Here is a 130165-nt window from a genome sequence, read left to right as displayed (position 1 = left end):
TTCACTGGCGGAAAACTGGTATTGGGTCCACAGATGTAATTTATGTGTATCGACGGCGGTACTGCATACGGTCCTTCGTCTCTAACTGTTGCTGTCGTGGTTTCCAGCTTGCTACCTGCGAGGGAAGTTTGCCGAAAACGGGGAATTTAGGCTCCGTCAACTTCCAGACTTTGCAGTTTCTTGTGCAGCTCTATGGCTTCTCCGAATAACGGGGGTGGCAGTTTCTTCGCCGCAGCGAGCTCGTGTGCGCCGCAGAATTTCAGTGTTTGATCGGAGTCACTTTGTGCCCGTTCAGTGGCGGCCGATTTCCACAGCAGCCACACTCGTTTCTGTTCGTCCCAATGTACGCTTGATACTACGAGAATGCTCCGTACTCCTCCAGTCAATATCGAGCATTTGCTCACTTTTTCCTCTGTTTGTACATCGTCTTTTACTGTTGGTAATCCTGTAAAATATGGCAGAAAAGAACGACCTCCATGTTCGCTGTTGTCGCGTACTATTTATTCGCAACTGTTCAGCTGCGTGAGTCACTACTTCCTTTCCTATATTGCGAGGTGCCGGGGCTAGCAGTGTATTTAACATCAAATTCTTCTAGAATCTTCATATGGAAATGATGCTCTAAGCCCCCCCTTTTGTAACTCCGACTTTTGCTGTTGCACATGGATTAAGAAGAAACGCGAACTGACTCTAATCGACCCTGCAAGTGGAGTAGAAAAGAGTTTGGCACCTGTAATAATTTAGTTTGATAAATAAGTTTCATTAACGTGGTGGGAAAGGGTTGCTCTGCCGATCTACAGAATGAAAGTTCTGTCCAAAATAACAATTTGATTGACTATGACTAAACTCAAAATAATAAACACAACACACGAAACATTTACAATACGTCAAACTGGATACTCAAATAAATGCTGTGAAGTTGAAGTTGTCCGTAAAGTAGCTTGTGACGTTTATGATTAAGTGGTATGTGGAGCCAATTCCTTGCAACTCAAATCTTAAGGGAAACACCCAGCCAACCCAACATTAATTGCTGCTACAGTAGTGAGAACTCAGACAGTAAATATCCAAGACAGAACCACGTAAGAAAAGACGGGAGCAGGCGCGCTCTGCTGTGCTCTGATTATCACAGAGCAAAATTCCCTAATCTGCCGGTGCTGCGGACATACATTACCAAGGTGTCTTCTGTACTGCAAGGACACGATCTGGCGTACCGGAAGCGATGGCTGGTTGCTTCGACGTCCAGTCGTGGTGATTATAATGTCACGAGTATAGCCCGAAACAAATTGTCCTGGTCTGGTTGTTCCAGACCAAAGACTTCTTATCAATACAAATGCGCCTCTGAGGGAGACGAAGAAGGCTCGCCACACAATCACTGACAGTACAGTGATTGATTTTAACACGCAAAGTCACACAGTAACTCCGGTACAGTCAACTTTAGCCAAAACTGCTCAAGACGGACAACATAGACCGCTTGTACGCAGAACGCTCAATTTCCAACTGCACTCGGAAAGTTACGTTGAAGTCGAAGTCAGCAACTTCGTCAAACAGTTACAATTAAATGAAAGTATATTAGACAGCCAACGGAAGGCACGCTGTCCAGAGCAGCGAGAGCTCAGTCTTGAAACCTACCCCGACTGAAAGGCGAGAGCACCTGTACAAGCCGAACACCGAACATTCCCGCACCCACGATAGTGGTCGTGGTTAAACGTTCCAATCAGCAACTCGAAAACCGGCGGAGAATTCCACTCTATTGCCGACGCACTACTATTCGACCAATGGAGATACTTGGCGCCAATTTCTGCGCCGATTTTGCTACGTCACGGAGCTATCCCCTGAGCAAGCCAATCACAGTTATGATTTTGCAGAAAACGCGGGAATTTGCCCGCTTAGACTGCCTGGGAACACAAGTCATTCCCACGCTTCGCTGGTAGCCCGCCAGAAAGTGTTTTCGCCAAGTTTCTGCGAAGTAACGGAATCTCTAGCCCAGCCGCTCCGTCAGGCCCCTGTGGGCGTGTCGCCCGCGCTCTTATGACAATGTCGGCGTCTGGAAAGCATCCACTCGACTCCCTCACACCTGTCGGCTTAACCCTTCCAAAATCAACAGAACCCGCCTGTCACCGGACCAACCGGGTGACGAGAGACGCTGCGTGGGAAGTCCGCGTTTGAAGGAATAGCAACTTTTTACCGCATGCAATTAGAGAGGAAAATTGAATTACTCAGAGTGAGATAGAAATATGAGAGGGGGCTCATGCCACCTCTCAATATTTTATGCGAGTTCTGAGTACTCGACTGATTCCAGTCTCCAACCCCATTCTCTCTTTGTCAGTGATCGAACTTTTTGGTGCGAGAGAAAGGCAGTTAAAAACCACATCGGACACTCAGACTTACGGTTTCTGTGATTTCCCTAAATCGTTTGAGTCGAATGCTGAGATGATTCCCTTGACAGGACACGGTCTATCCCTGTCCCCAGTCTGTGCCTGTGTTCCGTTTAATGACATCGTCATTAATGGAATGTCGAAGTCCGATCTCTCTTTCTTTGTTGGCAGTGTGAACGGTCAGTAATTGCTATGTGTGCAACACCTTTGTGTGACTGCTGTTAACAGTGAGAAGATATGACGATACATCTGTAATTGTCACACCAGCAAGAATAGCATAATAATCACAACACGTTCAAATTTTAAGCGAATCGTTCTTTGTTATGTAGGTTTGACGTACCATCAAGTGGAGAAACCCGTGAGAAGCAGAGGCGGTATATCCCTACAGCACACGCAGCATACGCTACTCTGCTCAGTGTTTAGGGGGGAAATAGTCAGCAGATTTTAATTTCTTCTTCTTCTTTCTGCCAATTTTCTACACCATGCGGAGTTTCTCCCATCCAAGTTTTCATCTCCTTCTATTCCGCCAGTCCTCTTCTGCCAAGGCCCTGTCCTGCATCGCACTCCTCCACTGCATCGTTCCAGTGTAGCCTTGATCTTCTTCTCTTTCTGCATCGTTGTTGTCTCCATTGCGATATTTTATAGGACCATCTTTACTGAGACCTTCTTCTAAGCTGTCCACATCATGTTTGTTTCCATTATTTCTACAACATCTTTCGAAACTCTCATTTCTTATTTTGTCTCTTCCTGTTGCTTCACGACTTCGTCTCTAAAACTCCATTTCTATTGCCTTTAATTTAACCCTGAAGACTTCCGACACTTCAGCTCCATACAGAGTAACGCTTCCTACTATAGATTCATATTCCTCCTTTTCAAATTTTTTGACGGATTTTTATTCCAAATAATAGAGTGTAATTTGCATGGTTGCCCTTTTCCCCTTTTCTACTCTGTGCTTTATTTCCTCATTGTTCCCACTCTTATCCGAAACGATTGCCCCTAAATATTTATATGATCGGCTACGCTTTACTAAAAACACGTCATCCATAGCAAGATCTTCTCCTATATTCCGACAACCAAGTATTCAGTGTTTGTAAAGTTAATTGTCATGTCCTACTGCTCATATTCTTCTTTAAACTTTCTTAATAAATAAGATACATTTTCTTGTTCGTTGGTGAAGATGACCACGTGCACATGATTGTGCACTACAGCGCAATCACTTGAAATAATACATCATCGACATAAAATTGTGTGTATTTTTAATGTTTGAAGAAGACTTTCGTCATAATTCTACTACATTAAATCACATATTACGTATTACGAACTGTCGTAAGTTTTTTTGTATATTTACACGATATCTTCCACTCTGGTCTGCTGCACATGATTATGAACTGAATTACAATTTATGGACAGAAGCTGTTAGCTTAGCAAAGCTTGCCTAAAAACAATTTTTGGCAATACTCTCTCCAAACCACGGGGGCTGCCAATTGAAACAGTTGGTCAATCAGCTCCTCCCCAAAGTCACACAGTTGTTTGCTTGAGTTAAGGTTAGTGACAGTCTCACTCACTCAGTGCTAGCAGTACGAGTCAGTTTTAAGCTCTGCTCATTAATATCAAGGTCAGCCACATCGTGGTTCAACAATATGTTTGTCTACCACGTTTCAACGAATTGTGTAAAATTTTCTTGCATGCTTCAATGTTTAACCCAGTTAGTGTGCTCATCTGTGCCACTGTGTTGCGTTTCCGGCTGCCACCTCTAAGCAGAGTGTAGGTCGGATTTCCGAATCGGAGTGGCGCGACACTTTACAGTATGTGTGGAATGGTCCTGACGCTGAAATCTAGCTCCGTATCGGTATTTTGATATGTTTTCTCGTTTTTTTTGCTTATGTAATATGTAACTGAGACGGGAAACACTTTTCACAGCCCACCCGAACATAGATGAGAGCAAAAACCATGATGACGTTGGCCTGCAAAATCTACACAGAACGACCTGGGGTCGACCTGAAAAGCACTGACAATCTCCTATTATTTGGAAGGTACAGAAAAACACATGATGACCTGTAACTGTTTACATGATGATTTCTTAGTTTCTCTGTACTGAGTGTTGCTTATTACACCCACGGACTCTTTCCTTAAAGTGATTATAGAAATTCCTCCCTATCTCATCTACGTAGAATTTACAGTGTTCTGCGCATTTTAATTCATACAGAAATAAATTTTTGTGGTGGCGTCGTCGATTTAACGTTGTAGTCACATTTGTACAGGTACTTCTTTACTCTGCAACCCAGCTTGTGGTGTGTGCCGAAAAATACTTCTGGTTCTACTCATTTCTTCACGTTCCTCTTCCACTCACGGTTGGTGCGTGGAACGAATGAATGTCGGTAAGAGTCCGTGTGAGCTCGAGTTCATCGTATTTTACCGTCATGGTTTATTAAGAAATATACCCAGGAGAAAGTAGTGTATCTACTCGTGTTGGAGCGTGCGCACCCAGCATTATGCTGGAGTTCGTTGAGGAGCGCCGTGAAGCTCTCGTTCTTACTGCATGCGGTAAGGTGGTACAATTGCGATCATTTCGGACAAATGTTATTGTAACTGGAAATATATTGAGAAAAGAAATAATTTTAACTATGGCACTCGTTCTAAATGAATATGTAACACAAATATTACACAATTACAAATGTTTTATAAACACAAAAAAAGGTTACAGAATTGAGAAAAATCGATCGAAAATGTACCACACTAGGTACAATTGTGATCACTTCCTGGTACAAATTTGATCACTGGCATCTTCCACATAAAAAGCACTTTTTCCCTCGGGTATCAACGCATACTTCGTAGTACCAAACATTGCATTTTTGGCAGCGAATCCAGTCACCTTTAGCTATTGATTTTGCACTATAATAATTCAATAAGCAAAATCCACATTTATTGTCATTGTTTGCTGGCGATTTGAAGCTTGGTACAATTCTTTCATCATTACTCACAGACGTACATTTCTCTTTGTTGTTATTGTTGCATTTGTTCATTGCTTTCCTTGTACCCTGTTGAAAAAGTTTTCTCTTGCTCACCTGAAGTGAGTCTAGCTGATGTCTGTGTTTTCCTCTTCCGAGACGATAATTTTTTCTCTGGACTTGGCAAAATGTCCTTAACAGCGTCGTGCTGAGAAATGGTACTGGACCCCGGCGTTACGGATTTTCCGTGTTCTTCAGTTACATCTTTTGAAGATAAGGGTTCTTCTCCCATAATTCTGTTAGTAGCTTGACTGGTGGAGATTGAAGGAGCAGGGGCTTCGAATAACGTTGAAGGTGCAAATATCTCCTCGGGAACAATGCCTTTGCAAAACGGTATTATTCGTGTACATTGGAACCCTTTGACTGTGCACCCAAGGGACGCAGTTTTGCTCCAGGCATCACAGAAAATAGTACAGAATCGTTGTTTTGCAATGCTTGCATTGGGATTGCGATGAATTCACTCAGTTTCATTTCTGTGATACTGAGCCTTTAGGCACTTGGGGAAAGTTCTATCTAATGGTTGCAGTACATGTGTACTGTGCAGAGGCAATGCCAAAAGTTCTGTCTCATTTTCCCGACAATATTCTACAGCATCTAAGCTGGTATGGCTGCCATGGTTCTCACTAATAAGAAGTGTAATAGGGCTACCCATTGTTTTCTATTTCTTGAAGTGTCGAAGCCAGACCATGAACAATTCTTCATTAATGTATCCCGATTCACTCATATCCATAATGGAACCTGGAGGTAAGCCATCTTGAAATTCATGGCGTTTCCTCACTCCTTTAAAAATTACCATTGGTGGTAAATACGTGCCACTTGCATTCATGCATGCAGCAACAGTCATATTTTGTCCTCTTTCCACGTTTGTTAGTGAAACAACTTCTCGCTTTCCTTTACGACTTACTATTTTTGTAGGTCTGTTGTTAAGAGGAAAGCCGGATTCATCCATATTATAATACACTCCGGTTTATCAAACAAATCATATTCATTTAAGATTTCTTCTAAATTCTGAAAATGTTTACTTACTTCTGCTTTATTTAAGCCTTGAGCTATGGCTCGCGAAAGACCCTCGGGTTTTCTCAGGCTAAGGTGAGTGTATCTCTTAATAAATGCGCTAAACCAATCGATTCCAGGAACCTTGCTTTCTTTCCATGGGTGTTTCAAATTATTTATCTCAGCTAACCGAAACGCAGCTTTTCTTAACTGGAGTGACGACAGACCCAATCATCGCTGTTCTAGAAATAAAGCTCTCTGGACCAAAGCATCTTCCATTTCAGAGCTGAGTACCATTGGATGACTAATTCTGTTTTCTATAGGACTAGGTGGAGTTAATCCAGTTTGCATTTCTATTTTAATTTGCACTTTACCATGTAAAGTGCTGAAAGGAATGTCATATAATTCTGAAGCAGCTCGAACGCTCAAATGTCCACTCATTACACTCTTTATTGCCTCATCTAATCATTTCCATTTATTGTAGATTTTCTTTTCTGTTCGTTTTTGTGGCATCTAGAAAATAAGAAGTGGCTTTAAAAAATCGCGTAGGAAAAGGTTTAAATACACAGAATTTATTTGCAATAATTGTGTATAATCATGACGGACTAAACTAAAAAACTGCATTGATCGAAATTGTACTAGGGTATCGAAATTGTACCATTTTTCTAATCGAAAATGTACTATTGGTGTGAGTGAAATCACGAGTAAATAGCAGTGAATTGTGCCAAGAGATGGCAGCACATGTCACAGAGGCTTTTCCCTGTAGCTGCCTCGGAACACGCCCGAACGGAAAACAAGTTTCTAGCCTCACTAATATAGAATTTGCAAGTGCATGGAAACTAGAAAATTTGTAAGACCGCGTCAGACTAAGTAGCTTCACTTACCTCTTAATAGGAAAAAATTTATATCTCCGTAACACAAAGTGGCGTATTCTTGGAAAAGACAGGAGGAGCTGTAGAAACCTGCTACACTACAACGCCACCCAAAGGCAAGAGCTGCCAACACTACGAGACTGACAAATGGCGCGAAACCTTATGTTGATCGGAACTGTGCCTATATCGAAATTGTACCACCTTGTTCTATACAACTACGAAACAATGCAGCGCCCTTCTGTGTATCTCGTTTATGTCTTGTACCTGCTAAGATTTCCAGACTTACAAGTAATTACTCATGAATCGATCGAACTAGTGGATTGAAAGATACTGCTTTCGAGAACGAATTAAGTTTTGTTATACTCTTCTAACGAAACTCAAGCGTGACATCTGCTTTTACCCCAACCAGTTTTATGTTTCATTTAACATTTAATTCACGAAGCGTTGTCTTTCAGGCCGAGATAAATTCTCTACCCCCCCCCCCCCCCCATAGCTTTCTTGAACCGCTAGCCCTACAACGTTTTACTGTCGCTTGCATTATCGCCTCTTCTGTTGTTGATACGTGTTGATGACGCGCACTAGAGACCGAACTCCGTGGAGTATGTATCTGTTTTCTTCAATATAGTGCAATATATGCTAGCAGAAGTGTGTCAACTTCAACCATCCTAGGTTTGCTGAAATTCGCAGTTGGTGGATGGAGGAAGATGTCAGTGCTATAGATCAAGAAATAGACGAAAAAGACTACTATTTTACAATAGCCAGTAATCACAATTTCGACAGTGAACGAGGTAATTAATCAAAGTAAAAAATTCAGGACTATGGTGTTTGGCACTTACCTTTTTCTCCAATTAAATACTTACTATTAGTTAAAAATCAAATGTGTTCTGAGTAGCGGAAAAGGGAAATGTCAATTCCAGCACTGAATGTCAGTTTTCGCGGACTCCATTTTTGTATCTATCGATTGCAATTTTTATGTGCAAGTTTAAACCTGGGAATTTAGTTTTGTGTGAAAATTCATTTGCAACAGAGATAATATAATTTTTCGGAATATAAAGTTTGGGTCCTTGATAATTCGTTTATTTGTACTATTTAAATAACTACACAAAAGTATGTGATTTTGTGAGATAAAAAGTAAAATACTGCAGGCTTTATTTAGCCTTTATCAACAAGGAGTGCTTCAACAACACTTATTGTAAAAATAAATGTTATACAACTTATAATTTTCAAATGCTTTACACGTTCAATCTCAGTTTAAGCATAAGGGTACCAGACACCTCACATCGTAGCACACGTTACAGAAAATCGGTTTTTGAGTTAAGGGTTAATCGAATACTTTAGGAGAGCATTTTATTTTTACTTAACAATAGGGGGGGGGGTAACCATTCTCGTTTGATATGTCCCTTTAAAGGGTGCTACCAGTTGCGCGGATCCATTTGTGGTGTTCACAGGACGTAGGCTGTCAACAACAGCCGTAATGAAACTAGTTCGTCCGAAGTTGGCAGGCGTCGCCGCTTCTGGTGCGTGTCCCACCGGGACACTTTTTCGCCGCCTTTCAGCTCGACTGGCCGCGTTTCCGTGTCGCAGAGGATACTTCCCGTCTTTTGATGCCGGTTTTATAGCTTTATTGCCAGCCAGCGCGTAGCGGAGCGGACTCGCTTTGCGCCGGGTTTTGCAGCTGGGCCGGCTGTGGCCGCGTGTTGCAAGAAAGAGAGAGAGAGAGAGAGAGAGAGAGAGAGAGCGGGCTATTAGCGCGGCATCTGGCCGCAGCGGCCGGCTCCACAATTACCGGCGGCGCCTTTGATCAGTGGAGCGCGCGCTAAGCGATCAGACACGCCGCCAGCGCCGCGCCGCGGCCGGCCCGAATAATAATCAGCGCCGCTGCCGCCGCCGCCGCCGCCGCCGCCGCCTGACTCACGCGCCACGTCCCCCGGCCTGCGCTCGCCGCCCACCTGCCCAGCGCCGGCCACAAAGTAGCCGCCGACCAGCTCCCGGTGCCTGCCTTCTGCTCCTCACTGCCCCCAGCTGCAGGAAACGTCACACGAAAAGCCTCCCGAGTTGTTCCATCCAGTCCCACAGCTGCTACTACCAGACTATATCCTGCAATCTTAAGCGTAGTGAGGACACCCTGTGCACCCCATCCCAATCACCATCCAAGAATTATCCAAGACTACTCCCTAAAGAAGGGAAGCAAAAGGTGGAAGGAGTATATGAAGGGTCTATACAAGGGTGATGTACTTGACAATATTATGGAAATCGAAGAGGATGTAGATCAAGATGAAATGGGAGATACGATACTGCGTGAAGAGTTTGACAGAGCACTGAAAGACCTGAGTCAAAACAAGGCCCCGGGAGTAGACAACATTCCATTAGAACAACTGACGGCCTTGGGAGAGTCAGTCCTGACAAAACTCTACCATCTGTATGAAACTGGCGAAATACCCTCAGACTTCAAGAAGAATATAATAATTCCAATCCCAAAGAAAGCAGGTGTTGACAGATGTGAAAATTACCGAATATCACTTTAATAAGTCACAGCTGCAAAATACTAACGCGAATTCCTTATAGACGAATGGAAAAACTGGTAGAAGTCGACCTCGGGGAAGATCAGTTTGGATTCCGTAGAAATATTGGAACACGTGAGGCAATACTGACCTTACGACTTATCTTAGAAGAAAGATTAAGGAAAGGCAAACCTACGTTTCTAGCATCTGTAGACTTCGAGAAAGCTTTTGACAATGTTGACTGGAATACTCTCTTTCAAATTCCAGGGTAAAATACAGGGAGCGAAAGGCTATTTACAGTTTTTACAGAAACCAGATGGCAGTTATAACAGTCGAGGGGTATCAAAGGGAAGCAGTGGTTGAAGGGAGTGAGACAGGGTTGGAGCCTATCCCCGATGCTATTCAATCTGTATATTGAGCAAGCAGTAAAGGAAACAAAGGAAAAATTCGGAGTAGGCATTAAAGTACATGGAGAAGAAATAAAAACGTTGAGGTTCGCCGATGACAATGTAATTCTGTCAGAGACAGCAAAGGACTTGGAAGAGCAGTTGAACGGAATGGACAGTGTCTTGAAAGGAGGATATAAGATGAACATCAACAAAAGCAAAACGAGGATCATGGAATGTAGTCGAATTAAGTCGGGTGATGCTGAGGAAATTAGATTAGGAAGTGAGACACTTAAAGTAGTAAAGGAGTTTTACTATTTGGGGAGCAAAATAACTGATGATGGCCGAAGTAGAGAGGATATAAAATGTAGACTGGCAATGGCAAGGAACGCGTTTCTGAAGAAGAGGAATTTGTTAACATCGAGTATAGATTTAAGTGTCAAGAAGTCGTTTCTGAAAGTATTTGTATGGAGTGTAGCCATGTATGGAAGTGAAACATGGACGATAAATAATTTGGACAGGAAGAGAATAGAAGCTTTCGAAATGTGGTGCTACAGAAGAATGCTGAAGATTAGATGGGTAGATAACGTAACTACTGAGGAGGTATTGAATAGAATAGGAAACAAGAGGAGTTTGTGGCACAACTTGACAAGAAGAAGGGACCGGTTGGTAGGGCATGTTCTGAGGCATCAAGGGATCACAAATTTAGCATTGGAGGGCAGCGTGGAGGGTAAAAATCATATAGGGAGACTAAGAGATGAATACACTAAGCAGATTCAGAAGGATGTAGGTTGCAGTAAGTACTCGGAGATGAAGGAGCTTGCACAGGTTAGAGTAGCATGAAGAGCTGCATCAAACCAGTCTCTGGACTGAAGATCACAACAACAACAACAACAACAACAACTCCCTTACCAACTGAAATGCCTACTGAAACTCCGTAGAAACCCAGACTGGCAGCCACCCTCCGACCTTCCAACAATCTGACAATATCCCTTACGCCGTATGCTACCCGCAGTAGATCTTGTCAGATGCTATATACATTCACATTCCTACCAAGACATTCCTACTAAGACTCACTGTCTCACCCTCCCCCAAAAAGCCTCACTCCTTCGAGAATTGCGTCACATGTACCAATACTTCCTGCAAACTCGTCACTGGGATACACTCACACGCCACTAGTAAGTGCAGAGACACATCTGAAATTTATTACACTAGTGGCCATTAAAATTGCTACATCACGAAGATGACGTGCTACAGACGCGAAATTAAACCGACAGGAAGAAGATGCTGTGATATGCAAATGATTAGCTTTCCAGAGAATTCGCACAAGGATGGCGCCGGTGGCGACACCTACAACGTGCTGAAATGAAGAAAGATTCCAACCGATTTCTCATACACAAACAGCAGTTGACCGGCGTTGCCTGGTGAAACGTTGTTGTGATGCCTCGTGTAAGGAGGAGAAATGCGTACCATCACGTTTCCGCTTTGATAAAGGTCGGATTGTAGCCTATCGGGATTGCGGTTTATCGTATCGCGACGTTGCTGCTCGCGTTGGTCGAGATCCAATGACTATTAGCAGAATATGGAACCGGTGGGTTCACGAGGGTAATACGGAACGCCGTGCTGGCTCCCAACGGCCTCGTAGCAGTCGAGATGACAGGCATCTTATCCGCATGGCTGTAACGGATCGTGCAGCCACGTCTCGATCCCTGAGTCAACAGATGGGGACGTTTGCAAGACAACAATCATCTGCAGGAACAGTTCGACGACGTTTGCAGCAACGTGGACTATCAGCTCGGAGACCGTGGCTGCGGTTACCCTTGACGCTGCATCACAGACAGGAGCGCCTGCGATGGTGTACTCGACGACGAACCTGGGCGCACGAATGGCAAAACGTCATTTTTTCGGATGAATCCAGGTTCTATTTATAGCATCATGATGGTCGCATCCGTGTTTGGCGACATCGCGGTGAACACACAATGGAAGCGTGTATTCGTCATCGCCATACTGGCCTATCACCTGGCGTGATGATATGGGGTGCCATTGGTTACACGTCTCGGTCACCTCTTGTTCGAATTGACGGCACTTTGAGCAGTGAACGTTACATTTCAGATGTGTCAGGACCCGTTCTTCTACCCTTCATTCGATCCCTGTGAAACCCTGCATTTCAGCAGGATAATGCACGACTGCATGTTGCAGGTCCTGTACGGGTCTTTCTGGATACAGAAAATGTTCGACTGCTGCCCTGGCCAGAACATTCTCCAGATCTCTCACCAATTGAAAACGTCTGGTCAATGGTGACTGAGCAACTGGTTCGTCACAATACGCCAGTCACTACTCTTGATGAAGTGTGGTATCGTGTTGAAGCTGCATGGGCAGCTGTACCTGTACACGCCATCCAAGCTCTGTTTGACTCAATGTCTAGGCGTATCAAGGTCGTTATTACGGCCAGAGGTGGTTGTTCTGGGTACTGATTTGTCAGGATCTATGCACCCAAATTGCGTGAAAATGTAATCACATGTCAGTTCTAGTATAATATATTTGTGCAATGAATACCCGTTTATCATCTGCATTTCTTCTTGGTGAAGCAATTTTAATGGCCACTAGTGTAAATGCAAAAACGCTGGAACTGCCGCCACTCATAAGCTTTTGAAGTGCTGCAAAGCATTCCATCGACTCAGAGGCAATGACTACATACTTCACTAACAACTCTTCCATAACATCCATTCCTTACCTGATAACCTGAACAGAGCTGACTACTTTGCATCGTATCTCTCTGACATCTTCTCCATCTGTGATGACCTTCATTTTGATTACTCACTGTTTCCTACCATCCATGAACGTACTAACACTATTGTCCTGCCCCTGGCTCCCAGCTTTCAATACTTGTGCAACGTCCCACATAAAACACGTACTTCACAGAAAAAATAACCCATCTCCTGGTTACAACCGCATCAGCTGTCAACACCTTAAAGAATGTCCCCTCTCCTTTCTTGTCACCCTTGCGACCCTATGCACCACTATCCTGTCCACAGGTTACTATTCTGAGTTCTGACAAACCTTCAAAACCCGGCATTGCCTTAAACTCAACAAACACCTTACTTATGCCTCCTTCTGTTGTCCCATCTGCCTTACTTCAGTGTTCAGCTAGGTCTTCGAATCCATCCTCTCCCATCACATCCGTCAACACCTGAACCAACACCACCTTCTTCCAGTTACCCAGTGTGGCTTCCATCCCAATTCCTCCTCTAATGACGTGCTCCTGCATCTCACCCTCCTCCTATCCCACCAACTCAACTCCCATAAATCTGCTGTTTTTGTCTCTCTCAACTTAGAGAAAGTCGACGACTGTTTATGGCATTCTGGTCTCCTTTTGAAACTCCATACATACACACCTCCAATTTACTATGTCTACCTTATTGTATCCTTTCTATCTTATCACCCCTCCTTTGTTATAATTAACAATACCAATTCCCATATCTTCTATCCCACTGCAGGACTGCCCAAAGGCTCAGTCCTCTCCCCTCTACTTTATCTCTACACTGCTGATATTCCCCCTCCTTCATTAGGATGATGACGCCGCTTTCCTCGCCCTCTACCCTCCACTATAAAAATCCTAACGATTCCTCCAAATCCATCTCACTCAGTTTACCTCCTGGTGTAACCGATGGCTCCTCAAGATAAACCCCTCCAAAACCCAGCTGATAATTGTAGGACAAAACACACACACATTACACCTCTATCGCTTCTGCATTATCATTTATGATCATCCTATCCAGTTAACTGAACACTTCGTACTAACCCTCGACTGGCAGCTAATGCGGAAACCTCACCTACTAACCATACAACAGAAAACCTCTAAACTAAAACTATTAATAGCCTGAGCTTGGAGATTACACTCCTCCTCTCTCCACACCTACAAAACCCTGATCTGACCCATCCTCTGCTATGCAAATGTTTTGTGCATATCCACACCACCGAAGTTCTGTAAGTTCCTCCAAATCCTCAAATTCCAGGCATTCTGTCTCGATTTCTGCATCTGTCTACCTCTCCTCACACCGATCCTCTACCATCTCATCAAATTCCAAATGTTCCTCACTCACATAGATCACCTCCACGTATACTATACTATCTCCAAATTATATTCCAATAACCCCCTGTCTCCCCTCTGATCACGAACCCTGGTATGTTGCTGTACCTACACACTCATATCCCTCCATCACCACATGTACGCCGGCCGGAGTGGCCGAGCGGTTCTAGGCGCTACAGTGTGGAACCGCGCGCCCGCTACGGTCGCAGGTTCGAATCCTGCCTCGGGCATGGATGTGTGTGATGTCCTTAGGTTAGTTAGGTTTAAATAGTTCTAAATTCCAGGGGACAGATGACCTCAGAGGTTAAGTCCCATAGTGCTCAGAGCCATTGGAACCATTTCTACACGTACACACTCTCCATATCCTATCTCATCGCAACTTCAGCCAACTCCCCCTCCCAGACAAAAGGTTTTGCCCTGATAGCTATCACTTCTACCAACTTTAACTCTTCCCCACCTATCCTACTCCAAATATCAGGACTCCTCTCTCTCTGTCTCCCTCTCTCCACCTAACCCCATCCATTCCGTCTTGTTACCACTACCCTAACCACGCACCAAAACCCTCCCACCCTCTATCTTTCCCAGTTTCTATCTTCCGACTATCGGCTTCAACACCTACCCTCATCTCTAGAGTTTTCCCTACCTCTCTACCCTGTAGGATATATTCTATCCTCCTGAAATACTTTTTTCTCAATGAAGGTCCTTCAGATTTTAAGTGAAAGTGCAGAGCTTCAGTGTTTTTTTTCTAGAATAATTTCACCATACTGTGATCTGTTTCTAAAATGTATATATTGACATTTTCTAGATGTCTGTCTTTGATTTTTAATTTAAATTAATAAATCAGTCCCCATGTTCTTTATATCATCTGTTATATTTTTTTAAAAAAATATTCTTGGCTGAAGAGTGGAATACTGTGCTGCTGACAGTCCACCCTAACCATATGGAGCAAAGAGGATGAAGGTAACAGTAAATGAAAAAAAGTGGTAAGGACTATCGTGGCATCCCACAAGGCCCTGCTTATTATTTAATATCTTGTGGTTAGAGGCCTGTGCAGATGCGAATTTCCGCCGTTGTAATTCGTGTTGTCTTAATATATTAGACTACAGTTATTTTATTCATATAGTCCGTTTTTCAATGGTATGTTAATCCAGTGATCAGTCCCTTCCTGTCGAATGGTTTAAAGCAAAAATATTCTGTTACCTTATAGTCTGAAAGGGTACAGTACCGCCCGACATTGAAAATAGGTACAACATACTTCATTATTTTTGTCAGAACAACACATTTTTTTCTAATAACTCAATTTCAATTAATACAGCAAAGCCGGATACCAGTGTGGGAAAGAATGACAATTTATTTATTTAATTGATCACATGTGCACTCCCACAAAATAAATCCCTACATCCAGTTTGGTGAGATGTGTGAAATGAATGAATGTATGGTCGTCTGCTAACCGCAGATAGTGAATGTAAATATATGATCATCTTTGAGACGATCCTTTGGTGGGACCAAAGAGATGAAACTTACCTGAGCTTTGAGCGCCTGAAATGTGGCTGACCAATACGGTAGCAAGGTGCTCCCTCACTTCAGCAGAGGTGCGAGAGGACCTCGAGAACGGCCATGTTTCAGCACTCTGCCGCTGGATCTTGTGCTGTTATGACATGTTTTAGTTGTGCTCCGTAATGACGAAAGAATGGAGACATGGTATGCATGTGGAATATTTAAGAGTAGTTTGAAATAATAATTTCTCTATTTCGGGGACTTTTGTGGGGAGAATTAAATGTCAGGCAGGTAATATTAATGGGATTGTAGTAATCTTCACAAGTGACCAACGGTCACAATGAAACCACGTGTAGCAATAAGTTGAAATACTTCCGTGTGCTTAAGTTAAGCTGAATTACTAGCGTGTGTACAATAAGTTGAAATATTTAAGAAATAGCGTGTGTACCATAAGTTGAAATATTTAAGAAATGGCGTGTGCAGGACTTGAAATTAGAGACGAGTACTTCCACGTGGTGAGTACTGTGTGAGTCTCAATCTGTGTATGAGACAAAAGATAAAGAGAAGTACTCGTCCATGGTATCAGTTGAGGACTCGCTTGTGTGATGAATACGTTCTTAATATTACTTTGCGTGATATGATTCCGTGTGACGCTAGATTCAAACTCTGGGAGAGAAGCAAGGTGAGTCGGCCGTCTATCCAGCAACGCCACTTGGCTTGCATTGCACAGGAAGACGTGCATATGTCTCCAGAGTTCATAGTAGGAAAGTAGAATTACGAAGTGGGGCAGTGTCGTGTGAAACTGGGATAAATATTAATTGAAGTGGGAAAGCTGAAAGTGATAATGTTGTGACTATTACCTGTGTAGTATTTCATATTGTAGTGTGGTGTATGTCATGTAATTCGGGTATGTGTGGTTTGCATGGGAGAGTAGCGAGGAGTTTCAAAAGATTAGTGGGTTATGCTTGTTCCTTCTGTACGGCTCGGTCTGGAAGAAAGTTTCGTGATGATGATTGTCAGAGTCGAAGTGTGAAAAATAATAAAAGATCCACCATCCTATCCAGAAAGTGCACTGTAGCGTTAAATAATTACGAGACCATAATATAGAGATTCACCAATGTAAAGCCATGCCCACTGGGCGGAATTTCTCATGTGTTATTGTTGTAGGTTATAGAATTTGTGTGTTTAGGTTATAGAATTTATCGGAATAAAAAGATTGGTGGACTTTTCCTTCGAATTGTATGTTGTCATGATGTCCCGAATTTATAATGTGTGCGCCACTCATATTCAGTGTGGTGGCCACGTGTTGATAAAAGCCGTTAAATAAAAGACATAAAGGAAATGTGGTATTGCCAGTGCGTAGTGAACAGTCTGAGTTCTGTAAATCACTGATAGTCAGATGTGCGTTTCCGTTCCGTATTATTCATACAGGAGGATAATTTGTAACTTAATTGTGAGTACGAGAATTCATGTTACTCGATAAATAAGAATGAATCCACTCGCTTGGCAGACCACTCATCTTGCAGGCCTGACTGCTTGATGCCACAGTATGAGCAAGGCATGTGGGTGCCTCTCAAGTCTATGGATGATTTATTTTTCCTAGTGAAAAATAATGGCTGCCTGAGCTTTACCTCAGTGCTAAGACATTAGCAGGATCACCTACAGGGGTTGGACAAAAGTATGGAACCACCGCAAGGAATGGATGCTTGAACATAAATGGAGATGCTAGCCAAGCCTGCAGAATGCACTATTGTACTGGACCAAGTACTGCAGCTGTGGAGTGCGCTCAATACGCTGCAAGTGTCAGCGCTGGCGAGAACAGTGTTCTGTGTAGTTGTGGGTCCATTATGTCGGAGCTCAGTGAATTCGAACGAATGAAAACTGGTTGTGCTCTTAGGGTGTGTACTACCGTAACCAACTTAGCTGAAATGTTTGCTCTTTCAAGAGGTACCGCAACGAAGATTTATGCTGCATACAGAGAAAGCGGGAAAACATCACCAGCCATGACACAAAACGGACAGGAGTGTGTGTTGAGTGATCGTGATGGACGGTTATTGAAGAGGATTGTGGCGAAAAATAAGAGAACGTCAGCTGCAAAAGTCACTGCAGAACTGAGTGTCGCACCTGCGAACCCTGTCAGTACCAAAGCAGCAGGGAGTTAGCTCCACAAGAGGAGAACTGCATAGGGAGTTTGAGTTCCAGAACCGTAACAGGAAATCGTGGTGCCGAAGCCATAAAACCTAGGCTACTCAGCAATGGAAGGAAGCCGTTTGGTCATAGGATTCTTGTTTCACACTGTTCCGAACTTATGGCACTGATTACTCACCAAAAGCGAAAAATGGCGGGGGTTCGATGATGATTTGGGCAGTCATATCATGGAATTCCGTGTACTTAATTGTTCCTCTGCCAGGTTGCGTTACTACCAAGAATTATGTGACCATTTCAGGTCCGCGCGCCGAGTGGCCGCGCGGCTAGAGGCGCCATGTCACTGACTGTGCGGCCCCTCCCGCCGGAGACTCGAGTCCTCCCAAGGGCATGGGTGTGTGTGTATGTGTGTGTGTGTGTGTGTGTGTGTGTGTGTGTGTGTGTGTGTGTGTGTGTGTGTTTTGTTCTTAGCATACGTTAGTTTAAGTAGTGTGTAAATCTCCGGACCGATGAACTCTGCAGTTTGGTCCCGTAAGAACTCAAACACACACATTTCAGGTCCATATCATGGCACAATATTTGTTTCCCAATGGTGATGCAGTGTTCCAAGACGCCCTGGCGCCTGACATCCCCTGGGACTGGTTTTTTCAGCACAAGAATGTGCTGTCGCATGTCCTCCGGCAGCCACAGGCACCAAGTGGCCCTGCGCACTATGGGACTTAACATCTATGGTCATCAGTCCCCTAGAACTTAGAACTACTTAAACCTAACTAACCTAAGGACATCACACAACACCCAGTCATCACCAGGGAGAGAAAATCTCTGACTCCGCCGGGAATCGAACCCGGGAACCCGGGCGTGGGACGTGAGAACGCTACCGCACGACCACGAGCAGGCACCAAATCTCAATATCATTGAGCCTTTGTGGTATACTTGGGATAGAGGGGCGCCGTGAGCGCTATCAACGTTCATAACCATTACATGAACTTGCAACTATCTAGCGGGAAGAATGATATAAGATTCCTTTGAAAATCATACAGAAGCAGTGTTTATCCATTCTGAGACGACTGGAAGCTGTTTTGAATGCGAACGGATTTCCTACGCTATATTAGGCATGGTAAGTTGTGTTTTTGGTGTTTCCATATTTTTGCCCGATCCATGTACCTATATTCTACTTTAAATGTTATTATAAAATCAATATTCTTGATGTACGATTATTTTACTTTAATGTGTAGTACAGTCGAACATTATACCATTGTCGTTCGCTTTTTCATACATGGGAATGAAGTCCCATGCCTCTTGACAGAGCGTAGGGGAACGATACGGGAAACCCGCACCGCCATACTAGGCAAGGTCCTAATGGAGGTGGTTTGCCGTTGCCTTCCTCCGAAAGTAATGGGGATGAATGATGATGACGAAGACGATGCAACAACACCCAGTCATCTCGGGGCAAGTGAAAATCGCTGACCCCCAACGGGGAATCGAACCCGGGACCCGTGATCGGGAAGCGAGAGCGCTACCGCGAGACCGCGAGCTGCGGACTTTTCATACATGATCTATAAAATATTCTACGAAGAACCAATAGAACAGTCAACTAATGGAATGTATTTCTGGTGCAGTCCAGCCAGTTCTCACTGGTCACTGACGTAACATTGCTAACATGCCATGCTAATAGGGATCAGTAATTGATGCAGTGATTATTCCATGTGAGAAGCAATTTTACATGTTCCACAAGTGTTGTGGCTAATCGTTGTAGTCACTGAAATGGGTGCGACCATCACTGAGATTTTCGGAAAATGTCCCTAAGTAGGGGAGTTTTGATATGCTCCTTTGTACTCATAGTTACTACGAGAGGGATATGCGGATGTGCCCGACAAGTACAGTGCGACATCCGTGAATGCTTTCATTGCAGGAGGTAGGTGTAGATGTGGACGCATCTTCTTCCTCTGTCTACTTTTGCTAAAGAAACATTTCTGTCAAAAACACAGGGTGTTTCAAAAAGAATAACCTGATTTTAAAACTCCATATTTATTGATAAAAACATAGCACAAAACTTGGATGAAATGCAAAAAAGGTTTAGCTATGCTCTTACAAATGCTCTGTGTGTCCACACAAACACACACACACACGCACGCACACACACACACACACACACATACACACACACACACACACACACACACACACACACACACATACAGAGCTGCCTATTTATCTTCAGAGTCTAATTGCTACCGCACATATTCTTGTCAGCATTTATGATGTTTGATACAGAGTCAAATGTGTCTTAATTAACCTCAGCAATCAGCATATCATTTTTGAGGCTGTAGGAACACTTGTTCTTAGCAGCACATGACAGATTTTGATTTTAAATGGGGCGGTAAGTTTACATTTATTTGAGTCTGATCCAGAGATGAAACTAGCTTGGTGTCTGAGGCTGCACTAAGGCAATGGACTCACAATTGGCAGGACAATGGTTCAAATACCCTCCAGCCAACGAGATGGAAATATCCCGTGGTTTTCATAAATCGTTGTAGGCAACTGCCGGGATGTTTCCTTTGAAATGGGTCGGCCGACTGCCTCTCACATCCTTCCCTAATTCGAACTTCTGTGACATCTCTAATAATCTCACTGACGATGGGAAGTTAAATTCTAATATTCTTTACTTTCACGCCCTACAGAATGCCAATCCTGCTAAACTTTATTTTGCCATGTTCTGCATCAGATTTCTTGAATTCTCGGGCACAGAACAACCTCTGAAGGATGTCTCTCACTTAGCCCTTAAAACCATCAGCCCTGTGTTTGTAGAGTGATGGACTTTTCCCTCAGAAACGTGGATTCGCATTGGCATTATATTCTAAAAAAATGGCTCTGAGCATTATGGGACTTTACTTCTCAGGTCATCAGTCTCCTAGAACTTAGAACTAATTAAACCTAACTAACCTAAGGACATCACATACATCCATGCCCGAGGCGGGATTCGAACCTGCGACCGTAGCGGTCACGCGATTCCAGACAGAAGCGCCTAGAACCGCTCGGCCACACTGGCCGGCTGTTTATTACACTTCTCTACTACATCCTGATGGGACCCCTTGTCATTATTATTTATGTCACAAAATTCAGAAAAGTGACCATTGACCTAATGGGGAATCTTTCGGCGAACTCCAGTATTTATACTTTTCTTGGATCACTTCTAGATTTCTAACTACTCTTAGCAGTGTGAAAAGCAGACCTCGATGAAATGGTGGCCACGTCCCCACATGTGAGTTAACTGGACTCATCTTACCCATAGTGTATTTGTATTGTGTATTGAACCAGGGACCTAGAAACGACTGAGAGGCTTCGTCCCGCCGTAGCCCTTAGTGGTTCACAACCCCACAACAGGCCACAGCAGTCTACTCACCCCACCATCGCCCCACACCGAACCCAGGGTTATTGTGCGGTTCGGCCCCAGTGGACACCCCCTTGGGAACGTCTCATGCCAGAGAAGTGTACCCCAAACGTTTGCGTGGTAGAGTAATTATGGTGTACGCGTACGCAGCAATCGCCGGCATAGTGTAACTGAGGCGGAATAAGGGGAACCGGCCCTCATTCGCCGAGGTAGATGGAAAACCGCCTAAAAAAACATCCACAGTCTAGCCGGCACACCGGACCTCGACACTGATCCGCCCGGCGGATTCGTGCCGGGGATTAGCACGCCTTCCTGCTCGGGAAGCAGTGGGTTAGACTGCGCGACTACCCGGTCGAGCTTCGTCTTACCCGTACTGGACACTGGATGGCTACCACGGCTTCAGGTATAGGAAATTATGCCCATGGTACATCCGACAGTCGAAGGAGTAACATTTACTGGATGAAAGTCATTCTCTGATTTTAAAATCTGGATAGCGTAATTCTTTAGGTCAAGATTCTGCCAATTCATACCTTTAAACTTTGGCAAACAATGCATTAAGAAAACAGTTAACACAGAATACACTGTTGGACTTAAGTGGCGAGAAAGCAGACTAGAGTATGTTAGCCAGTCATTTACTATAGCCAGCTGGCCAGTAACTGGTCAAAATATTTGTCAACTCTACTGTTCGGAAAGGGAGACCGCCAGACTGCGCTCACTACTGTGGCTTTCATCGGGTACACAGTCATGGTGGCTCCAGCATAGAGCCGACACTGCGGATGTAGCTATGAGCCGCAGTGTCATGGTACAACAAACTCCTTTATGGGAGAGGGTTTGGTTTGACTCACTGGACCTGACTGATGGACTGATAACATGTCCTTTGACGAAATTAAAGCATACTGGCACTTGCTTCCGTGCTCCCAGTATACCATCTGTTTGTTTAGTAAGGCAGTTAGGCCACAGCTCTCAGCAGAGCAGTAAGTTAAGTGTTTATCTTTTTCTGTGTTTTCCTCGTAGTATATCTGTTAAATTTTGTGTGTGTTCTTCTGTTGAAGTGGTTCAATCTCGCGTTTTTGTAAGGGTGTATTCATTCAGTCTTTAGCGCAACGGTTGCTACATAGTTTATTAATGAATCTGCGTCCATTGGTGACACATCAGGAAGCTACCAAGTTGCATATCAAGGATTCTGTCTGCTTTTATAGTGTACTTCTTCAGTTAGTCTTGCTAGGATGGTTAGGATGTGTGCATGCTGTGTGCAGACGCAGAAGGAGCTGGCCACAGTTCGCAAACAGCTGAATGCCCTTTTGGCTACGGTCAATTACCTTGCTGCCTCGGGCTGTAGCGGAGGCAGAGAATCTGGCGCATCGCTTGGCACAGGTGTCGCTTGGCTCGCCCACTGGCTCTGCATCTGAGGCCCTCCTGTTTTACCTGATGTGGTGGATCCGTCCACACAGCAGGGTGAGTGGCAGATAGTAACGCATTCACGTCGCTTGAGGTAGAGGGCCAATGTGAACCCCGGCTGCCTCGCCTCGCCCGCTCATCCTGTGAGTGGAGAGGCGGCCGCTCCTTGAGCAGGGTCCGAACATGCATTCGGGAGCTCCAGCGTTAGGAATATTATGGAGCCCAGTAGGCAAATAGTGTTCAAGGCTGGAAAGAAAGCCAATGTGCACTCGGTGTGTCTACCAGGGGCCTCATCCGAGATGTGGAGCCGGCCTTGCCTGCAACTGTCGAATGTGCAGGGTGCAGTCTTCTCAAGGTTCAGCTCACGTCGGCACCATCGACGCCTGTCTCATGGGTTCTGAGGCTATCCTCAGTTCATACACTGGTCTGGAGCCGAATGGAGGGTCTCAGCCAAAGGCTTCGTCGACTCCGTGATGGTCTCCGCTGCAGATTTTTAGACCTGCGTTATCGTGTGGGGTTTTGTAGGACTCCCATTGATAGGTGATGGGTGCATTACACAAAGGAAGCAGCTACACGAGTTGCACAGTTCTTGTGGAGTGCACATGAGGTTTTTTTTTTGTTTTTTTTTTAGACCGTATTTTGAGGTGCTCTGATAGGCCAGTCAATACGTACCAAGGGTGTTCAGAGTAAAGGCACTTAGACTGTCAAAAATTTATCTGTAAACTGCCGAAATCTTTGTAATGAAGTTCCCGAATTTACTGCCCTCCAGCAAATTTTTCACTCTCAAATTATTGCTGGCACTGAGAGCTGGCCGAAACCTGAAGTGGAAAGCTCTGAGATATTTAGCGAGTCGTGGAGTGTATATCGGGAAGACAGATTAGAGCCCATTCGAGGGGGAGCGTTCACTGCAAATGACAAAAATATTGTCTCTATTAAGGTCTATGTTGAGTGTGACAGTTAAGTTATTGGGTCGCATATAATAGGTGTAGGTGTAGTAAATTGTTGGATGTTTTTACTGACCAGGCTATTCCGCTGTGGCAGCTCTAGAGTCATTCAAAGAAACTCTACGCTCAGTAGCGCTTAAATACCCAGATCATGCGATACCAGTTGGACGCGACTGTAATCTATCGAGTATAGCCCGGGATGTCTATGATTTCATTCCGGGGGGTACAGACAGACAGTACCACGATATACTTTTGAATGCGTTTTCTGAATTCTGTCTTGAGTAGCTAGCTCGGCAGCCCACACGCAATGGAAATATGTTAGACCTTGTAGCTACAAAAAGGCTGGATGTTATCGACAATGTCATTACAGAAATGGGGATTAGCGATCATGATGTCATTATAGCAACTATGGTTACGAAAGTTAATAAATCAGTGAAGAAGTCTAGGAGAGCGTTTCTGACAGACAGAGCAGATAAGCAGTTGTTAGCGTCTCACTTAGAGAGTGGATGGACATCACTTAGTGCCACTAAGATGGACGCAGAGGAAGTATGGGCAAAGTTTAAGGAGACTGTAAATCGTGGTCTGGAGAGTTATGTGTCTAGTAAGTGGATAAAGGATGGAAAAGACCCTCCATAGTTTAATGACGAAATTCGGAAGATGCTGAGGAAGCAAAGGCTGTTGCACCCTCGGTTCAAGAAAGAACGCCCAAATGACGATAAGCGAAGGTTATCAGACAAAGATTTATGCGCGAAGCGTGTAACAACTCCCATCGTCACACCATAGCAAAAGATCTGGCAGGGAACCCGAGAAAATTCTGGTCTTATTTAAAATCGCTAAGCGGGTCTAAGGCTTCCGTTCAGTCCCTTCTTCACCAGTCTGGTGCGGCAGTTGAAGACAGAAAGAGGAAAGCCGAAGTTTTAAATTTCACCTTCAAGAAATCGTTCACACAGAAGAATCGCACAAATATAGCGTCATTTGACCATCGGACAGACTCCCGTATGGACGAAATAGTAATAAGCGTAGAGAAACAGCTGAAAGATGTGAAAGCAAATAAATCACCAGTTCCAGATGCAATCATAATTAGGTTTTACAAAAATGATTCAAAAGGCTCTGAGCACTATGGGACTTAACTTCTGAGGTCATCAGTCCCCTAGAACTTAGAACTACTTAAACCTAACTAACCCAAGGACATCACATACATCCATGCCCGAGGCAGGATTCGAACCTGCGACAGTAGCGGCCGCACGGTTCCAGACTGATGCGCCTAGAACCGCTCGGCCACTCCGCCCGGCTAGGTTTTACAAATGAGTACGCTACGGCCCCTTACCTGGCTTGCGTTTATCGTGAATCTCTAGCGCAGCACGAAGTCCCAAGTGTTAAGTGAATCTTCCGTCGGTTCTTGGTAGAACAACATTATAATAAATGAAAAGCACTACTTTGCTTTTGTTCTACAGTATTACTTTTAATGTAATAATGAAAAAGGAATACTGTAGAACAAAAGTCCCAAGTGACCAGAAAAAGTCCAGGTGACTCTGGTATGTAAGAAGGGTAAAAGAACGGACCAGCAAAATTACAGACCAATATCCCTAACTTAATTTTGCTGCAGAATACTTGAATATACAGGGTTATTACAAATGATTGAAGCGATTTCACAGCTCTACAGTAACTTTATTATTTGAGATATTTTCACAATGCTTTGCACACACATACAAAAACTCAAAAAGTTTTTTTAGGCATTCACAAATGTTCGATATGTGCCCCTTTAGTGATTCGGCAGACATCAAGCCGATAATCAAGTTCCTCCCACACTCGGCGGAGCATGTCCCCATCAATGAGTTCGAAAGCATCGTTGATGCGAGCTCGCAGTTCTGGCACGTTTTTTGGTAGAGGAGGTTTAAACACTGAAACTTTCACATAAGCCCACAGAAAGAAATCGCATGTGGTTAAGTCGGGAGAGCGTGGAGGCCATGACATGAATTGCTGATCATGATCTCCACCACTACCGATCCACCGGTTTTCCAATCTCCTGTTTAAGAAATGCCGAACATCATGATGGAAGTGCGGTGGAGCACCATCCTGTTGAAAGATGAAGTCGGCGCTGTCGGTCTCCAGTTGTGGCATGAGCCAATTTTTCAGTATGTCCAGATACACGTGTCCTGTAACGTTTTTTTCGCAGAAGAAAAAGGGGCCGTAAACTTTAAACCGTGAGATTGCACAAAACACGTTAACTTTTGGTGAATTGCGAATTTGCTGCACGAATGCGTGAGGATTCTCTACCGCCCAGATTCGCACATTGTGTCTGTTCACTTCACCATTAAGAAAAAATGTTGCTTCATCACTGAAAACAAGTTTCGCACCGAACGCATCCTCTTCCATGAGCTGTTGCAAGCGCGCCGAAAATTCAAAGCGTTTGACTTTGTCATGGGGTGTCAGGGCTTGTAGCAAAACGGTAAGGCTTCTGCTTTAGCCTTTTCCGTAAGATTTTCCAAACCGTCGGCTGTGGTACGTTTAGCTCCCTGCTTGCTTTATTCGTCGACTTCCGCGGCCTACGCTTGAAACTTGCCCGCACGCGTTCAACCGTTTCTTCGCTCACTGCAGGCCGACCCGTTGATTTCCCCTTACAGAGGCATCCAGAAGCTTCAAACTGCGCATACCATCGCCGAATGGAGTTAGCAGTTGGTGGATCTTTGTTGAACTTCGTCCTGTTAAGTGTCGTCGCACTGTTATGACTGACTGATGCGAGTGCATTTCAAGCACGACATTCGCTTTCTCGGCTCCTGTCGCCATTTTCTCTGACTGCGCTCTCGAGCGCTCTGGCGGCAGGAACCTGAAGTGCGGCTTCAGCCGAACAAAACTTTATGAGTTTTTCTACGTATCTGTAGTGTGTCGTGACCATATGTCAATGAATGGAGCTACAGTGAATTTATGAAATCGCTTCAATCATTTGTAATTGCCCTGTATTCTCAGTTCGAATATATTAAACTTTCTTGACACTGATGTCCACAAATGAGTATGGTTTTACAAAGCATCGCTCGTGCGGAACTCAGGATGCCATTTTCTCACATGATATGGTGCGAACTATGGATGAAGTGCAACTGGCAGATTACATATTTGTAGATTTCCGGAAAGCATTTGACACGGTGTCCCATTGCTAGCTGTTAACGAAGGTAGGAGTGTATGGAGTAAATTCACAGATATGTGAGCGGCTCCAAGACTCCTTGACGGCTAGTGTTCATCAGAGACGAGGGTATGATCAGAAGTGCCCCAGGGAAGTGTTATAGGATCACTCTTGTTCTCTGTGTACATAAATGATATGGCGGGCAGGGTGGGCAACAATCTACGGTTGGTCCCTGATGATGCTGTAGTGTACAGCGAATTGTCGAAGCTGAGTCACTGTAGGAGGACACAAGATGACTTACAGAAAATTTCTAGTTAGTGTGATGAATGGTAGCTAGCTCTAAATGTGGAAAAATGCAACTTAATGCGGATGAGTAGGAAGAACAAACCGGTGATCTTCTGATACGGTACTAGTAGTGCCCTGCTTGACATAGTCAACTCGTTTAAATATCTGGGCGTAACGTTCCAGAGCGATGTGAAGTGGAATGAACGTGTGAAAACTGTGGCAGGGAAGGCGAATGGTCGGCTTCGGTTTATTGGGAGAATTTTAGGAAAGCGTGGTTTCACTGTAAAGGAGACCACATATGGGACGCTGTAGCGACCTATTCTTGAGTACTGCTCGAGTGTTTGGCATTCGTACCAGGGCTGATTGAAGGAAGATAATGAAGCAATTCAGAGGCGGGCCCTGGAGGGATGGCGACGTTCTTTTCGAGAAACACTACCGAGAAAATTGAGAGAACTGGCATTTGAAGCTGACTGCCGAGCGATTCTACTGCCGCCAACATACATTGCGTGTAAGGACCACGAAGACAAGATACGAGAAACCAGGGCTCATACAAAAGCATATAGATCGTCGTTTTCCCCTTGTTCTATTTGCGAGTGGAATAGGAAAGGAAATGACTGGTAGTGGTAGAGGATACCCTCTGCCACGCTCCGTGCGATGGCTTGCGGAGTATCTACAGGGTGCTACAAAAAGGTACGGCCAAGCTTTCAGGAAACATTCTTCACACACAAATAAAGAAAAGATGTTATGTGGACATGTGTCCGGAAACGCTTAATTTCCATGTTAGAGCTCATTTTAGTTTGTTCTTCCACCTACGCTCAATGGAGCACGTTATCATGATTCCATACGGGATACTCTACCTGTGCTGCTAGAACATGTGCCTTTACAAGTACGACACAAAATGTGGTTCATGCACGATGGAGCTCCTGCACATTTCAGTCGAAGTGTTCGTACGCTTCTCAACAACAGATTCGGTGACCGATGGATTGGTAGAGGCGGACCAATTCCATGGCCTCCGCGCTCTTCTGACCTCAACCCTCTTGACTTTCATTTATGGAGGCATTTGAAAGCTCTTGTCTACGCAATCCCGGTACCAAATGTAGAGACTCTTCGTGCTCGTATTGTGGACGGCTGTGATACAATACGCCATTCTCCAGGGCTCCATCAGCGCATCAGGGATTCCATGCAACGGAGGGTGGATGCATGTATCCTCGCTAACGGAGGACATTTTGAACATTTCCTGTAACAAAGTGTTTGAAGTCACGCTGGTACGTTCTGTTGCTGTGTGTTTCCATTGAAGAGAAGTAATAAAATGAGCTCTAACATGGAAAGTAAGCGTTTGCGGACACATGTCCACATAACATATTTTCTTTCTTTGTGTGTGAGGAATGTTTCCTGAAAGTTTGGCCGTACCTTTTTGTAACACCCTGTATGTAGATGGACATGTAGGTGTCTGGGAGCTGACAGCTTGGCATCTCTCTGCCCTTTCTGGTTACTGACGGAGAGGTTCGGCCTACGTATACGTCACGTATCTGCAGCATCAGTTATTTATTAGTGGTATACTGATCTACACAATCAAATATGAATTCATTCAGGCCATTCTTGCTAGCTGTTTCATTTACCAGATCGTTAGAGCGTTAACAATACTGCCGTCTGGTGCTGATTGTGAGTTAGTGATTCGTGTAGTGTCTAGAGGACGAAATGACTGTCTCGTGGGCTGACAGTGACCGCCATCTTATCTTTTACATTGCCCCCTCCCTGCCACACACACACACACACACACACACACACACACACACACACACATTTGCCAGCTGCTGACACTGCATAAGACACCGCGGTCCGCCAGCAGAGTGCCGCAGCAGCAGCGGCGGCGGCGGCAACCGCAGCTCGCTCGGACAAGAGCAGCGGCAGGCGGCGACTTCAAAAGGTTGCCGCGTGAGACGCGATTTACCGCTCCGAGTGAAGGGGGCTGCCAACCAGGCCGTGAAGTTGCCGTCTTGTTCGCGAGGGGGAGGGGAGCGCGGGGAGAGAATAAAGAAGACGACGGGCGCCGGACCTGCTGGCTCTCGGGAACTTTCCATTCAAACAGCCAGTAACGGCTCGAGACATGTCGCCTACCACAAGGGGAAAACGGACCAGCGTCCCGTCTCGTACCTAACGGAAGACCTCATCCACCTTAACAACTCAATGTTTCCTTTTGGCACTGGAGAAAGTACGTTTGATTTAGACATAAGTGGAAAATTAAGACTGATGACGAGACGTAAAGATTCACTTCGTTAGTCATTAAAATTGCAACCCCAGGAAGGACAACAAACAAAATAATTTAGTTATTGCGCTTGCACAGCACGCTAGGAATACTACATGATTAAATTTGTATTTCCAGAATGAGATTTTCACTCTGCAGCGGAGTGTGCACTGATATGAAACTCCCAGGCAGATTAAAACTGTGCCGGCCTGTGTGGCCGAGCGCTTCTAGGCGCTTCAGTCTGGAATCCTGCCTCGGGCATGGATGTCAGTGATGTCCTTAGGCTTAGGCTTAAGTAGTTCTAAGTCTAGGGGACTGATGACAGCTGTTAAGTCCGATAGTGCTCAGAGCCATTTGAGCCCATTAAAACTGTGTGCCGGACCGAGACTCGAACTCGGGACCTTTGCCTTTCGCGGGCAAGTGCTCTACCATCACCATCTGAGCTACCCGTCCTCAACAGCTTCAATTCTGCCAGTACTTCGTCTCATACATTTCAAACTTCACAGAAGCTCTTCTACGAACTTTGCAGAACTAGCACTCTTGGAAGAAAGGATATTGCAGAGACATGGGTTAGCCACAGCCCGTGGGATGTTTCCAGAATGAGATTTTCACTCTGCAGCGGAGTGTGCGCTCATATGAAACTTCAGATTTGTAGTTGATTTGGCAGTATACGGCGTGTGGAACTTAGTACATAGAGCTACAACTACGTCTCTAACCCGATTTGGCATCGATTCGAACTGAGATTTCATACTGCTTCAATCTGTGACAAACTTCGTCAATCGTTGTGGCTGGCGAATGGTGGTGTGCGCCCCAAATTTCAACAGGTGAAAGAGCTAACGAACGTGCTGGCCACGGCAATGGCCGAAAACCCTAGGTATCGAGGTAGGTGATGACAGCACTTGTTGGAACATGACGTCGAGGAGACTTCGAAGGTATGGTAGTGCCACAGACGTAACACCTACTGTCCAAAATACCGGCTACGCAAACCGCAGGTGATCGTGTTGTATACCCAGTCGCATACCACATCATCACGTAAGATGCTGGGCCCTGGTGACAATGACGAATGAATTCTAGCAACGTTCGTTCTCCTCAGAGCCTGCACATTTATTGGATATGTCCACAGTGAGCTGTACACAGGACTGTGGTTCAAGAGTCGACGCGGTGCCACACCTATGTCCAGTGTTGTCCTTGGCGCGCCTCTCTCTGCTTGCACTTTAACGCCTCATATTGGCAGTTTTCACTATGAGATACGACTGCTATCGTCTCTCATCGTCGAACCACATTGGAAACTACATGCCTAACATGTGTATTCGTTTATTTCACTACAACATCAGGCATACTACACTGACGGAAAGGAAACCTCGCAACACCAGAAAGTAATTACAGTAGAGTAATGAAATTTTGGTAATCATTTGTCTAGGTTACATACTTCAGTGATTAACATTGCAAGATCACATGTTAATGTAAGCGCGAGATAACCCATTGTAAAAGCAAAATGGTGGCGCATGAATAATCCATTTAACCGCCATAAGGTCGAACCCAAGCAAGCAAATGTGCAAGCATTGTGTTGTACACTTGCCGGATGTCAATTTTTGTGGTACAGTTCCATGCCTGTTGCACCTGGTAGGTCAGTACAAGGACGGTTAATGCTGATTGTGGAAGACGCTGAAGTTGTCGTCCGATGATGTTTCATATGCGCTCGATTGAAGGTCAGTCTGGTGATCGAACAGGCCAAGGCAATATGTGGACACTCTAGAGTTTGTTGGGTTACAACAGCGGTATATGGGCGAATATGTAAGTAGGCTGTTTATGTTTTCTTATTGGCAACGTTACGTAGCGCTCTGTATGAAAATCACTGGCTGTGCTGTGTGCAGTCTGTGGCTAGTTTGCATTGTTGTCTGCCATTGTAGTGTTGGGCAGCTGGATGTGAACAGCGCGTAGCGTTGCGCAGTTGGAGGTGAGCCGCCAGCAGTGGTGGATGTGGGGAGAGAGATGGCGGAGTTTTGAAATTTGCAATACTGGATATCATGAACTGCTGTATATATTATGATTTTTGATGACTATAAAGGTAAATACATTGTTCTGTATTAAAATCTTTCATTTGCTAACTATGCCCACTAGTAGTTAGTGCCTTCCGTAGTTTGAATCTTTTATTTAGCTGGCAGTAGTGGCGCTCGCTGTATTGCAGTAGTTCGAGTAATGAAGATTTTTGTGAGGTAAGTGATTTGTGAAAGGTATAGGTTAATGTTAGTCAGGGCCATTCTTTTGTAGGAATTTTTGGTAGTCGGGATTACATTGCGCTAAAAATATTGTGTGTCAGTTTAAGCACAGTCATGTATAAATTTTTCTAAGGGGACGTTTCAAATATTATCCTGTTGGCAAACGCCCGCTGGAATGCTGTCCATGATTCGCAACACACCAGATTGAGGTACAAATTTACGGTCAGGGTGCATGGGATAACCACGAGAGTGCTTCTGCTGTCAGACGAAATCACACCCCAGACCGTAACTCCAGGTGCAGGTCCAGTGTGTCCAGCCTGCAGACAGGTGGGTTATACGTCCTCAACAGGCCTCCTCCTAAACAGCACACTGCAATCCACGGCGCCGACACAGAAGCAGCTTTCATCAGAAAACACAACAGACCTCCATTCTGCCCTCCGATGAGCTCTCGCTTGACATCACTGAAGTCAGTGGAATGCGCGCTACAGGGCATCTGGCTCGGAGATATTTTTGAAGTAACCAATTTGTAACAGTTCGTTGTGTCATGTGATGCCAAGTGCTACTCTAATTTCTGCTGAAGATGCACTAAGTCGCGCCGGAGCCATACCCGAACGCAAAGATCTTCCCTCTCGGTAGTGTCACTTGGCTGTCCAGAGCCCGATCTTCTTGCGATCGTACATTCCCGTGACCATCGCTTACAGCAACGACAGACAGTGGCTACAATGCTACCAAGCCTTTCTGCAGTATCGCAAAAGGAACATCCATCTTCTAGTAGCCCTACTACACGACCTCGTTCAAACTCAGTCATTCTTGATTAACATCAACTCACCACGTCCACTTTCAAACGTGACTAATGCTCACGAATTTTGCGACGTGTATTTAAAGCAACCTAATTTGCATCCCCCCCCGCCCCCATGAACCATGTACCTTGCCGCTGGTGGGGAGGCTTGCGTGCCTCAGCGATACAGATGGCCGCAACGTAGGTGCAACCACAACGGAGGGGTATCTGTTGAGAGGCCAGACAAACGTGTAGTTCCGGAAGAGGGGCAACAGCCTTTTCAGTACCTGCAGGGGCAACAGTCTGGATGATTGACTGATCTGGCCTTCTAACACTAACCAAAACGGCCTTGCTGTGCTGGTACTGTGAACGGCTGAAAGCAAGGGGAAACTACAACCGTAACTTTTCCCGAGGGCATGCAACATTACTGTATGATTAAATGATGATGGTGTCCTCTTGGGTAAAATATTCCGGAGGTAAAATGGTCCCCCATTCGGATCTCCGGGCGGGGACTACTCAAGAGGACGTTGTTATCAGGAGAAACAAAACTGGCGTTCTACGGATCGGAGCGTGGAATGTCAGATCACTTAATCGGGCAGGTAGGTTAGAAAATTTAAAAAGGGAGATGGATAGATTAAAGTTAGATATAGTGGGAATTAGTGAAGTTCGGTGGCAGGAGAAACAAGACTTTTGGTCAGGTGATTACAGGGTTATAAATACAAAATCAAATAGGGGTAATGCAGGAGTACGTTTAATAATGAATAAAAAAATAGGAGTGCGGGTAAGCTACTACAAACAGCATAGTGAACCCATTATTGTGGCCAAGATAGACACGAAGCCCGCACCTACTACAGTAGTACAAGTTTATATGCAAACTAGCTCTGCAGATGATGAAGAAAATGATGAAATGTATGACGAGATAAAAGAAATTATTCCGGTAGTGAAGGGACACGAAAATTTAATAGTCATGGGTGACTGGAATTCGAGAGTAGGAAAAGGGAGAGAAGGAAACATAGTGGATGAATATGGATTGGGGGTAAGAAATGAAAGAGGAAGCCGACTGGTAGAATTTTGCACAGAGCATAAATTAATCATAGCTAACACTTGGTTTAAGAATCATGAAAGAAGGTTGTATACATGGAAGAACCCTGGAGATACTAAAAGGTATCAGATAGATTATATAATGGTAAGACAGAGATTTAGGAACCAGATTTTAAATTGTAAGACATTTCCAGGGGCAGATGTGGACTCTGACCACAATCTATTGGTTATGAACTGTAGATTAAAACTGAAGAAACTGCAAAAAGATGAAGTAGTGAAGGCAGCAGAGGATCAAGTAGGTAAAAAGCCGAGGGCTAGTAGAGAATCCTTGGGTAACAGAAGAGATACTGAATTTAATTGATGAAAGGAGAAAATATAAAAATGCAGTAAATGAAGCAGGCAAAAAGGAATACAAACGTCTCAAAAATGATATCGACAGGAAGTGCAGAATGGCTAAGCAGGGATGGCTAAAGGACAAATGTAAGGATGTAGAGGCTTATTTCACTAGGGGTAAGATAGATACAGCCTACAGGAAAATTAAAGAGACCTTTGGAGAAAAGAGAGCCACTTCTATGAATATCAAGAGCTCAGATGGAAACCCAGTTCCAAGCAAAGAAGGAAAAGCAGAAAGGTGTAAGTAGTATATAGAGGGTCTATACAAAGGCGATGTACTTGAGGACAATATTATGGAAATGGAAGAGGATGTAGACGAAGATGAAATGGGAGATACGATACTGCGTGAAGAGTTTGACAGAGCACTGAAAGACCTGAGTCGAAACAAGGCCCCGGGAGTAGACAACATTCCATTAGAACTACTGACGGCCTTGGGAGAGCCAGTCCTGACAAAACTCTACCATCTGGTGAGCAAGATGTATGAAACAGGCGAAATACCCTCAGACTTCAAGAAGAATATAATAAATCCAATCTCAAAGAAAGCAGGTGTTGACAGATGTAAAAATTACCGAACTATCAGTTTAATAAGTCACAGCTGCAAAATACTAACGCGAATTCTTTACAGACGAATGGAAAAACTGGTTGAAGTCAACCTCGGGGAAGATTAGTTTGGATTCCGTAGAAATGTTGGAACACGTGAGGCAATACTGACATTACGCCTTGGAAGAAAGATCAAGGAAAGGCGAGCCTACGTTTCTAGCATTTGTACTTTTAGAGAAATTACAATGTTGACTGGAATACGCCCTTTCAAATTCTAAAGATTGCAGGGGTAAAATACAGGGAGCGAAAGGCTATTTACAATTTGTACAGAGACCAGATGGCAGTTATAAGGGTGGAGGGACATGAAAGGGAAGCAGTGGTTTGGAAGGGAGTGAGACAGGGTTGTAGCTTCTCCCCGATGCTATTCAATCTGTATATTGAGCAAGCAGTAAAGGAAACAAAGGAAAAATTCGGAGTACGTATTAAAATCCATGGAGAAGAGATAAAAACTTTGAGGTTCGGCGATGACATTGTAATTCTGTCAGAGATAGCAAAGGACTTGGAAGAGCAGTTGAATGGAATGGACAGTGTCTTGAAAGGAGGATATAAGATGAACATCAACAAAAGCAAAACGAGGATAATGGAATGTGGTCGAATTAAGTCGGGTGATGCTGAAGGAATTAGATTAGGAAATGAGACATTTAAAGTAATAAAGGAGTTTTGCTATTTGGGGAGCAAAATAACTGATGATGGTCGAAGTAGAGAGGATGTAAGATGTAGATTGGGAATTGCAAGGAAAGCGTTTCTGAAGAAGAGAAATTCGTTAACATCGAGTATAGATTTAAGTGTCAGGAAGTCGTTTCTGAAAGTATTTGTATGGAGTGTAGCCATGTATGGAAGTGAAACATGGACGATAAATAGTTTGGACATGAAGAGAATAGAAGCTTTCGAAATGTGGTGCTACAGAAAAATGCTGAAGATTAGATGGGTAGATCACGTAACTAATGAGGAGGTATTGAATAGAATAGGGTAGAAGAGGAGTTTGTGGCACAACTTGACAAGAAGAAGGGACCGGTTGGTAGGGCATGTTCTGAGGCATCAAGGGATCATAAATTTAGCTTTGGAGGGCAGCGTGGAGGTTAAAAATCGTAGAGGGAGAGCAAGAGATGAATAGACTAAGCAGATTCAGAAGAATGTAGGTTGCAGTAAGTACTGGGAGATGAAGCTTGCAGAGGATAGAGTAGCATGGAGAGCTGCATCAAACCTGTCTCAGGACTGAAGACCACAACAACAGTTTGCATCTTCATAGTGTCGCTACTGGAGCCACTCTTTTGCGACTGGCGCGAAATTTGGATAGACATGATGTTTCAGATGTAGAAACACGGCTACCAACCTCCTTTTATGACGCACAATTCTTTCTTGGTGTTGCATTTTTTTTCGTCAGTGTATATGTTCTTTCAGAAGCGCAATACACCATCGCTGCCGAAATTTGTCAGAATGTCCCGTAGAAGACTATGCGGAAATTGTGGCCTTTCTGTGAATCGCGCGGTCTTCTGAACTCACTTGTGCAGGGTAATTATCACAAATTTTTCTTCTAAGAATAGTAGAAGCAAGATTAATCCTGTTGCTAGGTAAAATGTTAATAATACATATACCAAATTTTTATATAATTAAACACTGTTTAAATAAAGGAGGTGGAAGATGCTTTTGAAATCCAATGTTTCTGAAACCAGATCCAGTTACTGAAATTCTCCATCTACACGTATGGAAAAACTATGTCACTCCAGGTATGTTTGTCAAGTTTTATCTCTCTACATACGTTATTCCGTGAAATAGTGCATTTTCAATTAAGTTAACGGACTTCTGGTTCGCCCTGTGTACCAGCTGCCACCACATGCTTTGATACTGAGTTAGAAGTAAGTAAAGCATTTTCGTATGTGAATCACTTACACACAGATGTTGGGGAGGCAGCGTCTAAATGACGATCTCAGTTCGAAGTTGTACTTTGAAACAATTTGTTTGGTTTTTGCTTTAAACATTACCTAATATTATTTTTTATTTACAATACTGCTGTAAATGTATTGGGGTGGGGGGCGGGCGATGAGAAACAATGTCCGCGTAGTCTTTCAGATACAATTGTCACCATACAAGGGATGTAATACGTATGATGCTCACCAAAGTCAGACCGGCCGCAGTGGCCGAGCGGTTCTAGGCGCTACAGTCTGAAACCGAGCGACCGCTACGGTCGCAGATTCGAATCCTGCCTCGGGCATGGATGTGTGTGATGTCCTTAGGTTAGTTAGGTTTAAGTAGTCCTAAGTTCTAGGGGCCTGATGACCTTAGAAGTTAAGTCCCATAGTGCTCGGAGCCATTTGAACCACCAAAGTCAGAATGTTAGGAGCTATGTTTTCATAGAGGGGCAGTTTCTGGTTTCTAAACCAGGAAAATACACAAACTTTTAAAATGTCATGATTGCATTTTCCATGTATTAAACGTGGCCGCAATATCCTGCATTGCGCGTAATGATGTCTATCCATTGCTAGAACATAGGGCGTATTTTTGGATTGTGAAATACAAAGAGTGGAAATTGGTACTGCGAAACAACGATCAGTTTAAAGCAACCAAACATTTCGCGGAAACGTCCGAAGGGCAAATCTTGTACCAGCGATTTATATGTGAGGCGGTGAGTGATCAAAGAGGATGGAACAGGAGGCACAATTAATCAGGTAGTCGCTTGCGCGAAACTTCAAAGGGAAGATTAACGACACGCTCTGAACGCTGAACTGGTTTCACAAGAAATAAATCGGCGACAGACGGCGCAGAGGAAGCCGAGAAACGGCGAGCGTGCAAATGGATTGTCAAGCTAATTAAACACACAAGGGGAGTGTATGAAGACGAGCCAGCAGGCACGAAAGAACTGTGGGGCTTATGCTCTGATTTCAGACTTCTGCATGTTTCAGACCCTGTAGATACAGAACAGAATGGGAATTACCGGTAAGAGCTTGGTGAGAAATTTTGAAGATGTCAGTTGCCTCTTTTCTCTCTAAAGAGACAATTTAAAGGAGCCTATTAGAGTAGCGAAGATAAAAGTAAGCTATTAATAATGGGGCAGAAAACCTCTTGCGCCATCTTGGCATCTTGAAAACCACAACAGTCGAAGGTGTTACTTCCAACCGACAAGGCACGTTACAGTCTGTGGCAAAGCGTACGCAGGGGAACACCATCGGTTCCACCTTTACTGTTCATTCACGATTGCTGCGTTGGAGAAACGGCCTACTGCAAAATTTCATATGAACTCTGATTTATCTTAAGATTTCCATCATTGTCATTTCGTGAGACGTGAGAGGGCGTAATGTGTGGCCGTACTTTCGCGCCATTTTTTACAGTAGATCTCTCTGCGGTGCACAACGCCTCTCGAACATCTCTGTAACGCTGTAGCGCCGACTAAACGATTCCGTGACGAAACGGTCGGCTCTTCGTTGGATCTAGTCTCTGAAACTGCCGATATACTGTTCTGTAACTTACTTCTTTCATGCATGAATTACATTTGCGTAGTCATCATAAAATGTTGTTGTTGTTGTGGTCTTCAGTCCTGAGACTGGTTTGATGGAGCTCTCCATGCTACTCTATCTTGTGCAAGCTTCTTCATCTCCCAGTATCTACTGCAACCTACATCCTTCTGAATCTGCTTAGTGTATTCATCTCTTGCTCTCCCTCTGAGGTTTTTACCCTCCATGCTGCCCTCTAATACTAAATTGGTGATCCCTTGATGCCTCAGAACATGTCCTACCAACCGATCCCTTCTTCTAGTCAAGTTGGGCCACAAACTTCTCCCCAATCCTGTTCAATACCGCCTCATTAGTTATATGATCTACCCATCTAATCTTCAGCATTCTTCTGTAGCACCACATTTCGAAAGCTTCTATTCTCTTCATGTCCAAACTATTTATCGTCCATGTTTCACTTCCATACATGGCTACACTCCATACAAATACTTTCAGAAACGACTTCCTGACACTTAAATCTATACTCGATGTTAATAAATTTCTCTTCTTCAGAAACGCTTTCCTTGCCATTGCCAGTCTACATTTTATATCCTCTCTACTTCAACCATCATCAGTTATTTTGCTCCCCAAATAGCAAAACTCCTTTACTACTTTAAGTGTCTCATTTCCTAATCTAATTCCCTCAGCATCACCCGACTTAATTCGACTACATTCCATTATCCTCGTTTTGCTTTTGTTGACGGTCGTCTTATATCCTCCTTTCAAGACACTATACATTCCGTTCAACTGCTCTTCCAAGTCCTTTGCTGTCGCTGACAGAATTACAATGTCATCGGCGAACCTCAAAGTTTTTATTTCTTCTCCATGGATTTTAATACCTACTCCGAATTTTTCTTTTGTTTCCTTCACTGCTTGCTCAATACTACTTATTATGTATCGACTAGCATAGCGCCCGCTGCTTCGCTCGCGTAGACTGTGTGGTCTGCAGAGATTTTTTGTTTTTATTTTTATTTAATAGAATTTTTATGTCGTGCACCAACTGCAACACGGTATAAGCTTCTCAGGCTTATTAAGGTTGTATAAGCATAGTCTTTTCCGAAGCCACTTCTGACCAGAAAGCGATTCTGGTAACCGGAGTCCAAAGTTTTTGTTAATCATGCCTTTTGCGTTCTTCTGGAGATATTTCCATAACATCTTTCTTACACTAACAAATATTTCTTTATATCGAAACAAGAAGGGAAATTGAAACCTGGTTGTCAATAAGGCAAGGCAGGATTCGGTTACGATTGTGGACGTGGCTATAATCACTTACTATTGGTTGCCTTTTACGGTGACACACATTCATTGTTAAAACAGTGGATGCGTGTGGAGATGTGTATTCTTTCTTGATAGATTTACAAAGGTTCAGATGGTTCAAATGGCTCTGAGCACTATGGGACTTAACATCTGTGGTCATCAGTCCCCTAGAACTTAGAACTACTTAAACGTAACTAACCTAAGGACATCACACACATCCATGCCCGAGGCAGGATTCGAACCTGCGACCGTAGCAGTATTTACAAAGGCTTTTGAAATTGTGCTACATGGTCGTCTAGTAACCAAAATAAGCGCAATGGATAAAATGTTTTCTAAATGGTGCACTATGGTTACACGCTTATAGTGGGAAGTTATAATTAAAGAGAAGATCCAATGTGGGCTGTAATTATCGTATAACAGCGAAACTTGGTAGATATTCTAATGCGTAAATGCAGAACCGATTTACGCTGAAAAAAAATTAGTTCCAATTTTGACTAGCCGGTGTAGTTCTGGCGCTGTGAATGCGAGAAAGACGTGTAGAAATGTTTCCATCCGTAATGGATTAGGAACGGGATGTAAGCATAAATGGTCACACAAGTGAGAAAGGCACGATGATGATTTTGTTATTAAGCGCCACTCACACAATTTGTTCAGTAGGAGAACCGGAGATGTCAACGAGATGCTGTATAGCGCCATATTTGCACCTTGTGGCCAAAATCGGAACAAATTTCATTCCAACGTAAATCTGTTCCACATTAACGTATTAGCGTATCTACCAAGTTTCGCTGCCATTCAGTAATTGCAGCTTACGCTGGACCTCTGTAAGTAGCTACACTTTAATTGTAGCCACCGGGTACTTGCTAGTGGTATGTTGCGTCACAGATAGTCTAGAAAAACAGTGCGTCAAGTCCAATAACTCCCCTGCATTTTAACAATGAATGACTAGCGATAGTTTGGACTATAATTCAAGTATGTCCATTTGAGCAGTTATATCATACACAGCCGGAATTGTGCACTAGTAAGGATACAATCACGGGGATATTTTAATATAAGTTACGACAGCTTTTATTTATTTATTTATTTATTTTTTGCTGTGGAGGCATAAACGTGCCTCGTCAGGTCAAATTACACGCTAGTAGATGTAGCAAGCTCATTTCCAACCCAAATGGTGCTTTAAAATACCCAATCTCACCAGAGAGTCTCTAGCACTTAAGAAAGCTTAGTGTGCTCTGACCACAGTATTCAGCATGTTTATAGGTGCGCAGGGACATGATTTGGTTGGCTAGGAAGCGGGCATCTGAAGGGATTTATAAATGAATAAAAAAATCGTTACGAACTAACACACAAAGTATGTTCAATGTACGGAATTTCCATGGCTCTTAATATATGATGTGAGCAATAAAAAATTACATTTAAAACAAAGTCCAAATTCTGACTGGTTCAAGAGCCGACCGTGGTTTCATACCACATAAAAACGCCGTTACATCGGAGGGAGAGAGACTAGAGTTAAACCTTTTATAATAATGATAACGTTGTCATTATTAAAAACTCCTCTCTCTCAACTTCATTAAAAACGCGACACCAGATTTTTCTTTTGGATTAACTGGCGTGGTTAAAGGGCTTCTACGACCGCGAAATTTAAAATTATACGTGTGCCAGTTTCAGTTCGCTTGTGTACATCGGACTTCATAAAACAAAAATTTGTAGGTTATATGTGACAAATGTAACTAGTTATTATCTCAAAGAGATGACTGCAATGGCAGCCGAACAAAAGCGACCAAGCCGCTTAATTCTGGTTACAAAAACTCACAGCTTCTTCCATCAGGTGAGCTGTTAAAATGAAATATTGCGATTAAAATGAATAAAACCGCAGTACAAAGGCTCTTTTTGATTTTAAGTTATTACTCAACCAATAATACATGTACGTGGACTACATATGTCCTTACAGACACAGTCACGACCTGACAACAACTGATGAGTGAAAAGAACAAGGCAAAGGAAACCACGAAAAAGTAACAGATATATTCTCTTATTTATGTTAACAAAAGTTACTGATCAGCCGTATTATAAGTCCAAATGTTATACGAGTCCTTTTCTTGTAATAACAGCATTATAATTGTCCTTTCAAATTAAGCTCTGCATACTGATAAGGAAAAGAAAAATAGCATTGAGTCTTCACAGGTAGAGACGAACGCGACCGGGTAGGTCTGCGAAGCCGCTAATCACTGTCGGCAGGGCATAAGATGAAGTTCATTTAGCATCATAACAAAGTCCGAAAAAAGGCATTTGAAACGAATCATGTCATTGGTAGCTGGAAGCCTGCGCCATACAGGGAGCTTGTGGTAGCTTCCTACTGGCTGCCGACAACAGAAGTTTTGTGGGCGGGCTGTCAGCAGGTCACATTCAACAGGAAGAAACAACCTCTGCTTAAGCAGCGATCCTACTTGGCTCGTAGACTACGGTGGCCTATACTTGAACATTACAAAATAACGTTAAAATGAAAAATTAGAAATAGATGTCAGATTGGCTAGGTGACCTGCACAACGTGTCGCGTATCTCCGCTGCAGTACAATTTACGCGTATTGTGGCAAACCGCTCCATGCATTCCAGGCTGGTACACGAAGACAAACATGCAGCCCGCGGGGGTGGCGGAAATGCCGGCTGACGCCAGACAGCTCTTGTGTTGCTATACTGCGTTCATCATAAGAATAAACCTGATGTAAAGAAATAAAAACGCGATGATTGGTCAGAAGTCACAGCACACATACACTGGTGTTGTTACGCTCTTGGAAGTAGGTCCTACTTACGTATTAGATATATTATTGCTAAGTCACGTTAAATGAAATTTTAAGATATTCAACGTTTTTCTTAATCACGCTTTAGCTACGAACTTTTTATTTCAAAAATCGTGTACAGTCACAGCCTCTGATTGTCGGGCTGTTAATGCGCAGTATGCAAATGGCTGAGGCTGCTGTCTCTTCCGTAGTGAAACAGGCGCGTGGAACACGGTTAAAAAGTGCCGAGATGTAGTTTGTTCTGAATGTTTTTCATAAATTTACATAAGTAGTCCGCAATCAGTTTAATAAGCCACAGCTGCAAATACTAACACAAATTCTTTACAGACGAATGGAAAAACTAGTAGAAGCCGACCTCGGGGAAGATCAGTTTGGATTCCGTAGAAATACTGGAGCACGTGAGGCAATACTGACCTTAGGACTTATCTTAGAAGAAAGATTAAGGAAAGGCAAACCTACGTTTCTAGCATTTGTAGACTTAGAGAAAGCTTTTGACAATGTTGACTAGAATACTCTCTTTCAAATTCTAAAGATGGCAGGGGTAAAATACAGGGAGCGAAAGGCTATTTACAATTTGTACAGAAACCAGATGGCAGTTATAAGAGTCGAGGGACATGAAAGGGAAGCAGTGGTTGGGAAGGGAGTAAGACAGGGTTGTAGCCTCTCCCCAATGTTATTCAATCTGTATATTCAGCAAGCAGTAAAGGAAAGAAAAGAAAAATTTGGAGTAGGTATTAAAATCCATGGAGAAGAAATAAAAACTTTGAGGTTCGCTGATGACATTGTAATTCTTTCAGAGACAGCAAAGGACTTGGAAGAGCAGTTGAACGGAATGGATGGTGTCTTGAAGGGAGGATCAACAAAAGCAAAACGAGGACATGGAATGTAGTCGAATTAAGTCGGGTGATGTTGAGGGTATTAGATTAGGAAATGAGACACTTAAAGTAGTAAAGGAGTTTTGCTATTTGGGGAGCAAAATAACTGATGATGGTCGAAGTAGAGAGGATATAAAATGTAGACTGGCAATGGCAAGGAAAGCGTTTCTGAAGAAGAGAAATTTGTTAACGTCGAGTATAGATTTAAGTGTCAGGAAGTCATTTCTGAAAGTATTTGTATGGAGTGTAGCCATGTATGGAAGTGAAACATGGACGGTAAATAGTTTGGACAAGAAGAGAATCGCTTCCCACGCCCGGGTTCCCGGGTTCGATTCCCGGCGGGGTCAGGGATTTTCTCTGCCTCGTGATGGCTGGGTGTTGTGTGCTGTTCTTAGGTTAGTTAGGTTTAAGTAGTTCTAAGTTCTAGGGGACTGATGACCATGGATGTTAAGTCCCATAGTGCTCAGAGCCATTTTGAGCCAAGAAGAGAACAGAAGCTTTCGAAATGTGGTGCTACAGAAGAATGCTGAAGATTAGATGGGTAGATCACATAACTAATGAGGAAGTATTGAATAGGATTGGGGAGAAGAGAAGTTTGTGGCACAACTTGACCAGAAGAAGGGATCGGTTGGTAGGACATGTTCTGAGGCATCAAGGGATCACCAATTTAGTATTGGAGGGCAGCGTGGAGGGTAAAAATCATAGGGGGAGACCAAGAGATAAATACACTAAGCAGATTCAGAAGGATGTAGGTTGCAGTAGGTACTGGGAGATGAAGAAGTTTGCACAGGATAGAGTAGCATGGAGAGCTGCATCAAACCAGTCTCGGGACTGAAGACCACAACAACAACAACAATCCGCTTTGAAGTTTTCTGAGGGAATGTATTAGATATCGCTGAGATATAAACACACATTGGTTGAATAGCGGAATCGGTAGCGTAGCAGATTAATAACATAAATGCAGTTCAGCGTTCGCTGGTACAAGCTTCTCCTCAGTCATTTTCTTCTCGTTCACTTTGAAATATCTGCATCTCGTAATTGTAATATTCATCATCATTTATTATGAATAATGCACATTTTCTTGTTTCTAATTACATATTGCACACGAAATTCCTGTTTTCATTTCAAATATAAATTCCCAACTATCGATAATTTACGAAAGACTTTTAATAAAGGTTGCTTAAATTAAGAAAACATAATAATTTAATTTTTTGAAGCAAAAATGAAAAACGAAATACTCTTCGTTTGGACTGTGTGTATTGTTCTATACCACACATGTAGATAAGTTGCGTAGAAACTTCAAAAAGAATCATTTTCACAGGATCGAGCACACCATACAAATACTGCATTTTTACATTTACCGCTGTACCATTACAATATGGAACCAACATAACTGATCCGGAGCCAAGTTGAGGGATTCGGACCGAGAAATAACGAGACTGTTAAGCTGCCACAGTGGAACTAACGCACGCAGCTTTTTCTCATGTCACTGCCGAACGCTGGCGGGATATAGAACGACACGACGTAGAAGGAGAAAATACGGTGCCTGGGTAGATTCGTGGATTCTGTTGTTGATAGACTCGTTATCAACATAGCAGATGACCGTTTCAGAACTGAAATGTATTTCTCGGATTCGGATAAGGAAGGAGGTAAGAGATTACCTGACGACTGACTGTAATTAATACCTTCAGTGGCTTGAGTATTCGACAGTACGGTCAAATCACTGCCGTATGCTTTTGCATCACACATAGCTTGCTCAGAATAATTACCCTGTGTTTAAGTTCGGAATTTTCATCGCTCTTGTTTGTAATTAGAACACTACGTCACGTGAAAACGAGAGCATTCAATGCTTCTCGTCTGGTCCCCTAAGAAGCGCGCGGTACTCACCTAAGAAGCACGCGATAATTTCGTTCCGTTTAAAAATTAATTACATTCGAAGCTATTTTGTTTCTTTGCTCGTCCCTTTTTTACGTCTGAACTACAACTGCTCACATCATTGCAGGTAAATTGTACCGCTGGCCGGCCAGTGCTGTCCAAGTTTAATGCGTCGGTAAACCTGTTGACCCGCATTATCGCTCCAAGTGCGTGTAACAAAGCATAAAACGTATCCTTACGGTCGTACTTGACTGTACTGGCCACAGCTTGGCCTCCGCTCCACATTGAACGAAATCCAATGAGATTCAAGGAAGCGCGGAAGAATACAAGACGTAATGTGTACATTAGGTTTATTCTGACGATGAACAGAGTATAGCAGGCTACACTACGTTCCCATAGCACGACAGTCTGTCGAGTCGTACTCAGCAGGAAATAAAATCGTCGGCCCCATTAAAATCTCGTCTGATAAATATTTCTCCGGAGGCCTATCTCAACAGACGCGGAAACGTTGTGTACATACATCCTCAGGTGATGAACGAAGAAAATTGGAGGACAGACAACGCTGGTTGTGCAGCGGTTCTGTCACCTCCTCGACGCAACCGCACAGTTCTTTCGCGCTATTCCACTCCAGCTACATCTGTATCTGCAGCCATAATCTGCAAGCTACCTTACGGTGTGTGGCCTAATACGCCATTGGAAATACTGGCCCAGGAGGTGAACCGAATACGTGCTAGCACGCTCTTCTACCCGGAACAGGATATCTGACAAACTGTGTGACGGAAAACTCGCGCCATTTTCGCGCAGCCTTTTTTCGAGTGTTTCTGCGGCCTTTTATTATCCGCGGCAGCGGCTGCACAAAACGAGGACCGCAGAAGTTCTGGCGCCGCGCTGAAAGACGCGCGAGAGGTCCTCCTACACGGCGAAAACTGCTGAAAGGGCTGTATGAAAGGACACGGTTTAACCGCTCTTCTGCCTCTGTTTTTATTTTCCCTTTAGGGCTGTAAAAGGCCGGCGGAATGCGCTGAAACGTTCGCTGGAGGACGTCGCTTTGCCATCTCGCTGTCTGAAGCCACTACGCAGCATCAGAGGTTTATAATGGCGAGTGAGCTGTGTCTATAGGGTAGATGGGGGCGGGATACCGCTACATACAGAACCAGGGCGACACTCGGCGGCCACATCAAAAAGAAAGCGGCGTCCTTTGTTTGCCTGCTCAAACGGACTGCAGCTCTATTACCGGACACAACAGCGAACACTTGTTTCAATACCCAGAGTACACAGTGAGGTACACCTCATATTTTCTCGTCTCAAGCGCCACTATGTTAATAACTGAGACGCGCTACAAACTTTTGACGCCACAGCGTTCTGCTCCTGTCTGTGCAAAGAATACACATGAGGATTTTTTATTCTTTCTTCCACGCGGTTGTCGGATGTAAAACTACAGCTGTTGGTAATGGCTAAAAATAATAATTTCTTTATTCGACGGAATTCATTGAGGCACATAACGAGTTTTTATATAAAAAAATATAGCTGAAGGAAATTTATTATTTTTACCTACTGATGAAGAATGAAGGTTCTCAAGGCGCATCAAATTTTATAGTTTATTTGTTTCATACAAACAAACCTAACGCTGAGTATTGAAGCACATTTTGTAGACGCTTGCTTCGAACCGGATTTTAGAGGGCGTGTTGAGGACCGAATTTCTAAGTTTCATTGGCCTACAGTTATCAGCATCACACGTTTTCCACTAGCGAGACATTAGTTTTGTGTGTAATGCGAATGTCCAAGATGTACAGGGTGTCCCAAAAAGAATGACCCGATTTTAAATAGAATTACTTATTAGGGAAAAGGGCTTAACACCAACAAATTGCATACTCAGATAAGACAGAAGTTTATAAAAATCCATCATAAATGTTCAATATGTCCTCCATTGGCTGCACGGACGACATCTAGCCGATAGCCGAATTCATCCCAAACTGAGCTGAAGCTACACTGAAGCTACAGCAGCTGACATTCTTGTTTTAAGTTCATCAGTGTCACAGGGGAAAGGGACGAACGTAAACACATAATTTAACATATCCCCACAGGAAGAAATCATATGGTGTTAAGTCAGGGGACTAGGAGGCGAAGAGTGTGTAGAGCCTGGTCTCGCAGTCCTGTACGTCCTAGCTGGCCGGGGTGGCCGAGCGGTTCTAGGCGCTACAGTCTGGAACCGCGCGACCGCTACGGTCGCAGGTTCGAATCCTGCCTCGCGCATGGATGTGTGTGATGTTCTTAGGTTAGTTAGGTTTAAGTAGTTCTAAGTTCTAGGGGACTGATGACCTCAGAAGTTAAGTCCCATACTGCTCAGAGCCATTTGAACCATATGTACGTCCTATCCAACGTTGAGGCACGTTGGCATTGAGGAAACTGCGCACGTTGTTGTGCCAATGCGGTGGTGCTGCATCTTGCTGATAGATGAAATGATAACCAGTTCCGTAGCTTTGCAAGAAATGATTGTCCTGTTACGGTTTCTTCCTCAAAAAAGTAGGGTCCATAAGGCTTGCTTTGCAAAACAGCATAAAAAACATTCGCTTTTGGTGAATCACGTTCGTGTTCAATTCTTTCATGAGGATTTTCGAGCCCCCATATACGTACATTATGACGGCGAACCTTACCGCTAATATGAAAAGTTCAATGATGGCTCATTGCTAAAGTCCACTCGCTTCACTTTGTCAGCATCTCGAAGGGCTTGTACCAGTTGTAATCGGTATGCTTTGAGGGCTAAACGACGCCATAACACACGCCACATGGCCATGCGCTGTAACGCAAGTTCTCGGCTAGCACGACGCGTAGACTTGAGGGGACTCCGCTCAAATGCTCGTCGGATTTGTCCCACTGTTTGTTCAGGAACGCGTGGCCGGCCAGGACTTTTGTCTTTACAGAGACACTCTGTTTCTTCAAACTGTTTATACCACCATCGAATATTCTTTAGTGATGGTGGTTTAACAAGAAATCGAATATGAAACGCCCGCTGAACTGCGATCACTGATTGAGTGCGACTAAATTCAATAACACAATATGCCTTCTGCTGCGACGTCAGCGCTCGTAGCGACATCTAGTGGATTTTTTCTGGAACTCTAGACAATGCCGATTACATCTAGCACTGTTTCAGTTACCTAGTGACATTTGTCTCAATATTACTACAAGTTAAAATCGGGTCATTCTTTTTGGGACACCCTGTACGTCTACATTAATGTGTGTCGTTTATCATTATAACAGCATGAGCTACAGCAGAACGTTGTTAACTATATAGCAAATGGTAAGACAGAACACTTTGCAAAATAATTTCATGATAAAAACTGTCTGCCTAGCAGACGTGGACCTGTGCCTTTCGCAGGCTGCGATCTTAACCACGTGAGCTATCCAGACACAGGTCACGATTGGCTCTCCCAGTTTCAGGTGTGGAAGCATCTCTCTCCTACTCCCCAAACATCTCAGGAGCTCATCTTCGGAGCACAAGCACAGTGCTAGCTAGTCCATTAGAGTGTGGAGAAGAGCATCTGTCGTGTTTGCGAAGTCTATCCAGTGGTATCACATATTGATACACCTTCAGTGGTGTTCTACAGTTGGTAACGGGATTGGAAGTGTCGGTTAAATGCCGACAGCGGTCACACAGGGCCTGGTGGACCAAATGCTGCGTGCCCACTCAGTCACCCTCCTCTCTAGAGGTTCTGGACTACAAGAGCGCCCTGCCGCCACGATATAGGACATCCAGAGGCAGACACACGCCTACTTGCAATTGGAACCTCAGAGCTATGGCATCGTCGTTCGTGCGTAATACACTGAGCTTCATCCTAGTTGCTGTTGTATGAGCTGGACTCTAATTCTTGCTGCATTATTTGTGATGAGTCTTTACATGTTCGGAGAAATACAAGTGAAGTAAATTTTCTGTGTGTTGTGTTAATTTGTTCGCTAATCATTTCTGCTCCTATCCAGCTTTCCTACAAAGACAGCCGCAGCATCTCTCCTTACCATTTGTAGTGCCACAACGAAGCATAGCCAAGTAATGTTATGGTATGTCCATTTGTAAATAGAGAACTTGGCATAGTGTAAAGTAATGTTTAAATGTGAGGGAATTCCCCGAGAACGTGGACAATGCAGGTTGGCGCGAGAATTTGGCAGTAGAGAGAGATGTGTTCTGGAACTGTTCAGATGCAGAACAGAGATTACGCCGCGCGAAAGTGACCGTTTTAGTACGGTACGGTAACGTTGCTTATAGACAGTTAAAAGTGAGCTTAAAACAAACACGAACTGGATTTATGGTGTGTCAGGGAGTCAAATGGACAATAAGGCTTGCAGGATGCAACATTTCGACGGGGACGGCTTGTGAGCGATATAGTTGCTGTTCCCGCTCAAAAAGCACATGGCACGCCTTGTGGAAGTCGGCGTAATTTACGACGGACTGCAGCGACCAGCAGCAAGGTAAGAAGTGACCAGTGTCTGCAGCTAATGTTGCAAAGTGATCTTACTACCATATGAGATCCATTGATGAGCTCACGCCAGCACAAGCAACGAACTAGTAGTTATCGTACGACAGTGTTTTTATGAACAGTGCATTTTATACCGCTGCCATAAGAAGTACATTTATCCGTAGCGAACCAGTTATTTATTTATCAAGTCAAGTTCTCTACAGTGTAATGTCTGAGTGAAATAATAAGTTTGTGATTCAAAGTGCATTCCACGAGTGTCATCCATTATTTACAGAAAATAGTTCATTATTATCCCAAATCCATCACTGTGTGTGCAGCAATACCAGTAAAAGGGCTATATTACGTGAGTATCGGCGTATTAATGCAACAAGAGGATATAATCGGAGTTAACGCCGAAAATTTCCAACAAACGCCGGATTATACAACTGACAAAAGACACCAGGTACTGTGCCACATTAATTACAGTTGAACTCGATGTGGTGGCTTTTCAGTACATTATCAACGTAAAAACTCATTCAGTTTCATTAGAACAAAATGATTCTAAAGTAATGTTTTTAACATCTCTAGTAACCATCAGATCTATAGTGTGTAAGAGGTCCGAGCAGATGTAATTTCGATGTATTGCTCATGCGCTGCCTGCGATATGCAAGGTCTCTGACCAGAGAGCAGTGTTGACTACAGTAGGAACTGTGGAGCTGTAGCAGTAAGTTGTTGCTAGTCTGGAGTCTGCTCTGGTCTGGTCGCGGTGCAGCGATGCCGGAGCCTGAGTATTATTGTATAAAGTAAAAAGCAGCCTCGCGCATATGTAGTAATGTTATCTCAAGTCGCATGTAAATGTTTTAAAACTCTCGTAATAATAATCTTCCTCATAAAAAGTAACTTTTAACAACCATTCATTTCAATTTGAAAGAATTTACTAATTTCTCCCATCCATGATCATCCCGATTATTGCAATGGAAAAATCAGTTGCTTCCTTTCATAAATGACAGATAGGTCGGCCAGCATTGCACAGAGCTGGAATTGCTGCACACACAGTGATGGATTTGGGATAATAATGAACTATTTTCTGTAAAAAATGTAGTCCATCAACAAAGGAGGTGGCTTACAAAACACTCGTTCGACCTATACTTGAGTATTGCTCATCAGTGTGGGATCCGTACCAGATCGGGTTGACGGAGGAGATAGAGAAGATCCAAAGAAGAGCGGCGCGTTTCGTCACAGGGTTATTTGGTAACCGTGATAGCGTTACGGAGATGTTTAACAAACTCAAGTGGCAGACTCTGCAAGAGAGGCGCTCTGCATCGCGGTGTAGCTTGCTCGCCAGGTTTCGAGAGGGTGCGTTTCTGGAAGAGGTATCGAATATATTGCTTCCCCCTACTTATACCTCCCGAGGAGATCACGAATGTAAAATTAGAGAGATTAGAGCGCGCACAGAGGCTTTCAGACAATCGTTCTTCCCGCGAACCATACGCGACTGGAACAGGAAAGGGAGGTAATGACAGTGGCACGTAAAGTGCCCTCCGCCACACACCGTTGGGTGGCTTGCGGAGTATAAATGTAGATGTAGATGTAGCTGTGCCGGAAAAATTTATTGTAAGAGCAGATATATCCGGCGACTTCATTGAGGTAAGAATTTTTCCTTTTTATTCAGAATGATCTTTCAGGACCATGACGCAGCACTGCTGTCGTCCAAAATTTACCAGGTTAAATTCACAGTGAATTATTGAAAAGTCATAAATGAGCGACAATTTAATTGAGAGGTTAGTTACATTGTTTTATTACCAGGTCACTGAATTTATTTTTTTATTGGGAGGTTACACTGTGAAAGAATTTTGTTTTGAGGTTACACTAAATCAGAATCATTATCCATAATATTTACTTTAATTTTGTGGGGAGGTTACAAGTGTTCACTCATTATTCAATTAAAGAATTTATTGCCACCACAGTACTCATTGTACCTTCAGTACAATCCAAATTCAGTGACATTAAAATCATTACTGACAGTTGGTATAGATCAACCTAACTTATAGCAAGTTCAAGTGTTTATCATATGTGTGTGTATATTGTGTTACGTAAATGTTGTTCGCCTGCTAGGCGTGATTAACGTACACCAGTTAGTGCATTCTATTCAGTCACTTTAAAGAGGTTATTTTTATTAATGAAAATCAGAATTCATTTAACATTCGATTTCTTGTACGCCATCGCCAATATTTATTCAGTAATTCCGTGTAGTAGTCTGAACTACATAGCAAAGCTATTCAGGCTTATTACACGCGGTAGCCGCTTTCCAGACGTCCGGTGCCGCATGGTCTAAAAATATTACAGTACATTCGGATAGTGGCATCGCACATTGTGTACGAAGTCGCACACAACGTGTCCTGGACAGAAATTTTTTTTTTGCAGTCTTCTGGTACACCTAGTGCATGAGGGCAGGGTTACACTGCTGTTATTACTCTACAGTAATTTTGACTATTTAAGTAGCTTAACTCTTAATTAACAGTATTTCTTGACGTATAAGAATGATTTAGTAAGGCGCTGTGGAGGCGAAACCGAGTTTCTGGTTGACGACAGCTTTATTTTACTGTAGACTGACTTCCAAATCCCCTTACACGTCGTTGCTAAACAAACTGATAGTTATTTACTAAATATATAAATGATTAACCCACCGTTTATAAAATATAGCTATTAAATCCTTTGTCAGCTCAGTGCTAGAACAAGATTTTTATTTTGTTAGCAAGAGAAGACTGACTAAGCAGCGTATTTTTGCATAGTTACATATTGTTACAGTCTTCAGTCCGCAGACTAGATTGATGAACTCATTACGTTAGCTTATCCTATGCACTCCTCTGCATAATTACTGCAACCTGCATAAATTTGGATCTGCTACTGCCTTGATCTCCCCCCCCCCCCCGCCAAGTCTCAAAGTTCCCCCCCCCCCCCAACGCCCCCCACCACGCTCCGCCTCCTGCCGCAGTCGCACTCGCATTTGCCTCCATACTAAAGTAATTATTCTTTGATATACCAACCTATCCATTATTTAGTCAAGTTGTACCATAGAAGCATTTATCTCCGATTCGTTACTTGTCTGCTCTACTCTTCAGCATTCTTTTATCGTAAGTAGCTTCGTTCCTTAATCCACCTCCATACCGGTATATAGATTTCTTGTGGAGTTTTAAAGTTTTTCCTTTATAACAAATGCAACAGAATAAATGTTTATAGTTTAGAAATGTGGAGTAGTTTGATCGAATAATTCGCCATTTCGGATAAAATATCACCATTCAGTAGAGAGGAAGTATAATACCAACGCCTGCAGTCACAGATATTCATGTTTTATCGTATTGGACGATGTATTTGAATGCCTGTACTTCTGTTCAGTTCTCTTGTTATTGAGTGTGGTAAAGTGGTGGAAATGAGCGTTGCTCTTAGTAGAGGGTAATTGTTAAGTTTTGAAAATCACGAATCGAAATAAGCGAAAGTATAACCGAGACTAGAATGAAAAAAAAAGAAAAAAACTGAGAAACTTTTCACAGAATCTGGGAGGAACATTCCTTGACGTTATACTGGTGTTTAATGCACTTTCCAAAATTGCAGCTTCTTTTACGTTTTGCTGTTGATATAAAGCTTAATATATTGCTAAGCGATCTTAAAAATGAAAGAATTCTTATCACAGCTGTCAACAGTTTCCTTTGTTGGTAAAATTCCCACCGCTCAACTTTCTGTTGTTATTAAGCTGCTTTGAAAATATTGCAGTGCTTTTATATATAAAACAAAATTCAAAGCAGCTACTCTCATTCAAAGTTTAACAAAAGTTTTTGTTCGTTTTCTAAACTCTTGCTCCTCAAGAAGCGGTTAACAGTCCACTGGCACATTTAGTAAAACTGATTTTACAAAAAATTGTAGTCAGAAATATTCCATGCAAGGAATGAAACACTACATATCCATAGGAACATCCAGGTTTGAACTGAGTAGAAATTTGTCACCTAGGCAGCCTAAACTGTTTTTTAACTGAAGAAAGTAAAGGCAATATGACAAAGGTAAAGCGGCACAACGCAGGTTGTCAGCCATAATGCGTTTCAACTGCTCGCCGATGTAATGTCGAAGTATCTTCCTCCCACCTCTGGTTAAGTATTCGTTTTATAAATTGAAACGCCTTTTCTTGTAGCAGTTTATACCAATTGTGTTTCAATGAGGACAAAGGCCACACAGACGAATCTATCTTTGGTAAGTGTCTCGTGCTTTCTCATGTCGAATAAAAAACCGATGAGGCTGTCGTAAAATCCTTTACTACAGGCACGATCAACTTCTCATTTTTAAAATACATCATCGGGTGCAAGTGTCCTGCATGTCGTGCCAAGGTTATTTCGAAACGTCGATTGTGTCGCCAGGTGTAATTCATTCACGTGGCGCTCTGCAGACATGGCGTTTTAATTTATTACTTCTTTACTACCGACCCTATTCGTAACACGTTTTGAAGACAGTATACACATGAATCACTGTATGTACTTGCAAAATTATTTCATTGTACGACACATAGTTTAGGAGATATGACGTGGCCGGCCAGTGTTGCCGTGCGGTTCTAGGCGCTTCAGTCTGCAACCGCGTGACCGCTACGGTCGCGGGTTCGAATCCTGCCTTGGATATGGATGTGTGTGATGTCCTTAGGTTAGTTAGGTTTAAGTAGTTCTAAGTTCTAGGGGACTGATGACCACAGATGTTAAGTCCCATAGTGCTCAGAGCCATTTGAACCATTTTTTAGATATGGTGTCATAAGCATTGAGATGCTTGAAAAACTTGCTTTTGCTAGAAATGGAGCGCAGATTGCCCAGCCATTCATATAGTCATCCAGTGTTTTGATAATGTGAGCACGTATCGATTTCCAGCAAACTTAAATAATAATTTCAATCGTTTTCTAAACTTTTTCTCGCTTATACACTTAACGCAAAATATTTAACACATTAACTCATCTGTAACGAAACAAGAAGTTTGAAGCTGTTTTATACATGCGAATTCGATTGGTTAAAGAATAGGGGGGTTATTGGTAGCCACTGAAACAAGCAATCAGACGCGGTCCGGATCCTCTTCTGCGCGTTTCGTTACGGATTCGTTCAGTAAGAACGAAGATGCTCGTCCAACTGCAGCGGTAGACGCCGAAAGAGAGGCGTTCTGCATCGCGTTGTGTTTTGTTGTTAAAATTCTGAGAGAATATATTCGCAGTAGCGTCAATCAACATATTGCTTCCTCCTATATACCCCACAAAAGGAGGACGAAGGCAAAATTGGAGAGCTTCTAGCTGACAAATGCCGGGGCTTACCAGCAATCGTTCATCCGAGCACCATTCTCGACTGGAATACGGGGTCTGTAGGTGGGGAGGGAGGGGGGGGGGTAATGACAGGGGTACACACACCATAAGGTGGCCTACGGGTATACACCGTCCGTCCAACAGGTTTCGGGACTGAAGCGTATAAGCGAGGCAGCTACAACTGACTACTGTAAACCTGTAAACAACAGATGCGTGTTGCTACGGACTCGGTTTCGGATAGCGCCATTTAGCTATGCACGGTGTACTTCAAACTCGGCGGAACGCGCACAGTTTACAAACTTAGGCGTTTCGGAAATGGTTGGAAATAGTTCCACCCTTGGCCCGAAGCCATAGATCATGCCCTTTTGGACGTCAGATAAATCGCTCTGTTTTTGCATTACGAGAACGACTGTACCGTTTTCCGCGTCCTCCCGACATGCTTTGTAACCCTCCACTGCTAGTGCTGCCACCTGCCCTCTATGGGTGGTTGTCGCACGTTGACGACGAACATAGACTGCGATGACAGTAATGTGACTGGACCGTGTAAAACACTAACATACACTGGTGTCCAAAATTAAAGCAACATTCCGCTATTTCTCTGTCCTGTGACTAATTCACGATATAATTATACAAACTATCAACAGATGTCCGTACGACGGTATTCTGCACGGACGATGGTATTCCGGTCAATGGACAACCACACCGACGGGGTACTGTTTGCCGGGTAGTCCCACATCCACAATCGCTGTGTACACATTCGCAGATGTTGCAGTACGGCACAGAGAAGACGCCTGGCAGACTCTGCGGTGGAGGACTGTAGGAAGAATGGAAGGAGGACAGTCGCAAACTGATGTGGCACGATGGTTTTACGTGAATCGCTCTGTTATTTCTCGGATGTAGCGATTGTTTATAGAGAACGAAAGTGACCAGGGCAGGGCCGACCTCGTGTGACATCAGAAAGAGATGGTACCTCGTTAGTGCTGCACGGCAAGTCGTATCTGACATCGCAGCATCCATTGGATGGATTGTTTCGAAGCAAAAGGTATAGTGATGGCTTGAGCAGAGTAGTCTTTATTGTCGGATGCCTAGTGTTTGTGTATCTGCCGCGTCTTCACAGAAGGGAATGCCTAGAGTGGAGTCGTCAACGTGCCACCTGGACGGTCGAACAGTGGGCCAATTTTCTTCTCACAGATGAGTCGCGATTTGGTCTCGAGAGTGATTCTCAACGGATTCACACCCGGAGGGAATGTGGAACACGAGTCCGGGACCCAAACATTTTGGAATGGATCCCTAATAGTGTGGGCAGAGATTATGTTGACCACTCTAAAACCTCTTCACGAAATTGTGCGGGTGAATCGGCAAGGGTTAAATGCTGTCAAGTATCGTGACGAGATCTAGAGAACTCGTGCGGTTGTTGTGAGGTGCTTGGGGGCCCAGACTTCGTATTGATGGACTGTAATGCTCGACCTCATAGAGCACGGATGGTTTCTGTTTTCTTGGAAACGGAAGATAGTGCACGCATGGCGTAGCCTGATCGCTCTGCCAATTTGAGTCCCATGGAGCATGTCTCGAATGCCAAGGGAGACGTGTCGCATCACGTCACCATCCGCCAGCTGCTCTCCAGGACTTGCGGGCAGCACTGCAGGTTAGAGTGGGCGCTATTGTCTCAACATCAGATTGATGACATCATTCACAGCATATCCCGTCGTTGTCAGGTCTGTATAGCTGCCAGAGGTAGTTCACCCCACAGTGAGTACACTATCTTGTTGTCGGAATGTGTGTGCAAATCCGTTACTACTGGCCATTAAAACTGCTGCAACAAGAAGAAATGCAGATGATAAACGGGTATTCGTTGGACAAATATATTATACTAGAACTGACATGTGATTACATTTCCACGCAATTTGGGCGCATAGATCCTGAGAAATCAGTACCCAGAACAACCACCTCTGGCCGTAATAACGGCCTTGATACGCCTGGGCACTGAGTCAAACAGAGCTTGGATTTCGTGCACAGGTACAGCTGCCCATGCAGCTTCAACACGATACCACAGTTCATCAAGAGTAATGACTGGCGTATTGTGAGGAGCCAGTTGCTCGGCCACCATTGACCAGACGTTTTCAATTGCTGAGAGATCTGGAGAATGTGCTGACGAGGGCAGCAGTCGAACATTTTCTGTTTCCAGAAAGACCCGTACAGGACCTGCAACATGCGGTCGTGCATTATCCTGCTGAAATGTAGGGATTCGCAGGGATCGAATGAAGGGTAGAGCCACGGGTCGTAACACATCTGAAATGTAACGTCCACAGTTCAAAGTGTTGTCAATGCGAACAAGAAGTGACCGAGACGTGTAACCGATGCCACCCCATACCATCACGCCGGGTGATACGCCAGTATGGCGATGCCGGATACCCGCTTCCAATGTGCGTTCACCGCGATGTCACGAAACACGGATGCGACCATCATGATGCTATAAACAGAACCTGGATTCATCCGAAAAAATGACGTTTTGCCATTCGTGCACCCAGGTTCGTCGTTGACTACACCATCGCAGGCGCTCCTGTGTGTGATGCAGCGTCAAGGGTAACCGCAGCCATGGTCTGCGAGCTGATAGTACATGCTGCTGCAAACGTCGTCGAACTGTTCGTGCAGACGGTTGTTGTCTTGCAAACGTCCCCATCTGTTGACTCGGGGATCGAGACGTGGCTGCACGATCCGTTACAGCCATGCGGATAAGATGATTGTCATCTCAACTGCTAGTGATAGGAGGCCGTTCGCCGTTGGGACCCAGCACGGCGTTCCGTATTACCCTCCTGAACCCACCGATATTCTGCTAACAGTCACTGGATCTCGACCAACGCGAGCAGCAATGTCGCGATACGATAAACCGCAATCGCGATAGGCTACAATCCGACCTTTATCAAAGTCGGAAACGTGATGGTACGCATTTCTCCTCCTTCCCGGAGACATCACAACAACGTTTCACCAGGCAACGCCGGTCAATTGCTGTTTGTGTATGAGAAATCGGTTGGAAACTTTCCTCATGCCAGCACGTTGTAGGTGTTGCCACCGGCGCCAACCTTGTGTGAATGCTCTGAAAAGCTAATCATTTGCATATCACAGCATCTTCTTCCTGTCGGTTAACTTTCGCGTCTGTAGCACGTCGTCTTCGTGGTGTAGGAATTTTAATGGCTAGTAGTGTATTTGTCTACCGTTATGCATGTTGCAGTTATTTATGTTCTGTATTCTTTACGTTGATTCTACTTTACTGTCGCCTGTTTATATTCTTTTTGTAAAATAAGGCAGCCTTGCAAAATTTCCATTTGTTGCTTTAATCTTGGACATCAGTGTATGTGACTAAACGTGTTGTTTGCTTTACTTTTCGGATTTTCATTGACGCTCCGTAACGCATAGGGACAAGCACTGCCGAGCTTCGAACACTGAGGCGGAGCGTGCGGTAGCTGACGAGGTCATCCGAGAAGGAGTCTCTAGCTCAGGCTGGAGAGATGAGTCAGAAAATGGACCGTGTCGTTTTCGAGGCTCAATAGCCGCCTTGCCTTAATCGATTTAGGGGACCACGGGAAACGGCCTCGGCTTTTTTCGGAACAAGTAGACGCACGGTGAGTACGTGGTTGCGGCTGCCAGTTGGCGGATGTGGGACAGACGGACACGGGCGCCAGGGAAGCGTCGCGTCGGAAACGTGCTGGGCCTCCGCCGTTCGCAGCGCCTTTCCGTTATCGCCGACAAAGAGGCCCGCGCCGCAATCTGGTTTGCTCAGCCGTATCTTAAAAGCTGGGCGGGTCCGGCCCTGCAGTAGGGTAGCACAAGGGCGCGAGCGTCGGCTCGCCTGTGGTGCGGACGCCCCACTGCGGGAATCTGCCGCTGCCACACGCCTTTATCAGAATGCGAATATTTTAGGTCAGGACTGACTGTTACTATCACGGAGGTAGGTTGAAATACGCTGGTATACGAAACCAGACAGGAAACAGGCAATCTGTAATAAACTCCTCGCCTATCAGCCAGCTCTTTGTAATGTTCCACATCGTCCCTAAAATCACTGAAACGTTCATCCGCTTTCTTCCTCCGTGCCATGGACTCCGAATGGCGTCCGCGGCTGGAATCCACAACCTCTCACAAATGTACTGCGAGCGGCGTTTTGTGCGACGCAATGCATCGCTGATGAACAAGGAAACGTTTATCGGCGAGCCCTTGCGGGCTTTCAAAATAACTACGCACCCTCCGACTCAGCGTTGCAATATTAAAAGTTTTTGCTGGTTTCGTTGTCTAGGGGCTGGGATACGTAGCTGCCGCATTACAGGCCACATACAGCTGAGTCTACAGTATACAATATGAATATATACATGAATCGAATTGTCGAAGGTTCCTATCACTCGACAATTGTGAATTTTGAACGTAATATAGACATTTATAAATGAAAAATTGCAATGAAATAAAATCTGCAGGTTCTATCTTAACGACTTCAAATGATGAGTACAATAGTAGAAGTACTTTTCAGAATGCGGTATATTTCTGCAAAACACTTATTGGGTCGATGGTCCAGCAATTAAATAAAATATAAGTTGAATAACAGGGAAACAATAGATTCCTACAGCACATAATTAGTTGCGAACAACAACACAGCTCGAGAGAGATTCACTTCTAAAAGCACACTACGTCTTCACTGTAGAAACCTCGCAAGTGTGCACTCCGAAGTATTTCTATCCCTCGCGACCACGTGCAAACCTCTCCACACTCTTCTAAGTCTCTCCCGCGACCGTCCGTCGCGCCTTCACATCCAGCACTTCCCGTGTCCCGTCCCGTACTCTCCAGAACTGCCGCACTCCCTCCATTCATTTCGGTAGTCGCCTCCCTTAGTAACGAGCGCTGTGATTCGCTAGATCGCTCCCTCCAAGCACATGTACACTCACAAACGTATTGAAACACATTCTAAATACTGGATTTACATTTAAATAACTTGAAATTAAATAAATATTTCTACGGCTGGACCATAAACACACTCCAACACACGTTATTAAATACATAAACAATTACATAAACACATATCAAAAGAAAAGAAGCAAAAGGTAGGCCAAGAGCCTAATGTCTCTGTGCTTTCTAACACACAGTAAATATTTAACCAATTTCTTCATATATATCGGATATAAACAAAGACAGAGGAATAAATATATTTATAAACATGCTCCTACCGGTTTTTCGTGTAACTGTGGAATACTTATGGCCTGACGCGATCGATAGTAATTGACCACTTTGACCTCCAATAACTCATGTACTATGCAAGTTACATTCCTGTAATTCATACCAATTTAGGTTTACACTAATAGCTTTCTAAAGACACGTGGATCTACGAAATCGGATGAAGCGCTTGGATTTTGGAAATTCGTTGCTGGGTGTTACTTGTACAATTTACCGTCAAATACTAAACTTTGAACTAATAAAGATGGTAAAAGTCTAATTACACCATCAGAACCGTCGTGCAAATAATGGTAATGTACAGGTTTCTTTTTGAGGTATCATGACTCATCTGGATACTATTAATTCCTATACGAACTGTGAAATGTCTGCCATTAAGGTCCGTCATCTTTGACACTCCCGGCATAGACATCTCCTTCATTGACACAAAGCACCGTCCTCGTCACAGCGGAATTCCCAGCCACGCTGGACCACGCGCTGGGGCTACCCCTCTCGTCCGGCTAACGTTCGGCACCACGTGGTCCAGCTATTGTGGGGCACCAAGCGGTCGCTAACCAGCCGCGGCTTTGACGAGCGTCCTGTGCGGCCACCCCAACTCCGAACGTAGAATATTTCCAGGGTGCCACAGCTCGCCCGTTACCTCACCCCCTGATCTGTTAACTCCACTGCAACCCTTACGAAGCGGGGCCTACAGCCTCGTTTAGACCCATGAAACAGGGTTAAAGTTGCTGCCATTCAGCATCAATGCACCAATGATCTATGTCGGCGATTGATGCGCAAACACTGCCTCCACCGTAATTACTCTACCACGCAAACACTTAGGGACACACTCGTCTGGTATGAGACGTTCTAGGGAGGGAGGGGGGGGGGCGGTCCATTGGGTGTCGAACCGCACAAGAACCCTGGGTTCCGTGTGGGGCGGCGGTGAGTTGGATGGAGTGCTGTGGCCTGTTGTGGGGTTGTGAACCACTGAGGGCTACGGCGGGACGAAGCCTCTCCGTCGATTCTATGTCCCCGGTTAAATACACAATACACAACACCAATGATTAATGCCCTGGAGCAATCTTACTTCTTCAGATTCCAGGGTCCGACCATTGGACTGGAAAACGTACGTTGCTAATAACCAATATACAGTTTGAACCAGTTTCTTGCAACTTAACGCAAATAATTTCCACAAATACAAAACAGAGTAACAGTTCAAAAATTACGTGTCAAAAGCCACACAAAAATACAATACTTCACTTTTGTTTGTTAGCTTTAGTTGATCCCCGCTCAATACATTATTTCCATCAAACACTAGCTCCAGCGAGGTATTTAGCTCCAGCGCCTGATACAAAAACTGTTCCGACTAATAGCTCCAGCGCCTGATACAAAAACTGTTCCGACTAATTACCAGCAGTTGGTCTAAGTCGCAACACTTGCTCATAAAATCGAAAATCAGCAACCAGAATCCCACTCCACGCACCGAAAGGCAGTTGCGAATTTAAAATCTTGAATAATTGCTGCCCCATAGCTTGTAAATATTTGTTAAAAGTCATCTTCTAAGCACAATGAGGTGCACCTTAAACGTTTTTTACCCAAACTGATATTAGGCTGTAAAGGCAATGTCAGTGGCATCTGATACAGAAAACAGCAAACAGTTGTATGTACATCGATATCTAAAGCATGACAATTACATACATAATAGCAGAAACATAAGTCCACTTGCATTATGTATCTCTACACCAGTGACACTTGTAAGTTCTTTCTGACGTTCAACTTGAAGTCCATCTGGAAAGCAGACAGCCAAGTGGATACCTAGAATCAAATTACGACGACATCTACGTTACTATATTAGGATATGAAATCCGTCCTATCTCACAGTACACAGTTTGTCGCGTGTGTTATTTCTGTTAATTCTTAGTCAGCAACATTTCTTGGTCACATTTGACGCAACCATTATGTAAAGCAAATATGGAACTGATAGATAGACCGAAGAATAGGTATTACGTGTCTTTTGTTATTTCCGAGATCACATTTGTAAGCATCTCTTACATTACTTTATAAATGCAAAGTATTAAATTTGGACAGTCTGTATGTAAATGTAGAGTATTAAAAGAAGTATAATATTGTAAAATTATAAGCAAAATAGAAAAAAAAGCTGATGTTAATTTTCACGAACTACACAACGAGCAAGTTGGCCTTAATGGAAAATCTGTGTCGATCGTATAACGAGGTTGTCAGTTCGAATTTGAATGCAAGGGCACTCCAGCGTTTCACGTCAAATTAGACAATTTTTCGTATATGAGATCGAGAATCCCCAAATCTAATTTAACCGATTGAAACACAGTTAAAGTTTTGTATATATATCTTATTTCGTAACGCTGTTGGTACATTAAGTATGTTGTCAGGCTGTTTCTTCATGCGAGTGTACATCTCCGTTTCCTCAGTTTCTTCGAGAATGTTGACCAATCTACCTTGCCCTGCTTATGGAGATCAATGAGTGCGGCTAACTCCTACTTGAACTATGGAACACTTTCAAAAATCGACACCTAACAGGGCTCACAACTTGCCTCCTACATGCAGAAGGCGATCAGCTTCGTGATCACACAGCTGGCATTTTCAAGCGGCTGTCATCACAAATGGTTTTTGTAAATTGCTTGCGTGCATATGTTTCAAGTGCATTTCAAACCAAGTGTTGATTTGTACTGGGTCAGTGGGTGTGCTCTGAGATAGAGGCGCTCTTAACAGCGCGATTTAGGGAGAGCCATAATGTTCCGCGAACAAGAATGTCCATTTGTAAGTAGTCTCATAAGGCAGGCAGGTCTGCAGTTTAGTTTCCGCTCAGATGCGCCCCGTACCCGCATGCGAACGAATTAAATGCTTTGCATCTCTCTGGAATTATATTTGATGGCGAATCTGCGAAAAATCCTATGTCAAATTTTAAGTCTTCGAGGGAGCGATCCATTGCTAAAAGTTTGAGTAGCTGTAAGACACCTCTCTGCAAATATGTTCTTATTCGTCACTGCGTCCTTCCGTTTGGCTTTATCTTTAATCAAATGTTTTAATTGTTTGGGTAATTGTGTCACAGCTCATTAATCAAAGGAATATGATTTTGACCGTACATGTACTTGTTGTAAGTAGCCTGTTTATATGCTGACAGCGCTATAGATTGTGATAATCTCGACAAGAGTCTCTGGTTAGACGGACTAACTGTTAGCGAGAGGATAGGGAAGTGTGTGGACATGATATTCTTAGTGGAGACTGTGTTGGTAGAACATGCATTGTAAGTGAGATGAAATGAAGTGTTTATAAGAAAATACAGAAGGAAATGTATGATGATGGATGTTTGATTGATAATGTTTGGGCAGTGGAATTATTGACATTTTTGGAACTGGATGTCACATGAATAAGGTCTAAATACACTGTTTACTCTTCAGCAAAATCTTTCTTTCGCTAACCATGTGCCTCCTAGTAGTTAGTCTATAGTAGTTAGAATCTTTTTATTTAGCTGGCTGTAGTTGCTACTTGCTGTAATTGCTGTGGTTCGTGTTATGAAGATTTTCTGTGAGGTAAGTGACTTATGTAAAAGAATGGGTTTTGCACTGTTGGGATTCGTGACTGAAATGAGTTTAGCCAATTAACAGAGTTGGAGGTAGTTTCATATTTCTTTAATTTCATATTTTTTAGATTTGTATTATTGTTAGGATTTCTTGCAATTGAGGGCCATTCTTTGTGTTAATTACTGGAAGTCATGTTGTCAATGTACAGCAGTCAGATTGCGTTGGGCTTGTATATTGTGGGTTACAAATGAATAGGTAAAGTTTGAGTTGTCTTTGTCAGGGGAAATTCTGTAGGTAAGTGGTTAATAAATATAACTGAAGAGGTAGTTTCATTAGTAATCCAAGCACCACGTTTTTAGGGTTCCGTACCTCAATCTGTGTACCAAAGTCTGCGTGAGATCGGGTCATTTAGCAGATTACCTGGACAGGGACGCCGTCGCACGGTAAGAACGCTGCAATTTGAGGAAGCTGTCTTGCAGCATGTGGAGCAGGATCCTTCAATCAGCACTCGTGCATTTGCACTTAACATGGGGACGAATCAGTCGAATGTAAGAATAGTCCTTCGAGAGCAGTTGTTACGTCCATTTCATTTACAGCATGTCCACAACATGGAACCAATTGATTATCCACCCAGAGCACAGTTTTCGCAGTGGCACCTGGAACAGTGTGAAATGCATCCTACGTTTCCATCCTCTGTGTTGTTTACCGATGAAGCAACGTTCGGGGGTGATGGAGTCTTCAACATGCGCAATTCTCATGTTTGGAGTGAGGATGACCCACATGCGACAGTTACTAGCTCTGATCAAGTGCGGTTCTTCGTTAATGTGTGGGTCGGTGTTGTTGGGGATTGTTTAATTGGGCCGTATCTGCTACCTAGGCCATTAAATGACAGGCACTATTACAATTTTCTCGCCAGAACATTGCCAGAATTGCTGGAAAACGTCCTGCTCCCTACAAGACAACGCATGTGGTTTCAATATGACGGGACGCCGGCACATTTCAGTCGTCGTGTGCGTCGATTCCTCGACCGACGGTTCCCAGAAACGTGGATTGGCAGAGGTGGTCCTGTACCATGGCCTGCTCGATCCCCAGATATGTCCCCTCTGGACTTTTTTGTGTGGTGAGAGATGCGCAACCTTGTTTACGCAACCCCTGTTGCATCAGAAGAGGATCTGGTTGCCCGGATAGTAGCAGCAGCTGGAACAATTCAGGATAGACAGAACATGATCCGAAGGTGTAACCTTTGTTTAAGTGTCAATGGAGGCATTTTTGAAAATCTACTGTAATTGAAATTGGGTTGTGTCTCTTGTTCATAAAAAAATGGAAAACTGTTTGTTGGTTTAATTAATTTGCCGCCAGAGAAATCTTCCTCTACGGTTTTAAATATTCCTCATAGGAAAAAATGACATTAGGGAAAAATATTTGTTTTGATGTCCCCTAAAACCTCCCAGAGATTGTCGGTTTAAATTCTTTTCACCCCGTATAAAATAATACGAAACTCGCAAACTTACACATTGAAACCAATAGGATATTTCCCTTTGACGTAGAACCATACAATTTGACAAGAAGAAACGTTTCACAATTCAACTGAAGGAAAAAGTTAGAGAATTGGTAATTTGGAATTATATCGCACGAAAAATATTTCTTTTGTCACTTGTTATCCGACATCTGACTCCGGATTTGAAATTAAAGCACTATCGAAAGGCTTGGAATCCCTGGGATCGATATCTTGCCAGTATCAGTGACGATGACAGGCAAAACTCGTCGATATTCTCGCATTCTGGAACGGATGAACCATGTGTATACACAATAAAGTTTGTACGGCACCCTCAGTTAGCGAATCCTACTCGCACCTGGCCAGTTTTTCTTTATTTAGTTGCAATACCTGCTGAAGTAGTAGCGGTAATTACATGTGTCCGATTAGTTTTCACACGGAGCAAGGCTGCGGCTAATACTCTGAAGCGTCAAAGAAACAGTATGCGTGTTCAAATGCAGAGATTTGAAAAAAGGCAGAATACGGCGCTGCGGTCGGCAACGCCTATATAAGACAACAAGTGTCTAGCACAGTTGTTAGATCGGTTACTGCTGCTATAATGGCAGGTTATCTAGATTTAAGTGAGTTTAAACATGGTGTTATAGTCGGCGCACGAGGGATAGGGCACATCATCTGCGAGGTAGCGATAAAGTGGGAATTTTCCCGTACGACCATTTCACGAGTGTACCGTGAATATCAGGTATCCGGTAAAACATCAAATCTCCGACTCGCTGAGGCCGGTAAAAGATCGTGCAAGAACGGGACCAACGACGGCTGAAGAGAATCGTTCAGCGTGACAGAAGTGCAACCCTTCCGCAAATTGCAGCAGATTACATTGCTGGGCCATCAACAAGTCTCAGCGTGCGTGCAGACCATTCAACGAAACGTCATCGATATTGGCTTTCGGAGCCGAAGGCCCACTCGTGCACCCTTGATGACTGCACGACCCAAAGCCTTACGCATGGGCCCGTCAACACCGACACTGGACTGTTGATATTGTAAGTAGGCTGTTTATGTTTTCTTTATGTAAGAAGGCTGTTTATATTTTCTTATTGGCAACGTTACGTAGCGCTCTGTATGAAAATCACTGGCTGTGCTGTGTGCAGCCTGTGGCTAGTTTTCATTGTTGTCTGCCATTGTAGTGTTGGGCAGCGGCAGCTGGATGTGAACAGCGCGTAGCGTTGCGCAGTTGGAGGTGAGCCGCCAGCAGTGGTGGATGTGGGGAGAGAGATGGCGGAGTTTTGTAATTTGTCATGAACTGCTATATATATTATGACTATTAAGGTAAATACATTGTTTGTTCTCTATTAATATCTTTCATTTGCTAACTATCCCTATCAGTAGTTAGTGCCTTCTGTAGTTTGAATCTTTTATTTAGCTGGCAATAGTGGCGCTCGCTGTATTGCAGTAGTTCGAGTAATGAAGATTTTTGTGAGGTAAGTGATTTGTGAAAGGTATAGGTTAATGTTAGTCAGGGCCATTCTTTTGTAGGGATTTTTGAAAGTCAGATTGCTTTGCGCTAAATAATATTGTGTGTCAGGTTAAGCACAGTCGTGTATAAATTGTTCTAAGGGGACGTTTCAATATATGTTGGAAATATGTTGCCTGGTCGAACGAGTCTCGTTTCAAATTGTATCGAGTGGATGGACGAGTACGGGTATGGAGACAATGTCATGAATCTATCCACCTTGCATGTCAGCAGGGGACTGTTCAAGCTGATGGAGTCACTGTAAAGGTGTGGGACGTGTACAGTTACGTCTGATACGACTCTTACAGGTGACACGTACTTAAGCATCCTGTCTGATCACCCACATTCATTGACGTCCATTGTGCATTCCGACGGACTTGGGCAATTCCAACAGGACAATCAGATACCCCACACGTCCTGATTTGATAGAGGCTGGCTCCAGGAACATTCTTCTGACTTTAAACAGTTCCGCTGGCCACCAAACTCCACACACATGAACATTATTGAGCATATCTGGGATGTATTGCAACGTGCTGCTCAGAAGGGATCCCCACCCTCTCGTACTCTTACGGATTTATGGACAGCCCTGCAGCATTCATGGTGTCAGTTCCCTACAGCACTACTTCAGACATTTGTCTAGTCCATGCCACGTCGTGTTGCGGCACTTCTGCGTACTCGTGGAGCCGCTACACGGTATTAGAAGGTGTACCAGTTCCTTTGGCTCATCGGTGTATGTTCGTAGCGCACATTCCACGTGGGGCTTCACAGCTGAGGAAATGCCAAACAGTCGGGCGCACTTGTGCTCGGGTTTCACCGTTTACAAGTAGACTGTTGCGTGGAGCACTACTGAACGACGAGTATCGCGCGGATATGGAACTTCTCTCAATGTATCTGAGCGGCACGGTTGTGGTCGCGTTCAGGAACTCAGCCTCGCGATTAAAACCGTGCATGTGGAGGGCCGCTACAGGTCAAGCGAAGCTTGTCGAGAGATCCTGTACCTTTGCACCTAGAGATATGGTAGTATTCATATTATTATACTTACGAATGCAGCACGCATTCATATAACTGATTCTCTTGGATGAGCAATTAATCCACAGCCTTCAGTGCAGATGCGCATTTACGTTCGACCTCCAGCGGGAATCTAAAATCAGTGAGCACGGAGTACACGGACTGGGACTGCAAATAGGTGGCGTTGGGTGGCAGTGTAGGTGACCTGGGCAGCGTACCGAGGTAGTCTGCCCATCTGCGATAAACACCGATTGTGGGAGGTGCAGTGGTTAACGTAACTGCCTTAATAAGCAGGAGATCGCGGGCTAGAGTCCCGGCACACATTTTCATTCGTCGCTGCTGCTTCCGCATAAAGTCCCGATGCAGGTGATACGATTAGTTGCTTTCCTGTCCTTTCTCCCCCCTCCACCTTCAATTACGTAAGATTGTAATATTTGTTACCAGTCGTGTTGTTTACCGATATTGTACGAGTCGTATTTTTTAAGTAAGTACCGTTTCGAAATTAAAAAAAGACGTGCTAAGATATCTCAATAATTTTATTTTTACATGTAAGCCTGTATCTTAATCTACGCACTGACGCCATTACAGCCTGATTCTTCCTTGTTTACGTTGTGTACTGAGTGTTTGAGATGCCTCCGATAATCGTGAGTCCCGCCAAGTACGGGTTGTTATAAGATTTCTTAGTGCTAAAGGCCTAAAAGCGATCGATATTCATCGTGAGATCTGTGCAGTTTGCGGAGAAAACATTATTAGTGATGGAATGGTAAGAAAGTGGGTGAGAGAATTTAAAGATAGCCGCACAAATGAGCATGATGAACTACGGAGTGGGGGGTCCTTCGGTCGTTAATGAAAGTTTGGTGCCGGAAGCGGACAATAAGGTGAGAGGAAAGAGATGCTTTACGATTTCCTCCTTGCAAGATGACTTTCCTAATGTTTCTCGTAGTGTTTTCTATGGCATTGTGACCGAGCACTTGAATTACCGAAAATTGTGCGCAAGTTGGGTACCGAAAATGTTGACGGATGTGCACAAAACCAAACGTTTAGACAGTGCATTCACTTTCCTTGAGCGGTACCACAACGACGGTGATGATTTCTTAAGCCAAATTGTTACGGGCGATGAAACATGGGTGGCCTACGTCACAGCAGAATCAAAGATACAGTCCATGGAAGTTGAGCAAGGGCATCGTTTTGCTGCAAGACAATACCCGTCCGCATGTGGTGAATCAGATTAAAGATCTCATCACATCTTTTCGATGGGAAACTCTAGATCATCCTCCGTACAGCCCCGATCTTGCGCCCAGTGACTACCATATGTTCCCGCACTTGAAGAACTACCTGGGAGGTCAGCGTCTTCAAGACGATGACGAAGTCAAAACAGTGGTGATGCAGTGATTAACAGGTCAGGCGGCAGACTTCTATGTGGAGGGTATTCAAAACCTGGTACAATGTTATGACAAGTGCCTCAATATTGACGGAAATTATGTGGAAAAGTAGATTAAGGTACAGGCTTTCATATAAAAATAAAATTATTGAGGTATCTTAGCATGTCTTTTTCTAATTTCAAATCGGTACTTACTTAAAAAACACGCCTCGTATTATAAGAAAGTCACATCCAAAGTTGTGTACAAGAATGTATACACTCACAGTTCGCAACTTTTAACGGCAAAGCGACCTGATACGGCACTTTTCAGTAAGCTGAGTTTCAGTATGGCGTGTACTGGATTCATCCTCTGATGTTGCAAACGGCCTTGCATCGTAGTAAGCCACTTTTCGTAGCGTCTTGCTGAAATCTGACAGGACGTACTTTTTTGCTGACTAGTGTGAATGCTTCGTAACGCGAAATTCCACGTTATAACAGCGCAAAACTCGTCCCTTCGCACGTCCGCTTTTGTGTTTCCCTTCCAGTGTAAGGTTGCGCAATGGATTTACGCCAAGCCAAACGCGCAAACCGCAGCAGTAACTCTGCCAAAGTGATTAACGTGCCGTATAGGAACGTCTTAAACGAATGAGCTCAGAAGTTCTCGTATTCGCGGCGGAAGTCGCGAGGACAACGCGGCGGTACAAACTAGTTGGCTAGATCTGTAGTGAGCTGATGGAGGGGCGGGCAAGTTCGGGGAAACGAAAGCGCCAAGGAAGCGGTTTGCCGTCTTGATGAAACGGCGCCTGCAATCATCGGTGAAACAGCCGGGCAGCGCACTAGTCGGTCGGTAATCCCATCCGAGAGCACCGGCGACTGGCAACGTCAATCAAGCTCCACGCCGACCGGCCCCGGCGCCATTAGCAAATCGCCTTACAATAAAAACGACACAGCCCCAGCCGGCACTCGCTGGCGGCGGAGGGGTCAATGTCAATTTACGTGCTGCCACTCGTTACCGCCGAACGGGACAAGCGGCGTCGAGTTTTGAAACGGCAGGGCCCTAATCCGCGACGCAGTAATGAACAACGCCCCCGCTTTTGTTTAGCGAGCACTGGAGGCGCCGGGCAGACGCTTTTACGGTCGTAAACACGAGGCGCGTCGCTCCGCCGCCAATCCACGTCTCGCAGCCGCCCCGCGCTCGGAATTAAGAATCAGGCGCGCAACGGACTTTCCGAAACTTTACTACCGGTGCTCTGAGTGTGGGACGGGGTGGGAGGGAGGGAGGGAGGGGGGGTTGTGGAGGAGGAGGAGGTGGAGGAGGAGGAGGAGGAGGAGAGTCAAAGCAAAGCCGAGCGTGCTGCATTGTCTGTCCGCCTCGCTCTCTTTACCTAATTGGATAGTAGTGCCTGACTATCTCTAGGTTACGCAAATTAAGTGCTTTGCACTATTCCTGCACTTCCTAATGTGTATTTTAGGTCGTCCTATTGTTTGTGTTGGTCCCATTGTGTGTTGAGCCTTTTATGATGGTTAGTATACATCACTGTGGCAGTTTTTCACTGCCTTAGCAGGTCGGGCCGTCTCGTTGTGCCCCTCCTGTGTGGTTTGTTCCCGAGATTCGAGACAAGCCTATTTTCGGACTGCTGTGACTTTTCGTAGAAAAGTCGAGCCGTCTGTCTAATTCTATCCTTAATTGTCTGTACTTCTGTGATATTATGTGGCTCCCTAGTTGGGAAACCACGCGGGAGTTTCATGATTATCCTAAGGATTCTACCCTGGATGCCCTGCAATCTCCAGATGTGGCAGTCTGCCGCAGTGCCCCACACGACTGCCGCATACTCCATTACCGGCCCTATAAGGGCGAGACACAGCGCAATACCGCAGGGAGTGGGTAGGGTTGTCTTCGGGTTCAAGATAGGGTAAAGTGTTGTCAATCTTCCGTAGCCTTTAACCCTAATATCCTTTATGTGTGGCGCCCACGTGAGGCGTCTGTCGAGGGTCACCTGTACGCCAGCCTCGCAAATGCTTAAAAAAAAAAAAATGGTTCAAATGGCTCTGAGCACTATGGGACTCAACATCTTAGGTCATAAGTCCCCTAGAACGTAGAACTACTTAAACCTAACTAACCTAAGGACATCACACACACCCATGCCCGAGGCAGGATTCGAACCTGCGACCGTAGCAGTCCCGCGGTTCCGGACTGCAGCGCCAGAACCGCACGGCCACCGCGGCCGGCTAAATGCTTAAACAAACAAAAATTTGTCATTCTCAACACACTACCATTACTGGAAATGGCTTACGTCTCCTTTTGTAATATACGAGGGTTTGAACTTAAGCAGTGGCAACTATTTATTCACAACCGATACAAAAGAGTTACTGTCCTTCAAAGTAATCATCAGAGTTGTATAGAACCCGTTGCCAGCGACGTGTAAGGCGTAGTATACCGTTAGCAGAGCCTGTTCTGTTGATGGTGCGAATGGAGCGGTCTACTACCTGTCGAATCTCTGGAACAGTTCTGTAGCGAGTGCCACGAAGTGGTTCCTTCATCTTCGGAATCAAATCAAAGTCACAAGGACTTACGTCCGGGGAGTGTGATGTTTGGTACAGTTCTTCCCAGTCCCATCGACCGAACAGAGCAGCCACAGCTCGCGCTGTATGTGCCCGCGCAAGGTCGTGCAAGATGGTGGGTGGGTTGCGCAGAAAGTGTCGCCGCTTCTTTCGCAAAGCTGGTCGCAGGTGATGCTCCAAAAACGAACAGTACTACTATGCATTGACGGTCTGTCGTGGAGGAACGTAATGCGTTAGGATAACACCAGCACAATCGTATACAAGAATCACTATAACTTTCACCATGCTAGGGCTCTGACGCGCTTTCGACTTTCGCGGCGACCCATGATGACGCCATTCGTTCGATTGGTGTTTCAGTTTTGGCTCGTATGATGTGGCCCATGTCTCATCCAGTGTTACGATACGGCGCAAGAAAGTCTCTCCTTCGCGCTCATAGCACTCCAAGTGCGTCTGAGCAGCGTCGTAACGCATCCATTTCTGCATTTCCGTCAAGTCATGCGGAACCCATCGTGATGAGCTTTTTCACATGCCCAGGCGTTCATCCGGACCCATAGCACAGTCGTATGCGCTAATCCGGTTTCGTGGGCGAGCTCACGAATCGTATGGCGTCGATCACTGTCCACTGTGCACTTCTTCTTCAGAGACGCTAGGACGACCTACCCGATGCACGTCTGCCACATTTTGCCGACCTTCGTTGAAGGCTTTTACCCAACGTACCACTATTCTGTACGGCAATGCCGATTCCCCGAACGCCTCTTGCAAACCCTGATGACACTGTGGTGCTGTACGACCTCTGGCACATTCAATCTTGATCATACTCCGTTCTTCCTGTTTAGAAAACAGTGATACCGTTACGCTAGACCGCTCGCTCACAAGTGACTGTGTTTCCCTCGATTGGGCGCACGCCGGTGACGTGGGACGGATGACTCCATTCGCTCGGAGGTAAGGTAGGCATGAACCACGGACCTTGCCGTTGTAGGGGAGGCATGCGTGCCTCGGCGATACAGATAGCCGTACCGTAGGTGCAACCACAACGGAGGGGTATCTGTTGAGATGCCAGACAAACGTGTGGTTCCTGAAGAGGGGCAGCAGCCTTTTCAGTAGTTGCAGGGGCAACAGTCTGGATGATTGACTGATCTGGCCTTGTAACACTAACCAAAATGACCTTGCTGTGCGGATACTGCGAACGGCTGCAAGCAAGGGGAAACGACAGCCGTAATTTTTCCCGAGGGCATGCAGTTTTACTGTATGGTTAAATGATGATGGCGTCCTCTTGGGTAAAATATTCCGGAGGTAAAATAGTCCCCCATTCGGATCTCCGGGCGAGGACTACTCAAGAGGATGTCGTTATCAGGAGAAAGAAAACTGGCGTTCTACGAATGGGAGCGTGGAATGTCAGATCCCCTAATCGGGCAGGCAGGTTAGAAAATTTAAAAAGGGAAATAGATAGGTTAAAGTTAGATATAGTGGGAATTAGTGAAATTCGGTGGCAGGAGGAACAAGAGTTTTGGTCAGATGAATACAGGGTTATATATACAAAATCAAATAGGGGTAATGCAGGAGTAGGTTTAATAATGAATAAAAAAAAAGGAGTGCGGGTAAGCTACTACAAACAACATAGTGAATGCATTATTGTGGCCAAGATAGACACGAAGCCCACACCTACCACATTAGTACAAGTTTATATGCTAACTAGCTCCGCAGATGACGAAGAGATTGATGAAATGTATGATGAGATAAAAGAAATTATTCAGATTGTGAGGGGAGACGAAAATTTAATAGTTATGAGTGACTGGAATTCGATAGTAGGAAAAGAAAGAGAAGGAAACGTAGCAGGTGAAATGAAAGAGGAAGCCGTCTGGTAGAATTTTGCACAGAGCATAACTTAATCATAGCTAACACTTGATTCAAGAATCATAAGAGAAGGTTGTACACATGGAAGAATCCTGGAGATACTGCAAGGTATCAGATAGATTATATAATGGTAAGACAGAGATTTAGAAACCAGGTTTTAAAGTGTCAGACATTTCCAGGGGCAGATGTGGACTCTGACCACAATCTATTGGTTATGACCTGTAGATTAAAACTGAAGAAACTGCAAAAAGGTGGGAATTTAAGGAGATGGGACCTGGATAAACTGAAAGAACCAGAGGTTGTACAGAGTTTCAGGGAGAGCATAAGGGAACAATTGACAGGAATGGGGGAAAGAAATACGGTAGAAGAAAAATGTGTAGCTCTGAGGGATGAAGTATTGAAGGCAGCAGTGGATCAAGTAGGTAAAAAGACGAGGGCTAATAGAAACCCTTGGGTAACAGAAGAGGTATTGAATTTAATTGATAAAAGGGAAAATATAAAAATGCAGTAAATGGAGCAGGCAAAAAGGAATATAAACGGCTAAGCAGGGATGGCTAGAGGACAAATTTAAGGATCTATAGGCTTATCTCACTAGGGGTAAGATACATACTGCCTACAGGAAAATTAAAGAGACCTTTGGAGAAAAGAGAACCACTTGTATGAATATCAAGAGCTCAGATGGCAACCCAGTTCTAAGCAAAGAAGGGAACGCAGAAAGGTGGAAGAAGTATATAGAGGGTCTATACAAGGGCGATGTACTTGAGGACATTATTATGGAAATGGAAGAGAATGTAGATGAAAATGTAGTGGGAGATATGATACTGCGTGAAGAGTTTGACAGAGCACCGAAACACCTAAGTCGATACAAAGCCCGGGGAGTAAACAACATCCATTAGAACTACTGACAGCCTTGGCAGAGCCAGTCCTGACAAAACTCTACCATCTGGTGAGCAAGATGGCGAAATTCCCTCAGACTTCAAGAAGAATATAATAATTCCAATCCCAAAGAAAGCAGGCGTTGACAGATGTGAAAATTACCGAACTATCAGTTTAATAAGTCACAGCTGCAAAATACTAACGCGAATTCTTTACAGACGAATGGAAAAAATGATAGAAGCCGAGCTCGTGGAAGATCAGTTTGTATTCCGTAGAAATGTTGGAACACGTGAGGCAATACTGACCCTACGGCTTAACTTAGAAGAAAGATTAAGGAAAGGCAAACCTACGTTTCTAGCATATGTAGACTTAGAGAAAACTTTTGACAATGTTGACTAGAATACTCTCTTTCAAATTCTGAAGGTGGCAGGGGTAAAATACAGGGAGCGAAAGGCTATTTACAATTTGTACAGAAACCAGACGGCAGTTATAAGAGTGGAGAGGCATGACGGGGAAGCAGCGGTTGGGAAGGGAGTAAGACAGGGTTGTAGCCTCTCCCCGATGTTATTCAATCTGTATATTGAGCAAGCAGTAAAGGAAACAAAAGAAAAGTACGGAGTAGGTATTAAAATTGATGGAGAAGAAATAAAAACTTTGAGGTCCGCCGATGACATTGTAATTCTGTCAGAGACAGCAAAGGACTTGGAAGAGCAGTTGAACGGAATGGACAGTGTCTTGAAAGGAGGATATAAGATGAACATCAACAAAAGCAAAACGAGGATAATGGAATGTAGTCGAATTAAGCCGGGTGATGCTGAGGGAATTAGATTAGGAAATGAGACACTGAAAGTAGTAAAGGAGTTTTGCTATTTGGGGAGCAAAATAACTGATGATGGTCGAAGTAGAGAGGATATCAAATGTAGACTGGCAATGGCAAGGAAAGCGTTTCTGAAGAAAAGAAATTTGCTAACATCGAGCATAGATTTAAGTGTCAGGAAGTCGTTTCTGAAAGTATTTGTATGGAGTGTAGCCATGTATGGAAGTGAAACATGGACAATAAATAGTTTGGACAAGAAGAGAATAGAAGCTTTCGAAATGTGGTGCTACAGAATAATGCTGAAGATCAGATGGGTAGATCACATAACTAATGAGGAGGTATTGAATAGAATTGGGGAGAAGAGGAGTTTGTGGCACAACTTAACTAGAAGAAGGGATCGGTTGGTAGGAGATGTTCTGAGGCATCAAGGGATCACCAATTTAGTACTGGAGGGCAGCATGGAGGGTAAAAATCGTAGAAGGAGACCAAGAGATGAATAAACTAAGCAGATTCAGAAGGATGTAGGTTGCAGTATGTACTGGGAGACGAAGAACCTTGCACAGTATAGAGTAGCATGAAGATCTGCATCAATCCAGTCTCTTGACTGAAGACCACAACAACAGGCATTAGGAGAGATTGAAAATGGAATGACCATATAAAATTAATCGTCGCTAAAGCAGATGCCAGACTGAGTTTCATTGGAAGAAGCCTAAGGAAATGCAGTCCAAAAACAAAGGAAGTAGGTTACAGTACTCTTGTTCGCCCACTGCTTGAATACTGCTCACCAGTGTGGGATCCTTACAAGATATGCTTGACAGAAGAGATAGAGAAGATCCAACGGAGGGCAGCGCGCTTCGTTACAGAGTCATTTAGTAAGCACGAAAGCGTTACGGAGATGATAGATAGACTCCAGTGGAAGACTCTGCAGGAGAGACGCTCAGTAGCTCGGTAAGGGCTTTTGTTGAAGTTTCGAGAACATACCTTCACCGAGGAGTCATGCAATATATTGATCCCTCCTACGTATATCTCGCAAAGAGACCATGAGGATAAAATCAGAGAGATTAGAGCCCACACAGAGGCATACCGACAATCTTTCTTTCCACGAACAATACGTGACTGGAATAGAAGGGAGAACCGATAGAGGTAGTCAAAGGTACCCTCCGCCACATACCGTCAGGTGGCTTGCGGATTATGGATGTAGATGTAGAAAACTAAACAGCGTATTTACCTGCAGTTCGAATTAAAGTATCTCTCAATAGCGTGCTATCATACCATTATTTCACAAGTATTAATAACCAGCAGAACAATAAACAACTGCTATATGAAAAGTACTTCGGTGATCTTCGGATCGCACCTAACTTGGATGGCAGGCGAAGTTGTTCGACTGTAAGATGAGAGTTGTTTCGGCAGTGTCGGAGGACAGACTTCTTGTATGCCGCGGTCGGTGTCAGTTAAGACTTTATTAACAATTTCTGGTTATTTGGACATGTAGTTGAGAACACTGTGATAGTAATTACGGAAATACGCCGCGGTCGGTGTCAGTTAAGACTTTATTAACAATTTCTGGTTATTTGGACATGTAGTTGAGAACACTGTGATAGTAATTACGGAAATACGCAGATGATTATTTTGTTCTAGAATGGAAATTATTTGTGACTCTAAAGTAGAATGTAATTGTGCAGTTTTCGTGCTCTTCTAATAAAAAAAAAAAAGGTTCAAATGGCTGTAAGCACTATGGGACTTAACATCTGAGGTCATCAGTCCTCTAGACGTAGAACTACTTACACGTAACTAACCTAAGAACATCACACACATCCATGCCCGAGGCAGGATTCGAACCTGCGACCGTAGCAAAAGCGCGGTTCCGGACCGAAGCGCCTAGAACCGTTCGGTCACAGCGGCCGGCTGCTAATAAAAAGCGAGTGGCATCCCATACGAAGAAACTAATTGGAAATTTAATTATTTATAAATAACCATTTCCTCGCTATGACTTTATTACAGCCTCAAGATAACGGATTCACGACCGGTCTGCTGTTTTCTGCACAGTGGACAACAACTGTTGGAGACTGCAGGTTGATGAACATTAATTAGAACTTACGCATTCCATTCAGGGCGGTGGAAAGAAATAGGCAGCTCGCGTGTACTGCAGTCTTAGTACAAATGAGATTAGTGACACGTCTTCTTTTCGAGGGAAAGGAGTTCGTCACACATGCGTATACATTACCCCCCCCCCCCCTCACTCTCTCTCTCTCCTCTCCAACTCTATCTAGCACAGACCTTCAGACACTAAAGCATAAACGCGGTGGTGGTTCAAGCAGTTTGTGTCCGATATGAATATTTAGAAAAATGGTTCTGAAAGACCACTACGTCGTAAAAAGACATTTCTGTCGTTGCACACGTAAATGTGTATCACTGAGCACTTCAGCTTACTCACAGAACAGACTTCTAACTTGCACGTCATGTTTTGATAGATACATAGTGTTTACAAACATATGAGTGTCAAAGATGCTTGATATATCGTAGTATTAGAAATGTGGTGAAAATGCATTTAGTGACAAATATGAAGCGCTCAATTATGCAAGTTTATGTGTGCAATGATGTGAATGCGGCGAAAACTACAAACATCGTCTGCTGGACGAAAACTACGAAAACAAGTACTCCAAACCGACATTTCACGTGAGTCACATCCGAGTGCCAGTCTGTAACTCAACCATCTTTGTGAAGTGCTTATAATTATGTATTATTTATATTTTAGGATAACTAAGCACTAAAAAACGCAGCACATGTTGTAATGAAAGCTTGAAAGGCGTCTGACGATGAATCGTAATGATTCGAAACCGGTAACGGTACCTTTTGAATAAAGGAACTTAAAATAAATTTGTGGCTGGTTGCTGTCTCAACACCATCAACATTATTATGTTTTTCCAGGACTGTACCTTGATGTGTGGCTTGTATTAATATTTATGGAATGCTCTTACTTCCAGGGGACTGATGACCTGAGATATTAAGTTCCATAGTGCTCAGAGCTATTTGATGATTTTTTGCGGAACTGTATTCACGTAGCATGTAATTTGGAAAAGTTCACTTCTGTTTCTTTGAGCAGATTCATTCTCTGGCCTCTTTCTTTATTTTTTTCCCCATGCGCAGTATTTATAAGAGGGCTGTCACATGATGTACATGAAAGGCAAAGGGGGACTGAAATAGCAATAGGTCGCACGAAGCTGACGTTTTGCCACAAGCGCTCACATAGGACGGTCGGCTCATGTACCACATACACTCCGTTATCTTGATCTGTGATGCTTGTATATTGTTTTTACGTAGGAAAGGTACGGCTGAGTGAGACATAGCACATAGACCTGTATCACACAAAAAGATCTTTTCACAGAGCTTTTATAAATGACATTTCACAAAAATTTTAGGGGTGTACTGGGGTGCTCTTATGGTATCTTTATAAACGTTGGAAGGTGGCCCCAGTGCTTATGAAAAATGTGCCAGAGATGTACGGGAATGCAAAACTGGCCCGAGACGGAGGCGGCGGCGACTGTCGGCGTCGGTGACAAACGGCTGCGCGGCGTGCGCTGTTTGTGCGCCTAACGCCGGCCGCCGCAGTAATGCCTGGAAGTGCTGTCAGCTGTCCCCTCACCTCCCGGCCGCTGGCGCCAGCCCCCGCCGCCGCTGTCTTTGCGAGCCGCCCGAGTGGTTTTACGGCTGTCGGCACCGGCTCGCCACAATCAATAGCTGGCGCCAGCACCACCCGCACTGGCACCAGCGCTGGCCGGGCGCCGCCTGGGCTGTCGCCAGTCGCCCGCCACCCACTCCACGCCATTCCGCTCCACGTGCGCCGCCGCTGCGGCCTCAGCCACCCACACCGGTCCACTGGCCGCTCGCACGTCGAGCCGTTATGGAGTGCCGCGCCGTTATTATTAGCAACATGGACCATTTACGACAGCTCTATCCTCGGTATTAAACTTAATTTTTTTGTGTTCAGAGAGTAACATCTTTTTCGCAAGCACCGATCTTTGAAACAGACGTTGATTTGAAACTTGCTGGCAGATTAAAACTGTGTGCCGGTCCGAGACTCGAACTCGGGACATTTGCCTTTCGCGGGCAAGTGCTCTATCAACTGAGCTACCCAAGCACGACTCACGCCCCATCCTCACAGCTTTATTTCTTCCAGTGCCTCGTCTCCTACATTCCAAACTTTACAGAAGCTCTCCTGCGAACTTTGCAGAACTAGCACTCCGGCAAGAAAGGATATTGCGGAGACATGGCTTAGCCACAGCCTAGGGGGTGTTTCCAGAATGAGATTTTCACTCTGCAGCGGAGTGTGCGCTGATACGAAACTTCCTGGCAGATTAAAACTGTGTGCCGGACCGAGACTCGAACTCGGGACCTTTGCCTTTCGCGGGCAAATGCTCTAGCAACTGAGCTACACAAGCACGACTCACGACCCGTCCTCACAGCTTTACTTCTTCCAGTGCCTCGTCTCCTACATTCCAAACTTTACAGAAGCTCTCCTGCGAACTTTGCAGAACTAGCACTCCTGCAAGAAAGGATATTGCGGAGACATGGCTTAGCCACAGCCTAGGGGGTGTTTCCAGAATGAGATTTTCACTCTGCAGCGGAGTGTGCGCTGATACGAAACTTTCTGGCAGATTAAAACTGTGTGCCGGACCGAGACTCGAACTCGGGACCTTTGCCTTTCGCAGGCAAGTGCTCTAGCAACTGAGCTACCGAAGCACGACTCACGACCCATCTTACAGCTTTACTTCTGCCAGTACCTCGTCTCCTCCATTGCAACATTGCACACAGTTTTAATCTGACAGGAAGTTTCATATCAGCGCACACTCCGCTGCAGAGTGAAAATCTCATTCTGGAAACATCTCCTAGGCTGTGGCTAAGCCATGTCTCCGCAATATCCTTTCTTTCAGGAGTGCTAGTTCTGCAAGGTTCGCAGGAGAGCTTCTGTTGAAACGTCCCCTTTGAACATTTATACACGACTGTGCTTAAACTGACACACAATATTTTTAGCGCAACGCAATCTGACTTTCAGAAATCCCTACAAAAGAATGGCCCTGACTAACATTAACCTATGCGTTTCACAAATCGCTTACCTCACAAAAATCTTGGTTACTCGAACTACTGCAATACAGCGAGCGCCACTACTGCCAGCTAAATAAAAGATTCAAACTACGGAAGGCACTAACTACTAGTAGGCATAGTTAGCAAATGAAAGATTTTGATAGAGAACAAACAATGTATTTACCTTAATATTGTTGAAAAATCATAATATACATAGCAGTTCATAATATCCAGTATTACAAATTTCAAAACTCCGCCATCTCTCTCCCCACATCCACCACTGCTGGCGGCTCACCTCCAACTGCGCAACGCTACGCGCTGTTCACATCCAGCTGCCGCTGCCCAACACTACAATGGCAGACAACAATGCTAACTAGCCACAGACTGCACACAGCACAGCCAGTGATTTTCATACAGAGCGCTATGTAACGTTGCCAATAAGAAAACATAAACAGCCTACTTACACTGTAAAGTTTGGAATGTAGGAGACGAGGTACTGGCAGAAGTAAAGCTGTGAGGACGGGGCGTGAGTGGTGCTTGGGTAGCTCAGTTGGTAGAGCACTTGCCCGCGAAAGGCAAAGGCCCGAGTTCGAGTCTCGGTTCGTCACATAGTTTTAATCTGCCAGGAAGTTTCATGTCAGCGCACACTCCGCTGCAGAGTGAAAATCTCATTCCACGTTAAGCTGTTCATTCACTAGATAAAGTGATTGGTAGCTAGTTGTTAACAAATGAGCAATGTCCACGACAACTTTAGAACTCGCGCGGTGGCTGTCGGCAACGGGAGGAGGTGGTCATTTCCCCTGCATTAAGACCGGCCGACGGGAGATGTGCGGTTGGGGGAAGACAGCGCCAGCTGCTCGTCGCAGTCCTGGCACCGTTACACTCTAACAAAAATGGCTCTGAGCACTGTGGGACTTAACATCTGAGGTCATCAGTCCCCAAGAACTTAGAACTACTTAAACCTAACTAACCTAAGGACATCACACACATCCATGCCCGAGGCAGGATTCGAACCTGCGACCGTAACGTTCGCGTGGTTCCAGACTGTAACGCCTAGAACTGCTCGGCCGCAGCGGCCGGCTACACTGTAACACCTGCCGTCTAGGGGCAGCTTTGTTCGCTGCGCTGGTAGACGCCAGGAGGTGTTTTGTTACGGCACAGAGTAATCCGCGTTCCAAGTTACAAAATTTTTAACAGAGTTCAACCACCTCGACGTAAGATAGGCTGGTTACGCCACGATTAGCGGCGGACCAAGAAGCACGGTGATGCCAGCCAGCCAGCCAGCCAGGCAGCACAGTCTGCAACTCTGCGGGAGCTGAGCGAGAGAGAACACACGCGCAGCGGGAAAACAAGAGGACAGCGACTAAGCAAAATAACACGCAGGCTCGTTCGCGCTGCGGAAGGCCGCAAGAAGCAATAGACACGGCAATAGAGCAATTTAACTAGCTGCTAAGAGAGAGTTAAAGCAAGAGTAGCAGAATAACGAGGCCACATCCAGTCATCGCTACATCACAGAACTACGGAGAGCTCTTTAAATACCGGAGCCCCAGCTCCAAGTAGGAGAGAACGGTTCACGTCAATAGGAACGATGGAATCTGTGTCGATGTTCAAGATGCTACTTCTGTCGAGTGTAAAATGAATGTGCGCAACGGAGAATAATAAACGCTAAAATGAAGATTTGGCGGTGACTGACTACCCTCTGAAGCAGATCTTAGGATCTTTTAATTCTATAAATTACAATCTAAACGTAAATGAATGATGAAGGCAACTAATCGTACTAAATGATAAACGTTGTTCCTGCTCATATATATATATTGAAGATTTAAAAAAAAGTTTATAGGTCTATTACAAAGTTTAGATTTCCTAAGTAAAATTACTAATCAATTGCCCAGCTGTGCTCCTTATTATGACTGCGCGGTCTAATATCAAAAAGCGAAATGACTGACATCATCTACGTACCAAACACTAGGAGACACTACTTTCAAAGATGATCTGCGGTGGTGTGGAACCTCAGTGGAAATAAACTAACGTGATCACAGCTGTTCAGCTTTTATAGCACTAATAAGCCGAAGCAATTTGCGATATCACCGTATGTACTGCGTCCGGTGCGTCGAAGTGACGATGGAAGAACTGCAGCCACAAATAAACTCTTTCAAACACTAGGACGGCAGAAGGCATTCCTCTGACTAATATACTTTAAAAATGTCTTCTCATCTCTGTGTTCTACAGACGAGAAACGCTAACTCCCAGCAACAAGGACGGAGTTAAGATAATGTCTCAACGTAAGTATAGGGAGAGGAAGTGCTCTCAATTACTTACCGCTGCGTACTCAACGACGACTTCCAACCCAGAGGTGAAGTCCAGAATCGTATAGGTACGCAACAGTACAGTGCTTAACTGTTCTTAGTATAAACTCTCCTGATAGCAAAGACAGCAAGTCAGTCTGTACCAACAAAGCTGATACTGCGCGACAATAACGCACGGGCTCTCACAACGGAAGACCACGTCTCTCCACTCTGTCTTCCCGGCAAGGCTTGGCTTCCCACCATCGTAATTGCGAAGACGAATCATATTCCCCAAACCACGGAATATTCTCCATCTCTACAGATCCTTCCGAGCGCCGACCAACCATATTTTAGTCTTTTGTCGTCCAGTGCGGAAAGTTAGCGAGGAAAAACCTCGTACGATGGTAAGCTTCTCAGTAAAAGTCCTTGGAAATAACCCAGCTTGCGTGGTTTCTGAGGTGCCGCTTCTTCGTTTCTCTCTCCTGCGTCCAACATTTTCAGCGTTCGGAAGTATTATCCAGTTATCCTTCCGGCCCCTACTACAATAGTGACCGGCCGTCACCCTATTGTGCTCCATAGCTCAGGTGTCACGATATCCGTCTAGTTGCTTCCTGTGTTTAAGCAGGACCAACACCTGTGCGGGCCTTCCACCCAGAGCTTGAGTTTTGCCTGCACATTTCATCTCCACTGGCGTTCCAACCTCTACTAGTGTAAGCAATCATTCATTACGCCGTTTTTATAATAAAGACACTCCGTCACCTTTCGTGCAATAAGCGTTAACAGTTACGTACGTGACAATGTCAGTCTCCTTTAAACATTCATAGATACGTTGTAGTATCTATCAAATAATACTTAATGTGGCTGTAGATCATCACAAAATACGTGGATGAATGCTTGTAGGGTGCGAAATTATAGCCATCTTACAGACGACTTTCCGTCATGACCATGTTGTTTTAGTAAGTCTTGCCACAGCTCAACCAGTGCAGTGCCAGCCAGACGTGGACTGCCGTAGAGCTGAACTCCACTGCTGTGTCGCGCCAACCATATTGATGGGAGAGTTGATGAACTACCAGCAGCAGAGCAGTACCAGGTGCTGTACTCTCTCAGTGCGGGTGGAAGACGACGACCAGGGTTCCTGGCGGACCACCGCCCGGTACTACCAAGCGCCTCCGGGTGCGGGGCCTACCAAGCCGGCAGTCCCGGGTTCAGCGCCTGCCGCCTACACGACACCGCGGAGGAGGTGGTTCAGGAAAGAAGAGGCAAGGATTGGGATCGAGTACACTTCCTCACCTGGTAGCAGCTATCCATGCTGTATCAGGCTGTGCTAAGCATCCGTATCGACGGAAGAGGAACGACGTCTCGCTAGGATGCAGGCGCAAGCACTGACCAAGGAAGGAGGCAACTACGGCCAGCAGTGCACCACCCTTTGTAGAGTTGTCAGAATAAATGATTCACTGAAAAATCATGGTTTCTGAGCGCCACGAGCGCTGCCAGACGATTCCTGTCATCGTGCAGAGGTTTCAAAATGGTTCAAATGGCTCTGAGCACTATGGGGCTTAACATCTGAGGTCATCAGTGCTACCTACACTTATAACTACTTAAACCTAACTAACCTAAGGACATCACACACATCCATGCCCGAGGCAGCATTCGAATCTGCGACCGTAGCAGCAACGTGGTTCCGGACTGAAGCGCCTACAATCGCTCGGTCACAGCGGCCTGCAAAGTGTTGCATTACTTGTTCAGCGCAGCTCCTCAGTGAATATCTGTCAACCGGAGCCTATATTCTGGCAGTACAAGCAAATAAATTCGTCGAGTTATCGTGGACAAACCATACCATAGCAGCAACCAACCAACCAGAAAACGTGGTAGGTCGAGGCTTTCGTTTTGTTCGTCATTGTCACATCACTCTGGACGACAATTACGGCCGTTAACGTAACTGTTGCGAGTCGTTTTCGCTGTGTACTTTGTTTCTTTGTGCTAATTTTTTATTTGTAAGCAATGTCTGCAGCTAATAGTGAAAGCGAGCAGGAAAGTCCTCAGACTGTCAAGTACTGCGGGTTGGCGAGAAACGTTCGAAGACAATCAGTACAGAACTGCTCGGCTGTGTCTGACGCCCATACAGGGCAGGAGGGTTCGGTGAACTGACGACGCCACCCCTTTCTGTATCTGTCAGTCACTTTCTTATTCTGATCCCGGTGGAGAAGGCTGTAAATGGTGGAGCTCAAGTTGATACAATAAAACATATACGACACAAATAAATAATCTGGCGGATACAGTTTGTAGTCCAGTAAGGTTGTCCGCAGTGTATGCACAGTGAGGTGAGGTTTAAAGTAGCCTGTTTAGGTTTTTATATTGGTAACGCCACGTAGCGCTCTGTATGGAAATCACTGACTGTGCTGTGTGCAGTCTGTGGCTGGTATTGTTGGAATAGTCGCCATTGTAGCGTTGGGCAGTTGGCTGTTAACAGCGCGTAGCGTTGCGCAGTTGGAGGTGAGCCGCCAGCAGTGGTGGATGTGGGGAGAGAGATGGCGGAGTTTTGATAGCGGATGATCTTGACGTGTGTCAATCAGAGAGAGTAAATTTATAAGACTGGATGTCATGAACTGCTATATACACTCCTGGAAATCGAAAAAAGAACACATTGACACTGGTGTGTCAGACCCACTATACTTGCTCCGGACACTGCGAGAGGGCTGTACAAGCAATGATCACACGCACGGCACAGCGGACACACCAGGAACCGCGGTGTTGGCCGTCGAATGGCGCTAGCTGCGCAGCATTTGTGCACCGCCGCCGTCAGTGTCAGCCAGTTTGCCGTGGCATACGGAGCTCCATCGCAGTCTTTAACACTGGTAGCATGCCGCGACAGCGTGGACGTGAACCGTATGTGCAGTTGACGGACTTTGAGCGAGGGCGTATAGTGGGCATGCGGGAGGCCGGGTGGACGTACCGCCGAATTGCTCAACACGTGGGGCGTGAGGTCTCCACAGTACATCGATGTTGTCGCCAGTAGTCGGCGGAAGGTGCACGTGCCCGTCGACCTGGGACCGGACCGCAGCGACGCACAGATGCACGCCAAGACCGTAGGATCCTACGCAGTGCCGTAGGGGACCGCACCGCCACTTCCCAGCAAATTAGGGACACTGTTGCTCCTGGGGTATCGGCGAGGACCATTCGCAACCGTCTCCATGAAGCTGGGCTACGGTCCCGCACACCGTTAGACCGTCTTCCGCTCACGCCCCAACATCGTGCATCCCGCCTCTAGTGGTGTCGCGACAGGCGTGAATGGAGGGACGAATGGAGACGTGTCGTCTTCAGCGATGAGAGTCGCTTCTGCCTTGGTGCCAATGATGGTCGTATGCGTGTTTGGCGCCGTGCAGGTGAGCGCCACAATCAGGACTGCATACGACCGAGGCACACAGGGCCAACACCCGGCATCATGGTGTGGGGAGCGATCTCCTACACTGGCCGTACACCACTGGTGATCGTCGAGGGGACACTGAATAGTGCACGGTACATCCAAACCGTCATCGAACCCATCGTTCTACCATTCCTAGACCGGCAAGGGAACTTGCTGTTCCAACAGGACAATGCACGTCCGCATGTATCCCGTGCCACCCAACGTGCTCTAGAAGGTGTAAGTCAACTACCCTGGCCAGCAAGATCTCCGGATCTGTCCCCCATTGAGCATGTTTGGGACTGGATGAAGCGTCGTCTCACGCGGTCTGCACGTTCAGCACGAACGCTGGTCCAACTGAGGCGCCAGGTGGAAATGGCATGGCAAGCCGTTCCACAGGACTACATCCAGCATCTCTACGATCGTCTCCATGGGAGAATAGCAGCCTGCATTGCTGCGAAAGGTGGATATACACTGTACTAGTGCCGACATTGTGCATGCTCTGTTGCCTGTGTCTATGTGCCTGTGGTTCTGTCAGTGGGATCATGTGATGTATCTGACCCCAGGAATGTGTCAATAAAGTTTCCCCTTCCTGGGACAATGAATTCATGGTGTTCTTATTTCAATTTCCAGGAGTGTATATATATATAATGACTTTTGAACATCTACATCTACATCTACATCTATACTCCGCGAGCCACCTTACGGTGTGTGGCGGAGGTTACTTATTGTACCACTATCTGATCCCCCCTTCCCTGTTCCATTCACGAATTGTGCGTGGGAAGAACGACTGCTTGTAAGTCTCCGTATTTGCTCTAATTTCTCGGATCTTTTCGTTGTGATCATTACGCGAGATATATGTGGGCGGTAGTAATATGTTGCCCATCTCTTCCCGGAATGTGCTCTCTCGTAATTTCGATAATAAACCTCTCCGTATTGCGTAACGCCTTTCTTGAAGTGTCCGCCACTGGAGCTTGTTCAGCATCTCCGTAACGCTCTCGCGCTGACTAAATGTCCCCATGACGAATCGCGCTGCTTTTCGCTGGATCATGTCTATCTCTTCTATTAATCCAACCTGGTAAGGGTCCCATACTGATGAGCAATACTCAAGAATCGGACGAACAAGCGTTTTGTAAGCTACTTCTTTCGTCGATGAGTCACATTTTCTTAGAATTCTTCCTATGAATCTCAACCTGGCGCCTGCTTTTCCCACTATTTGTTTTATGTGATCATTCCACTTCAGATCGCTCCGGATAGTAACTCCTAAGTATTTTACGGTCGTTACCGCTTCCAATGATTTACCACCTATGGCATAATCGTACTGGAATGGATTTCTGCCCCTATGTATGCGCATTATATTACATTTATCTACGTTTAGGGAAAGCTGCCAGCTGTCGCACCATGCATTAATCCTCTGCAGGTCTTCCTGGAGTACGTACGAGTCTTCTGATGTTGCTACTTTCTTGTAGACAACCGTGTCATCTGCAAATAGCCTCACGGAGCTACCGATGTTGTCAACTAAGTCATTTATGTATATTGTAAACAATAAAGGTCCTATCACGCTTCCTTGCGGTACTCCCGAAATTACCTCTACATTATTAAGGTAAATACATTGTTTGTTCTCTACCAAAATCTTTCGTTTGCTAACTATGCCTATCAGTAGTTAGTGCCTTCCGTAGTTAGAATCTTTTATTTTGCTGGCAGTATTGGAGCTCGGTGTATTGCAGTAGTTCGAGTAACGAAAATTTTTGTGACGTAAGTGATTCATGAAAGGTATAGGTTATTGTTAGTCAGGGCCATTCTTTTGTAGGGGTTATTGAAAGTCAGATTGCGTTGCGCTAAAAATATTGTGTGTCAGTTTAGTGTTGATCAGAATAAGTAAAGAGAGAAATGTCTGAGCACGTTCAGTTTTGCTCAGCTGTTTGAAAATCAAAAAAATGGTTCAAATGGCTCTGAACACTATGGGACTTAACTTCTGAGGTCATCACTCCCCTAGAACTTAGAACTACTTACACCTGACTAACCTAAGAACATCACACACATCCATGCCCGAGGCAGGTTTCGAACCTGCGACCGTAGCGGTCGCGCGGTTCCAGACTAGCGACTAGCGCCTAGAACCGCTCGGCCACCCCGGCCGGCTTTTAAAATCAAATAACGTAAGAGGTTCACCAGCACTGTCATTGATAAATTTTCCAAAGGGGACGTTTCACTATTAATGGTTTTTATTGCTCTTCTGTAGAGGAAAATAAATGAGGGACACATTTCAGTGCAAAAATTACACGGATTCTAATTTCTAAAATAGCATACATACTGATGCAGATTATTATTATCATTATTTTAACAAGGAAGACATAGGTGGCTTATATATTACGAAGGATTATGGTGAGACGAGTCTTTTGGTAAGTTTCCATAGACTGTTTCGAGGATCGAAGTTAACAAGAAATTTTTTCTATAAGTCAAGTATTAACCCAGGCCTTTGGAACTTTTAGAACATGTATTACTTGTTGAATAATAGATTACTGTGAACATCTTGAACCAATTTAGGAGGTTCCACAAAAACTGAAATTATCGGACTCAGTCCACAGTTCCAAGCTCACTCTGTAAAAAGGACTTCCGCGTTTCAACAACTGCTGCGCATCGCTCAGTAACAACATAATTGAGTTGGTACAGGTTGACCGAACAATTTTTCTAGTGTCCATGAGCTCGAATATCCGCGAAGAGCAATCGTGCTGTTTTTTTTAGAACGGTTGCGCTCTCTGATCGGAAGAAACGATCAGAGAAACAAACGTCGAACTGATGACGCAGGTTGAAAATTGCGGACGCCTCGAGACTGGTACACAGCGTCTCATTAGCAGTGACTAGAGGACGTTGCGAGTACTCTGCTGGGCTGTTGACGGCTGTCATTAGGGGAGGATTGCCACCCGCTTTGAGAAAACTCGATTATTTGTCCACAACTCGGCGACTAATAGCTTAACAAAGCGCTTGATTGTTTACGCCGTTACAGACGGAATAAACACGATGATAACTCTGATTTCGTTCTCGCTGCTGCAAACGTTCGATTCGCGACGCGCCACTTGCTTTGAGGTTCAGTACAAAGGGCGAAGGCTCGAGCAATAGTGGTTATCTTTCTCCATCATAATCCATCGCAGCATTAGTTTTCTAAACATCGGCTAAATGTGATGCCTCAGCCGGCTGCACTGCAGTGGGAAAGTTGACATATGAAATAGCGACAAATTTCCTGTGACGCGTTTTGTGGACTGTTAGAATAATTTTATTTTTTTTACTTTTCAAAAACAGACAGTGCAGTGTTACTCGTTGCCACTCTAACTGATACGAATCAGAGTTTCGCATTGTCTTCCACTAGTAACGACTTTTGTTTCTGTGTCTTAAATTAATTAATTCTATGTGTGTGTGTGTGTGTGTGTGTGTGTGTGTGTGTGTGTGTGTGTGTGTGCGTGTGTGTGTCTGTTTATATAATGTTTCAGTTACATTTTCTTATCCTCATCTTACATTATATAAATACACACAGACAGAATTAATTAATTTAAGACACAGAAATAACAATTTTCAAATCGCAATTTTGGTTTAAACAATTTATCTACTTTAAGGTGTAAGTGATTGCAGATGACAAACTGTGGAACAAAACAATCACTGTACAAACACAACACATCAGAAAAACGACACCATGCGGTAAACAGGTATGAATTCATAATTTGTGTGTTTTTCAAATATCTGTAATTACAATTTAAGAACTAATAGTTACATGTGTACAAACAGTAAAGACCATCCTTTATCTTTAACAGATGAAAAATAAAAGCCCACTGAAGATGCTGCAACTGCAGTGAAACATGTTTCGGTTAAAAAACAAAATAGTGTTTTGGTAAAGGCGGACCCTATTCAAAAAACATACGTATTGTTGAAGCAAACACGGAAATTAGAAAAGAGCTTCAACCCCAAGACGATTTACGACGTAGGTTGCTGGTCTGAAATGTAGCTAACGTATCGAAATTGTTTTTAATGTGGAAATTGGACCATGTTTGTTCCCATTCTCGAGAAAATATGTGCGATATACTGGAGGTTCTCCGAGACGAGGTTGGCAGCTACGCGCCACACACGCGGCTTCAGACGCCAACTATGGCCAGCTGTGCGAAGTGCGAAGCTGCCTTGTGTTCCTCTTCTTCGTATGCTGCCGATACAAACCGAAACTGCAACTGAAAAAAAAGCTTAATGTCATGAAAAGACACTGGGAGTTACCAGTTCATGACGCTGACGGTATGTTTTTTAAGTCTAGTCTGCCTGGTTTGGGGAAACAATGTTAATTATCAGATTACCTTCCATTCAGAAGACTGTTGCACGCAGCGACTTCATCCACAGTTCATTGAATACTAGTGAATACTAATGAACTGTGGATGAAGACCGACCAACAGGCATTACATGCATTGATCAGAAATGATAGTGCATTGAGAATGGCTTGTTTCTAGCTGAAATCTAGATCTGGCAATAAAATTTAGAAAGGACGACTGATAGCTGAAATCTGTTATTTACAAGTCAATGTTAACTATATTACTGAATATACTGGCTCATTCGTTCACTTTACAATTTGCCGTTTTAGCTGAATGGTCCGAGAACTGTTGACATGTTCTGCTATTGGTTATTTCGAATGACGCACAAGCGATATAACTGCGCTCGGTCAAAATGTTAACACAGTTCCTTTCCTGCTCTTTGTAGGAGACAACGGTACTTTCGGTTTTAATATATGCTAGAAGAAACTGTAGGAAATGGAAAAAAAGTAAAATGTAACTTGTGTTACTGTCTAATAACTGAAGCGAACGTGTAATACAATAGTAAAGCACTCTTCCACAGAGAAGTGTCTAAAATTAAGATGAAACTGTTGTTTCTTTGCACCTTTCTCGTTTTCTGTCATTGTTCTAAAAATAAAAAAAAGAAAGGTTCAAATGGCTCTAAGCACTATGGGACTTAACATCTGAAGTCATCAGTCCCCTAGACTTAGAACTATTTAAACCTAACTAACCTAAGGACGTCACACACAGTCATGCCCGAGGTAGGATTCGAATCTGTGATAACAGCAGCAGCGCGGTTCCGCACTGAAGCGCCTAGAACCGCTCGGCCACAGCGGCTGGCGTTCCAAGAAAGTGCGCACGACATGCTACGATATCCTCCTTTTCAACCAGTGATATCCTGTTTTTACATTTTGTTAAAATGAATCAAACCTTTCCGTTTTTCTTCTGGGCAGAATTGAACTACGTTACTTTCAACAGTTTTGCATATGACCATACCGCGGGATAATGAACAGTATATTTGCGCGATGACTATTTCAGCAGACGCTAAGAATACGCAGAAGTAGTAGCGCCCGGCGACTATAACGTGACTGTACAACGACGATACACATGTGTCAGTAGTTTACTGTCGAGTATTGTCGGACGCCTTTGGTCCCGCCAGTACGTAAACAAAGCCTTAGTTCCGCGTTCTGCCGTTGTCAATAAGTTGCAAACTAACAAACCTAAAGCAAACCCGATAGAAAGGCGAGATGACGCAGTTAGTAAACAAGCAGTGTGGTGTCACGGCCAGACACCACACTTGCTAGCTGGTAGCCGCGGTCCGTTAGTATACGTCGGACCTGCGTGTCGCCACTATCAGTGATTGCAGACCGAGCGCCGCCACACGGCAGGTCTAGTCTAGAGAGACTCTCTAGCCCTCGCCCTAGTTGTACAGTCTAATTTGCTAGCTATGGTTCACTGTCTACATACGCTCTCATTTTGCGCGACGACAGTTTAGCATAGCCTTCAGCTACGTCATTTGCTACGACCTAGGAAGGCGCCATATTAAGTTACTACGTCTTCTGAACAGATAATATTGTGAGTCATGTACCGTCAAGAGCGACGTTCATCATTAATGGATTAAAGTTAAGTATCAAAGTAATTGCGTCCGCTTTCTGAATTCTCATTCCTTGTCATGTTCCACACCTCACGTCAGTATAGTTCTTCCCTCTTCACGCCAGCCTGCGTGAGCTAAACGCGTGCATTTCGGCCTCCTCTAGTAACACGGTGTTGGCTCTTCTGCCAACACAACAAGCAGACACAGGCAAAATAGCAACGCGACTGGTGCTGCGCTAGGCGCAGTAGGTCCTTAGCCACGGGACAGGCCGCTCCGCGTACTTTCGCGCTCTGTGGACGGCTGCACCTGCGCTTCCCCCAGCCAGCCGGGGCCCCCGCCGCACCGCGGCTGCGGTGCCTTCAGCCCCCGCGTCGCCAGCTTCTTGCACGGCAGCGGCCGGCACGCCCGACACACGCGCGGCGGCGGCCTTGTACCTCATTAGCGACGGCGACAGCGCCGCCGAGCGCCAAACGACACAAACTCCCCTAATGAGCTGGCCCGGCTTGTCCGCCGTCGCCGTCCTCCGGCTTTCTTCGATCTCTGAACTGCGGACGGCAAAACCGGGGCTCCGCGTCTGCCACAAGATTCGCTAATGCACCCAAGACGTGGCTGACCATTCACTGTTCCCTTGCGAACCAGAAGCCACAGTGAGCTCGTTGGTGGTGTAAACACATCAAACTACCATTGTGAAGTATCGGTTTCCTTCTAGAGGCGCGTTCAATAAGTAACGCTCTAACATTCTGCGTGGTGTCTGTTTGTTCTAAAGTCGTGTCTCCCTACCACTTTCGCGCAACGACGCTCTGAGCGTCTTTTTTTAGGGAATTGACTAGTTTGAACCTGGGACCTGTTGCTGGTAAGGAGACGCCAGACCAGACATGACATGTAGAGTTCAGTGAGACTAGCGATGATATAATCAAATACTTAATGATTTCGGCGTCAGCTCCACTGCACTCCCTGTAAAAGAATCTTAATACTAACTAAATTTAGTGGAAGGGGTTCAAGGCTTTCCTATTTTTAGTTAGCTGGTAAAATAACGTCGAAAAAGCAGTTAGGTTTACCATTGGAAATTTTATTCTACTCACAAAACATTGTTTATAATTTGCACTATTGATAACAGGAAATATTTTAATACAGGATGATAGAAACCAACTGCGTTCAACAAAAATGTGAACGAATATTCCTTGAATGGGTTTCCAAGTTCTACAATGGATCGAAGGATGATCTATGCCATATCACATCTATAATCTAGATTTAAGTTAAGTTTCATAAAAGAGAAAACTATCAAAATGGTCTACAGTGACCCTCAACTATCTTTAATTACTTATCTAACGTGTCGTAAATTACAGTGGTTGATGTGGCTTCTCAATAACTATACAACAGAAAAATCATCGCGTTTCAGATTTTTACTTCAAGTAGCAAATGTGAACACCATGAGCTTTAATTGACGGTCGACACTAGTATTATGCAAAAAGGGGGTGTAACAGATGAGACTTATGCAGTTCTGAGTGAAGCTTTATGCGCTGTTATGCGGCATCGCGTGCGTTCATTACCTTGTCGGTGTTCGTCAGGGGGCAGCGGCAGCACAGCTCCGCTCACCTCGCCATCTCGGAAGCAACTCTCTCCTAACTTCTCCTTACTACAATTTACCAAAGTTGGTTTAAAAAAACTATCTGGCTGTGTTTTCATCTGACCAATCAGGGTCTCAATGTTAACCTTAAGCTCCGCCTACAAAAATTCTGTCTATCCAATGAGAAACGTTATACTTTTCGTGGTGGGGCAATGTTTTTAACGTTTGCAACGTAACAGAGACGCGAAAAAGTCTCATGCTAAAACTTGCAGCTGGTGTGGCCCTTTTAGTGTTATCATAAGATCTATACCGTTCTTCTGGAGGGCTCTATCTTTTAATATGGGCTGGGGGTGATCTTGGCGGTCGGCTGGCGACGTGGGTGTCCGTCCCTTTTCGTAGGGCCTTCTAGCTTAACACGGTTCTGCTCTCGGCTTCTGTTCTCGTTTCTCCCCTCGGAACTGCGTCTGTTTCACGGTGGGAAGGTATGACATACATTTAGGCGTTCTTGTGTTAGTCTGTGGTATTTCATTTGCTCACTCGTTGATCGTATTACTTTGGTTAATTTAAATGTCAGGATTTATTCGGAGCTATGTGACATACTGCCGGATTTGCTATCATGTCAGGGTTTACATGGAAGGTGTTGGATTTGTCTGACACCTTACAACGCAACACATTTTTTTTTCGGGCAGTTTCGGTTGAAAAAATCCGGAATTTGTTGTTCGGCATAGTGGAATATTCCCGTTTCAGCCCCTGTTCTTTCGTGAAAATTCGATAGGACGCGGCGCTGTACATAACCTTCAAAATGGCGTATGTAACGGAGATGCGTTCCAAGCACAGAGCTGTCATTGAGTTCCTTTTGGCGAAAACCGTACCATCGCAGATATTCGTAGGCGCCTGCAGAATGTCTACGGAGACCTGGCAGTGAACAAAAGCACCGTCTGCGTCTGTTATCATCGCAACAAGGTCGCTCAAACTTGTCCGGTCTCCCGTGTACCGGCCGGCAGCACACAGCTGCGACTCCTGCAGTGTTGGACTGTAGCGTGTTCGTTGCCACAAAAATGCATAAGAACTTCTCTTTCTCCATGACAACGCAAGACCTCACACAAGTCTATACATCCGGGAGCAGCTCACAAAACTTCATTGGACTGTTCTTCCTCATCCACCGTACAACACGGCTCTCACAGCTTTCGACTTCCATCTGTTGGACCCCATGAAAGGCGCACTCCGCGGGAGGCAGTACGTGGACTTTTCCAGGTCACCCAACTACTCACTGCTTAGAACGAACACCGATAAACAGTCTCCTATTTACGATATCTATTTGCGTCTTTTGCATCTATCTACAGCACGTCACTTGCAATACTGTCAAGAAAGCCATAATACGGATTAGATCAGCATCTACTGGACATGATGGCATCACTATCCAGATGGTAAAACTTATTATTGATCAACTACTGCCCTCTATAACAGACATTTTCAACGATTCATTAATCACAAGTGTTTTCCCTGAGGCCTGGAAACTGGGACAAATTAAGGACATCGCCACAGCACCCTCTGACTACCGCCCCATCTGCCTTCTTCCTGCACTATCAAAGGCCTTAGAATATATAGTCCATGACCATCTCACCAACTACCTAACTACTAACAACCTACTAGACGAATACCAATCAGGTTTCCGTAAACATCGAAGCACAACATCCGCACTGATAAAGGTGACAGATGACCTGAAACTTGCCATGGACAGACAAGAAGCGACTACCATTTGCTTCTTAGATTTCAGCATAGCATTTGATACTGTCGACTTCGACATCTTACTAGCCAAACTTATCGGTCTAAATTTCTCACCAAGTGCAGTGCAATGGTTTCTCTCATACATGACGTCTCGTCAGCAACGCGTCCTGTCCGGGAATATAAAGTCACAATGGCGGCAGGTAGTGTCAGGCGTTCCCCAAGGCTCAGTATTAGGTCCTATACTCTTCTCTCTGTATGTAAATGTGTCATCGGTTCTTGCAAATATCATATGTATGCTAATGACCTTCAGTTGTATCTAAGTGCGAAACCAAGCAATCTTAAGAAAGCTATTGAAAATTTCAACACTGACCTAGATGCACTATCAAAATAAGCACAGGGCATAGGACTAAAACTAAACCCATCTACAACCCAAGCGGTACTTGTTGGTCACTCTAAGCTCATTAGCCCAAAACATCTGGAATCCATACCATCCTTTATCCTAAATGGGACAAATATTAACTTCTCTCCCTCAGCAAAGAGTTTGGGAGTAATAATAGATGAAACTCTGAATTGGACAGAGCACGTAACTGCGGTGGGCAAAAAAGCATCAGCATCCCTTCATGTCCTACAAAAATATACTCTTCCCTTTCGATCTGAAAAAGAAATTAGTACAAACGTTTATACTCCCAATCATTGACTACAGCGGTATTATCCTACAAGGCCTCTCTCAAGAAAATTCGCGACGTCTGGAACTGGTCATGAATGCCTGCGTCCGATATATCTGTGACGTTCGACTGTTTGATCACATTTCACCAGCATATGCAAAATTGTCCTGGCTGCGTGCCAACAAACGCAGAGATTTCCACACACTCTGTCTCATCTACTGCCCCATAAATGTACACTGCCCCTCATATCTCTCCTCGTCCTTAACGCTTATGTCGGAACAACATGACAGAAACACACGTTCCCATCATAATAAAATCCTCTCTGTTCCACTGTATCGCTCAGTCACCTTCTCCAAGTCCTTTACAGTAGCGGGAACCCGACTCTGGAATAACCTCCCTCGTTATGTTAGAGAACTTAAGCAACAGTAATGCCTTCCTCTGTACATGAATGCACTTCACCTCATTACTTCCCTCTTTCCCCCTCCATAAATCTCCCTTCCCCAAAACTCGCTATACTACTAAACATGTAGTATACACACCAAGATTTTAATGTACATCTGCACAAATCTTCATTACTATTGCCAATTTTTCTCATGTTTATCACTATTCTTTGATTTTGTTTTTTTACTGTTATTATTATTGCTTTTATCATAATTTGTATGTATAGCACCTGTTGTAAAAATACTGCCAGCATTTACTGTATTAGGTCTTAGTCATTGCTCTTTATTCATATTGTCACTAGAGTAATCTAAATTTTCTTATTTAAACTATTGTCATGATGTAACTCTGATGTGTGAAATGCTGCATGTGTGGTACACTGGTCCGATGTAAGAGAGGGCCTGATGGCCCTAATCTGATCAGGTCAAATAAGTAAATAAATAAATAGTGTAAAACACCGAAAACAAGTAGTTGGATGACCTGCAAAAGTAGTTGAAAATAGGTAGACGAAAGTGTAGCGACCCCTTTTCATACCTATATGAATACGTATTTCGACAGGAATTTCTCAGGTGTCGAGTATGAAAGAGATGCCAGCGCCTCATCCTTACGGGACCCGAACGGTCGCCTCGTAGTTTCGCGGGGGGCCGCCGATGCACCCCGACTCCGGCGATGGCGTCGGGTGGTGGGGTGTGTTTTTTATTAGCAGTCTTTTGTTTAAACTATATTCCATTTACATCTACGTCTACATATATACTTCGCTAGTCACCAATCGGTGTGCGGTGGAGGGTACTATTCGCGCCAAAGTCATATTTCCCGCCCTCTGTCCACTCGCGGATCGCGCGAGGGAAAAATGACTGTCTGAACGCCTCAGTACAGGCTCTGATTTCCCTTATCTTTGAATGGTTATCATTGCGTGATATGAAAGTTAGTGGTATAATATATGCTCTCTACATCCTCAGCGAAGATAGGATTTTGGACTTTAGTGAGCAGCCCCTTCCGTTTAGCGCGTCGTCCATCTGCAAACTTCAAACTTTCAATGAGATTTGTAAAACTCTCGCGATGGCTGAATGTACCAGTCACGAATCTTGTGGTTCTTCTTTGGACCTTCTCAATCACTTGAATCAGACCCAACTGGTAAGGGCCCCCCGTACAAACGAACAATACTCTAAGACCAATGGGATGCTGCGAATTAAAAAAACTACCCCATACATGTGAAGAATATCGATTTAATTAATTTACATAAATTTTTTATATCAGCATGGTGTTAGCGGTACAATAGTTAAGGGGAGGGTGTGTGTGAGTGGGTGACAAGGAGCAGAACAGCAGGTTAAATGCAGAACACGAAGTAACTTGAATAATTTTTATGTACAATGCAGTACAATAGTTGAAGGGAGTGGGTGAGAAAGCAGAATGCGCCAGAAGTGGCGTCCAAAAGCATGTAAAATTCGAAAAGAGTACCAGAAAATGGTGGGAGGACATAACCAATTAATTAATTTTGTGTCAAAGGCGGTGCAATAGTTTAAGGAAATGGGGGTCACAAGGAAAACCAGTTAACTGGACAATAGGTTAAGTGCCTACAAAGGGCCAAACATTAGGCTAAGACACCAGGAGTACAGTGCCAAACATTAGGTTATGCAATATGTTTGCCCCATGTAATAGTATTGCGACAACGCATGTACTGGGACAAAGTACCGTTATCAAAGATGGCGGCCGTGACGTCACAAACACACCCCATGTGACGTCATCCAAGATGGCGGCTGTGACGTCACCGACACCCCCCCCACTGTGACGTCATCAAGATGGCGGATTTTGGCAGGAAGAAGGTCAATTGGGGTACCTCCACTAACCTAACCCCCCCTTCCCCCCATAAAATGGCCTGAAGTTCAAATTCCTACATCATAATGCGTCACACCTAGGAAAATGGCGGGATAAATGGACTTGTCTTTATTATTTAACCAATTTCAAGCAAAAATGCGGTGCTGCAATCTTCTTATCATGGATTGAATGGTATTCCTTATCACTTCGGCACTTATCGAAGTACATGCTCTGACAATTCTCCCTCGTATATCTTCAGATGTAGTTGAAAAGTCTTTATAAACAATGTCTTTTACGAATCCCCCCAAGAAAAATTCAGAGGCGTCAAGTCTGGCGAGCGAGCCGGCCACGCACATCTCCTCCGCGTCCAGTCCAAAGATTTGGGAATTGTCTCTGCAACTCATTTCTAGCCATCAGTGAAAAATGTGCCAGACACCCGTCGTGTTGAAACCACATTCTGTTCCTTGTTCCTGAACGCATTTCTTCCAATAATAGACCTAAGGTTTCTTGCAGGAATGCGGTGTACTTCTTACCATTAAGATTTCCTTCGATGAAATAGGGGCCTATAATTCTGTCCTCCAGAATCCCACACCACACATCCACCGACTACGGTTTTTGGTGTGCAACTTGCCGCAGCCAACATGGATTTTCAGTTGCCCAATAATGCATGTTATCAAAATTAACATTTCCATTGTTCGTGAATGTAGCCTCGTCAGTAAATAAAATCAGATTAATAAATGTGTCATCCCTCTGAATCTTAAGTTGAGCCCATCGGCAGAATTCAGTGCGACGCATACAATGCGTACCAGTTAATTCTTGGTGGAGACTGATATGGTAAGGATGATACTTATGGAGATGCAGAACGCGAACAACACTACTCTGGCTCATGCCAGATTCCCTTGCGATCTGACGCGAACTAACACAAGGATTTCGAACCACAGTGTCAAGAGTACCAAATTCCATTCCCTCATTAGTAACTTTCCTTTGCCGGATATGTTTACGATGCGTTAAAGATCCAGTTGTTCTCAATTTATCATACACATATTTAAATGTTCGACGTGTAGCGTGAGTACGTTGAGGATATCTTTCAGCGTATAAGTCCCTAGCTCTCACTGAATTTCGTTGACATTCTCTGTAAATGAGAAGCATATCGATTTGTTCTTCGAAGAAATACATCATTCACATTCACTTGATTTGACGATACTAGTCTTACCGTTCCTATTAGCGTTGTATTGCGAAACCATCTAATGGTATTTACGTGTCAATCGCACGTTAGATGGATACTCCATTTTCGACGAATATTTACTATTTACACGATATACGAGAGAGAATTGTCAGAGCAAGTGCTTCGATAAGTGCTGAAGTTATAAGGAATACGCTCAATCCATGATAAAGAAGATTGCAGCACTGCATTGATGCCAGTGGTCATCACTTCGAACAGCTTCTGTAAATGGAGGTTTATGCCATCTTTTTGACCTTCGTTGACCTTCAAAGACCTTACTGCTACACATCATTGGATTCGTCTCGATAGCCGCTAAAAGAAAATAAGTACCAAACTATAGCATCCCATTTTAAAAAAAGTTGACCTTGCATGAGGGCTTATTAAATAATAAATGCAAATATTTTTTGTTGCTGTAAGTCCGATTACGCAAGTCTCGTAAACGGCTGGCCCTGACTAGTTTTTGTACGCAATCTGACTGCATGGAACAACAACAAAGAATGAAATGAAAATTTTCGTTAACACAATTAATTAATTAAGTCCCCAGCAACTATAAAATCTACGAAGCCAACAAAGCACAAGTGTAGCTGTTCTGTATGTGGTAGTATGACTCAACGCACATCTGGCACGGTTCTTCTTCAACAAGACAAGAATTTTTAAATACCATTTTTACTGACGTGATAAAAGAAAATTAGAAATACTATAATTGTGCAAGAAAACCAAAATTACACTCTAATACAAGAACACAAGCCAGATGCTTTGTTGACTGAACCTGTAATGATGCATTATTTGAGATACAGAAATATTAAAAAGAAAAAAACAGGGAATTTGTTACCTTCATATATATTGACGAAAAGCACTCAGATCATTACAATATCTCCATTGGAACAACATCTGCTATCTCTCCCATCAAACCACTGCATAAAACATGGAACAACACTCTCCACTACCACATCTCACTCCGACTTCACGACAAGCAGTGTCCACCACAACTTCTCGGCAAGAACTGCCTGCCGCTACTTCTCAATAATCACTGCCAGTGGAGGCGGCGGAACAAAACTCTCTGGCGCGATCTCTGGCGCTGTGGCTCAGTGTAGCCACCTTTCAACCTTCATAGCTCTGATGAGACCCCATCTAGGAACAAAAAACCAACGTCATATTATGGGCCCCATTGTCCCATGCAACATTTGTCCCACAAAATTTTCAGCTCCTATCATACTTTCTGAGTTATTTTGGTGGCAGTAGTTAGTTAGTCACCCTGTATATGTGTAAAAAATGATCGAGGACGTTGGGTGTGTGTACTAATCTGAGAGATGAAGAGGTTGACACATGTATGGAGTCGCGATGGGCAGTATCAAACCAGTCAGAAGACAGAAAGCAAACAAAATGTGAATTAGTTTGAGCTGGCGCTGGATATACGACCTCGGCCCCTCAACTATCGTATGGTTCTACTCGTTTGTACACTGCCGGGAAGTACGCAACGTCCTCATGCAATGTGTTCAATGGCACCAAGGTATAATATGTGCATACTCGGGGTTGTAGTGATTCACTTATAACGATCGTCGGCGATGGGGCGTGGGAGGCCAGTTTGTGCGCCCACTTTTTGACTCTGCAGGCAGTAACTTCGCTGAGTTTAGAGGTGAACAGTGTCTGCAAGATTCATTCTAGGGTACAACGATGCGCCGCCGACTAGTAGGTACTCGCCCGCAGGAAGCTGGATGGACGTATCGAAGGATTGCTACACATGCTCGGCACGATACATATCTGTGTGTCGTTGCTTTCAACAATGGTCTGTGGAACATCCTCAAACTTGTAGAAAAGCGTGTGGACGCCCGCTTAGAACAGACCCACGTCGAGATCGACGCACTGTACGAGCAGCGGTGGCCGACCGTATATCGTCCAGGGAAGAAACCGGGGCAGCTGCTGTGTCAGCAAGGACCAGTGGGAACTACACTGAAGCACCAAAGAATCTGGTACAGGCATGCGTATTCAGATACAGAGATAGGTAAACAGGCAGAATACTGCGCTCCGGTCGGCAACGCCTATGTAAGACACCAAGTGTCTGGCGCAGTTGTTAGATCGGATACTGCTGCTACAGTGGCAGGTTATCAAGATTTAACTGAGTTTGAAAGTGGTGTTATAGTGGGCGCACGATTGGACACAGCATCTCCGAGGTAGCGATGAAGTGGGGATTGTCCCGTACCACCATTTCACGAATGTACCATGAATATCGAGAATCCGGTGAAACATCAAATCTCCGACATCGCTGCGGCCGGAAAAAGATGCTGCAAGGACGGGACCAACGACTACTGAAGAGAATCGTTCAACGTGACGGAAGTGCAACCCTTACACAAATTGCTGCAGATTTCAATGCTGGGCCATCAACAAGAGTCAGCGTGCGAACCATTCAACGAAACTTCATCGATATGGACTTTCGTAGCCGAAGGCCCACTCGTGTACCCTTGATGACTGCACGACAAAAAGCTTTACGCGTCGCCTGGGCCCGTCAACACCGACATTGTACTGTTGCCTGGCCGGACGAGTCTCGTTTCGACCTGTATCGAGCGGATGGACGTGTATGGGTACGGAGACAACCTCATGTCAGCAGAATCCACGAATGCATGGACCCTGCATGTCAGCAGAGAAATGTTCAAGCTGGTGGAGGCTCTGTAATGGTGTGGGGCGTGTGCAGCTGCAGTGATGTGGGACCTCTGATACGTCTAGATACGACCCTGACAAGGTGACACGTACGTAAGCGTCCTGTCTGATCACCTGCATTCATTCATGTCCGTTGTGCCTTCCGACGTACTTGGGCAGTTCCAGCAGGCGACGCCCATCTCGTCCAGAATTGCTACAGAGTAACTGCAAGAACACTCTCCTGAGTTTCAACACTTCCGCTGGCCACCAGATTCCCCAGACATGGACATTATTGAGCATATCTGGAGTCCCTTGCAACGTGCTGTTCAGAAGAGGTCTCCAACCCCTCGTACTCTTACGGATTTATGGACAGCACTGCGGGATTCATGATGTCAGTTCCCTCCAGCACTACTTCAGACATTAGTCGAGCCCATGTCACGTCGTGTTACTGCACTTCTGCGTACTTGCGGGGGCCCTAAACGATATTAAGCAGGTGTGCCAGTTTTTGTTTTGGCTGTTCAGTTTATGTGACTGTAACAGATATAGGATCATGCCACTGGTGAGGATACCAATGACAACACCAAGTACAGCTACTCTGGTGTCGTGAAAGAGTCGGCTGGAGGATGGCACACCGTTGACTTCAGTTGTGAGGGAAGCTTCTGTCTGTATGCGAGTGATGGACGTACACACATATACGGTGTAGCCGCGATGAGTGGTCTATTCTGGAGTGCAGTCTCCCACGACACGTAGTCCGCCCTAGGCTTCTCAGTGTGAGAGCCCGTCAGTTACAAGGTGCGGTCACATTTGCTATTTCTGCCGGGTAAAGTAACCAGTGCGCGCTACATTGCACACGATGCTGTCCCTGTGCTTCTGCCATTTCTTCGTCAGGAAAGTGATGTGCTTTTTCAGCCGGAGAATGCACGTCCACACACGACGCAACGTTCCCTTCGTGGTGTACAATAACTTTCCTGGCCAGCAAGCTCACCAGATGTCTCGCCAATTGAACACGTATGAGACATGATGAAGCGAGAACTTACTCGTTCTACGTAACCTGCGAGAACCGTCGCCAGTTTGCAACAAAAGGTGACGATGTTTGGGGAAGTTTACCGCCGGATGCCACTCAGCGCCTCTGTCATCGTTTGCATGCAAGAATATACGCTAGTGTTGCCGCCAGAGGGTGCTACACTGTGTACTGATACGATTGTTTGGGTACCCTTTTCTGTGACATTGTTTTTTATTTTAATTTAATACATATTTTACAGCTTAAAACGTGACTGTATTCAAAACATTGGAGGTATGAATTAAACAATGCCTTCAGTCACAACATTTTCGTATTTCATTAACTACACGATGCATTTCGGACCCTGTGGGCCCAGCGTCAGGTGTAATTTGACTTAATACATGTTTCATTTCGTCTCCTGAATGAGGTGAAATGCATATTCCTGTCACGAAAAGGTTTAATGTTAGGTTTTGAATTTCGTAAGTCGAACGCGGAAAATATGTGTAAATAGTGGAGAATGAACAGTATAAACTCACCACATAATCCAAGAAGAGCATTTTTAGCTTTTTAGTGCCGGCAAACATTCTTTTCTCAGTCGTTGTAGTACATGTCACTTAATTCAGGATGTGCATTTGCACACACATGTTTATAAACACTTCATAGATGTTTTTTTACATGGTGTTGTCAAAATGCATTCATTCGTAGTGCTAAAGATATAACTATTAAACAACTGGCATATGCAAGAAATAACTTTACAATAGGTATTCAAAATTACTGAAATAACTATGGCTAGCGAACTCTGTTTGTTCATTTAACATATATTCTGATTTTTTGATTTTGTGGAGGTGTATCTCCAGTTGTTCTAACAGACTTAGGGTCTTACCATTGAGTTCGTTATATAGTATTACCAAATTGTTTTCTAGACTGTTGATGACATGTTTCGTTTCCAACATATGTTGTGCAATGACTGATTTTTCGAAATTCTTGAGCCTGAAAGCATTTACTTGTTCTTGAAAACCGGTCTTGAAGTTTCTGCCTGTTTTCCCTTCATAGTATACTGACACTACGACTTATCTTAGAAGCTAGATTAAGGAAAGGCAAACCTACATTTCTAGCGTTTGTAGACTTAGAGAAAGCTTTTAACAATGTTGACTGGAATACTCTCTTTGAAATTCTGAAGGTTGCAGGGGTAAAATACAGGGAGCGAAAGGCTATTTACATTTGTACAGAAACCAGTTGGCAGTTATAAGAGTCGAGGGACACGAAAGGGATGCAGTGGTTCGGAAGGGAGTGAGACAGGGTTGTAGCCTCTCCCCGATGTTATTCAATCTGTATATTGAGCAAGCAGTGAAGGAAACAAGAGAAAAATTTGGAGTAGGTATTAAAATCCATGGAGAAGATAAAAACTTTGAGGTTTGCCGATGACATTGTAATTCTGTCAGAGACAGCAAAGGACTTGGAAGAGCAGTTGAACGGAATGGATAGTGTCTTGAAAGGAGGATATAAGATGAACATCAACAAAAGCAAAACGAGGATAATGGAATGTAGTCGAATTAAGTCGGGTGATGCTGAGGGAATTAGATTAGGAAATTATATGCTTAAAGTAGTAAAGGAGTTTTGCTATTTGGCGAGCAAAATAACTGATGATGGTCGAAGTAGAGAGGATATAAAATGCACACTGCCAATGGCAAGGATTGTGAAGAAGACAAATTTGTTAACTTCGAGTATTGATCTAAGTGTCAGGAAGTCGTTTCTGAAAGTATTTGTATGGAGTGTAGCCATGTATGGAAGTGAAACGTGGACGATAAATAGTTTGGACAAGAAGAGAATAGAAGCTTTCGAAATGTGGTGCTACAGAAGAATGCTGAAGATTAGATGGGTAGATCACATAACTAATGGGGAGGTATTGAATAGGATTGGGGAGAAGAGAAGTTTGTGGCACAACTTGACTAGAAGAAGGGATCGGTTGGTAGGACATGTTCTGAGCCATCAAGGGATCACCAATTTAGTACTGGAGGGCAGCGTGGAGGGTAAAAATCGTATAGGGAGACCAAGAGATGAATACACTAAGCAGATTCAGAAGGATGTAGGTTGCAGTAGGTACTGGGAGATGAAGCAGCTTGCACAGGATAGAGTAGCATGGAGAGTTGCATCAAACCAGTCTCTGGACTGAAGACCACAACAACAGGCAGGACAACTGGGGCATAATACTTTGTACACTCCGCTGTTGTTGTATGTTTGTGTTTTTCATTTTACATTATGGATGAGTAGGTTTCCTATCGTATTATTGGTTGAGAATGCAACTGTTACACTTGTTTTTCTGAAAAGGCTGGCGATTTTTTGTGATATGGTGGCCAGGTATGGGATACTGGCGAATATTTTCTTTTCTTGTGCCCATTCGCTGTCTTCCTTTTGTGTATTTGTCTACTTAAATTGTCAATTCTTTTGGCTGTGTAGCCATTGTTTATGGCAATGCTCTTTATTGTATCTATTTCATTCTTGACAGTGTTTTCTTCTAAATCAAGGGAGTGTACTCTGTGTAGCATGGACCTAAATGCAGCATGCTTCTGTGTGGTGGGATGGCATGATGAGTTGTCCAGTGTTATGTCTGTGTATGTGCGTTTTCTGTGTATGCTGAACTTGTCTTTTTGTTGGTGGTTGGTGATTTTAAGATCCAGGAACTTTATGCTTTTGTTGTCCTCATGTTCTTTTCTGAATTTTATGTTTTTGTGGAAAGTATGGAATACTGCTAGTAGTTCTTCGAGCTCATCTTTCGTATTTCATTTAGTCTGACTTTGTTATTATAGACTCCTACAGTGATGAGCTACCTGTCACATGACTTGTCAATAAAATGACCTTGTCGTTGGCGGTGTTGCATTTATGTCGGCATATTACTCTGTTGAACAAATTCATTTCAAACACTTGCATTTGCCTTGGTGTTACCATTTTCACAAGCGGTTCGGTAGAAACGAGACGAATGTGATAATTTTTCGTTCATTGATTGTTCCGTTACATCGGTTTCCGCAATATCTCGTCAACCTACCTCTTCATATGTTCAGAAAAATAAGACCTACTCGCGGAAGCCCTTAATCTCGCCAAATGGAGTAATCATTTTGTCAGGTTGTGACAGGTAGCTGGGATGATGTGCTTGGGAAATGCACCGTGATTAGGAAAGGGACCGAAGTCGTTAGTCACGGAAAGACACAAAAGGAAAGGGATCCCGGCGTGAGGACAAAAAGTGCGCCATTGATTATACTTTACTCAGAGGTCTTCTTCAAGATGCGCTTGTTGGCGCTGTAGTGAAGACATCCGTAACTAAAAGTCTAGATAAAAGCAGCCGAGTCTCTCCTGAAAGATATGAGCGGTGTTCATCATGCAATGTTAACCCTTCACTTCGCTTCCCATGATCTCAAGAGAGTACAGCAGTATCAAATTTTTTGTTGGATTAGTACACGTCGGAGAAGGTGAATATCCAGTAACTGCTTATAAGCTGTTCACATCGTATGTTATAAATTAAACAAAGATATGGAGGCGAACAATAATAAAAAAAATAAATATTGCTTTGTCCCTGGCTTACTTAGAATGAATATTATGAACACACAATGTATTTGTAAAAGAAAATAATCAAACGGAGTTTTTCGAAGTCTGTAAACAAAATGCACACAGAAGTTTCAAATAAGTTTATACTGTCATTAAGCTCGTGAAATCGAACAGCATACTTTTCATAAGAGTGCCAGCCAGGTTGTCTTACATTCAGCCATTGTCACTTAACAAGTTTTGTAAAGTTAGTGAAGTGGAATCATATGCACGTACTCTATAAGACTAAGAGGTGTCGAGTTTATGTTCATACGACACATTTCTTCAGATAATACGCTCGTTAAAAAGCTGTCCTTGACGTATGCCTTGTGACAAAGCGAGAGAACAGGCACTGCAAACAGGAATGTATGTAACTCTCTGAAATGTTTGAGATGGATGACAGATGTGTCCTACGCTTCGTAAATCAGCACCCTTCAAGATCTACAGGAGATTGGTCATGTATGTGAAGACCGTTGGCTATAGAAGTCGATAACGTCTATACGCTTGTGCTCTGACGCTTTTGTAAATGCTCTCTTTCATACTTCTGGTACACATAATAGTGCCCTTCCAGCATACAGACTGTTTCCTAAGGAAACGAAATTAATCAACGAAAGAAGTAATGAAGAAAATACTAATTCGACTGATTATTCGGTATTGTTCGTAAGTCTGTGACTTGAACAAGGTATGATTAAGAGAGACAATACTGTGCATCAAAAGAAAAGCAATGCGTTACGGCTGAGCTTGGATTAGTAAGCGCGTGACTATTACGGAGGTGGTCATCGAAGCGTACGGTCCAGGTAGAGTTAGGTGACACATTAATTCCTCCCACATTCATCTCCCCAAATGGCTGGAAAATATGCGAAATTAGAGATCACGCAGTCGTTCTTCTCAGGCGCTATTCGCAAATGGGACAAAAAACGGGGGGACAGGCACAATAATAACGAATACAGTATCTTTCAAATATGCCTAACTAGAAACACGCGTTCTCTCAGGTCTCGTAATGTCTTTTTTATCATATGACTCCACATCATTGACAAAAATTAAGCAAATAATCAGCTAATTCATATTGTAAATAAATACAACTCAATTGAGTACATAATTATAAAGACTTTTTTGTTTATATTGTCTAAAACGAGCGTGAAATGTCATGAGTATATTCAATCATTACTATCTCTCTTCAATTGATTAATATTTTTATACCAGTCATATTCATGAATATAAATGAAAGAGAGCAGAAAATGTAAACGAAGGTAATAATCAAATAATAATTCAGTTAAATGAAGATCTTCTAAAGCATCAAAAAAATCCTTGTCTTCAGTAGTTAACTCCAATGATTCACCTAAAATATCTCCCTTACGTTTTGCGGCAAGTTTACGATTAATCTCTCGTATTGCTGACAAAGGTAACCGTTACTCTTCACCACGAGCAGTATACTTTTTAAACTTCCCACGATTTGACTCCATAACCCATCGTTAACTCAGTAGAACTAACCATAATGTCCAACGCTGCCTCTTATATACCTACTCGCAACTTCATTTGTAATACAAATGTTCATTTGTATTACAAATGAAGTTGCGAGTAGGTATATAAGGGATGATTGAAGTGAACAACGATTGCAGTCAGTACCTGATGATGATGATGACGTCATTGTGCTGAACAGTGAAACATTTACTAGCAAACAGTGGCGTCTAGAAGACAAAGGTATTTATTATATTATTTTAATTAGTGCGCTTTATCTCGGAGCGATACAATGAGTTCGTCCGATTCCAACGAAAGTAATAACAGTCTTTCGTTATTGAGCGATGAATCGTTTCCTCCGAGACAGAACATTAATAACCAAGCTATACATCGCTTAATTTTTGAAAGTGATAGTGATGGCGACGAAGAACTATCTCAAATTCGTAGTAGAGAATCTGATGACCAATTTAATCGTCTTTGTGCTGACTGGGCCGCATGTATTAACGAAAATGTACCTGTATCTACAAGAGACTTGCAGTATGGTGGACAAACAATAGTATTAAAAGGTTTGGGATGGCCAAGCTGTTTATATGACAACGCTGTAATGAAATCTGTGTCAAATACCACTTATAAATTATTTACTAGAAACGAAGAATTTGAAAGACATTTTAATTGGAGTGCTATCGCTTTTAGAAGATATGATCATTTTATGCGAATTTGTTCATTAAAGCCGGCCGGTGTGGCCATGCGGTTAAAGGCGCTTCAGTCTAGAACCGCGTGACCGCTACGGTCGCAGGTTCGAATCCTGCCTCGGGCATGGATGTGTGTGATGTCCTTAGGTTAGTTAGGTTTAAGTAGTTCTAAGTTCTAGGGGACTGATGACCTAAGATGTTAAGTCCCATAGTGCTCAGAGCCATTTTGAACCATTTTTTTGTTCATTAAAAGATAAAGATTTAATAACGTGGACACGATTTGATACAATGCGTAAATTACGATATAGAATTAAAATTGTGAATGTAAATTATAAATTTATATCACTGAATCAACCACACAATTACTGTCTTAGACATTATGATCATATGTTTAAACCTGTTCTAGACAATGTATTGTGCACAAATTGTTATTTAAATGTTATTATTAACACTCAAGATGAAGGAAAATTACGAATACTGACTAATAACCATTTTGTGAATCGATCTAGTAATGTATTATATTTAACTGAACAACCGACTCAGGATCATTATGGATTTACTACTCAAGAAATACTTTGTACGTCAAAAGCTCATTATTTTGAAACTATATTATAAATGAGTGATATTTTATTTTGTATAATATGTTTAACTGCTACATTTGCAGAACGCATTGAAAGTATTTTCACTAAAGATTTACTACGTTCTGTAAATCAGGGAACACAATGTGATTTATAAAATACTGTAAATGTATTTTTTTTACTGATCCTTTATTACTACTGGAGAAGTACAATTTAAATACTTTACTCCAACTCAAAAAGACATGCATTTATTTTTTAATATGTCTAAAAAGGACATTTCATCAGAATCTTCTGACTATTCAGACGAAGACGATACAAGACCAATGACACCAGCAAAAGATATAGACACAGGACGTAAGAGGAAAACTTCTGATACAGAAGAACAAAAAGAGGTAACTCACATTAAGAAAACAAAAATGAAGCAAAGAATCAGCTAATTCATATTGTAAATAAATACAACACAATCGAGCACTTAATTATAAAGACTTTGTTGTTTACATTGTCTAAAACGAACGTGAAATGTCATGAGTATGTTCAATCATTACTATCTCTCTTCAACTGATTAATATTTTTATACCAGTCGTGATATTCATGAATATAAATGAAAGAGAGCAGAAAATGTTAACGAAGGTAATAATCAAATAATAAGAAAATATTAAATCACAGCACTTTTGCGCAGTCGAAGGACATGTTTCTACCACATTCCAGGTAAATTGATTGACCACATTTGGAGTACTTGTACTCCGTTTTCTTTTTCTTGGAGACAGGGCATTTCATACCCGTCTTGCTCTACATCAGTCAAAGTAATGGTAAAAAAATAATGATGTGTGGTGCGCCCACGCACATGTATGTATTATGTGTGTCTGAGGGAGGGGGCGGCGGGGAGGGCTTCGCACAGAGAGAGAGAGAGAGAGAGCGAGGTACACATAACAGAACGCAATACGGATTCTACAAAAATGAAAGACGAAAAATGCTTGCAGATAAGCAAACTTATGACAGAAGTACAATGAGCAGCTTTAGAAGCAGACGAAGGTAACCTGTTGTATCAACAGGAGAGAGAGCATGCGACGTAACAAAGCGCGGAGCTAAGCCAGCGCAGTCCTTGCCGGAGCGAGAGAAAAAGACGGGGGCCAAACATCTTAGGATGAGAAGGGACGAATTTTGACCGGTTTGAAAGAGGCGCACAGTGAACAGTTAGACTGCAACACAACAAACGTATTCTTGTTTTGTGAAACATTTGATTTTGTTGCAGGATTTATTTTTATTTTCGTTTGGCTGTATTTACTTGATTTTCTGAGGAACGTGGGTAACTTATTGTTCGGTACTGTACACAAAGGTTATTTGTTATCGCTTAGCAGTTTTTCGAGTCTCTTTAGTTTACCAACCAGTTGACGAAATCCGCCCTGTGCAGGTGTGGAGATAAATTTCACAGGCTTGCAGCAATTCCTTGCAGATAACGACAGATATGTAATTTTCTGTCCTTTTCCTATTGAAAGAAGGAAAAGTAACTAAGATATTAATATGCGACAACAAGAATATTTCAAATTTTGGAAAGGAACAAAAGGAAATTGAGGTTAAGTTCCGTCATTTGGTCTACTGTACATTATTACAGATACACTGACGGGGAAAAAAAAAATCACAGTACCAAGAAGGAATTGTGAGACATGAACGAAAGTTGGTAGGCTTGTTTCTACGTTTGAAAGATGATGTCTATTCAAATTCCGTGCCAGTAGCATAAGACTGGCCCTAGTAGCGCCTCTATGATGAAGCAAACCAGCTTTGCTTTAAACACACTCTGTGACGGCCACGAGCGTTAGGGCCAAGGGGCACTACCGAGAGGGAAGACCATCATATTCGGCGTATGGCTCTGACGCATCGTAGTCCATCTGCAGCAGGAATTTCAGCAGCGGTAGGCACCACAGTGATTCAACGAACTGTTGCAAATCGGTTACTTCAAGGACATGACTGACCAAGTGCAACAGGTATGGAACTCCATCGCGCAAACTAACGTTGGACACCTGTACAACACAATGTGTGCACGTCTGCGTGCGTGCATTCAACATCGTGGCGGTTACAACAGTTATTAATGTACCATCATTTCACATTTGAAGTGGCTTATCTCAGTTTTACGGATCTTGCAATGTTAACCACTTAAATACGTTACCTAGACAAATCTATTCCCAAAATTTCATTACTTTATATTAATTATTTTTTGCTGCTGCGATTTTTTTACGCCTGTGCATGACAAAAACACGTTAGGCATCGCAGAGAGGTATACGAAAAAATCAGTTTTAATCGTCGGCAACGAAGGATATATTTTGCATGATTTCAATACATGATATTTAGGAAAAATCACAAGACGATCTGAAATTAACGTCTTGAAACAAATCGGAGAGAAGAGAAAACAGACAGCAACTGGGTATTTAAACCACTTTAAAATTTAAAAAGAAGCAACTCGAAACACGCATAATGATAATCACTAAAGCAAACGATGTTTTCAGAAGACAGTTTTCCATGTATTTGAACTTATAAGTTGTAGCTACGGATTATCGCCACAGAAGCCAAGAGAAAATCATTGCAGCCATTATCGTCACAGAATGGCAACCGGAAATTCACCAGAACGGGATACTTCCCTAAAATGCGTAAGCTATAACTTCTACATCCCGCAGCACGAATAAATCCCTCTGAATAACTGGGTCAACATTTCATGACACGAGCCGGCTGGTGTGGCCGAGCGGTTCTAGGCGCTACAGTCTGGAACCGCACGACCGCTACGGTTGCATGAATGTGTGTGATGTCCTTAGGTTAGTTAGGTTTAAGTAGTTCTAAGTTCTAGGGGACTGATGACCTCAGCAGTTAAGTCCCATAGTGCTCAGAGCCATTTGAACCATTTGAATTTCAAGACACGGCCATGAGAAATGATGTCTCCTTTGCCAAACAAGCATTTTCCTCGACTCACGAGCAGTAAAAAGTATCTTTGCTGCAGCTTCACCCTCTCTTCGCGATTATGCATTGCTGTTTCGCAGTAGCATGCGTAATGACTTATTGCCATCGTCTCTGCTGCATTTGAACCAAAAATCAGTAATCTGCATCCATACTCAATAAGACATCTGGGGACGCGTGTCGGAGGCTACGCAGCATAGCATTCTCCCTTTTTCAATATTGGAGGAAATGGTTTGTTTATTGACTCGTGTTGGACCATGGGGTGTTGGAATTCCGAGAGTAATTGATACCCCTTGCGGTGCGATGTGCCTTCCTTGTCGTCTTGTATTATACTATTGCTATAATGCTTCCATCTTAACTAACTCTTGACGAATCATCAAGCTATCCTATCAACATCCTTTGTGTCTTCAGTCAGCCCAACTTGATAAAAGTTCCAAACTGCGAGTAACACTCGACAATTTGTCAAATGAGGATTTTTGTGAGTCTCAGCTCTGACACAACGTGTCATATCAGGATACTGGTGAATTCTGGCTGGACGCTGCGCCTGGACAGCGCGCCTCTGGCGGACTTCTGGAGGGAGCGAAGGCGGCGTGGCTGGCCGGAGCAGCGAGGCTAGCGGCCCACACGTGCTCCTGCCACATTTGAGCGTTCCAACATGGTGTCAGTTCCGCCCGGACGGGCGCAACGAGAAGTAGATATATATTGTTCATGTCCTTGTACGTGCAGCGCAAACTGTTGTTGTGTTGTGTGGTCTGCAATCCAGAGAATGGTTTGATGCAGCTCTCCATGGTTCTCTATCCTGTGCAAGCCTCTTCATCTCCGAGTAACTACTGCAACCTACATCCTCCTGAGTCTGCTTAGCGTATTCATCTCTTGGTCTCCCTATGCGACTTTTACCCTCCACACTTCCTTCCAGTACTAAATTGGTGATCCCTTGATATATCACAACGTGTCGTAACAACCGATCCCTTCTTCTAGTCAAGGCGTGCCATAGATTTCTCTTCTCCCCAATCCTATACAATACCTCCTCATTAGTTACGTGATCTACCCACCTTATCTTCAGCATTCTTCTGTAGCACCACATTTCGAAAGCTTCTATTCTCTTCTTGTCTAAACTGTTAATCGTCCATGTTTCACTTCCATGCATGGCTACACTCCGTACAACTACTTTCAGGAAACACTTCCTGACACTTAAATCTACACTCGATGTTAACAAATTTCTCTTTTTCCGAAACGCTTTCCTTGCCATTGCCAGTCAACATTTTATATCCTCTCTACTTCGACCATCATCAGTTATTTTGCTCCCCAAATAGCAAAACTCATTTACTACTTTAGGCGTCTCATTTCCCAATCTAATTCCCGCAGCACCACCCCATTAAATTCGACAACATTCCATTATCGTCATTTTGGTTTTGTTGATGTTCATCTTATATCCTCCTTTCAAGACACTGTCCATTCCGTTCAACTGCTCTTCCAGGTCCTTTGCTGTCTCTGACAGAATTACAATTTCGTCGCGAAACCTCAATGTTTTTTATCTCTTCTCCATGGATTTTAGTTTCTACTCAAATTTTTCTTTTGTTCCCTTTACTGCTTGCTCAATATACAGCTAGAATAACATCGAGGATAGGCTACAACCCTGTCTCACTCCCTTCTCAACCACTGCTTCCCTTTTATGCCCCTCGACTCTTATAAGTGCTAGACACATGGAACATTCCATTTCGGAAATCGTTTTGGAATGCAATATTCCGAGATCTACAGTGTCAAGAATGTGCCGAGAGTGCCGATTGCCATGCATCTACTCTCACCATACACAACGCAGTGGCCGATGGCCTTCACTTAACGTCCGACTGCAGCGGCGTTTCCGTAGAGTTGTCAGTGCTAAGAGACAAGAACATCGCGTGAAATAATCGTGAGATGTACGTCGAACGTATTCCTTAGGTCAGTGCGACGAAATTTGGCGTTAGTGGGCCAAGCAGACAACTGACGTGAGTGCCTTTGCTAGCAGCATGACATCGCCTGGAGCGCCTGTCCTGGGCTCATGGCCGTATCGGTCGGACTCTAGACGACTGGAAAACCGTGGCCTGGTCAGATGAGACCAGATTTAAGTTGTTAAGAACTGATGGTAACTGTTCGAGTTTGGCGCAGACCACACGAAGCCATGGACCCAAGTTGACAACAAGGCGCTGTGCAAGCCGGTGATGGCTCCATAAAGATGTGGGGTGTATTTACATGGAAGTGGATCGATCATTGGCTGGAAATAGTCGTGTTTGGCTACTTGGAGACCATTTGCAGACATTCATGGACTTCATATTCCCAACAACGATGGAATATTTATGGATGGCCATGCCTCATGTCACCGGGCCTTAACTGTTCGCGATTGCTTTGAAGAACATTCTGAATAATTGGAGCGAAGGATTTCGCCACCCAGATCGCCCGACGTGACTCCAATTGAAAGTTTATGGGACATAATCGAGAGGTCAGTTACTGCTCAAAATCCTGCACCGGCAATATTTTCGCAAGTGTGGACGGCTATAGAGACAGCGTGGCTCAGTATTCCTGTAGCGGACTACCGACGCATTGTTGAGTGCATGCCGTGACGAGTTACTGCACTACGCCAGGCAAAATGAGATCCGACACCATATTAGGAGCCGTCCCATGAGTTTTGTCACAACAATAATAATAATAATAATAATAATGATTTTATTGTCTTTAGGCCATTACAGCAATTGACAACGTCAAATGAAGTTACAATTTATAATACAGTGTGATAAGGTATTGACTACTGAAATATTTTAGTTTATATTACAATAAATGTACAGTGGGTCATCTGTTGGACTACTGCATTTAACAGTTGAAGAATTCATTGATATCATAGAACGGGTGGGCAATAAACCATTCATGCAGTCTTTCTTTGAATGTATGTTCAGGAAGATCCTGTATGGCATGTGGCAGCTTATTAAATAGCTTGTGTCCTGTGACTTCATAGCTATTTATTGATTTTGATAGTCTGTGGTAAGGCGTGTATATGTGTTTGATGCTTCTTGTGTTGTAACAATGTACATTTTCTCTACGTTTCACATGTTGTAGGTTCTTCTTCGTAAAGATTAAGACATTGTATATATAGAGGTTTATTACAGTCATAATTTTTTGTTTAGTAAATAAGGGTTTGCAGTGAGCCTTATGTGAAGAGTTTGTAATTATCCTAATGGCTTTCTTCTGCAATAATAGGATGTCATGTATATGACTACAGTTACCCCACAAAATAATGCCATAGGATATTATACTCTGGAAAAATGCAAAATAAGATGATCTGATGTATGTTTCAGGTACACAATTTCTGAGTTGTCTTAATAAATAAATTACTCTAGATAGTTTACTACTAATATAGTTTACATGTTGGCTCCAGGTTAACTTTTCGTCTAAATAAACTCCCAGGAATTTAACAGAACTAGGGTCATCAGATAGTGGCTTTTCTCTTAGAGTGAAGATTATCTGCTGAGTTTTATTTTCATTTAGCAGGAAACCATTTGCTCTGAACCAATATGCTGCATGAGTGAGTGTATTTTCAGCACAGGTTTTAAGGTCATTAAGATTGTTACTGCTATGGAGAAAAGTCGTATCATCTGCATACAATACAGTGGTGGATCTAATAAACGAGGGGAGGTCATTGATCATTATCAGAAACAGGAAGGGCCCCAGTACAGATCCCTGAGGCACACCTACTTTAACATTTTCTATGTTTGACATTTCCTTACCAACACAAACTACCTGTTTACGGTTGTTGAGATAAGCTTTTAATAGTCTGAGACTGTTTTCTTTGATGCCGTAGAATTCTAGATTCTCTAGTAGCGGCATGTGCTCAACAGTCGAAGGCCTTGCTTAGGTCACAGAATGAGACCTGAGCAAAGCCTTTGTTCTCAAAAACTTTGAGGATGTAACTGACTACCGTGTTGATTGCATCAATGGTTGACAGATTCTTCCTAAACCCGTATTGTGTACCATTAATTATTCCTAGGTGGTCAAAGTGAGATGACAACAGGGGATGTATGTGCTTACACGGAGGCTTATTTCAACGAATGCTCTTCCCGGGAACCGTCCGCGACTTGGGCAGGGACAGATTAGAGTGGGAAATGTAATTATTCCTGAAATGAAGGTACAGTGATCAGAAAAGAGGAGGGAGGAAGGAGGAGGGTACATACAGTACCCTCCGTGCACGTCATAAGTTGGCTTGCGGTGCGTAGATGCAGATGTAGATGTAGAGTGCATAAGGTCAGCTGTAGGGAAGGGGACACGCCGAATATACAGCGTGATTCACGAAGAATGCAAATATTTTAATATGTTATTCTACAAGTAAAACTAAAGAAAAAAGTTCAGATAAACATAGGTCCGCAAATGTTTAGTTGCGAAGTTATGGCTAATAAAATATTTTGCCTGAAATTTAACAACTTCGCTAATATAAAGCCATCGCAAACGTGTACGAAGTTAAAGTAAAGCACGATTTCCTTTTATTTTGTTGTTATTGATCTGGTGAATCTAATAAAACGTGCCCCAGACATATATCTTCAGTAGTTTTCCCGAACATCCAGAGAAGTAAAGACGTAATTTTGTGAAAATTTTAATTTATTGACTACTTGGACCAATTTGTTTTTTAAATTCCAGACAATTACACAAAGTTTCAACAGAAGTTGTAGAGAATTTAATTTTGAAAAATGATGGTAATAACGCTAACTGAAACTGTATGAATATGTCAGATAATCTGCTTTCATTATTACCATGGCACACGTGATTTTATGTTAAGCCGGAAAAACAAAGCTCAATGTTAAGAAAGTTGTACAGTTTACACACAGTTTCACACTACATTCACAATAAATGTTCAAAAATGTCTCCACCGAGGTCACTGCATTTAGCTGCACGTCTATGAACAGATTTTGTTGCTCATTTCATTTTCACAGGGTTGTTCTTAATTTCGTCTATTGCATTCATATTGCGAGCAAGTAATGCCTTACGTGTATTGTCGTTGTCCTCATAAACTATGTATTTCGTCCATCCCCATACACAAAAATGGTGTTAAATCGGGCGATCTGGGTGGCCACAGACGTTTAACGCAACGACCAATTCATTTCTGGGGAAAATGTTCATTTAAAAAAGGTGGTTACCATACATCTACATCTACGTGATTGCCCTCCTATTCACTGCTGGCAGAGGGTTCAATGATGAATCTTGGAACTAAAAGGCATTGCAAACGTCAAAACCCTCCAGCCACGATTGTGCAGTGTTGGCCTGAACTTCCTAAAGTTGATCGCGAAGAAATAAAGGAGGAAAGTCCACAAACGTACAATTGTGCTGCAGGGCCGGAAAGGGATGCAGCGCTAGCGATTTCCGGCACGCTGACAGCATTTGTGTAACTGAATTGTTCCGGACTCCCACTTTTCTCTAGTAAGGACGTTACAGGTTAGTGTAGTAGCACCTCGTGTCCGTTAAGGCGCATCCACACTAGGCCATCGAAGGCCAAATATGACAACCAGTCGATTATTTTTTATGGGCGCCAGATCGAAGCTAATGAAACAGGTGACGTTGTTTGCAGTTAGGACTGCCGGTAACATCAAAGCGTTGGCCGTGGGTTGACCTCGTGACCGCTCTGCTAGCGTGGACGCCGGCTCGAATGTTCGTTGTTGGTTCAGTAACTGGGTCTGTTGGACGGGTGCGTATGTACTGTGTTTAAAAATACTGGAGTATGCGGTGGAATACGGAGACAGCATTAAAGCTGATAGTTTTATTGTGAACGGGAATGTTTATGCGACCATACGAACTGTGCTTATAAAAACAGATTGAAAAGGTTAGACATTCGGAGAGGAAAAAAGGGAGCTTTTCTAAAGAAATATAATCGATGTGAAAAAGAAAATGGACACTTTATTGATATTTTTTCGGCGTGAACGACAAAGAAAGACTAACAGATTGGGAGCTAACATTAGTTTTTCCTCTGCAGGTGCACCTCTCTTAAAAGATGTATCATCGAATGAAAAAACAAGTTTTTGTTACCAGCCATTGTTTATTTACATCCATAACGCGTTTCTAACGTTTAAACCTCCTTCATCAGGTGGATTTATATGTGCTACTATTACAAATGTGTGTGTTGTGTTACGATTTTGCGGTAACCTGTGGCGCTGTCTAGCAGAGAACTAAAACAACATGGTTTTGGGGAAGATTATAACTAAAAAGTAGAGGTATATCTATAGATGAAAATGAACAAGTAAAACAGAGTACCTCCAGTGATCACAGCGTCCTAACACTCTCGTAACACATCACTTGTAAACTGTCATATTTTGTAAACAAAGACGCTGTCTGGAAACTACTAGGTGCAACGAACATATAACAAACCGGAAACGTTATCTCACAGTACAAAGACGTCATAAAAACATTATTTTCCTGGAATAAGTGTTAAAGGAATGTGGATACTTTTGTTTGAGTTGCTGAATACATGCGTTGGAATAATTATTGGAAGGGGTCTACAAAATCTTCTTTGTCAAGTTTATGTAACCTGAATTTTATACCCTTTTATATAATCAGGTGACGTGTACAAACTTTAAGTACAATAGCTGTGTTGCCAAGAACGGTAAAATTACACATAACTAACAATGTCGGCTGGGATTCAGAGATAGGGATTAAACGATGGAGGCAGAGTGAGCGAGCCAGAGAGAGAGAGAGAGAGAGAGAGGGATTAGGTATCCAATTTATGCTGTAAGTTGATGTACATATAATTTCAAGCTGACAAGGTGCACAAACTGCTGATGTGATGGGATATTTGTAAATGAGGCCATTCCATTGTTCATTTGAGAATGTCATGGTTATGATAACATAACTGATTGAGAGAAATAAAAGAATGTCTGTGTGTGTGTGTGTGTGCGCACTGAAAATTTAGCAGTGTGGGCTGTTGTTGAAAACAAAGATAATACTATTGTAATGCTGTCATTTTTGTCATTTAACATGAATTCAAATTGTGTTCCTTGGTGTTTTATAATTGGAGTGTTTCAAGGATGTCTAGTTTTTTACCTTTAGCTTGGATGTGTAGGACGGTGATACCACATAGACTAGAATATAATTTCATAATAGAAAATGAAAGCCACACAGAAGAAAAAAGCTAGCCGATCTTATGAAACAACAGTCACCTCACAAATTGAAGCAAAACAGCTGTAAGAAATTCACATTCTACACAACTTTCCTCAACAACACTGATAAAATATTCTCTGTAGAAGAAGAAGAGGTACTACTCAGCAAAGTATTAAAACAAATTGTCCAAGCTACACTGGAACAAAAGAACCGAGAGAAGTTTATCACTGGTGTCAACCATCATCTTTAAGAAGCAAAATGGCAGAATGGCAGTCTGCCAAAAAATGAACGAAATTGTTGAGAAGGAAAATGCAAAACCAATCCCAGCAAAGAAGAAAAGAGAAGTAGCCTCACTCATACATTAAGACTACATAAATATGAATAATGCAATAATTGTAAGAGCAACATCATAGAAAAAACCTTTAGGTTTCTTCTAATCCAACAATACAACAGAAAAACATAAATATCCAATAGCCAGAATACAAAAAGGAGTTAAGCACATCTCAGATAAAATGAACTTCCCACTCACCATCCAAGAAGCAAGAAATAGTGTAGTAATGTATCTTGCCTTAGATTACAACCAAGGATACACAAAAATGGTACCCTTATCAGGCGTGTTGTGAACTGTAGGAGCAGCCCAATATTCAAGTCCATAAAAAGCGCTTCAAAATTGTCAAAGAAACGCAAACATTCGATAAAAACAGAACAGTTGAAAACGCAGCAGACTTTACACAGCACGTCAAAAACATAAACGTTCCTGATGGAGCCACTCTTGCCTCATGTGACATTCAAAACCTTTATTCCTCTGCGCCAATAGATTCCATACTATAGATAATTAATGCCCATCTAAAAAAGCACAAAAATCCTTTCCACTCACATTACTCAACTAATGGATCTACTGGAATTCACACTCCCTTACAACTATTTCAAATTCAGCAGGAAACTCTACAAAAAGATGGCCTAGCAATGGGATCAGACCTGTCGGGATTGTTAGTTGACATATTTACAAACAATTTAGAACATAAAGTCCTGAAATCCAATCACCACTCCTCAGAAACATCATCTATTACTACAGATGTATAGATGATACTATCATTTCAATCAAAGGCACAAAAGATTATATCAATGAGTTGAATCAATTATTCCTGCTGCTCCTGCCACCCCACAATCCAAAAAATAGTAAGACTCCGCTGCATGATCTATAGAGTTATCAAACTATCAATCCAGAAGATAAATGTAAATAAGGAAGTGAAATAACAAAGCAAACAGCCATTGTAAATGGCTACAACAACTCCATAGTAGTCATACTACAACACTCAACAGTGGCGAAGCAATCAAATCACAGGGAACATAAATAAAATAGCATCTTCCAGACAATCTCATTTCTAGGTAATATTTCATATCAGATTGCCAGTGTATTCAAACGAAAAGACATGAAAATATAATTCACCACTGGCAACAAGATTGGGCAGAAGCTAGCTCACAACAAAAACACACGAAATCCACTTCTTCATATGGATGTGCACAAAATTGAATGTTTGGATCGCAATTGTTTCTACATAGGACTGACAGAGAGATCAATTGAGCTTAGATTCAAAGAACACATGGCAGCACTACGAAAACAAAAAAATACCACATGTCAGGAATAGCTACCCACCTGCATGAAACAACGGACCGTGCCAACAACACAAGTATCACCATTCTACACATCCACCCTAAAGGAAAAAAACTAGGCATCCTTGGAACACTCCAAATTAGCAAACACCAAAGAAAAGAACCTGAATCGATCTTAAATGACAAAAATGACAACATTTACAATAGTATCATCTCTGTTTTCAACAACAGCCTACATTTTTAAATTTTCAGTTCACACACACCTTCATTTTTACCTATTAGTTATGTTACCATGATGATGACATTGCCAAATGAGCAATGGAATGGCCTCATAACAAACATACCATCACTTCAGCAGCTTGCACCCCCTGTCAGCTTGAAATTATATGTACATCAACTAACAGCATAAATTGTATATCTATCTGCATATTTTAAAGCATACAAATGTATTACTCCAGCATTTTCTTGGTCATTATGTGTAGCAGAAATAGCCTTAGGACCCTCCCCCCCCCCCCCCTTGGCTCAGGGGAAAGTTTGCTCTCCACCAATCAATCCTTTCACTCTGTATATGAATCTCTCACTCTCTCCCTCTCTCTCTTTCTCTTTTTGTCTGTCTGTCTGTCTGTCTCTCTCTCTCTCTCTCTCTCTCTCTCTCTCTCTCTCTCTCTCTCTCTCTCTCGCTCTGCCTGCATCGTTTCATCCCTGTCTCTGAATCCCAGCAAAAATGGTTAATTATAAATAATTTTACCATTCTTGGCAACATTTATTGTAGTTAAAGTTTGAACATGTCAACTGGTTATATAAAAGAGTATAAAATTCAGGTTATATAAACTTGGCAGAAAACGTTTTGTATACCCCTTCAAATATTTACTCCAACGCATGTATTCAGCAACTCAAATAGAGGTATCCACAATCCTTTAACACTTAATCCAAAACTATAATGTTGTTACTATGTCTTTGTAGTTTGAGATAATGTTTCCGTTTTGGTATATGCTCTTTGCACCCAGTAGTTTCCAGACAGCGTTTTGTTTGCAAAATATGACAGTATACATGTGATGTGTTACGAGAGTGTTAGGAGCCCGTGACCACTGGAGGTGCTCTGTTTTACTTGTTTATTTTCCTCTTTAGATGTACCTTTACTTTTTAGTTATAAACTTCCCCAAAATCATGCTGTGAAATAGTGTTTTTGTTTCTCCACTAGACAGCGCCACAGGTTACCCCAAAATCGTAACACAACACACACATTTGTAATAGTAACACATATAAGTCCACCTGGTGATAAGATTTAAACTTCGAAACGCGTTGTAGATATAAATAAACAGTAACTGGTAACAGTAATCTTGTAGTTTCATTCTATAACTGTCACGATAAAGCCTAACCTAAAATGTTCGCATGTAAGGAGGTGTCATCTTCGGAAATCTAAGGCCTAACGATTCGAAATCAGTAGCTTTCGTTCGGAAACAATTATTAAATAGTCCATACTCCAAGTCAGCTAACCTTAAGTTAGAGAATTTTGTCTTACCACACTGCTCCTATTTTTTAAATGAGAGGTCATCCACCGGCGTCATTTCTCCTTCTTCCTCTGCTAATGATCAGCGTCTTGCAGTAAAATAAATGCTACACTTGCGACAACTGCGAAATCCTCTTTTCCCTTGAGAATGGCCAGTAAAGTTGTAGTTACAACGCTACGTTATAAAAATAGCAAATGGTTCAAATTGCTCTGAGCACTATGGGACTTAACATCTGAGGTCATCAGTCCCCTAGAACTTAGAACTACTTAAACCTAACTAACCTAAGGACGTGACACACAACGATGCCCGAGGCAGGAGTCGAACTTGCGACCGTAGCGATCGCGCGGTTCTAGAAGCGCCTAGAACCGCTCGGTCACAACGGCTGGCTAGAGTTGTCAGAGCCATAGCGATCCCACCAGACCGATTCCCAGGATGAGAGGACGAACGCCACTGCGTTGGCAACCAGCATTCATCCGAATCCACTGGCTGTTGTTCGTTGGCCTAGTGTGTACGCGGTTTTATAGGAGAGTGGTGCGATCTTCGACCATAAATATAATAGACTGGCCCTGACGCCATTTTCGTGGCTCCAACATCTGTGGGCTGAAGTCACGTGAATGTTGGCAAAACATGATTGTTTCGTGTTGCGCTTATGGCTGTACTCAGCGTTTTGTCGGGGAAATGGCATTACATTTCACGTGTAAGTGTGTCTAAGATAGTGCAGATGCGTTTATTGAAATCTGCTGAAGTGACTTTTATATGTTTTTTACACTTGAAATAGAGTATCACGTAAATTAAAGTGTTGAAAGTGATGCCTGTAAACTCAGACTCATATTACATTTTGGAAAGTATCTGTGATGATTCGGTTACAGAAGTAAGTATAACTGTTTCTCGTTCCTACTCATAGGTTCTGTAAGGATGAAAACCGAAGGCAGTTTTGGATACAGGCCTTGAAACGGAAAAACTTTAAGCCGTTTGCACATACGCGCCTTTGCTCGAAGCACTTCGAGGAGAAGTGTTTTGATAGGTTAGTTATTATTTACAATGTATATCTATAATTTGTATTTACAGTGTCTGTCATTTTTAAACCTAGGCTCCAAAATTATTTTCTGAAACTGCAAAGTCTCACCTTTCATCTAAAATATCATTTTTTTTAAACTAATAGTTTCAACTTTTGTAAAAATAGTGGGAACTGAACCTTTGAAGTGCACCTAAAATTGATACTCTAAAATGGACCTGCTCCTAAAGTAAACAATTTTGACACCTATAATTGACATAATTCCCATAGCCCATTTTCTTTTATAAATGACTAAAGCTCGAAACGTGGCGAATACAATGTTTAAAGTTTTGACACGAGCCCACTCTTACCGTTTAAAAGAATTTTAACGACATTTTACTATAATTGATAGTTTATAGTAATTTCGTCCCACTGCCCACCAGAGTGGCGTTCGATGTATTTGTTAGATTTTATAAATGGTACTTTGAACAAATCCAGGTCAAATGTAGTTCTGGTATAATTTTTCACAAATAAGAAAGTAGTTTTTGTTGGAAGCGTTTGGCAGTCAATTGAGAAATGTGGGGAAAATCCGATACAAACATAGGATGGCAGACCGCTGATTTGAAATCCCGCCACGTTTTGCCAACAGTCACGTGGTTTATGTTGGAGCCACACCAGCCGTATAGCTTCTGCACAGCAAGGCCAGTCTACTAGTATCTATGGTCGAAGGGTGCGATGTTGGAAGCGGCCACCACTGGCGGTGGCAGTGACGTGCGGTGCTGGGCCGCTGCCCCCCCCCCCCCCCTGCGGAACAGCCGACTTCGGTCCGCGGCGGACCTGGGGGATCGGTCGCTCGCTTATCAGCCCTCATCTGCGCCGCCACATTTAAATGTTAATGCGGCTGGCCGCACTGTAGCGACAAAAGGAAGAGCGGCGAGGCGAGCCGGCTCACAGCTGCCGCGGCGCTCCGCCACAAAGGCCGCCGCCCTCACCTGCCGGCCCCGCTGCCCAGCACCCCCTCCCTCTCGCGTTTCAGCCAGCTCTTTCTGGCTGGTCCTACTTTGCTGTGAGCCGCCAAGAACTGTACGTGCCACACCAGGCGCTGAAATGATCGTAGAATGTATGCGTCGGAATGCCATAATGTTTTACAAAATTGTTAAGGCTTCCGTGGCCACTTGTTGACAAACTGCCTATTGGCATCTGTCGCGGATTCTTCGGCCGACGTTCATCTGATGATTTTACTGACGTTTCGCAAGCACGAATGGCATTGTCAAAGCTTCACCCGCCCCAGTTCACCAGCTCCAATGGCGGGTGCGTGCTGGCGAAACGTCAGTAAAATCATCAGATGAACGTCGGCCGAAGAACCCGAGACAGAAACCAATAGGCAGTTTGTCTATATTGTTATGTTTAATTTACATTCTGTTGCATCTTCCTGGCAACGAAGTCAGTGTGTATATAACACCACGCTCGTAACTTGTATTGCTTCATGCTTTAGTGGGCAAATTCTATCAACAAATCCAGAGGTCTGTGGTTCAATCCCTTGGCGTTTCCAGAATTCTTCTGTGTCATTTCTCGCATCATTTTCTTCTGACAATGATTTTGTAAGATGAAAAATGCCAGGTTGTTTCGTCGTTTCCAGTCCACGTCCAGAATAACACCACACGAATCCCTGTCTCTGGAATCACCTCTTGGGTTGTAAGTAGGCTGTTTAGGTTTTTATGTTGGTAACGCCACGTAGCGCCCTGTATGAAAATCACTGGCAGTGCTGTGTGCAGCCTGTGGCTGGTTAGCATTGTTGTAATATTCGCTATTGTAGTGTTGGGCAGTTGGCTGTTAACAGCGCGTCGCGTTGCGCAGTTGGAGGTGAGCCGCCAGCAGTGGTGGATGTGGGAAGAGAGATGGCAGAGTTTTGAGAGCGGATGATCTGGACGTGTGTCCATCAGAGGCAGTAAATTTGTAAGACTGGGTGTCACGAACTGATATATATATATATAATGACTTTTGAACACTATTAAGGTAAATACATTGTTTGTTCTCTATCAAAATCTTTCATTTGCTAACTATGCCTATCAGTAGTTAGTGCCTTCAGTAGTTAGAATCTTTTATTTAGGTGCCAGTATTAGCGCTCGCTGTATTGCAGTAGTTCGAGTAACGAAGATTTTTGTGAGGTAAGTGATTCATGAAAGGCATAGGTTACGGCCATTCTTTTGTAGGGATTATTAAAAGTCAGACTGCGTTGCGCTAAAAATATTGTGTGTCAGTTTAGTGTTGATCAGAATAAGTAAAGAGAGAAATGTCTGAGTACGTTCAGTTCTGCTAAGGTTTTTGAAAATCAAATAATGTAAGAGGTTTATCAGCACAGTAATTCATAAATTTTTATAAGGGGACGTTTCAGGGTCTCTCTTTCTATAGATGGCAAATTTAGGTCTCCCCGGGTTTCAGTAGCGTGATCAGGAAGAAGCGCTCTGCCACTACAACTTTTCACGCAGGTGGTCTCTACAGCTATCCGGTTACACTCTCCATCTCCTTCTAACGCTCTTCTCCACTCAGATTACTTCACGCCTGCAGTAAATAACAACTCCAAGAGGTTCTATCGAGTTCAACAATAATTACGAAGCCAGCAACTCCTGGATGGGAACAAAAGAAGAGGGACAGCACAAATAGCCTGGAGTGATTTTGGGAAACTGAAGACGGTGGTCAGATATGCTACTGTAAGTGTGTAATGGGAAGTTTACATCATATTTTCGACCTGTGGCAGCGAGTGAGGCAGGGACTTTTAATGCGAAAGCTTTCGAAAAACTGATGGGTCTCAGCGAACAGTAGCAAGATTCTTCTTAGGAGTCACTGGAAGGGCCATGAAACCAGACATATGGAACATGGATAGACTGGAGATAGAAATTATAGATTGTGCTAAACTTAAGGACAGAAGTAACTTTTTCGTATGTGCTACTGCCAAGTAATATACCTTGTTGAAACTTGGACCAACAAGCTGCGACATTGTCGCGAATACAACAGTGACCCGTATATGCAATAAGTTTCCTTTACTTTACGTCTATGGTCACAAACTTTTTATTAACAGATTACCAGTTTCGGTCTATAATGACCATCATCAGATCTGTTTCACAAAAACAAAGTCCTAATGTACTGCAGCCATAGTGGCATCATCAAATGTTAATGAAATAGATCTGATGATGGTCATTATAGACCGAAACCGGTAATCTGTTAACAAAAAGTTTGTGACCATAAACGTAAAGTAATGGAAACTTGAAAATTCCTGGCAGATTAAAACCGTGTGCCGGACTGAGACTCGAACTCGGGGCCTTTGCCTTTCACGGGCAAGTGCTCTACCATCCTTTTTTTTTTCGTGGTTCGTTGTATTTCGTCGTAGCGGACGTCACATGACCTCCGTTGAAGTTCGTTGTTGATGTTTTGACTCAGTTTTTTTTATTACAGAGGCCAGGCAGCTCTCTGACCGAACACGCTGAGCTACCGTGCTGGCTACCAGGTGAGCTACCCAACCACGACTCACGCCCCGTCCTCACAGCTTTACTTCTGCCAGTACCTCGTCTCCTACCTTCCAGACTTTACAGAAGCTCTCCTGCGAACCTTGCAGAATTAGCACTCCTGAAAGAAAACTTACTGAAACTTGGACCTTAAATACAGAATCCGCCAGAGATATCGATATTGTCGTTCGATTTGACTTACGAGTGTGTTGTAGTATGGTCTTTGGCTCAATAGATGTTAGTACTTTCACCTCGCTATTGAGAAAACAAGATGGCTGGAGCACGCTTGACATTCGAGCAACGGAAATGTATTGTGAAGTCGTTTTGCAAGTTTGATAATGACGTTGAAGTGCAACGTCAGCGCTGGCAGGAGTTTGAATCAGAGCCGCCAACCCGCCTAACAACTAAACGCATTATTGACAAGTCTGAATTGCATGGAACGATTTGTGATATTCACAAAGGAAGATCAGGAAGACAGCCTACAGCTACAACTCCTGCTTCGTCGGCTCTCCTGTTGGAAACGTTTGTTAATTCTCCTTAGAAGTCTGCTACACAATGTGAACGTGAAGTGGGAGTTAGCAATGCAAGTATACGAAGAATTCTGAAAGCTGCAAAGTGCAAAATTTACATTTCACGATTACTGCACGCGACTACTAATGACGATCCTGATCGCCGAATGCAATTTTGTGAATGGTATCAGCAAATGGTAACTGATGATGAACAATTTGTGACGAAAATGGTGTGGAGTGATGAGGCTCAATTTAAAGTTAGTGGAATCGTGAATCGGCATAACGAAAAATCCACATGTTTTTGTGGATAAAGCGGTCAGTCTACCAGGGGTCCATGTGTGACCTAGGGACTCAGTCGGACCCTTTTTCTCTGGTGCTACTGTCACTGGAGAAGTGTACGTGGAAATGTTACGCACATCAATTTTGTGAGGTATACATGCGCTTTATGGAGCTGATGAAGAAGACTTCTACCAACAGGACGGGACGCCACCACACTACCACCTAGCCACACGAGCTTTCCTGGATGACAATTTTCTGGGGCATTGGATCGGACGAAGAGAGCCCATTGAGTTTCCTCCACGGTCGCCATATCTAACACCTATGGACTTTTAGTTGTGGGGAACTGCGAAAGATAACCTCTAAAAACATAAGCCACGCACGCAGGAGAAACTTCGCCAGGAGATTAGAGCGACACGTGCAGCGATCTCCACTGTAACATGGACTGACGTAGTTGTGGCGACCGCTCGTCGTTCTGTTATGTGTACAGCCGCCAACGGTGAACATTTTGAACATTTAAACTAACCATGTGCTAAACTGAAGGTTGTACAACATGTGTGATCAATTATTAAATGTAAAATAAACGCATAAGTAATACTTTTCGTTCGTTAAAGCGTGTATACATTTTTCTGGCGGACTCTGTAGAAAGGACTTTTGCAGTATAGACAGAAGGCAAGTGAAAGAAATACGCAATGAAACTAGTAGAAATGACACTTCTGTTCAAAGACAATAATTAAACTGATGTCACCTCGATCTATAACAGTCCCATGGACATTACAGAAGACGCGACATAGTTCTTAATAGGTGTGTGGTCACTACGTGCCCTGCAACATGTTCCCGTGCTGGCCACACTGTTGGTTAGGAGTTCTTGTGGCAGCGCTTTCCATTCCTGCACCAACATAGCTGACACTTGCTGGATAGTCGCTGGTGCACGTGGACTTTCTGCAATACGTCTTCCCAACGCGTGTCACATGATGGGATTTAAGTCGAGGGAACGGGCACGCCAGTCCTTTCTCGGAATATCCTCTCGTTCCAAGAGCTCACCTGCCTCCGCAGTTCGATGCGGTCGCGAATTGTCATCCACAAAAATGAAGTCAGGGTCGAGTAAGCCCTAAAAAAGACGCACGTGTGGAAGGAGTACCGTGTGTATACATTTTTCTGGCGGACTCTGTAGAAAGGATTTTTGCAGTATAGACAGAAGGCAACTGAAAGAAGTACGTATTGAAAGGAATGGAAATGACCAAGCCGTGCGTGGCTCATGATTGTGACCTGTCCTTCCTGCATTTCTGAAACGGCGAGAATATTTTTTTTTTTTAGTTTTGTGTTAATGACTTCTGGCGCCACTATCCTTGCTCACCTTCGCTCTCCGTGAGTGGCATCACGAGCGTTATCGATAGTATATACTTATATGGATATGGTGTCTATTCTTTCGGACATGTCTGAAAGAAGAGACACCATTGATGACCTGCAACCATCTAGAAGGAAATTAGAATTATATTAATACCGTCAGCTGCGCATGGGCCTTGATATAGATCAACGGGGACAGGTGAAAATGTGTGCCCCGACCGGGACTCGAACCCGGGACCTCCTGCTTGCATGGCAGACGCTCTATCCATTTCAGCCACCGAGGGCAGAGATGATAGTGCGACTGCAGGGACTATCTCATGCACGCCTCCCACGAGACTCACATTCTCACCTTGTATGTCCACACACTACATTCGTAGTGTCCCACCCCAACACACTCATTACTCGTGGAAGACATTATCCCAAGTTCCATAAGAGTTCGTGGAATATGTGAGCATCCGCACAGAAGAAGAAGGTCATGGCCGGTATCGCCAGAACTATATACTTATACGGACATGGTGTCTGTTCTTTCGGACCTGTCCCCGTTGATATATATCAACGACCGCCAGCCGCTGAAGGTATTAATATAATTCTAATTTCTTTTTAGACGGCTGCAGGTCATCAATGGTGTCTGTTCTTTCGGACATGTCCGATAGCGGCCATGAACTTCTTCTTCTGTCGCGGATGCACACATATTCCCCGAACTCTTACGGGACTTGGAAGAATGTCTTCCACGAGTAATGAGCGTGTTGGGGTGGGACACTACGAATGTAGTGTGTGGACATACAAGGTGATAATGTGAGTCTCACGGGAGGCGTGCACGAGATAGTCCCTGCAGTCGCACTATCCTCTGTGCCCTCGGTGGCTCAGGTGGATAGAGCGTCTGCCATGCAAGCAGGAGATCCCGGGTTCGAGTCCCGGTCGGGCACAAATTTTCACCTGTCCCCGTTGATCGATATCAACGCCCGTGCGCAGCTGACGGTATTAATATAATTCTAATTTCGTTATCGATAGTAGGTTCGTGTTACTATCTGTGGAGCGACCGCGAGTATTTCCGTGTTCTGCTCAAACAGGAACGAGGCCGTGTGACGGAGTCGGTGGAGTGAGTCGGTGCAGTGAGTCGGCAGAGTCACTCGGAAGGCAGACAGTCGCATGTTAGTCATTCGGCACTGAGTCTCAGTCCCCTTTGGGTTGTGGACTGAGTCGGGTTCGTCGTTACTCGGCTGTTGGACGAGTTGGTACTCACTAGCAGGCAGGTGCGCACCATTTTCCGAGTCGGGATGTGGTTGGACCTTGTTGGTTCGTTGAACTCAGCAGCGACGTGGTCTCCACCGCGCGAAGCCAGGCCGGGGCTTTTGGCGGCGGGCACGCGCTGTTGCATTTGGAGGCGCTAGCTATGTGAGCGACTCTTCGCTTTCCTCCGAAGCAGTATCCTCAAGTTGAGCAATTAGTTGCCTGTTCTTAAAACTATACTGTTACGATTTCTTCGTTTTGGTGGATTGTTCTTTCCTCAGCCGTTGACGCGCGTGATAACATGTGGTGTGTGTTGTTGCCTAGAACCTGCAGCCTTCTTCAGCAGTGATTTGACAGTTGTGACTTGTCTTTTCTGTATTCTTTTAAACTTGTCTTGAATGGTGTGTGATGCCTTGATCTTGGTGAGGCCGTGTCCGAAGTATAGGTATTTTGGTTTACTCGTCATCGGCCGATATTTTCTATTATTTGTGCAGTTGGATCTGACGGTTGGAAATCGGTCAGATTGTCGGTCG

At 43.7% G+C, this 130165-nt stretch overlaps 1 protein-coding gene and 2 non-coding genes across 3 annotated transcripts; 1 reads left to right on the top strand and 2 right to left on the bottom strand.

The window, feature by feature from the left end:
* Positions 1 to 8990: 8990 nt before the first annotated feature.
* On the bottom strand, positions 8991 to 78503 carry LOC126088451 (translation initiation factor IF-2-like). The gene is made up of 2 exons (XM_049906593.1): positions 78207 to 78503; positions 8991 to 9194 (listed from the first exon to the last, which is right to left on the bottom strand). Exons 1-2 carry the CDS (start codon positions 78501 to 78503, stop codon positions 8991 to 8993), a joined length of 501 nt encoding a protein of 166 aa, XP_049762550.1.
* Positions 78504 to 128612: 50109 nt separating this feature from the next.
* Positions 128613 to 128687, bottom strand: Trnaa-ugc (transfer RNA alanine (anticodon UGC)). The gene has a single exon. It is a non-coding gene; the product is annotated as a tRNA-Ala (tRNA).
* A 565-nt stretch (positions 128688 to 129252) lies between these two features.
* On the top strand, positions 129253 to 129328 carry Trnaa-ugc (transfer RNA alanine (anticodon UGC)). Its single transcript has one exon. It is a non-coding gene; the product is annotated as a tRNA-Ala (tRNA).
* The last annotated feature ends 837 nt before the right edge of the window (positions 129329 to 130165 follow it).

Source organism: Schistocerca cancellata, chromosome 6 (assembly GCF_023864275.1).
Source record: "Schistocerca cancellata isolate TAMUIC-IGC-003103 chromosome 6, iqSchCanc2.1, whole genome shotgun sequence".
Classification (NCBI taxonomy): domain Eukaryota; kingdom Metazoa; phylum Arthropoda; class Insecta; order Orthoptera; family Acrididae; genus Schistocerca; species Schistocerca cancellata.
Note: the sequence above shows the minus strand (reverse complement) of the source record. Positions and strands in the feature narration are given on the sequence as shown.

Bases quoted from the DNA above. Each gene is read 5' to 3' on its own strand.
- LOC126088451 (XM_049906593.1), bottom strand. From the start codon at position 78,503: ATGGTCCATGTTGCTAATAATAACGGCGCGGCACTCCATAACGGCTCG. The intron at 9,195-78,206 runs GTGAGGGGACAG...GGCGCTGGGCAG, and splicing joins CTGGCGCCAGCGGCCGGGAG to GTGGGCGGCGAGCGCAGGCC.